At 47.3% G+C, this 123,800-nt stretch overlaps 8 protein-coding genes and 1 long non-coding RNA gene across 19 annotated transcripts; 4 read left to right on the top strand and 5 right to left on the bottom strand.

The window, feature by feature from the left end:
* Positions 1–1,019: 1,019 nt before the first annotated feature.
* On the bottom strand, positions 1,020–34,462 carry LOC115403440 (radixin-like). The gene is given in 21 exon segments (XM_030112335.1): positions 1,020–1,843; positions 1,940–1,948; positions 1,982–2,044; positions 2,047–2,182; positions 2,294–2,325; positions 2,328–2,385; positions 3,383–3,431; positions 3,433–3,543; positions 3,657–3,737; positions 3,739–3,782; positions 5,388–5,549; positions 5,628–5,724; positions 6,481–6,511; positions 6,514–6,626; positions 6,729–6,809; positions 7,527–7,683; positions 7,763–7,880; positions 7,974–8,069; positions 11,842–11,925; positions 24,267–24,367; positions 34,297–34,462. Coding segments are annotated over 20 exon segments (1,695 nt in total). The 5' UTR covers positions 24,279–24,367; positions 34,297–34,462; the 3' UTR covers positions 1,020–1,682.
* Positions 21,799–46,698, bottom strand: dnajb11 (DnaJ heat shock protein family (Hsp40) member B11). 3 transcript variants are annotated; one of them, XM_030112331.1, is made up of 11 exons: positions 46,508–46,698; positions 45,824–45,980; positions 44,775–44,872; positions 43,017–43,149; positions 42,397–42,539; positions 40,635–40,717; positions 40,509–40,566; positions 40,315–40,426; positions 39,516–39,675; positions 39,103–39,166; positions 21,799–21,823 (listed from the first exon to the last, which is right to left on the bottom strand). In XM_030112331.1, coding segments are annotated over exons 1-11 (1,083 nt in total). In that variant the 5' UTR covers positions 46,582–46,698; the 3' UTR covers positions 21,799–21,822. The 3 variants fall into 3 exon arrangements, with proteins under 3 accessions (XP_029968191.1, XP_029968190.1, XP_029968189.1); XM_030112330.1 differs by lacking the exon at positions 21,799–21,823 and adding an exon at positions 38,289–39,042 and having other exon boundaries at positions 39,075–39,166; XM_030112329.1 differs by lacking the exon at positions 21,799–21,823 and having other exon boundaries at positions 38,289–39,166.
* A 601-nt stretch (positions 46,699–47,299) lies between these two features.
* Positions 47,300–53,132, top strand: tbccd1 (TBCC domain containing 1). The gene is made up of 9 exons (XM_030112320.1): positions 47,300–47,474; positions 48,301–48,365; positions 48,447–48,713; positions 48,822–48,980; positions 49,062–49,178; positions 49,916–50,165; positions 50,237–50,423; positions 50,559–51,059; positions 51,953–53,132. The coding sequence occupies exons 2-9, from the start codon at positions 48,303–48,305 to the stop codon at positions 52,179–52,181; spliced, it is 1,773 nt and encodes a 590-aa protein (XP_029968180.1). The 5' UTR covers positions 47,300–47,474; positions 48,301–48,302; the 3' UTR covers positions 52,182–53,132.
* A 3,966-nt stretch (positions 53,133–57,098) lies between these two features.
* crygs2 (crystallin, gamma S2) lies at positions 57,099–58,690 on the top strand. The gene is made up of 3 exons (XM_030112334.1): positions 57,099–57,230; positions 57,292–57,534; positions 58,335–58,690. Exons 1-3 carry the CDS (start codon positions 57,222–57,224, stop codon positions 58,605–58,607), a joined length of 525 nt encoding a protein of 174 aa, XP_029968194.1. The 5' UTR covers positions 57,099–57,221; the 3' UTR covers positions 58,608–58,690.
* A 491-nt stretch (positions 58,691–59,181) lies between these two features.
* lcmt2 (leucine carboxyl methyltransferase 2) lies at positions 59,182–69,194 on the bottom strand. Of its 7 annotated transcripts, none has more exons than XM_030112313.1 (15): positions 69,144–69,194; positions 68,406–68,491; positions 68,250–68,322; positions 67,088–67,212; positions 66,087–66,168; positions 65,822–66,005; positions 65,451–65,607; positions 63,335–63,713; positions 63,112–63,199; positions 62,379–62,633; positions 62,079–62,312; positions 61,641–61,738; positions 60,730–60,923; positions 60,515–60,650; positions 59,182–59,486 (listed from the first exon to the last, which is right to left on the bottom strand). In XM_030112313.1, the coding sequence occupies exons 3-15, from the start codon at positions 68,295–68,297 to the stop codon at positions 59,325–59,327; spliced, it is 2,142 nt and encodes a 713-aa protein (XP_029968173.1). In that variant the 5' UTR covers positions 68,298–68,322; positions 68,406–68,491; positions 69,144–69,194; the 3' UTR covers positions 59,182–59,324. The 7 variants fall into 7 exon arrangements, 6 of the variants coding, with proteins under 6 accessions (XP_029968173.1, XP_029968176.1, XP_029968174.1 ...); XM_030112316.1 differs by having other exon boundaries at positions 63,335–63,442; positions 63,524–63,713; positions 68,250–68,491; positions 69,144–69,185; XM_030112314.1 differs by having other exon boundaries at positions 68,250–68,324; positions 68,406–68,488; positions 69,144–69,183.
* rab5b (RAB5B, member RAS oncogene family) lies at positions 68,996–74,179 on the top strand. The gene is made up of 6 exons (XM_030112333.1): positions 68,996–69,068; positions 69,682–70,006; positions 70,088–70,239; positions 70,442–70,564; positions 70,974–71,067; positions 71,534–74,179. The coding sequence occupies exons 2-6, from the start codon at positions 69,841–69,843 to the stop codon at positions 71,647–71,649; spliced, it is 651 nt and encodes a 216-aa protein (XP_029968193.1). The 5' UTR covers positions 68,996–69,068; positions 69,682–69,840; the 3' UTR covers positions 71,650–74,179.
* Positions 74,180–74,454: 275 nt separating this feature from the next.
* On the bottom strand, positions 74,455–79,303 carry dbr1 (debranching RNA lariats 1). 3 transcript variants are annotated; one of them, XM_030112323.1, is made up of 9 exons: positions 79,197–79,303; positions 78,098–78,295; positions 77,894–78,018; positions 77,741–77,821; positions 77,059–77,144; positions 76,751–76,975; positions 76,370–76,447; positions 76,142–76,284; positions 74,455–75,801 (listed from the first exon to the last, which is right to left on the bottom strand). In XM_030112323.1, the coding sequence occupies exons 2-9, from the start codon at positions 78,292–78,294 to the stop codon at positions 75,036–75,038; spliced, it is 1,701 nt and encodes a 566-aa protein (XP_029968183.1). In that variant the 5' UTR covers position 78,295; positions 79,197–79,303; the 3' UTR covers positions 74,455–75,035. The 3 variants fall into 3 exon arrangements, with proteins under 3 accessions (XP_029968183.1, XP_029968181.1, XP_029968182.1); XM_030112321.1 differs by having other exon boundaries at positions 79,112–79,231; XM_030112322.1 differs by lacking the exon at positions 79,197–79,303 and adding an exon at positions 78,733–78,868.
* Positions 79,235–95,805, top strand: armc8 (armadillo repeat containing 8). Its single transcript, XM_030112319.1, has 22 exons — positions 79,235–79,364; positions 81,885–81,961; positions 83,563–83,634; positions 84,125–84,267; positions 84,347–84,444; positions 84,683–84,775; positions 84,881–84,961; positions 85,349–85,424; positions 85,532–85,622; positions 86,613–86,673; positions 86,745–86,945; positions 87,045–87,140; positions 87,223–87,305; positions 90,191–90,272; positions 90,362–90,448; positions 90,555–90,647; positions 91,111–91,260; positions 92,012–92,107; positions 92,178–92,273; positions 92,597–92,669; positions 93,626–93,719; positions 94,469–95,805. The coding sequence occupies exons 1-22, from the start codon at positions 79,320–79,322 to the stop codon at positions 94,500–94,502; spliced, it is 2,022 nt and encodes a 673-aa protein (XP_029968179.1). The 5' UTR covers positions 79,235–79,319; the 3' UTR covers positions 94,503–95,805.
* Positions 81,624–94,771, bottom strand: LOC115403441 (uncharacterized). Its single transcript, XR_003933208.1, has 3 exons — positions 94,701–94,771; positions 84,858–84,863; positions 81,624–81,635 (listed from the first exon to the last, which is right to left on the bottom strand). It is a non-coding gene; the product is annotated as an uncharacterized LOC115403441 (long non-coding RNA).
* Positions 95,806–123,800: the final 27,995 nt, after the last annotated feature.

Raw genomic sequence — 123,800 nt, forward strand, 5'->3', positions numbered from 1 at the left:
CATCAAAATTGAAACATTAGTAAATACTTTCTGAGTCTTTGTTCGCCGTGTGTGAAGTTTGTGCTCGTGCTCTACGTTCGTCATCCTGGGGTCTGAGCCCGCCCGTGAAACCCGGCGACGCCCCGTCAATCACTGAGGAGAGGTGACGCCGTTGATTATTGGCTTTTTCAGAGTGATCGCATTGACTGCAAGAAGTGCTGTTTCCTCATATAACGTCCCTCCTCCACCTCCCTTTGGAAAACCTGCGGCGGTTGCCAGTTTGGGAAAGTTTACTTGATATTGGAGAGTTGTGGGGCGTCTAACTGATGGAGCGTGAGGCACGAACGGGCGGCACGGCGCTCAGCGAGCACGGTGGTGACGGTAAATCCCAGTGGGCTGTGAGTCAGGCGTTTTATCTACAGTCGGCCAGCAGAGAAGGGCCTGATGGTCTCTGGGCCTGGTTCTGCAGGTTCTCCTGTGGGTCTGGTTCTGCAGGTTTCCTGTGGGTCTGGTTCTGCAGGGTTCTCCTCGGGTCTGGTTCTGCAGGTTCTCCTGTGGGTGGTTCTGCAGGTTTCCTGTGGGTCTGGTTCTGCAGGTTCTCCTGTGGGTCTGGTCTGCAGGTTCTCCTCTGGGCCTGGTTCTGCAGGTTCTCCTCTGGGCTGGTTCTGCAGGTTCTCTCTGGGCCTGGTTCTGCAGGGTTCTCCCTCTGGCCTGGTTCTGCAGGTTCTCCTGTGGGTCTGGTTCTGCAGGGTTCTCCTGTGGGTCTGGTTCTGCAGGGTTCTCCTGTGGGTCTGGTTCTGCAGGGTTCTCCTGTGGGTCTGGTTCTGCAGGGTTCTCCTGTGGGTCTGGTTCTGCAGGTTCTCCTGTGGGTCTGGTTCTGCAGGGTTCTTCCTTTCCAGGCCAGTTGCTCTGTTCTCAGTGTGAACCTGAAACTCTTCTTCGGTGGTAATTTTCCTTCTGTACGGTTTGTTTGATCTCAAACGGTCTTTTAGCAGTGTGTGTCCGAACCCGGCGGCAGCCCTTCAGCACCACGCTGCGTCTGTCTGGAAATATAAATTCATTCTTTATTGTGGGGCAAAATATAATTTGAACAAACGTCTCCACGGACAGAAGATGCCAGCACAGTAAGAACGGAGCCGAAGCCGTGCTGTCAGTGAGTTAGCAGCAGTAACAGACCAGACAGCAGGACTGACCCCCCCACAAAAAAAACCAAGAAACAAAGAAACATGACAACACGAGACGGAGAGCGCTGACACGATAAGGCCATGAAGAAGAAAAAACCAATCTAACAGATGCTCAGCGGGGAGCAGGGAGCGTGCTGCCTACGGAGAAGCTACAGCTACAGACGCCGCTTCGCTTGGCGTCGCTGGGTAGGGAACCACATCGACCTTCAGTCCGTCTGGCAGGAGGGCTCGGACGTCATGCAGGCTGGAAAACGCCACGTATGTACAGGGGAGGCCGATATGCGTCGTTCCAGTAAAGACGTGTGCTTGTCTTTAAAAAAGAAGAAGAAGAAGAAGAAGAGAAGGTAGCAGGCGGAGCGACGGCCGAGCGCTGCTGGCGGAGCTTCGGCCGGTTTGACGCTACGAAGCCCGTGAAGCCGCCGGTCCTCCGGACGGCGGCGGCGGGTCCGGCCTGACGGGGAGGAGTGAGGCGTCCGTCTGCGGCGCGGTGCGGCAGCGGCGGCGGCGGCGGAGTCCCTCTCACATGGACTCGAACTCGTCGATGCGCTGCTTGGTGTTGCCCTGCCGGATCTGACGCAGCGTCTTGTACTTGTCTCGACCCGCCCGGACGTTCGCGGAGAGCATGTCGTTCTGCGTCTTCTTCGTGTCGTCGCGAGCCTCGGCCAGCTCCGAGCTCAGAGCTGGGGGGTCGGGGGGGAGTGGAACAAGATCAAACATGGCAGCTCTACAAGCTTACAGTCTGATCCCTCCTCCATTTTCTCTCCTCTCTCCTCCACCCTCCATCCCTCTCTCCTCCCCTCCTCCTCCTCACCTGCAGCGTTTCTTCACTCGTTCGTTCTTCTGGGCCTCGGTGATCCTCTCCTCCTCGCTCCTCTGGTGCTCACGCCGTCGCTCAGCAGCTCGGCGCTCGCCTCGGCGTTGGTCTCGTCGCTCTCGTCGTGCTCGGGGGCGGGCGGTGTGGTGACCGCCGTCTTCAGCTCCTCCCTCGTCTTCTCCAGGTCCTCCTGAGCCGACAGAGCCTGGGGGCGCCGGGGCAGAGGTCAGAGGTCAGAGTCGGGCCGGACTCGGCACAGCCACGGCAAACCCTGAACGGACGGACGGAGGCCGTGCTGCGAGCGGCGCCGCGTTACCTTGTGCTGCCACTCGGTGGCCTCGTCCTCTTCTTCCTCTTGGCCTCCTCCAGCAGAGCGATCCTGGCGGTGAACTCGGCCAGTTCAGCAGCCTGCCGGAGCAAACGGCCTTCAGACCAGCGCAGGGATGACCCGCCCACAGACCGCGTCCACAACAGCTGAGGGACAACATCGAGTCCGCATCCACCCAAACCCGCCCAACTCCGCCCAACTCCGCCCAAACCCGCCCAGCTCCGCCCAAACCCGCCCAACTCCACCCAGCTCCACCCAACTCCGCCCAGCTCCACCCAGCTCCACCCAGCTCCGCCCAAACCCGGCCAACTCCACCCAACTCCACCCAACTCCACCCAACTCCACCCAGCTCCGCCCAGCTCCACCCAGCTCCGCCCAACTCCACCCAACTCCGCCCAGCTCCGCCCAAACCCGCCCAACTCCACCCAGCTCCGCCCAGCTCCACCCAGCTCCGCCCAACTCACACCCAACTCCCAGCTCCGCCCAAACCCGCCCAACTCCACCCAGCTCCGCCAACTCCACCCAGCTCCGCCCAACTCCACCCAACTCCGCCCAGCTCCGCCCAAACCCGCCCAACTCCACCCAGCTCCGCCCAACTCCACCCAGCTCCACCCAACTCCACCCAACTCCGCCCAGCTCCGCCCAAACCCGCCCAACTCCACCCAACTCCACCCAAACCCACCCAGCCGCCCAACTCCACCCAGCTCCGCCCAACTCCACCCAGCTCGCCCAAAACCCGCCCAACTCCACCAGATCCGCCCAACTCCACCCAGCTCCGTCCAAACCCGCCCAACTCCACCTAGCTCCGCCCAAACCTGCCTAAACCCGCCCAACTCCACCCAGCTCCGCCCAAACCCGCCCAGCTCCGCCCAACTCCACCCAGCTCCGCCCAAACCCACCCCAACCCACCCAGCTCCGCCCAAACCCGCCAGCTCCGCCCCACGGTAATTTATCATTAAGAGTTCAAGTACAGGAAAAAAATAACGTTCAGTATTTCAAACGCTGCTGCCTAAGCGAGGCCTTTGTCTGGGTGAAGCTCAGCGTAGCAGACAGAAGAGGTGCATGCTGGGAAGGTACCAGCTGCTCCTGGTTCTTCATCTGGTCGGCGGCCTGTGAGCCAGCGCCGCTTGGCCTCCTCGGCGGCCTGCCGCTCCTTCTCCAGCCGCTCCGCCTCCTCCTTCGCTCGCTTCCTCTCCTGCTCCAGCTCCAGCGCCTTCCGGGTCTGCTCCTCCAGCTCTGCAGCACACACACACACACACACACACACACACACACACACACACAGAAACATTAAGAACCCATCCAGGAAAACGGACAGGAAGCAGGAAGCGGGTGGCTGCGGCGCCGTCATCGCTGGGCTCTCTGCGTCTGCTCCTCGATCTGCTTCAGCCTCTCCATCAGCTCGTCCTTCTCTCGCTCGATCCGCTCCTTCCTTCTCCGCATGCTCGCGCTTCTTCTCGTTCTCCAGCTGGGCTCTGAAAACCAGGCAGGCAGTGAAGGCCCGCCCCCTGCGAGGACCCCGGCCAGAAAAACTCCACCGAGCCACCGACTGATGAAGACGGCTGTTGAAGCACTGTGGGGAGTGTGTGTGTGTGTGTGTGTGTGTGTGTGTTGTGTGTTCTAGACTCCGTTTACGCTAGCCTCGTAAACCTCATCCACATTTGGATTTTGGAGCTGGGGGGTCTGGGGACGAGCCAATAGAGAGAGAGAGTGCGACTCGGCCATGAAACGGCCGAGCCAATCGGCGTTGCCGCTTTTGTTTTCAAATTTTTTTGACGAAATCCGGCGGCTAAACCAGAAGAGACTCCATCACTGCGCGTAGCGGAGATCACGGAGATAAACTTAAACCATCGTCTGAAAGCTGCAATCAGTGAAGTTAGAGACGAAATAACAAGAATCACAACAATCAAGCCAGAGCAGGAGTCTGAAGGGTCTGCGCCTGGTGAGTTCTAAGGAAACGGCGTTTTCAGTGTCGTTCCGTGTGAGAAGCTAGGGCTAAAGAGCTAAAGCTAACCCTTAGAGAAGCTAACGCATTTTGATAACGCTTTTTTTTTTTGAAGCGCGCTGTCAGTCAAAGGAGTAACCGACGCCCCTGCTCGGAGTTGTATTGGCGTCCCCAGACCCCCCAGCTCCAAAATCCAAACGTGGATGAGGAGTGGGCGGGGCTGGTTTACGAGGCTACGTTTACGCCACGTTTCAAATGAAGTCTCATCGTTTCAGTTTTGCGTTCACACGGCAACATTCTGAAAAGGCGTCTGTTTCCAGGGTTTTGCAGACTTTCTGATCGAAAGTGACTTTCTGTCAAGTTAAGTGTTTCTGGAGCCTTAAAGAACATTTTTCCGTTAAACTGAGCCGACTGCAGCTCAGGAAGCTTCGAACACAAACGAGATCTGAAGACGCATTCATGAAGTGAACTACAGTTCAGAACAGAACGTTTTACCCTGAACCTGTTTTTGTACCTCATTTTAACAGTTTTGTACTTTTCAAGCTTTTTTTTTTTTGACAGTTTTGAACTTTTAGCAGTTTAAACTGTTTTCTGCTTTTTTCTGCCATATTTCATTATTATGTTTAGAGACATCCAGGTTTTTAAGCTGTTCTATCATTTTTTCTGCATTCTTGTGGCTTGGTTTTTCCCAATTTTGCTTTAACCTTTATTGAATCCCTTTTGAACCCAGAGTGACGAATCATTTAATAATTTAAAAATAAGTTAAATTTTATTCAGGTATCATGTGGTGTGAAGACTTCATGGAGCCCCTGCAGAGGGATGAAGGGCCACATGCAGCTCCAGAGCCGCAGGTTGAACACCGCTGCACTAGTGGGTGCGTTTATTTAGTAGTAGAACAGCGCCCCTCGCGGTCTGGCATGATAACTGCACGGTTTTCAGTCAAATGAACTTTGTGAATCTTTCTGAAAGGAAAACTCTCCAAATAGAATGAAAGCTTTGCAGTTCTGAAGCCTCACATCCAGTTTTACACCAAACAGAAAAACTGCGGGTCCAAATCTGTCAGCATGTTTTTGTGTCTCCAGATGAGTTCTATTTAAGAAAGTATCGGAGCCGCTGTGGTGGGAAATGTCGCTCACTCTCCATCTGCTTGTGGTGCTTCTCCTCCCGGGCCTGAGCCTTCATCTGCTGCACCTCGATGGTGTCGGGCTTCCTCCTCCTCATGTACAGCTCGTGGTTTCCCATGCACAAGGCCAGGATGCGCTTATTGATCCGCAACCGGGGCGCGTAGAACACGAAGTCCTGGGAGAACCGGGTGGAGTGCGTGAAAGAGGTGGTGTGTGTGCGCTGCGCACCTAAAGGTCTTTTCATGAAACTCACCGGAGCTTTCTTGTCGATGGGCTTGATGACGAACTTCTTGTCGCTGAAGGAGATGTTTCGGATCTCGCTCCAGGGGAAGCCGATCTTTGGTGACAACCTGTGGAAAACCAGTTTGAACACTTTAGGAGCAACAGTGACACAAATCAGAACCGTTTTCTAAAATCTGGAGTCACGACACAGAAATATTGTGCAAAAACAAAATAATTGTAGCTTGACAGCAGCATCTCGAATCTCAGCTCAGGTCCTGTTTTGTTGTGTCTGCTCTATGTTTTTTTAATAAACTGCCTTTGAAATATTTATCCTTTTCCTGGTAGTTTGTCCGGAATGGAGGATCTTGCGGGCCGGTTTTGTCCCCCAGGCCTCACGTTGACTCCCCTGCTTATAGTTACTATAAAATGTGCTGATTAGTATTTTCAAATGTTTTTAATTTGTTTTCTACTGAACAGCTGAAATGAACTCCTGAGACCGCGAAAAGTTCAAGTGAGACAGTGGGCGAGTTTGAAGAATGCGGCCAACCAGAGGAAAGACGGCCGGCACCGCACCGGGTGTACTACCACGTTATTCATACAACAGATTGATGATGGGGTCAGATTATTGTCAAGAAATTACCAGTTAACAGTTGACAAGTTTAAATCTGGTCTCCAAACAGGATTAGATGGAATTTGACGCTAAAAAAAGGAGCAAATTTTTTTCAATCGAATTGAAGCAATTCAGTATTTTCCTCCCAAAAAGGATGAGACAATCTGGAGATTCTGCGTTCCACCGCAGTGCTCTTCTCCACCACTAGAGGGTGCTGTGATCAAGTCAATGAAATCCAGCTCAGAGTTCTGTGCCGTGTGCGTGTGTGTGTTACTTGTCTTCGTGCTCGTAGATGTTGAGCCCAGAGCGTCCACGCCCAGCCACAGCTCGGTGCCCTTCTTGTTCTTGATTTCAAAGTAATTGACGCCGTACATCTCCAGGTCCTGAGCGATCTTCAGATACTCCATCATGGCGTCCTCCCTGCAAAACACACACCACACCGCCTTGATCGTGCTGTAACCACACACACACCATGGTGTGTTGAGACGTTGCCGTGAGCAGGACACACAGCCGTCCTCTGACCTGAGCATGCTCCGGTGCTCCTCGTGCCACGTCTGGATCCGGTCCTCCCACTGCTCCTTCGTCAGCTTGTGTTCTAAAACTCTACAAGAAACGGGAAAAGACTCAGACAGACACACACACACACACACACACACATCATGCTCCTGTCTGTCAGCTGGTAGCTAACGCAGCTCACCCCTCAACATGATCTGTCTACTTTAATACGGCATTGAAATCACCATGGAAACAGCCAGCGGCAGTGAGAGGATGGGAATGAACACTGTCAAAGAGACTTTTTCAGAATGAATGCATGAGGTGGAAGACAGAACTGGTCGAGATGGAAAATTAAAATATGTAGTAAAGACAGAAAGAGACGAAAAAATCTATCAAAAAAACTAAATCATAACATACGAGTAACTTTCAGCTCTTTTTAAGTGAAAACATTCAGCTGGTGTTCAGATGAGAACGGTTCCTGATGGATCGAAAAGCCTTTAAAACCATTTTGATTGTGAAATTACAGAAAATCCAGCTTTCAGTCAAAACAACTATTTTCAACAATGTGCTGAGATATTAAACATTTCATATCTTTTATAGTCGGAGGTCAGTGTTGCATTATGGGGGGTCAGTGTTGCATTGGGAGGTCAGTGTTGTCCCTGCCAGGAATTAAATGAAGAGCTGGTCAGAGGATGGCGGGAGGCGTGGCCTCCTCACAGGCCAGTTCAGACGCAGTTGTCTGAAAGTAGCCTGGAAGCTTCTGGAGCAGCCGACGTCCCGGGTATCCCCGGGTACCCCGGGCGCCGGGCGGAGCGTGAGCCTCACCTCTGCGGCAGGAGGCGGTCGGACGCCAGGTATCCCGGTTTGTGCAGGTCTTTGTTGTAGTCGCCGTACTTGGCCTGGACGGCGTAGGAGGCCAGCAGCACGGCCGTCTCGGGAGGACAGTAGTTCTCATCGTTCAGGATGGCTTCCTTCACCTGCACACACACACACACACACACACACACACGCCGTCTGGAGCTTTCAGAGTGTGTGGGGGAGGGGCTGATCTCCGTACTGCAGGAAGAAGAGCTTCTGGGTGATCTCCTGGATCAGCTCCTCAGACACGTCCTCAGGGAAGAACTTGGCTCTGAACTTGAACTGCAGGGGGTTTTCCTTCTTCACGTCCTGCTGGGTGACCTGCTCACACGTTCCACCACAGGTTCATCAGTCAGAGGAAGAGGAGAGCTCGGCGTTCTGATGGGGAGGCGGCGGCGGCGGCGGCGGCGGTACCTTCTTGTTGAGCTTGAGCCACGTCACGTAGCCTTTACTGTCCGTGTACTGAAGGCCGAAGAACCAGATCTCCCTCAGACCCACCGTCTTCACCACCTGCACACACAAACACACCAGCGCTGACTCCCTGGGCTTCCCTCTTCAGTCTAACAATCAGAGTTAAAGCCTGGTTTGCGACCCTTCAGGAACACTTGCAGTGCATGAAGCGGCCGTTCCGTCCTGACAGCAGTCGATACGGCAGGTATGATGAAGAGAAGAGCTCTCATTCAGAGAATACGAAAAGGAGAGACAGTGTGTGTGTGTGTGCGCGCGCGCGTGCATGCGTGTGTGTGTGTGCGCGCGCGCGTGCGTGCGTGTGTGCGCATTGTGCTGTGTTTGTCCTCTTTTTGTGTTTTTTTTGTGATTTTTTCAGGTCACTTGAGCTGTCTGAACCTTTTCAGTTTCCTGAACGCTGGTTTCTTATGACTGATGCACCACAGGCATCATCTGCCTCTCTCTCTCTCTCTCTCCCTCTCTCCACACACACACACACACACACACACACACACACACACACACACACACACACACACAGATTAAATACCCGTGTGTATCAATGGAGCGCATGCATACACAAATCCATCACACACACACTCACACACTCGGCTCTGCTGGGACCCAGTCAGGATCTGGAAGCTGCAGGAAACCCTCAGAGGACGAAGACATGAATCCAGAATGACAAACAGACCGGAGGAGACGAGCCGTCTGATTACACACGGAAACACCTATTTGTGTGTGTGTGTGTGTGTGTGTGTGTGTGTGTGTGTGTGTGTGTGTGTGTGTGTGTGTGTGTGCCATCAAAGTGTTCAGAAACAGGCAGACACGTTTGATTAAGAAGCTTTCACATCTCTCCACAGCCTTTCATCTTCCTCTGTGTGTGTGTGTGTGTGTGTGTGTGTGTGTGTGTGTGTGTGTGTGTGTTGTTTGGTGTGTGTGTGTGTGTGTATTTCTTTCATCAGTGTGAACACCGTCTCTTCTCCTTTGTTTCCGGGACTGAGTGGTTTTCCGTACCGTCCCTGGAACACGGAGCAGAGCGCCTGATGATCTGGATTTCTGCTGAATTGTCGCAGTGCAGCTGAATCCTGCCGGAGAGACTCGCCCGCTTTCCACACCGCTAAACCCCCGAAGAGTCTGCTGGCTGTGAGACAGACAGGTTGTCCTGCTGGCTGTGAGGACAGACAGGTGTCCTGCTGGCTGTGAGACAGACAGGTGTCCTGAACTGTCTTGATTTTTTTCAATATATCAACATGCAGATAATCACACGGTGACGGCCGACTGAACGGTGACCCGGCCTGTGGACAGAGAGGAACGTTTGACCTTCAGGTTCAGCAGCAGTGTCATCTGCAGCGGACCGGACCGGAGACCAGAGCACCGACACACTTCACATCTGCACTGTAGAGTTGGTCTTTGCTGTGGTTCAGGGGAAACCAGATGAAAATGTCGATATTTTCAGAATCTCAACATGGAGCCCATTCTAATGAAGCACTCCCGTTGAAAACAGTGTGCAGCACTGCTGCATCGTTTTCCAAACTCAAGTCAAAATGCATAATTTTTGCACGTGTAGGCAGCGTTTTGATAAAGATGTCTGTTTCCATGGTAACGGCAGAACAGCTGAAAACGCTGTAGTGAGCGAGCCGGGCCACCAGTTGGTGCTGCTGGTTCATGTTTTCCACCCACGTTTAGCAAGGCATTGCTGCTGAGAACAGTTTTGTTTGGCAGCTCTGGAGGAGCCGAAGCCAGCAGGAGGTCAGTCCCCGTCCAGGGTCCCGGGTCCCGGGTCCCAGACCCGGGTGGAGGATAACCCCGCTCTGCTGCTGTGTGAGAGTGAGCAGGACAAAGAAGCTACTCTTTTCTACTGCTGCGTGGCTGCTGGCTGTGTGTGTGTGTGTGTCTGTGTGTATGTGTGTGTGTGTGTACGTGTGTGCGTGTGTGTGTGTGTGTGTGGTGTGTGTGTGTGTGTGTGTGTGGGAAAGCCGGTTCAATCGGGATATTGTTCCAGATTCCCACAAGAATCCAGAAAGCTGCACTAAAGCAGAGTCTAAGATGATTTATCGTCTCACACACAGTTCAATCCCATCATGCAGTCTGATCAGGCTGCTGCTTTATCTATTGAGTTTAAAAACTGTCATCGCTGATCAGAAGTGTGTCCTGGCCTCGTGGGCCTGGAGGCGGCTCCAGTCGGGCCCAAACCAACAAGCAGGTGCTGAATTAAATCTGGCTGTGTGTTGAGACCAGGGTTTCCCCCAGGAAAAAATGAATTCCCCCCCCCCCCCCCCCCCCCCCGCCCCCCCGCCTGCCCCCCGACCCTCCGACCCCCGGAAAAAAATCCAATATAAGGCATGTTATTTAGAGTGTTTTTACAGAGTTACATTTTTGAAAATATGTTTTTTACCTGGGACATGAAGCATATTTTGGAGCAATAGTCAGACATAAGTTTAAAAAAAAATGTCTTATGGCGGCGCTGTGTATCCAGCGTGCTGCTAGCGCTGATAGAGGCAGGTGAACTGCTAGCTTCGGCCTTTTCGCACGTTTAATTACCTTTTAATAACTCACTAATACCAACTCATGCCTTTTAATTCTCTTTAATCATGTACCTCTGGCGTTTACGCAGTGCTAGAGTTATCTTAGCGGAGCTACATTGCTGCATTCCCTGCCTCGTAGCAGCTAAGCTAACGTCAAGCTAGCTTCTCTGTCTGGACACTCCTGACATTTCGACCCTCAAAAGACTCTTTAACGGCTGTCAAAACACACAGAAACGACGCAGATACACGACCAATCCGCGGGATACGCTCACGCTGTGGCGGGGCTTCCCTGGTCGTTAGCTCGGGGCTCTGTGAAAATATAGCGCCAGCGGCAGCCTCATGTAGCGTAGCGGCATTTGTCTAATATTTTAAGCGTACCGGGGCTGCTAGCTATAACGCTTCAGGGGAAACCGTGGAGACGTTGTCATTTTCAGTCGTGATTGTTTGGTGTGTGGAAAAAACAGACATTTTCATCACGTTTCCTCTGTGGAAAGTTAGCATTTAAAGGTTGTTTTGGTGCTACGTTACCGGTGCGGCCCACTCGAGAGGAAACGTGGACCCTGAACCAAAATATGCTTTGCATTACTGCCTTCCAGAAAGCTGCACGAAGGCGGTTTTCTAACAAATTCTGTCCTCTGACTTTAATCTTATTAATGAAACAGCATTTTCAACGATTACCTGTTAATGAAGCAAACCGGGAAAGAAACCATGGATGAGCAACAGGGCTGGACGTTCAGTCAGCGACGCTTCATAAATCATTCAGACAAGTCAGAAGGATTGTATCTGAACACACACGCTTAAACAAAAGAATGAAAAAAAGAAAAGAAAATTCTGAAGGTCAAAAGAGCAAAAACAAAGCGGCTGAGAACAGCTGATCAGCTCCTCCCAGCAGGCCGTTCTGCTCTGACATGACACAAGAGTGAAAGCTGCCCTTTCAGGTCCCAGACTGCACACACACACACACACACACACACACACACACACACACACACACACACACACACACACACACACACACACACACACACACACATCCTCCCAGCCACTGTCTCCATTTACATATCCAAACAAAGAGGCCTCTGTGAGCGGGATCTGAACAGAACCGGTACCGACTGAAACCCGTCCGAGCACCCTGTGGCGCACACACACACACACACACACACCACACACACACGCACACACACTGATTTTTCTTGTGGTAGGATCACGTCTCCCCAGTTGTGTCTCTTGCCGTGGTCTGGACGGACGGTGTCTCAGACCGGCTGACTGTCCCCTGCTCGGTGCTCCTGCCGTCCGGCGTCCCTCACCTGGTCGAAGAGCTGTTTGCCCGTCGTGTTGGGCTGGATGGCGAACTCCAGCTCGGCGTCCATGGTGGTGACGCGCACGTTGATCTGCCAGAAGCACAGGGAGAGAGAGGATGAGAGACTCCTGAATGATTGGAACAGAAGACGCTCTCACTGCAACACGGAGGATTTATAGAGGCCGTCACTCAATATCACCACTTTACCAAAGGTCAAAGGTCAGCACCTCCATGCTTGAGGCCTGTCAGGTTCCATGTTTACTCTATTCACACTTTGGAGTGTGTGACTGTACAGGAGCTGGTCATCATGTTACATTATGCATTCAGGGTTTCCTTCCAATTTTACTTGATTCAAACATATTTTCAGAAAAAGAGACCTTGATTATGAATTAAAACAGGACTGTAAATGCTCCTCCTGAGCAGCGGTGCCGTGCAAACAGGCTGCAAAGGCTCAAACTCCTGAAGACCTAAACCTCCAGCCGCCCGTTAGCGCGGCTCCGTTCAGCCTTTATCGAATTCCATCGTTGTATCGACTGAAAGCATAGCGGCCTCTCTGTGATGAACCGGCGTTTTATTCTCTGTCAGAACCACAAGAAAGTCCTGAGCTGCTGTCTGCTGGCGAGAATCTGGGCCAGCGTGAGAGTGTGTGTGTGTGCGTGTGTGTGTGTGTGTGTGTGTGTGTGTGTGTGTGTGTGTCCTCCTATCAGGCCTCTATAAATATTCCTCTGCACAGCAAACACACATCCAGCTGCAGCTCTCAGGTCGTTGGTGGGAAATGCTGGAAGCTCAGCGTGGAGCTTCACAGGGTGGAGGTTGTAGCTCAGGGTGGAGGTTGTAGCTCAGGGTGGAGGATGTAGCTCAGGGTGGAGGATGTAGCTCAGGGTGGAGGATGTAGCTCAGGGTGGAGGATGTAGCTCAGGGGGGAGGATGTAGCTCAGGGTGGAGGTTGTAGCTCAGGGTGGAGTGTGGAGGTTGTAGCTCAGGGTGGAGGTTGTAGCTCAGGGTGGAGGTTGTAGCTCAGGGTGGAGCTTCACAGGGTGGTGGTTGTAGCTCAGGGTGGAGGTTGTAGCTCAGGGTGGAGTTACTCTGCTGGTAGTTAAACTCGTTTTGACAGTGTTGAAGATACTTTTACTGCAGAAAGCTGCTTCAAAATGAAGCGCTGCAGCCAAAGGAGCACGTTACGGGTGAGTAGAAGGGACAAAAGGATTGTTGGGCGTAATCACGACGCTGATAGCCGCATAAATAATCAGTGTACTCTTCAGCCCTGCACTCTGTATTTAACGAAGTTGTTTTAATGTCGAAAAACAATAAAAGAAACCGAAAACAACTTATATTCTAACACATCTGCATGGCGGTGAATTATTCATGATGTTTTGTAGATGTTCCATAAATGCTGTGTGCTTCTTGGAAATGATCCACGGGAGGCGGTGAAGAGCTGCACAGCAGAATGCAGAAAGTGAAACTCTGCAGCGCCGCAGTCGGCTGTGGCCTCCAGAGGCTGAGGCAGCTTCTGCAGAGCCCAGAGCTGCTGCTGCTGCTGCTGCTGCTGCTGCTGCTGCTGCTGCTGCTGCTGCTGCTGCTGCATGATGGACCGCAAGCCTGTAGAGGCAGCGGCAATGTGACAGTAACACACACACACACACACACACACACTGGACATTTGTGTCTCTGCATTTGCTGCATTAACGAAGCTAAACCCTGCAGAGAATCCTGCTGCTGTCCTCAAGTAACCCAGAGAGAGAGAGGGAGACAGAGAGAGAGAGAGAGAGAGATGACGAGAGAGAGGGGAGAGAGAGAGAGAGAGGGACGGAGGGAGGGACGAGACTTTATAAGAAACTGAACAAAAGATGAGAGTACAGTACAAACTTGTTACCAGCCTCGGGGATAACACTGCAGCATCAGTGGGGGGTGATCTCTGTGTGTGTGTGTGTGTGTGTGTGTGTGTGAGAGAGAGAGAGAGTGAGTGAGAGAGAGGCAGATGATGCCTGTGGTGCATCAATCATAAGAAACCAGCGTTCAGTGAAAAGGCTCAGACAGCTCAAGTAACCTGAAAAAATCACAAAAAAAACACAAAAAGAGGACAAACAGAGCACAATGCACACACACACACACACACACACACACACACACACACACACACTAGGCTTGTCTTTCGGGGTTGACTCAATGATTCACACACATTTTCTGTAAAATCCACTGTTACCATAAACTAACTTTAAATTTTAAAGTCTTTCTTTGTTGTGACACAGAGGATAAGTGACAAAACCAAACAGTTCAAACATGGAAATGAAAGAATCTTAAAATAAAGTCTATTTTAATGAAAGCTTCTGGTGCACAATGCATGGGAATTTAATATATTAAAAATACAACACGTAAACGTGTCTTGCTTTCTCTTATCTCATTATGCATCTTCGTACAAACTCTTACTCTTCAGAAATTTATTCTAAATTCTATATTTTCTTTGAATTTTTTCCAGTTATCTTGCTGGTTTGGCCGGATTTGAGTCTCTTTGACCCCCTAGTGTACAGGAAGTACAGCTGCCAATGTAATGAAAACATTCATGTAACTTATATTGAGGCCACACACACACACACACACACACACACACACACACACACACACACACACACACACCACACACACACACACACACACACACACACACACACACACACACAGTTTCTGTCTTATCAGAGCAGGTTAAACCTGCAACAGTCAAAAACAACAGAAAAGCTGGAAAATGACAAAATGATGAAATGAGGACGAACAGAGGGGAGCGTTCCCTTTTCTGTTCGGATTAGTGCAGTGATTAGGTGTGTGTGTGTGTGCGTGTGTGTGTGTGTGTGTGTGTGTGTGTGTGTGTGTGTGTGTGTGTGTCCGTACGAGGGTTTCGCGGCTCTTCACGTTCCCCTTCCTGTCATGTGCTTCTGTTTTCTGTTGATAAGGTTTCCATAGCAACAGCCTTCTTGCCCATTTCACTGTAATCTTCTGAAAAGCCCAAACTGGGATTTTAACACTCCGACAAGTCGCGCTCGAAGGGATTGACCCCTCTTAAGATGAGAAGCGAGCTGAATGATGACCGAGTTATTTAAGGGAAGACTAATCCTTGAAGGGAATTCTGTGAAAAACACCGCGGCGTCCCGTCGAGACGCTTCACTGTGTGACACACACTCCGGCGCTGTTTATGCAGAATCCATATGGTGAAAAAGGTTTAAAGTAACTGAATGTATTCTCATATTTTGAACTTCAGAATCTCTATTAGGAACATTTATCATTATATTTCTGTAAAAAATGACTCCGGCTGTGTGTGACGTGCATATCATGGGTGGAGCCCAGTGTCAAATAATAATACATGTACAAATAAATAAGTTGAGGGAGACATTAAAACATTGATTTAAATATGTATTTTCAGTTTCTTACAATGTGTTTGAAAATACATGAATGGTTAAAATGTTTATTGTGTGTGGTGTGTGTGGTGTGTGAGGTGTGTGTGTGGTGTGTGAGGTGTGTGTGGTGTGTGAGGTGTGTGTGGTGTGTGTGGTGTGTGAGGTGTGTGTGGTGTGTGTGTGTGTGTGTGTGTGTGTGTGTGTGTGTGTGTGTGTGTGTGTGTGTGTGTGTGTGTGTGTGTGTGTGTGTGTGTGTGTGTTGGAGGGAGGACCGAGCAGGCTGTCCAGCCGGTCGGGGGACGGTGGACTGACAGCAGTGACTCACTGTGTTTCTGCAGATTGTGGGACAGACACGCAGAACCCAGACTCTGTCTCAGCTGGGACAGAGTCCGGGACGTCTGGACTCCAGACGGATCAGAGACGGATCTCAGCTGGTCCTGAGTCTGCTGCTGTCCACGAAGACAAGACTCAGGTCCAGACTGAGCCCTGAGCCCCCCCAGAGCCCCCCAGAGCCCCCCAGAGCCCCTCTGAGCCCCTCGGGCCAGGCCGGGTACCTGGACCTCACCCTCCGCCTGCGTCCTGCACTGACTCCACCCAGCGGCCTGGGTGAGTCCTCCATCACACCACACCCTCTCAGACTAATGCTGCTGCTCCTGAAGACCAAGTGAAGCTTTTTCTGTCTTTTACTAAACCGAACCAACAGGCCTGCAGCGGAGTCATTTCCATTCCAAACCATTACTTCTTAGTATAAAGGTGAAGCCGTGATGTGAAGGGGAGTGTTTATGTCGTATATATGTCTAATTTCTATTAAAGTAGGGAATTCACGTTACTTTAGTCCAGCTCCGGCGCTGTGTGTGGATCAGTTTGCTGGGTGTGTTTCCTCATCCGAGGAATGACTGTTAGGGAGTCACTGATCCCTTTGCGACAAATTCAGAAGTAATGTAATCTGTTTCTTTGGAGCTCATTTGTTTCCCTTTCCTGGAAGTCCAGCTCATTTCTGTTCGACATGGAGCCAGGCTGGTAAAGGAGCATGCATTTGTGGGATGGGCGAGTGGGAATCAGCTGTGGTGATTCGCTCTCTGCTGGGTTTGGATGATTGTGGTGAGGTTGGAGCGGATGGTGGAACCTGGAGCTGACCCCGGCTGAGAGGTCAGGAAGGGCCAGATAAACATGGCGGTTCATCGAAGGTCACAGTCATCCAGTCACATGGCGCTCAGTTCAGTCAAATAATGTTACATCCTGCTGCAGATGAATGACTGAATGAATGAATGAGTGAGAGAGTCAGTCCTCTTTACTGGGGCGGTGGTGGAACCACAGACACAGAACATCAATACGTTATTTTCTCATTGAAGCGAAGTTTCTGGCTGAGAGCTTAAAAGGCTACAAAGCATGAAATATTCAGGCGATGCAGTCGGTCGCTGGTTGGAAACTTTCCAGGCCGACTGCTTTTCCTAGATCTTGAACTTGTTTTGCTCATGAGAACTAATGAAACTCTGAATGTGGCTGGTTCTCAGTTTGAGCTGCTGTTCGCTGATGGACTGATTAAAAACACTCCGTCCCGGCATTTCAACGCCACACTGACACTAGAGAGCCGTGAGCGCCCCCTCTGGCAGCTGAAGAGTGCGGCGGCCACTCCGGCCTCTTTTGGTAACCGGCCCATGCCTAGTTGTTGGTTCAATTCTCCATCCTCGTGCATGTGTCACATCAGACACTGAACCCCGAACTGCTCCCCGTGTGTGAATGTGTGTGTGAATGGGTGAATGTGATAGTGAGGTGTAAAGGGCTTCAGGCTCTGCTGGAGCAGTGTGGAACATTCACCACTTCAGTTTCCACGCTGGACCACTAGTGGGTGCTGTCGGTTGTTTCTGTAATGAAGCCACACACACACTGCAGAGAACAACACACTCTAAACCTGAACAGTGGAGAACACAGACGTTCATATAGACTGGACTGTTGTCATGGTGACTCAACTCTGAACCAGGACCAGGAGAATCTGGACTGGGACCAGGACCAGGACCAGGAGAATCTGGACTGGGAGTCATGACACTGCGGAGGAGAACATTGTTCTGTCCGTCCAGCCACTGAGCATGTGCAGTAGAAAGGTTGTTTCCCTCCTTCACATGGCAGTGGACTTGGAGCATTTTCAGAACGTTCCACCTTGGAAGCAGTTTCACCTGAAAGCGTTGTGCAGACGAGGCTTCAGCGTTGAACGTCTATCAGAACTCTTCGTTGCGAGCCGGGTGTCACTCGGTGCAGACTCAGGCCTTGATGACGGTGGAGACTGACCAGGAGCTGCTGCGATTTGACCTTTCTGTTCCAGAGAAGTTTTGCTTTCAGACAGACGTTTGCCTGTCAGGCCACTAGGTGGTGTTTTGGTGACAGAATCAATCAGAGAACAGTGAGATGTAAACATTTAAGTCTCCTTTGTTTTCCATCTCGGTCCACTGAGCATCATCTGAATGTGAAAAACTGTTTGGTGCATTAAGGAGGAGGAACTAAGAAGTTCTGGTTCACTTAGTTAAACTTACCCCTCCTCCACCCTCAATTCAAACTTCCCACATTCATCCCACAGATCACACTGATGCCTTCAGTCAGCAAAGAGCAGAAACAGTCGGCGCTGCAGTGGAGCCCTGCTGGAGTGAAGACGCGGAGCGTGAAGGATGTTTCCGTCGTCCTGACTGTCGTCATATGTCGCAGCTCCTGCTGCAGCTTGTTTTTCTGGAACAGGTCTGGAGCTGAGCAGCCTCAGAGTCTGCCAGCCTCCTCCAGCCTCCATGTGATTCAGCAGCAGCAGTGACAGTTAAATAGTAGGCTGGTGTGTCGAGGCTGGGGCTGAGGATGAGGATGAAGATGAGGATGAGGATGAGGCTGCACAGCCCACCTGTTGACTGTTGGCCGCTCACTCAGACAGCCATAATTAAAAGCTGCTGGTGGTTAAGCAGGTTAAGAGAGGCTTTAAAGGCAACCGGGGCCATGTGCCTCCTTCCTCCTCCTCCTCCTCTTCCTCTTTCCTCATCCCCCCTCCTCTTCCTCCGTCCTCCTCCTCCTCTTCCTCCTCCACCTTCACGTCATCGTCATCACTCTTTCAGCTCAACATTTTCTCTGTCACACTTGTTTGACTTCAGTCGTTCCATTTTTCTTCTGATGCACTCCGTCTTACAAGTCATTTCTAACATGCTTTCTCTCTGGTATTGGGAATAACTCTTCCTGTTCCACATCGTATTAGGTAAAGAGAGTATCGAGGTGGTTTTTGATAAACCCCTGTGTACGTGCAGTCAGTGTCTTCATGCTTTGAGATTTGTTCTCCCGAATGACGTTTCAGGGTCCGTTTCCAATCACATTTCCAAATGGGATTCATTTAAAAATCTAGGTTTATGGCGTTTTTCTTTCATTTTCTAAATTCCGTCATGTTGGGATTTGCAGGACACGACTGCACAGTGTCTGGAAATGCCTGCATTTCAGTGAGTTGATGCATGATAGGTATATTGCACATATTGATATCTGGATGAATTTGTTCAGCCTTTTCCCTGTTTTAGAAAATAAAATGAGGCGTCAAATCCACTGAAAGGAAAATGCATCCATCACGTGTTTCAGGCCTTCAGATGGATGTTTTTCTACCCAGTGAAACTCCACGGTTAAGCGTGGGCTGATCTGGGATGGAGTGGGAGTTAGCAGCTTTGCCTTCAGCTGTGGAGAAAAATCTCCAAACAAGAGTGAAGAATGACGAAGAAGGAAAACGTGGTGATTGTATTCGCTGTGCAGCACCAAATGAAAAAAGGAAATGAGGCACGATAGCGTGAGGAGATCAGTGGCTGCATTTACAATTCTCTTGAGTAAAAATGAAATTTTTCAGTTCCTACAAAAATTAAATAAACTCAAAATGCAGCACAATATTCTCCAGAAACACTGATTGAGCTGCAACATAGAAAAACAGGTTTCAGACTGTTTGAACTAAACTAGAAAAGCGAACGTGTCTAAACTCTGGCCCGGGATGCAGAAGGTCTCGTTTCACCACGGAACACACCGCTGCAGCAGAATCCTCCCTCCTGGTGCAAAGCCTTTGGATTTCAGCGGGGAGATTTTCTCCCAATCAGCTGAAAAAGCATTAGCGATGCTGAAGTGAGACGATGTGATGAGGCCCGGCTTACAGCTCACCCCGGACAGGCCGACGGCATTTCAATGTTCGTCACATTATATTCCATGGAATGAGCGTTTTCTCTGAGTAGAACTGAAGAAATGAGCCAAAACCTGAGAAATGTAGTCATACGGCTCCAGACGATCATTTCTCTTCATGTTTGAGCTCTCTTCTTCTCTTCTTCTCTTCTTCATAATTATTTCTGACAGATTTGCCTTCGCTCCTGAAACAATGCGCCGAGCAGCAGAGAGGCGCTGGACTTCACACCCCGCCTCTAATTAGATTTAGTGACTTGGATAATTCCCATTATATAAATGAAAACGGCCTCTGAAATATTTAAAGCCTTGAGCGGAGGCTCGCTGTGCTGCCCCCCCCCCCCGTAAGCCCCGAGCCCCCAGGGACAGCATCGCCAGAGGGGCAACATGTGCAAAACGCAGCCATCAATCAATAATGCACGACGGCCCACTGCATCACACACACACACACACACACACACACACACACACACACACACACACCACAAGGGAGCAAACAAAGCTTAACCACAATCAAACATAACAAAACGCTTCTATATGCACCCATACACTGATGCATGGACACAAAATTATGTGTATAATGTCTACACACACACACACACACACACACACACACACACACACACACACACACACACACACACACACACACACACACACTATTGAAAATCAATTCCCTTTGAATGGAAACCCTTTACTTTCACACTTCTTCATATTTCACACATCCTTTCAGATCTTCCTCCTCTGACCTGGCAGTAAAGGCAGTTTGAGGGTTTGGATGAGAAAACTCGGGTGAATTTGGTGAATTTGCGCTGATTGAAATTCCTTTTCTGCAGGGACACAACACACCTTTGTTTAGTCTGGTGCTTTCAGGCCATTGTTCGCCGAGCAGTCCGCTGAGGGTCCGCTCTGGCCGCCTGGCTGCAGGGAATTCAACTACAAAGAGTTTCATTCTTTTGATGTGCAGCTACGTCTCTGTCCCTCCAGCTACGCATCGTCTCTGAGGCTTTTTCCCCACTTGGCGCTGCAGGGTGGTGGGGCTGCAGGGTGGGGCTGCAGGGTGGTGGGGCTGCAGGGTGGGGCTGCAGGGTGGGGCTGCAGGGTGGGGCTGCAGGGTGGGGCTGCAGGGTGGTGGGGCTGCAGGGTGGTGGGGCTGCAGGGTGGGGCTGCATAACAATTTTTATAATGTTTTTTTCTTATCATCAATATGTCTCCTGATCAGGCCGCACTTGTCTCATTCAGAAAGGACGACCAGCCTCAGGCCCGTTTTCACCTTGTTTCAAGTGAAAACACTGATTTTGCCTTTTCTTCTCAGAAGTTTCGCGTTTACACCTTAAAAAGTTTGTGTAAAACTTTCCTATATCTGAAATGTAGATAATCTGCTCCAGCTTTAAGGAGCTCTCTGACCGCTGATCGATCAGGTTTCCAAAAGTTCAAATGAAAATGTTTCACCTGACGCTGACGTCGCAGGAACTGGATTTCTGTAACACGATGGTGAGAACTTACTGGAACTGTGAGTCAGCTCTGCAGGACGGCAGTAAAGTCTAAATAAAGATGGAGGGTCTCAGCAGACGCTCCCCTCATCACCAGACGCCGCGTTGACAGAACGACATACGTAGCAAGTATATATAAATAGAAATCCTGACCGTGGAAGCATGTGCTTCATCAGAGCTTCATCAGGTACCAGCGTCTTCAGCCTCAGGCTCTGAACCCACTGAGACCAGAGCAGGAAGCTTCCAGGGGTCCAGAGGGTTTCTTAAAGTCACACTTGTTAAACAGCACCGCTAAATTTAAAAAACAGATCCATGAAACATTTCACAGGCAAAATCTGTAAAATTCAACACTCACTGAAGTTACGTGTTTTGATATTCTTTTTAACATTTAGACCAAACTGATCTGGTTGGTTCAACATTTAAACTTAGCTGATAAGATGTAAACCGGTGGGGGTCAAACTTCAGGCCTGTGGGCCAACACCAGTCCGCATGAGGTGCCAATTGGGCTGAACTACCCCACAATATTAAATTTCAAAGAAAATATCTTTTCTGCTCAGATGTCTTCAGAGTCGTGGACAGGGCACAGCAGGCACGATCACAGCTGCAGGAGCTGCTTCCATATTTCACTGTTTTTTGCAGCAGAAGTGGAAAATAAAATGAAACACACTGAAATCAGCAATTCTTGCTTGTAATTATTTGGTTTTTGTTAAAATATCGACATTTCCCTCACATAAACTCTGCGCCATCGCAAGACAAACTAAATGTAAAGGTTATTACTGCACTGTTTCACCGGTCCGGCCCCCCGGGGATGGAACTGCGCGTATTTAACATCCCTGATATCAGAAGGACCCTGATGTTCATCCCAGTGGAGGAATATTACTGGCAGATAAGACCACTTTGACCTCTGCACAACCCCCTGTGTGTGTGTGTGTGTGTGTGTGTGTGTGTGTGTGTGTGTGTGTGTGTGTGTGTGTGTGTGCAGCCTAGGGGAAAGGTTACAGCCTTGAGTAAATGCTATGCTCTAACAGCTAGCCTGAGGCTAACTCGCCTGTTCTGTGCCCTGCCGGGGTGGAGCTGGGGGAGGAGGGAGGAGGGAGGAGGGAGGCTGCTTCCACGTGGCCAAACAAAACCAAAAGACTTCGCCGCCATTGTTGGCGCCTCCACCTGATACAATACTGGCGTGCTCCTTGGGTACGAGCTAATGGAGCCACGCTTCGTCTGGGCTCGGTCTGGACGAGGCGACGCCTGCAGGGCGGGAGCTCGGCCTTAGATTTTAATCCAAGCTGACATTTCAGCATTTCGTGAGGCGGGGAGAGCGCCGGTGGCTTCGCCGCCAAACGACCAGGCTGAATGTCAAAGTGCAGCGGGATGTAACCGGAGTGGGAGTTCCCCTCCAGGGCGGCCTGGTGTCGCTTTCCCGACCTGATGGGAACAAAGTGGCTGTCACTCAGTCCACAAACCCTCCTCATCCCTCTGCCAGCCTTTCTGCCTCCTCCCTGGAGGCGGTCTCACAGGCTGAGGTCTCCGGTCCAACTTTCTCTTTCGCTCTCTAAAACATTCCCTCCGCCCGTCCGTCCTCGTGGCCGCCCGTCTCATACCCCGCACTAAAGGATCCCTTCAGAACATCGGTCATTTCCTTCAGAGAGAAACGACTTGCTTTCATTCAGATATTTTCATTTGGTGTAAAGTAGAGTTTTAAATTCACTGTAATCAAAGCCTGCGTGCTTCTGCAGCCTTTGAGCATCACGAGGACCGGCTGGCGGTCCCTCGCTGCAGCAGGAAGCCACTGCAGAGGGTCCAGGACAGAGGTGACATGGAAAACGGCATTTTCCTACAAAACACACATCTTCAGAAAGGCGGGTCCCGGCCTGTGACCGGCTTTGGAGGCTGGACTCCACCGGAGACGCTGCAGGCCGCTGAACATCAGCACCGGCACCGCTCACTTCAGCACGCAGGACCACTGCACCTGACACCGGGGGGGGGGGGGGGGGGGGGGGGGGGGGGGGGGGGGGCACCAACCACCAGGAGCAACAACCGGCATCATCTGTACACCGAACAGGCACACAGCAACACTGCTACACCGCACCATTATCCTCACAACATACATGGACAGTAGTTGATGCTGCCACACCGTAAAGGGATAGAAGGAAACACACACACACACACACACACACACACACACACACACACACACACACACACACACACACACACACACACACACACACACACACACACACACACACAGCATTGCTCTCACCATTCACTGGCTCAGGAGCATTTATCACCACACTATAAAGACAGCCAGCAATAATTTTACACTCATATCAGTCACACTGAACTCCATGAAGATTACTTTCATACTTTTCTACACCTGTGTCTTTGTTTCTTTATTTCTTCAGTATCTCCTCTTATTGTCTTTTCATAGTGTAAGGTTTTTTTTGACTTGGGGAAACACAGGATTTCAAGTGTGTGTTTGTCAATGGAAATAAATTCTATTCTATTGATGAAACAATAATCTAATGAAGAAAATAAGTGAAATGATGAGTATTTAATTTTAATTTAGGGAAGTTAACCTGCTGATAACTGAGTCCAGAGCACCAACGAAGCCATTCACAAGAGCAGGACTGAAAGCTCTTAAGTGGAATTATTCATATTATAAATCCTGCAGCTTTAAAGTCTGATTTTAGACATACTCATTAACTTCAGTTTAACCATTTCTTTTCATAAAGGGTGTATTTTCCTCTTCCTCGCTTCATTCCATCAAATCTCGTCCTCCCGCTCGTTTCTCCCATCAGTTCCTGAGTCTCTTTCGAGGAACTGGCCTAATTCCCCATTACTGAGATTGATGGACGCGGGACGAGGTGGCGTCGTCCTGCTGCCAGTTCGTCCACGGAGCGGCAGGGCTGGAAACAAGCCGCCACGACAAGCCTCCGTTAGCAATCAGACCACTTCCATTTCCCCTGATTTGATTGAAGCGTGTCGGCTCTGACTCGACCGACGGATCCAGCAAAGCGAGATATGAAAGATTCAGAGCAATTACCAGCTTAGACTTAAACCACACAAGAAAATCAACCTTAAGATCCGGGAGGTTCTCAGAGGGTTTTCCAAGGTTGGAACACATGAAGGTAATATATTAAAAAGGTGTGTGTGCTCCCGAAGCATCAGAGCATAATCCTGTTATTTAAGCCGTACGTGTTTGTGTCGCAGCGACATGAAAGCCGCCAGTGTCCTTCAAGGCTAAAATAGAGCGGAGAAAGCCCTCTTTGTGGAGCCGTCCTTCCTGCTGGAGCCGCCCGGCTCCTGTGCTCGTCTCAGAGTTGTGCCTGTTTATATCAAACCTCCGTGAACTCCTGCGGCTGGAGCTGTGAATCCAGACTCACCGGTTTGGGCATCTTTCTGCGCTCGCCGCCCGTCCCCTGCAGCTGATGGAACAAAAAGAAGTCGTCCTCCGTCTTCCTGGCTCTCTCTGGGCCTCCAGCGCCTGAAAGGGACAGAAAGCACACAAACCAAAGTCAACTCCTGGATGGCCGACGCCGTGTCCACAGACACCCGGGAGGCCGAGGGGACGATGGGAGTAGAAGACGGAGCACAGACTCCAGTCAAGATTCGAAACGCGACCAGGAAGATTCTGGTGTTTCACCCTATGTCACACAAGACTGAACTGTGATAAAGCATGTTTCAATGCACCGTGTGCAAATTCTGATTTTTTTGAGAAGTACAATTATTTGTAATTGTTTGAGAAAATCTTAGAGAATCAACTGACAGACAGAATGGTTTCATACCGCAGAAGTACAAACACGCCGAAATCAAGAAAAATGAGCAAAACAAATGAAACATCTTCCAACAGTGTCCACAGTGATTTGAGCAGTTCAGATAAACGATAGAAGTGAACTCCATCAGTCGTCTGATGTTTTGAGCGAAGGATCATCAGATAGATTTCATTTCTTTAATATACGTCACATTTTTACAGTTTCTGCAACTTTAGTGTGTCAGATCCTTTTGAGTTCCGGGATTAAAAACAGCCCAGGTTCATCTGGAGCGGCTGGATTATTGAAATCTGCTTTCTCCCCTGTAGCGGTGTTTCCCCCCGGCCGCTGGCGCTGCTTTCTCCCCAGCAGCAGCGCTCTCTCCCCGGCCGCCAGGCACGGCCGGCGGCGGAGCTTCCCTCCACCGGGGTTCCTCTCCGACCCTCCAGCCTGAGGATCCTGAACCGAGCCGTGACGCTGCGGCTCGGCCGTGGTGAGCGAGCGAAGCCCCGAGTCTGAGGCTGGATACAGAGGGACAAAGCTACCGGATCCAGAACGAAGCAGAACCGACGAGAGCCAGGAAAACAAAACCCGGTGCTGCTTGCAGCTGGTCAAACCTCATGTTCCGTTTATTTCAGCATATGTGGACCAAACTCGACCGTTTCAGCTTCAGTTTCAGTTTCATTTTCACAAAATGTGGTGTAGCAAGACAGGGAGGAAATGCACAGTTTTCAAATTTGAACGTCATAATGAGGCTACGGCAACACATACTACAACAAGAAACTCTTCACAAAGTGAAACAAAGCATAATATGTCCCCTTAATGTTGGCTCCTTAATGTAAACCTGCTGAAAGCCTGGAAGGATGTATCAATCATTCCAGAGCAGACCTGCCAATCACGCAGCCACGCCCCCTCATTATGACAACTTTAACGCTCTATATAAAATTCAGTATTAATATATTTTCAGATGGACTGCCTGATCTCTCTTCTGGACGATGAAATGCAACGAGAAAGCAACTCTGAGCTGGAGAAACTGAGCCGATCAGTTTCAGTGATGTTTCACTCTGAACTGGAGTCCATGGACTCACAGCCTTTGGAGCGACCCCTGGTGGACACCGTGATATTGACAGTTTCTGACTCTTCCGGGTCAGCTTCATGCCTTGGAGCCACATGCTTTGTCCATTATTTACACCGTAAATCAGGGGCCGGAGTGTTCCAGCCAAGTCTTCATGTTTTGTGACTGTGGGTGGCGCTAACGCTCCCGGCGGGAGTTCATTTCATCAGACAGAGCAGCACAGTGTGGAGAGGCGGTGGTTTGGTTGACGGTGGAACGGTCTGGACAATCATGGAGCCTCTGAGCCGGTGTGAGCGGCACAAGTTGCACCGTCATGCTCCAGAGCGAGCGTGTTGGACGGCGCTCACACGGCATGAGCGACGAAAACGTCTGTATTTTCACAAAATCAAACAATTACTGCAGAAAATGACTACAATCTCAACATAAAGTCAATTTTAGTGAAACTTTCTGGTGCAAAATTCAATGAAATGTCCAAAAAAATGAATCCTATAGCTGTTGCATTATGGGTGTTTTCATCAACTCATCCTGACAGCATGGCTCTGAGGCTGATGCTAGCGAGCTAGCATTCATGGCAGCGTCAGTCATGTCTCAGCGTCGTGTTGTTTCCAATGCCTTCTTTAAAGTTTTAACAATTTGCTTTTTGCGGGCCGCTTTGGTCCACAGGCCTTATGTTTGACACCCCTGCTTGACGCAGTTTGCCACATTTCCAGATCCACGCCAGTGGTGACGGCTAACTTGGAGGATGCCGTCCGCCGTCACTCGGAGCAATGTGGGAGTCAGCGTCTCGTAAAAATCAAGGCAGGAACCGGCCGCTCCAGCAGCTGATCAAAAGTCCCACAAAGAGTTCAAGTTTGAGAAACAACAACCGCCAACACTGTTCCAACGTCAACGTCAACAACACAACGGCAAAATGGCAATTAGGTGGGATTACAGGCATAAATGGCTGAGAGCCTGTTTCTGCTGAAGGAACACACTAAGAGGATCCCGCCGCTGAAACGGCCGTTAAAGAGTCAAACCAACACAGAGGCCGTCCGGCTCGGGTTGGCCTGCCGCTGCCGTGCAGCTCAGCTCGTTGGCTGCAGGAGGGAATTCTCTGGAGTCCGGACCAACGGTGGCGAGGCGTCACGTGACCCCCGGCCGCTCGCCGCTCCCGGTCCCGGCCGTCCAAATCTGGAACATCTCGTTACCTAAAATGATTAAACGGTGAAGTGGAGAGAGCAGCCGGCAGGTGTCCCACCGGCGGCGAGGCGGGACGCAAATAGCCTCCTCTCCAGTGTCGCGCAGGGAATTAAACCGGGCCTGATCCCAGCTCCGGTCCAGCCCGAGGAGATCCTGCAGTCACGGTGGTTCAGTCTGTTCCAGTGGTTCTTCTGTCAACGCTGCTTCAGAGCAGGCCGGGTTTAACTGTGTGTGTGTTTTAAGAAAGAAACTTAAGAAGTAACATCTGATTAATGAGCAATTAATTCCATCTCTGTTCATTTGATGTTTGGTCTAATTAATGTGGTTTCAATAAACTAGAACACAGAATATTCCAAACTGTGTTCACAAGGGCCAAGTGACAAAGTTTCATGAGAGATAAAATATATATTAATCATATAAAAAAAACCCTGAAAACTAGACCAGATGCTGGTGTAACAGTGAGCTTTCCCCCAAACACTGGTCCGTATTCATCACAATGCGATGGAAAAAGTTCTACAGCCATAACGCAGGAGGACCTTCAGAAACACTAAACACTGATCCACACTGAAGACTCGATTCGACAGTTTTTATTCGGCTCTTAGCAAACAGAAACAGGCCTTATGGCTCTTTTCTTCTGCACTGAGGTGTAAAGAACATTTTAGTCCGCACAGCCCGGCTTCAGCTGGACTGCTCACATAGTGTAATAATGACAAGTTCAAGCTTTAAATCTGGAATTTGTTGTGGGGCTGAGTGTACATCTTAATATTGTCTATTATAGCAAAACCACACAATTAATACTCATGACTAATTTCAACTTAAAGCCAAGTTTGAGTGGAACTTTCTGGTACAAAGTTCAGTGAATTATCCAGAACGTCACCGTCTCGTTCTTGCATTAGACATGTTTTTAAAAAGTCATGCTTGACGCTCCTGTTCTGCCTCCTGGATTTATGATTACAAACTACATTACTTCGCGCTATCGCCACCTGCTGCTCAGGAGTGTGACTGAAAACTCAGGCAACGGGCGAAGGCCCGCTGATGTGTCACGACCCACAGGTTGGAAACCATTCGTCTGTGCAGTGGGCAGCACACAGGACGGAGGCGACAGTAAATCAGCCTTCCTGAGTCTGGGGAACCCGGTTTGAATCCCGAATGAGACGAAGCCGAGTCTGACCGTCTCTACAGAACCTCCAGTTCTCCAACAGCAAATACAGCAAGGCGTTACTGTCAGTAGAAACTGGACGCTGGTCAGATACTCCCATCAGCCATAAGATTATGACCAGCTCTCTGGATTCTGACAGCTTTACCAAAGAGCCAGCATGACCTTTGACCTCCTGCAGCAGTGTGAGAGAAGGTCCCTCCTCTGGGGGGTTTAACAGCGAGCGGTCAGACTTCACTACCCATGAGGCTCGGTGGTCCGTGACTCTGTCAGCGCCTCGTCTCTCCAGCCGCTCAGCTGATGTCTGGATCGATTCATCCAGTTCTGAGCTGCACAAGTTTATTTCAGCCAAAGTAGGTCAGAAGATTCTCGATTTATCTCTAACTGTCACAGATTCCAGCTGAGAAAAGGGACTTTTACATATTTTAAACATATTCATCATTTCTAGAGCAAACTGTGAATGTTCTAATCACACCAGAGAGCATTGTGGGTATCTGCTCAGTCTTCGGAGAGCGTCTCTTTGAAGTGCTGTGTGGCTGTGGGGCGCGTCCTGCTCCACTGAAACACTTCTGTTCAGAGAGAGCTTAAATTATTGTTATAAAATGAAAATAAGAAATGTTACCGTACGCTAGCATTGCTGGGTGTTGTCTTTATGGAAAATATGAATTATGTTTGAATTTGAAGGCAGTGTGTTGATGATTTTCCAGGAATGTGATTCGGCAGAGTTGAACCAGTGCTGGTTGGAGGAAGGCGCTGCAGTAATCATTATGGTCCGATGTTTCGGTCCGCAGTGGCTGCAGGTACCGCTGTCGTGTGAACAGTCGCTCGAAACCCGGCAGAGGTTCTGGGTCTCCCCTGGAACCGCTCCCCGACTCGACATGGGCCGTGCTGTCAGTCTCCTGTGAAACGGCTCAAACTTAAAGCCGCTCCAGTTAATAAAGCCGCACGATGTGCCGCCTGTGGCGAGTCTACCAGCAGGGTCACTGCGCAGCAACGTCTTTCCATTTCTCATTATCAGCGCTGAGAGAAAGAGGAGGAAAGCACGGCGACGAGAGAAAACGAGAGCAGAGGAGGAGGAGGAGGAGGAAGCCATAAGAATGCAGAGCTGGACTTGACCCATATACCTGCAGCAGGGAGATAGACGCCGAGACGACTGTTTTCAGTTGAGAGAAGGGAAGGGCGATGAAGATAATCATTACAGAGAAAGAAGATGCGTGGAGTTTCATTCATTCAGATTTTCGTTTTTAAAGGTTTTTTTATTAACTCTATACTTGGTCTCATTCTCTTTGTGTTGTTTTCTCACGTCAGCTTTTACCCCATTCAGCAAGGTGACCGTGAGAATGATCTACAGAACATTCTGGATTAGAAACGCTCCAGGCTTCACACACACTCCTCTGGCGGCCTGCAGTGTGTGTGAAGCCTCAGAGTCGCGCTGCAGTAGTGTGCTGCTGTATTTTACTCGGTGTGTGCCTCACACACTCCGTTCCTCTGAGTGAACTCTCACCGAGCAGATCCCTGAATACAGCGAAGCCAAACACTCATTTCCACCAACACACACACAACAGGATCCCTCAGATCAAGTTTCACAAATTTGAGATTTTCTAAAGTTTTACTTTCATATTTGAAAATGTAATTTGGAACCTTTTTTCAGGGAAACTCTGAAGATCTTTACATCCGCATTTAGCGGAATGCATGAAACACCACATCAGCATCCAGGATTGTCATCATCAGCATCTAGCATTAGCCTAAAAGCCTGGTGTCGGGAGTGTGGACAAACATGCAGAACGCGTCAACTAGAGGTCTGTTTCACATTTCACCAGAAGCTTTCTTTAAAGTTGGCTTTATGTTGACATGGTAGTAACTTTTGGTAGAAACTGGTTTCCAGATGGGGTCCTCCGTCCTCTGAGCTACACAACGGAAAACTTACAGGTCTGAATTAAAGTGTTATTGTGGCACGATAGCAGTCTGACCCACTCCAGATGAAGTCGGGTCGAGTTTGGCTGTTATAGTTTGTTCTTCTGGAACTGAAACTCAGTTTCATTCCAGCTATAAATTCGGAGTATTTTGTCCATTTGTGAGGGATTTAATTGGTCTTGTGTGTTTTCAGCCTCGTGCACATTGAGTCATTTTGCCTTTAGACAGTCGACTGGCCCAACAGCAGAGCGCCACTCAGACCGATGGCTCAAGACATGCTGAAGACCTTTCTGTGTGGTTTCCATGTTCTTTCTGTGAGTGGATCCTTTCAGTCAGGGTCAGCGGTTAGCTTGAGGTGAGTCTGCGGTTGTGAGTGTGTGACGACCGGTGACGGGTGTATCCTGCCTCCTGGCCGTCTGCTGGGATCCGATCCCACAGCAGCAGCAGCGCTGGAATAATTTGCCTCCCCATCATGAAAACATCACAAATGTGAAGAAAGACAACAATGGTCAAGATATCCAACAGAAATGGAAATTAAGCTGTTATAAAAATTCACAGGTTGAAGAAAGAGGACAAGCGAAGGCTTCTGAACACGTGTGCAGTCAAACTTCAACCTAAAGACAGCAGGAAGGACAGACGCGCTAAGACAGGAAACGAAAGCAAATAGAAATAGTGTGACAGCCTTCTACTGAGGGAGAGACTGCAGTGAGGCTTCTGGACCTTCAGAGTTTCTTCATTTTGACACATCGCAATCAATCAATCAATGTATTTCTGTACAGCCCAGTATCACAACAACAGCTGCCTCAGAGGCTTCAAGATGTTAACTGATTGGTAAAAATAAAAACAGTGAATAAGCATAATATTAATATGTCAAATTCACAGTAACGAGACAAAACGAAGCAACCACCGCCTTAGACCCTCACATCCGGCAAGAAAAAACTCCAAAAACCCAGTGGGAGAAGAAGAGATCTTGGGGAGAACCACAGTATGGAGGGATCCCTCTCCCAGGGACGGACAGCTTTGGCAACAGCTCCAGTGAAAAGACCTCCTTTTGTGTTTTTGTGCAAAGCAAATGCTTTGAAAACGACGTCCATCTACAGGGCAGCAGCAGAAATGCTGGAATCAGCATCAGGCGTGTTGCATTAACACCCCCGAAACGGCTCCAGCTGAGTGCAAATCACAGATATATTATCACCACCAACTGGACTCGGCAGGTCGGCTTCTGTAAACCGCAGCTCTGAAACACGGTCAGCACGGCGGTCCGGCTGCACAGCAGATCCACCAGCGTCACACGAGCTTCACAGAAACTCTAACAGTCGCTTCCAAGAACTGCCGGATCTGGACTCTGTCTTGGAAGAAGAAGCAGAAGTTCTCACTCACTGCTCATAAAATCTAGTTTTAATGAGACTGTGGTGTGTTCTGCAGTGCAGAGGAACTTCCTGGTTCAGTTCTGACCTGCGGTAGTTATTAATAAAGCAGGTATGAAGGTCTGTGGTACAGTGAATGACACCCAGGTGCATTTCTGTTAGATGAAAGTTTCTTTCAGTCGTTCTTGATGCAACAAATAGACAATTATGAGAAACCAGGTCAATGTGTCGCATCCCCACTCGCCATGGACATTTAGAGTTTCAGGCCGTCTCGCAGCGGCAGCTGGTGTGTGAAACGTTGGTCTAAATGCAGCCAGATTCTGGGGCCACATCCAAAGCAGTTTGCTCATTTGTTTTCCCATTTTCAAGGATAACTTGGTTGAAGTAGCGATGGCAAAATGAAAGGTTTCTCGTGTTAATGTGGAGCGAAGATGCTGCTGCTTCCATGAAGCCTCGTCCTGTATCAGCCCCCCCACCAACCCCACACACACACACACACACACAAACACACACACACACACACACACACACACACACACACACACACGCACACACACATTCAAACTCTGCGCAGAAGAAGCCCAAACAGCAGATCTGAACGGGGGTAATCATGACTGAGGCAAACCACTGCACGGCGTGGAGTCCAGAATCACCACAGACCATGAAAACAGAAGAATGCATCTGTTGTTCTCAGCAGCGCTGCAACGTTTCACTAGCAGAGGCTATTAGGAGCGAAAGGGAGGAACCTGGTTCCCTTCTTCCTTTCTTCCTGGTCCCCTAGGACCAGGACCAGGACCAGGACCAGGAGAATCTGGACTGGGAGTCTCGATACTCTGGAGCAAATCCTCAGTCCATGGCCTGAGCCTATGCTGGGCTACGTTCAGCCAAATACAGGCCAGAAACAGGATCATTCCACAGCTGAGTGTTTCAGGGATCTGTACTTCAGACTGTTTCTTGAGGACTTTTTTACTTTTCTTCACACATGAAGACACTGTTGTTGTTTTCTGCTCTTCACATTCATCGAACTGCCGCTTTAATAGACGTAACCTCAATGATTATAATTCAGACTTACAGTGAAAAGATCTGACAGCTGCGGTTTTTCATACTGAAGCTCACAAAAATCTAAATTTAACAATTTTTATACTGCTTAAATTACTTCCTGTTTCTTTCAAAATCAAATGTCTTTCTGAAATAAACTTTTCATATGAATTGTAGTCAGTTTATTGTTATTTTATTCCTTAAAAGATAACTGAGTAATGAAGCTGCTGTATCCAAGCTGAGAGCACAGCGTTGCAGTCGCAGTGGTTCTGGTGTGAATGAGTGTTTTCATGAATGTACCTCTGAGCTCCACCCAGCCAGAAGTCAGACTGGTACCTTCACTTGTTTCTTAGAGTGTTTTTACACAGTCTGTACTTGTACTAAAATAAGGAACGTGAGTATGTTTGGATCATCTGATGTGACAAATGAATGAAAGCAGAGCTGTCAGACACATTTTAGTTCAGGGTTCATGTACATTTCACCATTTCACCCCAACAGAGTCGGATCATTGAAATAGAGCCATGAAAACCTTCAAAATGAAACTTCCCCTTGCTGTGACGGTATAAAAGAAGTAAACAGCTGTTATTTTCACAGATGGTTTTGGCCCACGGGCCTTATGTTTGGCAACCCTGGGTTAAAATAATCTCAACACTTCTGTTGTAAAGTGACAGAAGCACGTAATGTTTGTGTGCTGTGGGTGAATTAACGCTGCCCTGCTCCGCTCTGGAGACGTGGGATTATTCAACAGGTTAGAACAGCAGCAGAGAGAAATCCAAAACCAGCGTCGTGAAGCAGCAGCCTCTCTCTCAAATGAGTTGTAATTTGGCTCCGGAGGGGGGCGGGGCCGACAGCAACAGGCGGGGTTCTGAGTGACGGCAGTATCGGCCAATAGAGCGCCTTCTCGCGCGGTAACGAGGCCAATCAGCAGCTCGTGAGCAGCGTGACGCCGCGGGGCGTCTGCTTGTGCCAGATGGAGCGCCAGGCATCATGTGTGGGCGCGCGAGTGTAACTGTACTCAGGAGGACCGCCACTTTACGCGGAAACGGTGGACACGTTAGTCCAGTAAGCACGTCGAATCACCCAAACACACAGCTAAGAGGGGTTAAAGGTCACCTGGCACTAACAACCCAGGAGTTAGCGGTCTGGCTTTAGGATACTGTATGTAAATAACCCGCAAAGGCAAAGCGGAAGAAAATAACGGAATGCGAGTCGCGGCTGCTTCACGGTCTTCAGTCAATATTAAAAAGCCAAAAGAACACACGGATGGAGCGTCTGGACTCCGAGCCGGTGTGGTGTCGAACGGAACGCCGGAGGGTTCGGACTGTCGCTGTTTGCTTCACTGTAGCGAGATGAAAGGCGGCGGCGGCGACTTCAAAAGTTTGGACCCACGTAAAGAAACGTTGTTTCCGCCGATGGACGTTCTGCCGCCGTGATGCCTTCACGGACACACACTGGACCGATGTCAGCAGCGCCTTCCTCAGACACTAACATAACCGGCAATTCCTCCTGACCGGAGAGATGCCGGTGTATGGAGGAGAACCTTCAGGTCATCCCGTTAAAAAAAAACAAAAAAAAAAAAACAGGACTGACATCTAATTACCCAGACTGCCCTCTTCAAGCTGTTGCGTAACGCTTCCAAACTGACACACGGCCCCTCAGCGTGAAGTGACACCGGGTCCACTCACCCGCGCTCCTGTCCCGAAACGTGCAAGAAGCCGGTTAGAGAACCGCGGAGGTGAGCGGAGAGCCAGCCGAGCCGCCGCCGCCTCCTCCTCCTCCTCCTCCTCCTCCACGCCGCCGCCGCCGCCTGTAACCTGCCTGTCAGGGAGGTGCGCTACACGGCGGAGCAGCGTTCAGCAGCCCGGAGAGGAGCAGATAAATCCCCCTCCTTCTGTGGAGGAGCTTAAAGGAAGAGACGAAGCCGATCAAACTCACCTCCCTGAGGATGTGTCGGACTGTCACCCCCCTCCCCTTCCTCCCAGGCAGCAGCGGGACTTTATATATCCACGGCGGGTAAAAATAGGAGCGTTTCGCCTCCCGGACCGTGACACCGGCTGCGGGCTCCTCCGGCCAGCCTTCTTCCACTAACGGAGGAGAGGTAGTCAATATGGCTGACGGACTCACCGTGCGAGGCGTGGTGAGTCCTGCGGATTCACCCCCCTCACCCCTCCCTCACCCCTCTCTCACCCTTCTCTCACCCCGTGACTGCAGAACACCGGAGAGGCTTCCAACTCCCTCACACCCGGAAAAACAGCCGTTCTGATCTCTTCTGGTAAATCCACTGGCTCATGTTTTAGTTTTAACAGCCATGGATACTGGGATTCAATTCTCCGGTGGGTGTTTTATCCATGTGTGTCATTTCACTCAGACATTTACAGCTTACATGTTTTGCTTCTCAAATTGATGGAGATGTTCCAAGATCAAATTAACATTTTAGTTCCAGTCAGAAACGAGGCAGTATTTATGTTGGGCCACTAGTTGGCGCTGTTGTTTGTTTTCGTAATGAAACCATGCAGATGTGTGCAGACAATGCATTATAAGCGTTAATAAGACAGGGAGAACACGGATATTCACATGGACGGACGTCCAAGTTGGACTGTTATTACAGTGACTGTCAAGTCTAAAACTACCAAGTCCAGGAGGATCTGGACTGAGACCAGGACCAGGAGGATCTGGACTGAGACCAGGACCAGGAGGATCTGGACTGAGACCAGGACCAGGAGGATCTGGACTGAGACCAGGACCAGGAGGATCTGGATTGAGACCAGGACCAGGAGGATCTGGACTGAGACCAGGACCAGGAGGATCTGGACTGAGACCAGGACCAGGAGGATCTGGATTGAGACCAGGACCAGGAGGATCTGGACTGAGACTAGGACCAGGAGGATCTGGACTGAGACCAGGACCAGGAGGATCTGGACTGGCAGTCTTGACAGTCTGGAGGGAAACATTGTTATCGTCCATCTACTGAGCACCAGCAGAACTAAACTGCTGACGCAGCAGAGCTCCACATGAGGCTGAAGTGCAGCATTGTCGAAAAGTTCCACCCAGAGAGCCGCTATCTAAAAGCAGCATTTTCAGCAGCTCCGAGCGCTGTCGCTCTGTCCACACACACCCAAGACACGATGAAAGTTTTTTGTTTTCACTTGAAAAAGCTGCATAGACGAGGCCTCGCTTTAGGAGCCACATGCAGCCCGGCTCCATCTTCAGTGGGCCTGATCGGTCAACTTGTGCGTCTGACCACCGTCAGAGCGGCTGCAGCATGTGTGTTTTTACAGCCTCGCCCTGACAGCACGGCGTTCAGGTTAGTTTGATCATGAAGTTTTTGGTACCGTTTTCATACCAGCATCACCTCTGAGCTCGGTCTGTGTTCTGCCTCATTTTTTTTTTAGAAATATGTTAAAAAAATGTTTTTAATATTTTCTCAAAAATCTATCTTCTCGTGTTTGCTTGGTGTTTTGGCCTGGAACGTCCTGCAAGCCAGTTTGAGCCCACGGGCCTTATGTTGAACCCCCCTCCCCCGCCCCCTCGGCTCACCATGCATCCCGCTGGTTCATGGAAGCAGGCGTTGTGAAACGGAGCCCTGCGGCTGTGACTCACAGTCGTGCCTGAACCTGAAGCCGGTGGAGAATGAACACATGAGGATGATGACAGCACTGATCATTCTTCCTCTGCTCGCCCTTTACAAGCTTCATCCGTCAAATATGAACTGAAATTTGATCATTTCAGCTCATAAGGATCTTCGTAAGGAGCTGTTGTTAAAAAATCAGATTCATGTTTTAATTAGGCCACAAATGTCCAGTTTTAAACATGACATTGCGGACTGAAAGAGTTTTGATCACTACTGGTTATACAAAACTATGACTCACTGCTGACTTTGAGCTCTGTATTTAAATCTTAAGACTTGTTGAATCTGCATTTCAGAAGCCCATCCTGTGTTTCTACAGTAATCCAGATAATTACTCACCTGAAGACTTGCTTCAGAACGGCTGTGCTTTCACCATAACTCCTCTCCTGTTACTGGTTTGATGTTTGTGACTCAGTTGTGTTTTTTACAGTCAGTAAAATTACTGAGGTTAGGTTTATTCTGTCTTATGTCGTATTAACTTTGATGTGAATCAGTATAACATCAAATGAAAAGCAGATTGGGATGAAACAGCATTTACAATGTCGACCCTAAAGAGGATTTGATGATGTCTCACTGGTATGCCGACTAAAGATACTACATTATACTAATGATACACAGTAACTACACACTGTGTGTGTACTTTTGTAATACAAGATGGCGTATTGACGTGCTGAGAAAAGCAGCAGGAGGTGCTGCAAGTGGAAAACACCATGTTTCGAGAATAACTCAGAAGGTGAAACCTTTCATAAACCTGCTCGTTCTCTTGTAGTGTAAAGAGAGAAAAACGCCACATTGTCTGAAACGCTGCTCCTGCACCACGGCCGAGTTCTCCTTAAATATGTATATTAATTACTCTCACATTATTCTCCAACAAGCATTAAGGAATCTTACGAATTTGAAACTTTCCAGAAACAATCCAAATAAATGAGGGAACGTTCTGTTTCGGAGGACATGTCTGACGTGGAGAGCAGGGTGCAGAAAACCCAAACTGACAGAATCTGAAGGAGAACGATCCTGGTTGAAAATGGAGGACAGGTTATAATGAGTGCTCTCTCAGGAGGCCCGTCATGAGTTCCCCTCCTCCGTCTATTTTAAGGCCTCTGGCATAGATGTGGCGGAACAAATCCATTTAGAAACAAGCAAAATGAATGCTCAAAATTGTATTTATCTGTAGAGCAGATGAATTTAAATGTCTGAAAACAAGTGAACGTTTGTCAGTTAATTACAGAACGCCGCCGTCTTTCACTGTTGGGTAGAGGCAGAAAACTGTAAATAACATTCTGTGAAATATGTATTTAAGAAACATGTAAAGGGACTTAACCAGCGCAAAATAACATGAAAATGAGAAAATTGAACAGAATCACACAAAACTGAAGATATGAATGAAAGGCATAGAATTAAATGCACTAACTTCAAGCCTTGAAATGATAAGTCAGACGTTCCTGAGCCTGCAGGAAAGTGATGATAACCAATGAAATGGATCAACTGTAGGAAATGTCGCTACTGCACAATACTGCCCCCACGTGGCCACCGACTTTATGGCAGGGGTTTGTTTGTCTCCATGGCATCAAGAGGTCCGCAGGTAATTATAAATAATAATAATAAAAAAAACTCAGACACTATGATCACATGATGAAGTAAATGAAGCGTCAGCATCAGTTCTGTTTTACCTGCTGGATTTATTCCAAATGTTTAGACCGAGTCTCATTACAAACAGGCTGAAATATGTAACGTTCAGTTTAGTTATTTAAAGTGCACACCCTCTTGAAAAACGACTTTTTTTACTCACAGTGGGCTTAAAGGGCCTTTGTGTCTGCAGGGTGCATGTTCTACCTGTGCATGCATGTGTGGGTTTTCTCTGGTTTTAAAATGGATTAATGAGGAATCTGACAGACGCTCTGTGAATAAACTACCAGTCTAATAATTAAAGATGATAAGAGACGTAGTGGTGCCGTTGTTGTGATTATCAGTGTTGAACATCCGCCGTCTGAGGCCGGGCTGCCTGTCTGTCTGCTGTTTGCATGTTCTCCCTGTGGGTGCATGGCAGCTTCACTGGTGAGCAAAGCGTATTAATATTTCCCCTCTGTGTGTAAAGAATGCTGTAAGAACCTCGTCACCCGACTGTGGTGTGGACACTGCTTTCACCAGGTTTCTTCATTTGTTCTCCAAAATGCTCCAGTGTCTGGTGACAGTCAGACGTGTTGAACAGAATATTTCTTACAGTTGAACAGAAATAGCCACAGCACGTCTATCGCCTTTACTCTGCCGCCCTCTGCTGGTGAACACGAGCAAACACAGCTGACAATTTGTAGAAATCTTTATTTCATCGATCAAAATCACTTCATCCCCTAAACAAGTAAAAAGCGGCCAGATATTTCACATTTAAGGCCACGACGCTCATAAAAGTTGGTGGAGGCAGCAGCGCGGTCAGAAACCCCCAAACCGCCGGCTCGGCGGCCTGAAGTCCCGGTGAGTGGCAGCGGAGGGTCAGAGGGTCACAGGGACCGGTCCTCCATCGCAGAGCTCCAACAGGAAGGAGAAAACAAAACCAAACCTTTCACTGTTTCATCTGAGAGGTCAACTCTTCCGACAGTGAGACGGAGCCAAAAGAAAGTCACTAAAACAACAGAGGAGTTTTGTTCTTCCCTATTTACAAAGAGTCACTGAGCAGGAGTTCCTCAGGAGCCGTTACATTCCAGAAAGCAATTTAAAACGGGGGGAAAGAAAACAGAAATATCTCATCTTGCATCTGTTGTAAGTTTGTTTATATACAGACGCTGAAGTCCGGTTGTCAGCAGGTCCCGGTTGGTGGTTTGTAAAAGGTTAATCACTTTAGAGGGATAGAGATGACGGACTGGGCCGCGGTACGGGAGGAATTCATAGACCAACAAAGAAAAACAGTTCATCACAGACAGCGGCGTCCGGCCCAGTGTCTGCTGCCGTGCTGACAAATGATTAAAAATGAGTCGAGCCGTCCTGAGAACAATCTGAAAGAATAAATACACCCTGGCCAGACACACGGAGAGGCTCCTGTTGGTTGGACGTGTGTGTGTGTGTGTGTGTGTGTGTGTGTGTGTATGTGTGGAGTAGAAGTCAGTCCAGGCTGTGTGTGTTAGTATCCTTGTAGTCCGTTGTAAACCTTCTGTACGGAGGCCTGCTTCAGGAGACTCTGGATCCCTGCAGAGAGACACAGCCGGTCAGCGAGCATCGATCCGTCTGCATCCTGCTGCTTCTGGACCGGGGGCGGGGCTAACCCTGGCGCTTAACGGTCTCAGGCTTTATACGTCTGGCCCACCCAACAGCAACATGCTTCTGATATTTAAAGACACAGAATGTAAAGTGTGTTTTGGATGTCTGAATTTGCTCAGCTGATGGTTATACTGGGTGAGACTTTGACTTTAGCGTCTTCCGCTGCTGCTGCTGGATTTAATATTGACTTTATCGGCTTGTGCTTCTCGCTTCCCTTGAATTAATTGTAAAGTTGGGATTGAGCGCTGCTGAAACCCAGCCTGAACGTGAGCCTCACCGTCTTTCTGCTGCTCGTCCAGCTGCGTCTGGGGGAAGTCCACGTCGAAGGTGATGATGAGGGAGCCCCGGATGTTGATGTTGTCGAAGTTGGGCAGTCCTTCTCCTTTCTTCCACACCCGGGCGCCGGGCTTCGTGATCTTATCTCTCACTATGTGGACCTGGAGAGGCGCAGACGGACGCAGCCGGTCAGTCCAGCTACTGCTTCGCTTACCGTTACCGTTCCGTGGATTTCAGTCTGAGGACGAGCGGCTGAAACACTGGTCTGCTGCTGAAGCCTCGTCTGAGAGGATGTGGAAACATGCTCGTCTGCAGTGGGTGTTAGGATCAGTCCAGTAGCATGGAATCAGGGTGTTTTTTTTTTTTGACCGTTTCAGTATTACAGCTCTGCTACAGCATGGAAAATTACACTGCTGCTTAAACTTTGACTTAAACAAGCAAAAACAAGGACAGGTTGGCTAGATTCACTCACATGCAGTGTTGTCATAAACTAGATCAGGAGTGTCAAAAGTCCTGTTAGTTCAGTGAACTGGAGGGAGAAACTAGAGCCTCAACAACCTTAAATGTCAATATTTTCACCAAAACCAAAGAATCAGAATGAAAATAACTCCAATCTCAACATAAAGCTAATTTTAATGGAACCTTCTGGTGTAAAATGCAGTGAATCGTCCAAAACGCCTCCCTAGCTGCTGCATTCTGCATCATTTTCCAGACTCCAGCTGACAGCCTGGCTTTCAGGCTAATGCTAGTTAGCATCACTGGTCTCAGCGTTTGATTCCTGACCCATGGTAAAGACGAACCTTGTGTCCGTCCAGATGCACGATGTCCATCTCGAACCCGATCAGCGCCTCCACCAGGGAGATGGTGACGTTAGTGTACAGGTCGTCTCCCCTCCGCTCAAACACCGGATGCCTGCCAGCAGAGAAGGGAATCATCTGCATGTTGCCTGAGTGTCGCCCGACCGGCCCTCGGCGGCGCTCAGGGTTCGTCTTACTTCAACACTTTGATGCGGAAGCGGAGGTCTCCGGGCTCGCCGTCGATGTGCGGCTCGCCTGAGGACAGAGGCTCAGCGTCAGCTGGAGGGACACTCGGGACCGAGCTCAGGCCGAGGAAAACCCACCTTCTCCGATGAAAGGATACTCCATCTCATCCCTCACTCCCTGCTCGATCTCCACCTCCAGGGTCTTCTCCTCGTTCACCAGTCTGCAGCAGAACACGGGTTCCAGGTTACAGGTGTTATTAACCTGACAGTAAATGGACTCGAGCTGCTTCGGCAGAGGAAAGAAACACAGTGTGTCATATTCAGAAGTGTTGCAGTGTGTTTCTGGTCGGACCACCAAAACCTCAGCAAAGCGACGCGATCAGGAGCGGAAACTCGTTTCTCCGCCGGACTGGTGATCAGTGATGGGAGGAACTGCGTTAAATTAAAAGGCACTACTATTTTTAGTAACAAGTAATCTACTGATGACTTTCCCAGCGTTACGGCGTCACCGTTACTGACTGTAATATGAGCCGCGGGTCCGTTACAAAAGTTCACCTCCTTCAGAGGGTTTTCCCTCCTCTGGAGTCCAGCTGAGCCCCTGGACGATGTAGAAAGGTGATGTCTGTCATGTGACGTCGCTCATGTCATCATCTAATTTGCATATCTGGGTCAACTTAGATGACGTCACTTCAAACTGATACATTGTTGCAACTCAGGAAAGTTTTAAATGATGTCATCACAGAAAGAAGAAACCCTATTGGAGCAAAGCGATAGAGATACAGCCATAGAGCCCCGATCGTTACAGCAGATAGAGGTACAGCCATAGAGCCCCGATCGTTATAGCAGATAGAGATACAGCCATAGAGCCCCGATCGTTACAGCAGATAGAGATACAGCCATAGAGCAGCGATCGTTACAGCAGATAGAGATACAGCCATAGAGCCCCGATCGTTACAGCAGATAGAGATACAGCCATAGAGCAGCGATCGTTACAGCAGATAGAGATACAGCCATAGAGCAGCGATCGTTACAGCAGATAGAGATACAGCCATAGAGCAGCGATCGTTACAGCAGATAGAGATACAGCCATAGAGCCCCGATCGTTACAGCAGATAGAGATACAGCCATAGAGCAGCGATCGTTACAGCAGATAGAGATACAGCCATAGAGCCCCGATCGTTACAGCAGATAGAGATACAGCCATAGAGCCCCGATCGTTACAGCAGATAGAGATACAGCCATAGAGCAGCGATCGTTACAGCAGATAGAGATACAGCCATAGAGCAGCGATCGTTACAGCAGATAGAGATACAGCCATAGAGCCCCGATCGTTACAGCAGATAGAGATACAGCCATAGAGCAGCGATCGTTACAGCAGATAGAGATACAGCCATAGAGCAGCGATCCTTCCTTTGAGACGATTTGGATTGTTCAAAACAAACATGTGAAACCTGCTCTTCACATCTTCGGCCAACAGTTTTTAAGGCTCGATGACACAGCTGTGCTTGAATCGTGTTCCTGCTAAGCTACTTTTTGTATTTGCATCTCATTTTCATTTCGGTTATGGGATCAGAATGTGCACTGTATTACATTTACTGAATGTCCGCTGTTGTTTTAAGCTCCATTGATCCATCAGAAAGGAGACAGCTGTTGGATACAGATTGATTTAGCTTAAGTAATTCCACTGTGACAGCATGAATTCTTAAAAAAAGGAAAAAAGAATGAGAAAAGCTGTTTTGGATCCACAACTGCAGTTGGGAAATTGAGGTTATTTGAATAAAATGTAAAGACACAAGCTTCATGTTCAGATGAAGCCTCATTCTAAAGCTTGATGCGTAGCTGGACAGCGCCTCAGTGTGGCCGAGGCTGGGAATGGCCCGCCGCTCTGCTGAAGACTCACTTGACGTTGGGACACTCGTCACACACCATCTCCTGGGTCATCTGGAAGCGTCCGGGCCCGAGCTGCGTGGTCCTCATCTCCTGCCGGCAGTTGCACTTCCTCTTCCCGGGAGCCTCTTTAGCTACCGGCTTGTTACGGACGACCTGCATTGAAAATATGGAGAATCAGTTTGAGGGTCAGGAAGTCTGCGACGTTGAACTTTCTGTCTTTCAGAGCCTGTCTGCATATTTCGAGGATTATAAACTCATCAAAATTAGATTTGTTCATTTTTAAATTTGAAATGTTTTTTTGTGGCCTCAGCCCGTTTCAGAGGCGACGTTTGAGCCTCCTGGATAAATACATAAAGCGCAGCGACGCCCGTCGTTTGCTCTCATGACAGCATCACTGACGGCTCAGCTTGGATCTCATTCTTAAGACATTTTTGCATCGAAGCCTCTTGTGGGCCGGTTTCAGCCCACAGGCCTTATGTTTGACACCCCTGGTGTAGGATCTTTACGGCTGCCTGTGGAGCAATAAATACACTCCGTGTCGTCTCGGTATCGACGGCAGTTTGAAACAGATGAACTGGTTTCACGGAGACGTCCGGTTCTGCAGGTTGTTGGTTCGCGGCTGCTGCTCACCTCCACAAAGTTCCCAGAATACACCTCTTCCAGCGTGACCTCCAGGTCCAGCACAATGTCGTTTCCCCGGGGGATGTTCCTGTCCTGCTGCTGCCGGTTTCCCCCGAACATGAAGCCAAAGTCACCGAAGAAGCTGCAGAGAGGCGGCGGGCGGGGGAGGGGCGGGGCAGAGGGAGGGGGCGGGGTTAAATAACCTCAGCCGTTAATGCAGTCTGAGCTTCATTCAGGATGAATTGTCTCCAATTTCCACCATGAAGAAAACCAATCTGACTTATTCTAAAGGACTCGACTGATTCCATCAACACCGTTTAAAAACGCAGCGGAAACATTAAACGTTGCAAACAGTTAATAGTTTGGTGGATTGTTTTTCAGATCTCCCATGTGTTCTCCATTCTATTGGATTTTCCCACCATATCTGAATGACTTTTACACCGACTCTTCTTTCTGCAGACATTAATATGCATGATGTGTCATCTATGACTAAACTGTAAAATGTGTGTAAAACTAATATAGATTCAATGATGAAGCTACAGAAAAGAGCTTTTTCATTAATAAATAATGCCAGTTATGTTCTATAAATCCATTATTCAGACGTCTTCAGACAAAGCCTGTTATCATCCCTCTACTGAGCATGTGCAGAACGACTGTTCATTACGTTTGGTGCGGCAGGATCAATAATCCATCATTCAGACATTGTGTATTGCGTTGAGAATAAAAACCTTCTCGTTTGTATTCAGGACGTTTTCAAGTAGAGAAGAGGCAGATAATGTTTTAAGAGTGAAATGAGAACTAATGTAAAGCAGACTGAGACTCAAACCACGGAGTCAGTGTGCGGATTTAAATTCTCAGTGAGGAAACTAAACCTGGCAGCTCACTGCTGCCGTTCACACAGCAGCAAAACCCAGAAGAATTAAAGATCAGGGTTTAGACCGATGGTGCTACGGTTGACTTCACAACTCAGAGAAAATGAAACTTTCTGAAAACTTCACGGTGGAACTTGTGTTGCGTCTGGTTTCAAAAAAAAAAAAAAAAAAAAGAAATCAATAGTGGACCGACATGAAAAAGAAAAACATGGTTTTTAGCATACCTGCTGTTTTCGTGCAAACAGACATCATTTTCATGACTCTGCTGTGAAAATGTGATCGTTTCTGTTTGTTTGTTGCATCTATTCCAAACCCCAGGTCTGGAAAACTCACATTCTGAGCTTTTCCAGGAAAAGCAGCACTGTGGGAATCTTGTCCATCGTGCGTTTAACCCCTTATTGTCAGGTTGACACATTTCCTCCATTAGTGAATTATTAACTGTAACAGATTACGATGAATCAGTAGTTTTGCTACACACCAACATCAGCGTTGCCTGTATAGAAGTAGTGATATTTTATCATTTATTAGCAGCAGGATTTACTTTAAATATTTGTGGAATATAATGGCACAGCAGAACAATCTGATATATCAGTGGTGTGATTTTAATTAATATAATTTCAGTAAGAGTTTCTATGCCTGTGATTCTAAAAAAAAGAAAAAAGCGCACAAGGAATACAAAAAAATAAAAAATTGTAAAATGGCATGGAGTCAATCAGTGAAGGTCATCTACACTTTACACTTTCGTTTCTTTTTTTTAACAGAATGAATAAATGAATGAATATCTCTGGAAACAGGAATGTAAGACCTAACCATCGGCCGGTTTCAGATCAGACAGTTTGGTGTCTTTGGAGTGAAAGGACAGAATCCACACACGGTTAAATTCCCACCGACTGACCTGGAGAAGATGTCATTGTGAGAGCCGTGGTGACCCTCTTTGAGCCCGTCTTCTCCGTATGCGTCGTACTGTTTCCTTTTCTCCTCATCCGAGAGGACCTGCCATCACAGAACTACTGCTCAGACTCAGAGGAAACATCGGACAGCGTTCAGGATCCAAAAATGGTCCCATTGAAAAGAAAAGCTAAATATCTAGAAATCTATATTACATAAAAATAGACATGATCAACTGTGTCTAAATAAACAGACACACAACTAGTTCAACATATCTGTAAGGAAAAAGAAGTAAAATTGATTGTAAACTCATGTAATACACCATTAAAAAGTGAATTTAGTCAGTTATCAATCAATCAATCAATTTATTTTTGTATAGCCCAGTATCACAACAACAGTTGCCTCAGAGGGCTTTAAGATGTTACATTATATACATTATGAGGCGACTGGTTTAAATACTCTAAAATAAAATGTTTTCACCACATGGAATTATCACAATCCAATTTGAAATTTATTTCTTTTACATATTTGGAACCATAAATCATTTTGGTATAATTGTCTTGAGGCAGTCAACTAACAGATTTAAGGATAGTTCATTTTTAATATTTTGTGTTGATGTTGCTTGATATTAGACACTTCATCAAACCTGATTTTCTTTCATAGTCAAGGCTGTTTTTAAAATAGATTAAAATACAAGTAAAACGATCATTATTACTGTGATTATCATTATTATGTAAACTATTTATGCTCATTCATTCAATTTGAATCTCCTGACGCCTCTGCATTAGGCCCCTCCCACTTCTCCACGTACCGCTGAAACAGCCAATCAGATGCAGCCACACAGTGCAGTCGACCAATCACAATGGCCGCAGCGTTTCCAATAACAACCATCTGAGCATACGTGTAAAAATATTTCGGCGCTTCCGTAGTTTACATAAATTTCACTTTAAATGTAAAAAAACTAAATATTCGCAAATTAAACCTTATGTCAAGTCAGTTCAAAAAACATTTTCCAGCACCTTGACTGAATGTCATGCGCTTCAAACGGGGACTCACTTCGTAAGCGGCTCCTAAATCCGCGAATTTGTCCTGAGCTTTGGGGTCGTCCGGGTTTCTGTCGGGGTGAAGCTGCATGGCCAGCTTCCTGTATGCCTTCTTAATGTCCCTGACAGTGGCAGACTTGGTCACCCCCAAGATTTTATAGAAATCTCGCCTGCGGGGGGAGAAGACAAGTGATGAATGAAAGTCAGAGCCTCCAAGCTAGCTCCTGTGTAGTGTCGTATGTGAGCACGTTAGCTTCATGCTCACAAAGCTAATCCAAAACACGATAGTTACAGTCTCTAATCTGACGAAAGGAAGCTTAAATAACATCACAGACATATATTAGGAGGCTAGCTCGCAGTGTCACGGTGCTTTACACATGGAGAGCCGGTGTTTCGGATTAACTGGCTTCCCTGTTAAGTACTGACCAACGTCCTTTCGCGACCCTTGCTGCTGTTAGTGAGAGCAGATGTTAAAATCCCAGACAGAAATAAAACAGCCACAGGTGTATGAAAAAAATCTGTTAATTTTTTTTTTTCAAATCTGCTGTTACTAACAGCAACAAGAGACGCTAAAGGAAAGTCGCTCACCAGTTAACAAGGAAACCATTTAATCCAAAACACCGGTTCTAAACCAATCACAGTCCAACATGTGTACCAGCTGGAGATGCTGTTCCACCGCCGCTCGGCAGAGACTCACCCGGCCAGCACCGCCGTGCTCACGTAGAGGAGCAGGCAGCACACGTTACACAGGTTCAGTCCTTTAGCAGCCATGGATCCAGGAGGAAATGTAGCGGGGAGAGGAAAAAGAGACGCGGAGCCGGCTTTTTGAAGCTCGGATCCCGCTGCCCGTCACCGGCCTTCTTCCTCCTCCTGTCAGAGAGAGCCCTCCCCCCGGAAGGCCCCGCCTCTCCCGGAGCCGAGGCCCCGCCCCTATTTAAAGAGACAGCCGTTCGTTAGGAGCCGGGTCATTTCACAGAACTGTTCAAAAGACTCAAATTCTTATTTATTTATTAGAAGTCATCGCAGATCTATCTAAAAAACAATGATTGGCTGTTATAATAAGATAAAATTTGGATCTGAATAATTTAAATTTAAACATCCCACAAATATATCATCCTATTTTGGGAAAATACTATTAAATATTAATGATAGCTTCATTTTTAATGAAAATAATTATTTATGAAGTTATTTTGTTCTGTGTATTTTTTTTTCAATTTGAGACAATTATTGAAAAAAAATCATTAATTTAATATAAACATGTTTTCATAAGATATAACAACTTATCGTCACAGTCTGATTTTAAATTATTTGTGTCTCTTATGTAACACAAGTACTCAGTTTAAGCATTTACGTCAAAGGTATATGAATATGCTTCTTTTTGACAAATTTGATATAAAAAAAGTTGTGCGTCGGGCCACAGTTCGTACACGCGCGCCCCTGCGTCACATCATAAAGCGCGCTCCCGCCAGCTGCGCTGCTGCGCGCAACAGTTGTGGACCAGAGGAGTTGAGGGCGCCAAATAGGAAGCGCTGCGGATCTGAGCACCGACGAGCCGCATCGACGGCCGCTCCTGCCCCCATCTCCCCGCCGTCCCATGACTCCCAGAGCCCGTCCGCAGCCCTCTCGGCCGGACTGAACGCGCCTGGATCCGGATTGAAGTGACAGTAAGAGCTGGAGCCGCTGCTAATGTGGTTAGCCACCGGAGGCTAAAGTTAGCTTCACTTTGGAAACAGAGAAAAACAAACAGTCCTGCTGGTTCTGCAACTCCCGAGACTCTGACAAATGAGGGGCGTTTTTGTTTGACGTGTGAGCGAACCTGTTCCAGCTCGGTTAACTTCTGCAGTGCTGTGTGTGGTTACTGAGTTCCAGTCCTCATCCCGCTGTTCGGGAAGAGTTCAGCTTTATTTATCAGATAAACAACTTAAAGCCAACGATGACTCCCTGTTTTTTGATGAGATGTGTGTCCAGGTTTTTCTGCTGCTGTTTGTGGACTGAGATGTATTAATTTGTCAATTTGTTTTTAAGATGCCATGATTTCTGAGGGAAAGTAAAGTTAGACCTCCAGTGTAGAGCTGTGCTTATTTCTGGATTCAGGATCAGCCCCGTTAGTTGCTACAGTATTGTCAGCTGTTGTTCCTGAGGTCCAGAAAGTCCTGCAACCATTACTCAAACAAATTCAATATCATCAATACAGAAACATTCACAACGAAAGCTGAACAAAAAGGAAAAACAATTAAAAAAAAAAACTCGGCAATAAATGCTGTATCATTTTTACTTTTAATGTGAATACTTAAAGTTTTGTGAATTAAATGCTAACTCATCTCTGTCGAAACAACAAACAGAAATGTTCGCCCTCACTCAGGAGGGTGACCTGACCGCCCCATGTATCTTTAGCGACCTTCTTTGGGGGTCGTGCACCGCTGTTTGGGAATCTCTGCAGTAAAGGACTCGTGTGTGACGTCTTCAGATGTTTCTGTGATTTGCTTTCAGTCATGGAGGCAGACGGCGTGAGCGTCTGGCCCCGCATGGAGCCCTTCCTGCTGGGCGCCCTGCAGGTACGTCGCTGCTCCTGGTTGCTTTGCGTTACTGAGTCAATTCAAATGCTGTAAATGAAGTGTGGTTGTTCTCACTGCCAGGTGGCTCCTTCCTCCAAGCTCAGCCTGCACTACCTGCGGAAGATGGCGGCGTACGTGCGGACGCGGGACGGCTGCTTCCCCGTGCTGGGCTGGCCCATGTGGAGACACATCTCGTGTGGGAAGCTGCAGCTGCCGGAGGAGCTGGCCTGGCTGTACTTCGAGACGTTCGACCTGCTGCTGGGCCTCAGCCCGGAGGAGCGGCTGGAGCGGGCCGAGAGTCTGTCTCAGTGCTCCACCAAGAGCGAGCTGGACGAGCAGCGCAGCAAGGTGACCTGTCAGTTTAGGGTCATCTGGCTGTTTTGTTCCAAGCAGAGTTGCTGTTTTTTTTCTCTCTCTCTGGTTTCTGACAAACGGGCTTCGTCTCTCTCTTTCCAGCTGTCTGTAGACACGCTGCAGTTCCTCCTCTTCCTCTACATCCAGCAGCTGAACCGCCTGTCTCTGCGCACCTCTCTGATCGGTGAAGAGTGGCCCAGCCATCGCACTCGCTCGCCGTCTTCATCAGAGCGAGAGGCCAAGACCGGCTGCCAGAGCAAGGTCCGGCCGGCGTTACCGCGGCGCAGAGTAACCCGATGCAAATGGAATGAGTTCTCACGGTTTTCCCTGTCTGCTCGACAGAACTGGAACGATCAGGCTCACCTGTCGTTTGTGCAGAGCCACCTGGCAGAGGTTCTGGAGCTGCTGGTGGAGCCGGGCCAGCTGTCTCAGTCCGGACAAGCACCGAGAGACTGTCAGGTCTGTGGAGCGAGAACACATCGGGATGATCTCCTCATCACGGTGTCGGCATCACAGTCGGAGATCTCTGGAGTGTCTGGGCTGTTCGTGTTCAACACGTAGTTCCGGGGAAACGCAGGGTCCAGTTTCATCCTGAGTGGTGAAATCCTGCCTTTTTAAGTTGAGTTACGGCAGAGAGAATATGTGAAGGGACAGTTTTTGTTTTTGCAGTAACTGCAGCGTCACCAGGCGGTTATTGATGCCCTCTGATGCTGAATACGGAGAAATGTTTAGAAAAAAACTGCTGCATCCTGCGTGTTTGTACAAACTGAGCTGGATAGCCTTTACAAAAAAATACGAGCTGCTAGATGGATTGGAGCGTCTTTTGGGCCAGTTTTGACCCACGTGCCATATGTTTGACACCGCTGTGGAGTTTGCATGTTTTCCATGTGTATATTTGGGTTTTCTTCAGATTTTCTGGGTTCTTCTTTGGGTGACTTTAAATCACCCTCAGGCGTGTGTCCGTCTCTGTCATGGATCAGTCCAGAGACCCGGAGTCGCTGCTTCAGAGTCTGAAGAAGGAAAAAACAAAATACTGAAGCGGTGACGTCGGGACGCTGAGAGGAGGCTTAATGAGTCGAATTAAACAAACGAGACGAGGAAATGTATTGAGTACTAGTGCTATGAAACGTACTGTGAGCGGCCATGAGAACACTGGAGGACGCGGCCTGGCGCTGACCTCTGACCCTGCTGTCCAGGTCTCCCTGGAGGCGGTGCGGAGTCTGGGGCTGCTCCTGGAGGGCTGCTCCGGCGCTGGCGAGCCGGTCCAGCCGGTGCACCGGCTGCTGACCCGAGCCCCGCTGGCGGCCCAGTCCGGCTTCTCGCCGCTGAGCCGCTGCTTCCCGCTGCACCGGCTGCTGTCCTGCCTGCGGCGCCGCCTGACCCTCAACCCCTTCGGCATCACCGCCTGCCTGCGCTCGGGGAAGAAGCTGGCCTGGGCCCAGCAAGGTTCCTGCCGCCGCCTCAGAACGCCCCCGCCCCGCCCGAGCCGGTCTGACCGCCGCCTGTCTGTGTTCCAGTCGAAGGGTCCATGAAACGAGCCAAGATCGCCAGGAACGTCCACACGGCGCCGCCCGGCAGCAGGATGGTGCTGATGTCCCAGGTGCTGAACCAGACTCTGGCCAAAACCTCGGACAAGCTGACCGGCGCCAACGTCAAGGTCCACAAGTGCTCCGACGCCTTCATCTACCTGCTGTCGCCTCTCAGGTCTGTCTGCCCGGAGGGGGGCGGGGCCTGTCTGCCCGGAGGGGGGCGGGGCCTGTCTGCCCGGAGGGGGGCGGGGCCTGTTCCCGCTGAAACGCCGCTCTGACCCGTTCTCCATGTTCCCCCTGTCCTCCCCAGGTCGGTCAGCGTGGATAAATGCCGGGACAGCACGGTGGTCCTGGGCCCGGTCCAGACCAGCGTCCACGTCCACGGCTGCCACAACGTGCGCGTGGTGTGCGTGGCGGGCCGGGTGGCAGTCGGCGCCTCGTCGCGCTGCACCGTGCACGCCCTGACCCCCACCCGGCCGCTGCTCCTGCCGGGGAACTCGGACGTCACGCTGGGGCCGTTCCACACCTTCTACCCGTCCCTGGAGGACCACATGGCCAGCGTGGGTCTAGCCGTGGTCCCCAACGCCTGGGACCGGCCGCTGCTGCTGGGCGCCGACGGCCCGGCCGCCGCCGCCTGCTGGCGCCTGCTGCCGCCGGCCGACTTCCACATGCTGGTGGTGCCGTTCCAGATGGAGGGGGACACCTGCGAGGTGCCGGGCGGGCTGCCCGGGCCCTACCGGGAGGCGCTGGAGCAGAAGAGGAGGAGGATCCGGAGCTGGCAGCGGACGGTGACGGAGGCCCGGCTCAGCAGGCGAGTCAGAACCCGGAGCGCCGCCGCCGCCGTGGCGTGACGGCGGGCCACCCGGTCTCGATTCAAGCTGGGTTTGATGGGGAGACGGTCAGAAAGCAGAGGGTTGTGGGTATTTTTCGAGCTGCTGAGGAGGCTCTGTGGACGCTTCCTGTCTAAACAGGATGTTGGAGATCAGGGGTGAATCCAGCCTCCTCTGTGGAGAGCCGGACCAGGAACGCTTTCCAGCGATCAATACGAATGTGTGTCAGCCGCTACGCTGCCGACGTGTTCGAGTTCAGAGTGAGATAAACGCCAGAGGGGATTCGCCGTCCCGCTGATCAGGAGCCGATCAGAACGGTCAGGGTGGAGGATCTGACCCGCAGGGACCCAGGGAGTTCTGGACCTCTAAAACACCAAATCCTCATTCAGGTTTTTTATTTTCAGTAGCTTCCATCTGTGTGTTCTCTAAAAGAAATTGATTATCGTGAGGTGACTGAACTCTTACATTTCAGTCCTGGACCATCAAATGACATCTATTGGAAAAACCACCAGAGACCAGAACAGTAAAGCTCAGTGTGAGAGCGAGAGCAGGGAACGGTTCTCACTGCATCAGGAACTTTAACCGGGTTCTGGTCTTGCCTGATCTCTCTAACCGGGTTCTGGTCTTGCCTGATCTCTCTAACCGGGTTCTGGTCTTGCCTGATCTCTCTAACCGGGTTCTGGTCTTGCCTGATCTCTCTAACCGGGTTCTGGTCTTGCCTGATCTCTCTAACCGGGTTCTGGTCTTGCCTGATCTCTCTAACCGGGTTCTGGTCTTGCCTGATCTCTCTAACCGGGTTCTGGTCTTGCCTGATCTCTCTAACCGGGTTCTGGTCTTGCCTGATCTCTCTAACCGGTTCTGGTCTTGCCTTCAGGGAGCAGAAGCAGCAGTTCCAGGACTTGGTGGAGATGAAGTTCCAGGAGTGGCTTCTGGAGACGGGACACAGGCAGGAGCTGTGCAGCCTGATCCCGACCAAGGCGTCGTCCCTGAAGGACCCTCCGGACCCGGATGTGGGGGACGCCGCCCGGGTGAGAGACGGGAAGCAGCGGCCGGACCGTCCCCGGTGGCTGTCCGAGCTGCAGGGCCAGCAGGGGGCCTTGTAGCGTGGCCTCCTCAGGTACGCCCGGCGGCGGGTTTGATCCCGGCGTGTCGTCAGGCCGCATTGCTCAGTGGGGAGCGGGCTGTGCTCAGACCGGCGGAGCGAGTGTGAAGACATCACCGGCCTCTGAAGACACACACACTCCTGGACGCCTGAGGGGACGCCTGAGGGGACGCCTGAGGGGACGCCTGAGGGGACGCCTGAGGGGACGCCTGAGGGGACGCCTGAGGGGACGCCTGAGGGGACGCCTGAGGGGACGCCTGAGGGGACGCGGAGACGCCTGGAGGCGTTTTGGTTGCTGGTCTGGAGTGACGGACTGAAGCACAGGATCAGTAACGGGATTTTTATTCCAGATGTTTGGCAGCTGCTCTCTCAAACCTGCTGGAGGACAGCGGCCTGATGGCGTCTGGAGCAGGAGGGACGGGGAGGACACTGGGAGGACACAGGGAGGACACTGGGACTGCAGGACGGCTCTCAAGTTTTGTCTTCAGACGCCTTTCGGGTTTTCCTGGAATTTAAACTTCACCGCTGTCGATATGGAAGTTGAGCCACACACACAGACACACACCTGATGAACTGAGAGACGCCGCTGTGGCTGAAGACGGACCGCTGATTGACCTTTTGACCTCCAGTGTGACCGGCCCTCCCTCCTGAACCCGGTACCGTCGCTCCGTTTGTCGTCCAGGTGTGAAAATCACCGATTCCAGGAATGTTGATGCACTTAGTTCCGAGCTCAGGTCACGATACTGTTTTAATCCCATCAAGTGTTTAATGAGGAATAAATATGTTTGTATTATAGGTCTGCACTCTCTAATCTGTATATTTTAGCACTGCAGAGATTATTTTCACTAGTTTCACTGAACATTCGGACCTCCGTGTTCCTGCAGAGCTGCTGGAGAAACGCCATCGCACAGTTCATATGAGAAGAGCACAGTCTGGTTTCTCATGGTTAAAATGGAAGAATAAAGAATATTTTTACTAAAGCGGCTCATCTCCTGTCTGTGATGTTGACAGAAAAACGTGTCTGAATTGTTCACCTGACTGAAGATCCGTTTCATCTGAGCATCTGAAGGTCTGGTTCACGTTACGTTTGGTCTTCAGTTAATTCTTCTGTTCTCTGTAACGAACTCGGCATTTAAAAACAAAAGATTTATCAGGCAGTCAAAATTCAAACATCTCTCTAGGCCAGGGGTGTTCAGCCTGCGGCTCTGGAGCCACATGTGGGTCTTCAGCCCCTCTGTAGCGGCTCCATAAAGCCTTCACCACATGATACCTGAATAAACATCATGGCCCTCATTTATCAAACGGTAGTACGACGGTATATGGGCGTACGCCCGTCGTACGTCCATATGAAAGACGGGTTGGTTATTTATCATTTTGGTCGTGATCGTTCGGAAAGATGAAATCTCACGACAGCTCTGACATCGTGTACGCAAGTTTCAGTCAGTGCGAACTTGCGGCGCAGTGCAGAAGAACCTGGCGGAGCGTGAAAATAACTATAAAGTACATCTCAAACACGCCATAAAGCACAAGCAGCACACATTCAGTACAGATTAAAAAAAATAAAATGATGCCCTTACGGAATATCTAATAAAATTCTTCCTCTTGGGATTAATAAAGGATTTTTAACTTTCAATAAGTCCGCTGGTCCATCCTGCCACGGAGAGGAGCAGTTTTAACAGTGCGCAAAGACGCACAGCTGCTGCTGCGGAGCAGCTTCAGACGCTCAGATCCAGCGGGGGAAACGCTGCTGTTCCTGTTCATCCCAGAAAAGGTGTGTGACTTTATTTAGGTAGTTTATACAATATTGCACTGGCGATAGAGTTACTTTGATGCGCTGGCGCCACAAGAGGATGTGGGAACCAGCAGAGCCTCCACTGGGTCTGGAGGAGGAGACAGGACCTGAAGAACCGCGATTGAAATGCAAAATAAACTCTGAAGTATAGAAAATTATTTAATCAGTGATGTGATGCCAGCAACCTGGAAAATAACATATGAACTAAAGGGAGGTTAAATACAGACAGAGGACGTTTAGTCAAACATTTTATGAAAACTTCTATGAATTGTCTTTAATTTAAGCAGCACCAGCAGCCGGGGGCACGCCCCGTCCTCGGTGGACTGAGTCCCGGGTCCTGTTCGGTCCTGTGCTGTGTCCTGTTCGGTCCGAGGTGTGTCTCGGTGGGACCGTCCCGCTGTGTGGAGGACACCGGGCCGCGGTGCCGCTGTCTGACTCTGAGACATCATAAAACAAAACAATAAAACTCTGAGCTGTACAGCATGATTCGGCTTCATTATTTGTAATATCAGGGTTAAATTAACGGACCTATAATCTGTTCAGACCTCAGCCGGTATCCGTTCATCCAGGTGACGCTGCTCACCGCTGCCGTGAACAGCGTCCTCCAGACTGCCTTTTTCTATTCTCCTTTAATTTCAGTTTTTTATTCTTCCAAAGAGCTCCTCCTGATTTCTCTCCACCTCAGACCTGAGAGGATCCATTTCCAGCTCCCAAAAGTTTCTTTTTTCGCCAAAATCACTCCTTTTCCATGTTTGACCTCACTGGGCGCGGCTTGGAAACTGTGAATATTTCAGGGCGTAACATGTTAATGACAATCAAATTCAGTCGCCGCATTTATCAACACCCGATCACTCAAACGCTGAGATCGGCGAGGTACAGAAGTTTCTGTAATGCCGCGCGAGCCCCGTCGTACGATGAGCTCACCGCTCAGATATACACCCATTTGAAAGATGGATTGATAAATGAGGGCCCATATGATTCGTCACTCTTGGTTCAAAAGGGACCAAAAAAGGTTCAAGTCAAATTGAGAAAAAAAGGAAAAAAACAGGATGTATTGGAAAAAATGACAACGGCTTAAAAAACCTGAAATTTCTCAGATTTCTAACATAAGAAATGAAATATGGCAGGAAAAGCATAGAAACTGTTTAAAAGGAAGTGAAATGGCTAAAACGGCTAAAATTTCAAAACTGCCCACCAAAAAGGTTGAAAAGAACAAAACTTGAAGTCGGATACAAAAACAGGTTCAGTGTAATCAAAGGTTCTGTTCTGAGCTGTAGTTAAATTTCATGAATGCTTCATCAGATCTAGTTTCTGTTTGAAGCTTCCTGAGCTGCTTTCCCCGTTTTCAATCAAATTTTATTTGTAGCCCTTTACACACAAAAAGTGACCGAAGTGCTTTACAGTGAGATAAAAGCAGTAAAATCATAACTAAAACAAATAAAACAGATGGCACAAATTGAAATTTTGTCCATGATCAATTAAAAGGAGCTATGAAAATAAAAACGGATAAAATACAATTGAAACAAAGAGCCACTGAGCTGCTGAGAGTTAAAAGCCAGCCTGAAGAGATGAGTTTTAAGCCTGGATTTAAAAAGGCTCAGGTCAGTGATGGTTCGCATGTTGGGGGGCAGTTTTAAAGGTTAAATGTTCTTTATGGATCCAGGACTGCTGGACTTGACAGAAAGTCACTGAAACGGTTCTTTGAAACCGGTCTTCAGAGCCGAGGCTCCATTTCCTCCATCTCAGGTGTTTCCTGTCTCTCCGGTCAGCAGGCGGAGACGGAGGAAGCTCCGCCCCTTTCTGCTCGCAGTCTGCAGAATTTGAGCTGAAGTAAATAAATCTCTTCAATATTTTAGGGTGGGGGGAAAAAGAAGAGTGACATCAGCATCAGGATGTTTTGACTGCTGATTTTAAAATAGATTTTTTTTCATCCCAAAAATTAAAACCTTCATCCGAGTTTCTAGATTATTCTATGTTCATTCTGGGAGAAAGACTTGATCTATGAAAATACTTCTCTTACCAAAAGTTTACTCCAGATTCAGTTTATGCTTTGATGAACTAGTATAACATCAGTACTATTATTATAGTTCTACCTACCGATGAGTTAATTCTGTCTAGTTTTACTGTGTACATCTAGTCCACTTGGTAGTTTATGAAAGTAACTTCAAGTCACCGTGTAGATATATTGGTTTCACAGCGTGACGGTGCTGTTGGTGTTGTATTTACTGTATTTTTAGGAAACAGGATGAAATGGTTGGCTTTGAAGAAAAATACTTATTTTTTATTTTTTTGCTGAAATTAGATTTGAAGCGATGTACAGCTTTTGGGAAAACGTGGCTCCTGGTGTAGATTGTAGATATGATCATTAAACTTTTTCATGTGGTCTGGTGTTAAAGCACCAACAAAACACAAAAACCGTCAGAATCGAAGAATCACATTTTAAATTGAACCGGTGCCCCAAACAATCATGAGGAAAACCAGTGTGGAAAGCAGCATGTTGTCACGGCCCTGCTGAATCTGAATGAGTCTGGATTCCTGCTAACGAGGGTCACGAGCAGACAGCAGCGGTTTGGCTTCGTTTCAGCTGCGGCTCTTCCTCCCTGATGAAGGTCAAATGAAGAGTCTCTCAAAGCGTTGGCTTTGAGGAAAGATCAGTGTTTCAGTGTTTCTCCTCGTTGCTCTCACTCTGTCTGCATCGGTTTGATCCAGACGTCTTCTGGACCTTCTGGGAGGTAAAGCCAGCAGGTTACCAGGTGATCTTCAGATGAAGCGTCAGGTGGACCTGGCGAGGCCTCTCCATGCAGGATCCATCCTGCCAGGCGAGGTTTCTCTGCCAGCGGCAGGAAGACGCTTGTTATTTTTTAAAAGTTGTGCTGTTGCTGCTCATGCAGCCTGGATAAGTCCTGAGTGTGCACGTGGCGGCCGGGTGGGGGCACGCTGGCGGCGCTGGCACCGGACCCAGCCGGCACGGCAGCGCGGAGGCCAGTGGCCGTCCGGCCGCGGCGGCCCTTTATGCCGTAATCCTTCCCTCGCTTTTCTGGAAAACTTGAATAGCGCTAGAATCACTGACTCAATTTTTGGATCTCATTTTCATGACAAAGCGATTGTTTCCCCCGCCGGGCCCGTTTGGAACCGTGGGAGCGCCGCGGGTATAAAAGGCGGCGTGCGGCGGGCCGGGGCAACACCAGACCTCAGGGGACCAGCAGCAGCAGCAGCAGCGAGGCCAGGCCGTCCCACGCCACTTCCACCATGGGCAGGGTGAGTTGACCCCGAGCCTCCGTCTCCCGGGAGACCTCTGACCTCTCCTCCGTCCCTCCAGATCATCTTCTACGAGGACAAGAACTTCCAGGGCCGCCGCTACGAGTGCGACAGCGACTGCTCGGACTTCCACGCCTACCTGAGCCGCTGCAACTCCATCCGGGTGGAGAGCGGCGCCTGGGTGGTGTACGAGCGGCCCAACTACACGGGCTACCAGTACGTCCTGACCCGGGGGGAGTACCCCGAGTTCCAGCGCTGGATGGGGGTCAACGACCGCCTCAGCTCCTGCAAGATGATCCACTTTGTGAGTGAGACCGAGACCCGGCTCAGGACCCGGCGGCTCATGATTGTTTTCTGCCTTGCAGCTCCGGCCTGTTGAGCCTTACTCTTAAGAAATGGTTTTGTTTTGTTTTGGATCACTGATTTATTTGGTAAATGGTAAATGGACTACACTTATATAGCGCTTTTACCCTGCACTGACAGAGCCCAAAGCACTTCACACTGCAATATCACATTCACCCATTCACACACCAGTGGAGGCGGCCGCCATACAGGGCGCTCAGTCCGTCCACCATTGAAATGTTCAATATTCTCTTTGGCCGGATTTTTGTGTCTTGCGGGCCAATTTTCGACCAGGCGCCTTATGTTTGACACCTCCAGTGATGTAAAAAGAGCCAGACCCTCCTGACTGTCCAGACGCTGAGACACAGTGAGTTATTTTTCTGTTTCACCTCCAGAGTTTAAGGTCCTGCTGGGGAAACGCTGTTCGGTGACGCTTGACGTCCTTCGCTTTATTCTCGACGCATGGTGACCAACATCTGGCCCATGGGCTTTTCCTAGGCCACCAGATTGCCATTTATGGCCCATGAGATGACATTAGTGTGTAAAAACGACGTTTACTGTGGTTTTCTTCCTCCAGACGTCACTGCAGACACTGAAACCTGTTTACCAGAGTAGTGGCAGTGTTTCATCATGTTGGTGTGTCTTCGTTGTTTGTCAGCCTGTGGCGTTTGCCCGTCATTCTGCTGCAGAAATCGAGGTTAAACGTTTTTTCCCCGTCTCTCCATGTGACCCTGGCCTCGGTCGCGGCTCTCCGGACTGCAGACCAGCGGCACGCAGCACAAGATGCAGCTGTACGAGAAGGCCGACTTCGCCGGCCAGTCCTTCGAGGCCACCGAGGACTGCCCGTCGCTGCCGCAGAAGTTCGGCTGGAAGGAGGTCAACTCCTGCAAGGTGTTCGACGGCCGCTGGATCTTCTACGAGAACCCCAACTACCGCGGGCGCCAGTACTTCCTGGAGAAGGGCGAGTACCGCACGCCGGGCGACTGGGGCGCCAACAGTCCCCTGGTGCAGTCCTTCAGGCGCTTCAACGAATGAGTCCCACACCGATCAAACCAACCTCCATCCGGCTATTCTGCGAGTTTTGATCTGCATCCCACAAATAAAACACATCCAGCAAACGAAGAAGGCCTCTGGGTTTTTCGTGCTCGACCTCTTGAGTCTTCTCTGATGTTTCCTTCATGCAGAGCTGCACAGCATAAGCACTGTGGAATCAACATTTTTACCCGTTTTGATTTGATATCGCCTTCAATCTGTGATTTTCAAACCAGATTCAAACAACAAATTAATGCAATAGTCGGCTGACTGGATGGTGTAGTGTAGGGGTGTCAACCCTATGGCCTGCAGCCCAAAACCGGCCCCCCATAGAGTCCAGTCAGGCCCACAAGGTGAAATTTTCCAGCTGTGTGAGAAAATATTGGGTTCTGTTCAGGCGATCAGGATTTCTACTCAGATGTACAAAACGTGTCTCTGTTTGAGATCCGTTCTAGAATCTACATCCGTGGACATGTTTTGTATTTTTACTAAAATGCATTAATGCTCAGGCCTTTTCTGTCCAATTTCTAAAGTACTGAGAGAGAAAACTCTGATTTCCATCATCTGTCCAGATTAATGTGTTTTATTGTGTTAATTCCGCTGAAAGAGATGAATGTGTGCACAGCACAGTGTCATCGGCGTAAAGTCAAACATCGTGTCTGTCAAACTTTGGAAAAGTTGAAGTGTCTGTGCAGTTCTGGTTCTAGTTCTGGTTCTGGTTCAGATCAGAGCAGGTCTGAGGTCCAGGCAGACCGGCTGAGGGTTCAGATGAGTCCCGAAGGAGAAGCAGTTTCCTCCGCCTCCGATCAGGAGCAGCTCCGACTCCGAGTCCGTCGTCTCCGAGCAGAAGGAGTGGAGCATCAGAGGCCAGGGCACCGAGGTCTGACAACACACACACACACACACACACACACACACACACACACACACACACACACACACACACACACACACACACACACACACACACACATTATGGAGCATGTTATCGTTTAGACTAAATACTATTTTCATTATCCGATGCTATTATTCTCGATTGTTTGCTGAAGAAACCAGGATATATAGATTCATACATCATCATTAGAGAGTACCGAACTTTCTAGACCCGCCTACTGAATGTACCGGGAGGTAATGTCTGGGCATGATAAATAAAGAGTGTTAGCCTAATAGCACAGTTCCCTTGAATGTTTTCAGAAAACAACAAACGCGCAGTGATAGAAATGCCGAAGTCAAAGCGATTAAGACACAGTGATTTTGTTTTGTTCTCATGACATTCTTTTGACAGAATCAACTTATAGGTGCAGCTTCAGGTTTGAATGAACGCCGTTTGCATAGCGCTAAACTTTTTGTTGCGTTGTGGGGGTCAGTTTGTGACAACGGTGCTCCGAGCCACTGAAAAAGCAGATTTTTGAAACATTTTTCCAATATGTTGGAGTATATTTTTTTCATAAGGGAAGGAAAACAGATTGTCAGGTAGCACTACTAAAACAACTTATTCAACTCATGATGCACAGAAATCGGAAATTATTTGGATATATTGCAACACATTTCAAGAATGTTTGGGTAGCCAAACCTGTTGTGTGATTCCTTGTCTTCTCGGCAACAGCTGATTGTAAAAGTCCATCGATAAGCAGCAGATTATTCTGGAGCTACTTTGCATCGACCATATATATTGTGGGAAGTGGGCGTGTCCAGGGTGGGGCATGATGGGAATCCGCCTGAGCAGCTTTCCAAGCCGACTGTGATTTCTAAAGTGCTGCAGGTGTGTGTGTGCCGGTCTTAAGAGTCTCACTGGTTTTTGGGCGTTCGGAGAGTTTTAGTCTGAATCCTGCGTCACGTTTCGTACCGGAGGTCTCTGAGCAGGAGGACAGTCTCCTTGAAGACTGGCGAGGTTCGTCCCCGTTACTCACCGTGTCCAGGCTGAACTCCACACTGCCCCCTGTGGCCATGTCGATCACTGCAACACCCGGCACGCCGTCCGCATGCAGCCAGACTCCGCCCACCACGACCAGCTTGTCACCCATCACGTGTGCACGGTGAGAGTATCTGCAGGAAGAAGCAGAGGATGAATGGATGAATGGATGAACGGATGGATGGATGGATGAGGGTTTCACTCCGGTCTGACCGGGGCACCGGAGGCGGCCGCACGTCCAGCGCCTCCCAGCAGAAGCCCCTCCCAGACCCGGCGGGCCTCAGCAGGGCGGCGTCTCCCAGCGGGGCTCCTCGTCTCCCCAGGCCCCCGAACAGCACCACCCCCCCGCGGAACGGACAGGCGGAGTGGGAGTGGCGAGGCTCCGGAGCGGCGCCCTCTACTGGCAGCTGGAAACACACAGACGAATTGATCTGATCTGATCTCATTCTTTCACTTTCTAGCTCCTAAATGAACTATTTCATTATTAACATGGATATATTTTTTCATTAAAGCTCATTTACATGGATTTTTTATGCCGTATATTTTAATTTTGCACCTAAAAGCTGTGCCCCGTGTCCTAAACAACACCGCTTGTTCAACGTGACTCTTTACAGCATTTTGTTTTCATGGCAGACGTTAAACTGAACTAATCAGACTTTCTTCATCTGTTTGTGGAAGTTTCTTTTTCCCCACATTGGGCAGTCAGACTCCTGGGATGCGGAGGTGTGGCCACATTAAGGCGCTCTGGAGAGCTGATGGGGGTCGAAGGTCATGGTCGGTGACCTGTCAGCAGTGGGATTCAAACCTGCGAATGCCTGATCCCAATCGGCTCCTCTGACCTCTTCACTGAGACATGAATTCTGTCTGCTGCTGCTTCCTGTGAGTGTCATTTACAGATATTTTACTAATTCTAGGAATTTCATAACTGGTGTACATTTTTAAAATGAGACTAATCAACAGATTCAGCGACTGATTTAAAATCACACGATTTGTGATTTTTCCAGATTTTCCATTTGAAAGTCTGGTTTTGACTGCAGAGCGTCATTGCACCGTGAATGGAAACTGAAAAGTTGTTTCATGCGTCTGTGAAATGCAGATCAACGGGACCAAAGTGAGAAACAGACGTGAGTCCACCGCCGCTGGTCCAGATCCAGGAAGCAGGAATCTCCCAGAGCTGCCTCACGCTGGTTTTTCCCTCCAAACACAAACAGGAAGTCTCTTCCTGCAGGTGAAATGTGAGGATGAGGAGCAGAGAGGAAGGAGTGCAGAATGAGTGAAATTAACGGGATCTGGACTGAAATACAGTCTGGCTTTAAAATGAGGAGTAGAGTTTGTGGCACATTGTCGCCTCCTTGAAATACTATTTATGCTGCTTTCATTATGTTTTCACAGACTGTAAATCTCCTACATTCCATTAGATTTCTATTCACAGCTGTTCTTTCTGCAGTGTTCAGAAGGGAAGGACAGAAATGCGGTGAAACAAGACGATCTGGAGCGATCAGGATTATGACCGACGTTAAAACGAAGGCAGAACTGGAAACCAAACGGAAGCGTCCGCTCACCTTCACTTGAGACGACGGCGGCGGAGTGTCTCCACCGGGGGGGCGGAGCTTCACCCGAACAGACCGTCGGCTCCACACACAGCTTCACCGCCTCCCTGACCTCTGAGCCTTCAGGACGAGGGTCAAAGGTCACGCTGCAGAGGCCGGCGACCGGCCTGAGCGGAGAGGAGCGGCCGCCGAGCAGCAGGGCGCCCCCTCCAGGCAGACGGGTGGCGGTGTGGTGGAGCCGGACTCCTGCGGACAGTGACGGTCAGACTGGTTCGCTCTTCCTGGTTTGATGAAGGAATGTTCTCCACTGACCCAGATCTGCTGCTGGTTCCACGCCGACGGACCTCCAGCCCCCCTGGGCCCGGAGGAGGACCCTGCCGGCCGCTCCTCGGCCCCCTCTGCTGGAGCCCCCCGTCAGCAGGATCAGCCCCGGCCTCAGGGAGGTGGACGCCATCGCCAGACCCTCCAGACCCTCCAGACCCTCCAGACCCTCCAGACCCCCCACAGCCGCAGGCACAGGCCGCACGCTCAGGGCGGGGGGGCTCGGGGACGGGCTGACGCTCGGCCCTGAAGACACAGACCTCCTCAGAACCAGACCCTCAGGACCGCCTCCTGCAGGACACTGTCTCCAGGTCTCCCAGAGTCGGAGGACGGCCTGCGGCTGCAGCCACTGCCCCAAAGTTTCATCAGACTGACGGCAACTGATTCTCACACAAGTCTCAGAGAGGCAGAATCAATACAAACACTGAGGAGCAAAAACCCTCCAGAGCAGCGGATTCGCTGAACGTTCCTGTCGCGAAACATAACAAAGAAACTAGAGAAGCTCCTGTTCCTTGTTTCATTTGTGATCAAATGTATCTGGTAATATCTTCTAGCAGCTTTATAAAGGTTCTTTTCAGTTTCTACTCTTATTCTCTCTTCTACAGGTTGACTCCAGTTGGGGTTTATTGACATGTTTTTCCTCCGTCTGAAGCATTCTGAGCTGCTGTCACAGAATCATCTCCAGCTGCTCCACTGCTGTTCTCCTCAGACTCGGACCGGGTACCTGCTGGGTGGGGCAGTAAGGCCGCCGCCGTCAGGGCGCCTCGACACGCAGTGAGGATGAAGTAGTGCGAGCATTTCTGGTGCCACTCCTGGAAATAGACGCATTTTACGAGATTACATATGAAACAATCCTGAGTTCTCAGTGGGAGCGGCCGCCGGCTCTCCTGGCAGTCTGCTCCTGTTTCCCATGATGCTTTTCATCTGTTCGGTCACTCACAGCTCACCTCGTGTTCATCGAACGGCTCCAGGCTCTCCACTCGACCCCGCTCCTCCTCAGAAACCAGCCCGAGGAAGAAGTGGTTCATGTCCACACACACACACTGCTCCCAGCCCTGAAACAGCACACACACACTGCTCCCAGCCCTGAAACACACTCCTGTCTGAGGCTGCATGGTGTGTGTGCGTGTGTCCACCTTGTCCAGGAAGCGGCGTCTCTGCGCCGCCGTGTCCGGATACTGCCGCAGAGCGTGCAGACGGGAGTTGAGCTTGTGGAAATGCTGCAGCATGACGCGGCCGAAGGCGTCGTCCGGGCGGATCTGCTCGTACACGACCAGCAGCGACTGGGGGAGGAGCCTGGCCGCCCAGCTGATCACGGCGTCGGACCTGCAGCAGGAACGATGTGGGAGAACTTAGTTTAGAACATAATAAGAGCTGGACAGAGGCGGCGGCATGACGCCTTCAGTCTGCAGGAGGAGTCAGAGTCTGGTTTGTATTTTTCTGTAACAGCTCATCTCTGCAGGTCAGGCTGTGTTTCCTGTTCAGTGAACATGAAGCTTGAGGCCAGACTACGAGCTGAATTAAAGGACCAAACAGGCAGCGAGCCTCAACGCGCCATGTGTCACACATGACTGAATGAAGCTGAATGAATGAAGGTCATATGATGGCAGAATTTTAAAGGTCCAGCCCAGTCGAGATGAATCTGTGCTGGATGTGGCTGCGGAACCAAAACGTGCTTTAAGTCCTGAATTAAAGCTGAACTTTGCAACTTTTTTACCTCAATAAATGTGTTTCAGAATCCCTGTGGGGGTAAACAAAGCCTTGTCACGGCGATTCGCCGGTCCCTTCACTCCCCCCGGGGTCTGTGTCCTGAAAACAGCGCTTGCAATTTCAGAGGAGCGACCCGACAACATCTCGCGAGAACAAACCTGCTTTACGGCGCTCATACGGGATTACAAGTATAAACGCTGTTGGAGTGTGATATCTGTCATTGTGTTGCAATAGACGATCTTTGCATGATGTGTTGATTGGTTCTAATTTCCGTTTGGTAACTGAAAAATAAAGAGGAGTGGTGCCTCCTCTCGTAGACGTGAGCGCCAGTAAATTCGCTGCGCTGAGCTGAAAGCAGCATATTGTGTTTGTTTTCCAATAAGTTTGAGTGTGCCAGGCAGGCATGTCTACGACAGAGGGAGCAACCGGAAGAAGTTCCCAGGCAGCGCGAGGAACTGCTGCTGCAGAAGATTTAACAAAAGCTCGTAAAACAAACATGAAACCCTCGCTGGCGTTAGCAACGCCACCCTGAGGTGCTCACGGATGGCAGAACCAAAAAGACAGAAAGAAACCTTTGTCTAACGAGCGGATAAAAAGGAAACTGGAGAACTGGAGTGGGACGCTCTCTGCAGGGGGGGGCGGGGGTGCGGAGGACGTTTACGACAGTGAGCTTTCACAGGAGACCAGTAGGGGGAGCGCTAAAGCAAATCTTGCATAGTACTGCTTTAAAGGCGAAATCAGTAAGAGATTCACTACAGAGATAATCAAAAACATGTCGTTCCCTTTAACAATCTGTCTGCAGCAACAGTCTCTGGTCTGGGTTTATCCTTCAAACTGAGAGGTACGGAGCTAGCTCGGCACTACTTCCTGGTTCCAGAGCCAATCAGATGTATGAAAACATCTTCATCTCAACAAAAAATATTCCAGATACTTTTTCAATCATAAAACCATGAGAAAAGTATCTGCATTACCACTGAATGCTCATCGTGAGTTTAGCCGGCGCTACGCGACACTCTCCGCAGGCGCTCTCATTTTTTAAAAATTCGAACTGCAGTTCCAATTTGAAACACTGGGTGTCACTGTTGACAATTTCCCCTTTAAAGGTAAATGAGGTTTAGCAGCTGCAGCATTTGTGCACCAGGTGGCAGCAGAGACTCCCTGCTCCTCTGACTCCAGGCTGTTTTCCTGTTCTGTTCCGGAGGTTTCAGCTGTTCTCGGCCTGCAGGGATGTTGGCAGAGTGCTTCACTGCTCCGTGTTGTGGGATGAGACACGCTGTTGGCTCCTTTTCAGGCCGTTTCTGACTGTTCTGAGCTAAAATCTGAGTGTGTTGCAGCTCCGGCCGCTCGTCGTACCATCGCGTCTCCATGTAGGTGAGAACCACCTCCGACAGGATCAGGGTCGGAGCGGCCCAGTCCAGCCCGGCTGCTCCCAGCGCCTGCTCCACCTGCGACTCCTCCCGGACATCCACCCCCAGCAGACGGTACTGACTGCTGCACACGCACGCAGGTCCTGGGGATGCACGCACGCACACACACACACACGCACGCACGCACGCACGCACGCACACACACACACACACACACACACACACACACACACACACACACACACACACACACACACACACACACACACACACACACACACACACACACACACACACACACTGAGGAACTGTCATCATGGAACAGATGCATGAATGACCGTTGGAGAAAAGACCAACCTGTAGGGGAGGGGGGTAGATGGGAGTCTAACATCCCGCTCAGCGTCTCGTTGGACAGGATCAGGGCGGACTTGCGGCGTGCGACGTCGGGAAAATCCACCTCGAACACGACGGCGCCGTTTAAAGATCCGTCGGCACGCAGACGGAAATACAAGGAGTCGAATCCTGCACCGAGAGACAAAACCTGAAAAGAAACCGACATGGAGGGAAACGTAAAACACGACTTTTAAGGAACGTCTAGTTGAATTTAACGCTGTCAGCTCACCTGTCTTTTGGGACATTCTGCAGTGACCCGAAGAAACGTCCTCACACAGTGGTCCACGGCCCTCCAGCGCACGTAGTAACCCCTGAAACACACATCAAGACAGTGATGTGTGAAACAGAAATCATGGCAAACCCAGTGAAAGTGCAGGATGCCGTTCCCTCAGGGACACTGCAGCACTCTGCCTGCAGCTCTCTGAACCCCCCCCCCGGCAGATTCTACTCCACTGGACCAGACAATGCATTATTGAGGGCGATGGTGGAGGAGTGCTCAGTACTTCAGGGTTTATTTGGATCCCCATCAGCCCTGGACGTCTGTGATATCCATCACAACGTCCTAAGATATATAATCATTTTATTATTTCAATAACATGTCAGTAGTTTTTTTTCCATCAATCAGTCAAAAAAATCCCTTACATTTTTAATTCCTGCCTCTTTATTGGGATGTTAGAACATTTGCAGAGCAAGTGTTATATTTTTATTACCTGCTTTAATCTTGTTGTGAGAGTTTCATTTCCTTTGCCTTGTTTTCTTCCCCACATGCAAACCGAGTCATACCGGAATTAAATCCACCTTCTAATTTATTAACCAAACATTTTAAATGTCTTCACTTCGGGACGACAGATGGCTCAGACTATAAACCTGAACATTTACAGCCACATTTTTCATCAATATTCACTTTTTGTTCATAAATAAAGAAATCGAAGCAGATAAGGAAACAAAATGTTTTTGCGAGATGACAATTATTTACTGAAACACATAAATATACTGAAAAACAACAAAGAATATTATAGTTTGATGAAACAATAAATGTAATCTGAAGGCATTTAACAGCCTCTACATCCTCTTCTCTCCATCCAGAACAGGCGTGGTCAAACATAAGGCCCGTGGGAAGAGGCTCCAATCGGACCAAACCACCAAGCAAATGGTTCAAATCTCAAAGAAAACAGGGACTTTCATACTGTCCTTGTATTCTGTGTGTTGCAGGGTTGAAAACCGGCTGACCTGTTGATGAGCGGGGCTCTTCTGGCTGCTTTGCACACAAAGTGCTGGAGGAAGTCGTCCTGGAAGTATCCCTGCGCTGCAGCCGACACCTTGCTCACCACGCTGCTGTCGTTGGTTCCCTGCACCTGAAGGCAACAAAACAAACCCGTTTAACTCACTGAGCGCTCAAGAAGGCAACGGAAAGAGACTGAACAAGACGATTCCACGAGGGTGCAAAGAAATCAAACTAATGCCAACAAACTGAGACTAAAATACAGATTTGAGGCTCAGAATGAAATTATGTTACAAGCACAAGAAGCAAAAATTAACATAAAACAAAGTTGTAATTGATCAAAAAGTGATCAAATTCAAATGAGAGCAGACAGACACCTGCCAATATGATGGACTTCAGACATAAATCACTGCCAGGCTGATCTACCAGTTTAAAGGCAGTAAAAAAATGTAGAGACAACCACAAAATAAAGGGTTAGGGTTAAGTATTGTCACACAAACCAACACAAACACTGTTAAATCTCAGCAGTGAAACCACACAGGCATGTAAAACTACAAGAGCATCTTCCACTGTTACCTGAACGAGACCTGACACAACGCAGAACAGATATAAATCTACTCAGATGTGATACCATCAATGCAAGCCTAAAACTGAAATCCCCTGAGAGCCCAGAACATCAAGACCAAATGTGAGATGGAATAATCTGAGATCACTGGAGGAAGACGCCAAAGGTGACACAAATCACCAATACACACTAAATAAACAAGTTAACGGAGACAGAAACAAGTACAGTGTGCCAGAGAGGGAGGAAAATGTCACACAGAAAAAGTAAATGAACAAAAACAATATGACCCACAAAACAACCACAAGAAGATACAAAGTGTTTGATTGTTTTTATGGTTTTGTTGTGTATGTATATGATGACAAATTATTTAACATGTCTGAGTTACAAATTATTTACTATTAATCTATAACAAATCACCCTCTATTACACAGTATCATTCTCATTCCATTACACCATCATTCCCAAATTAAACTAATGCAGTTGGGTAATTTTGAGGGGAATAAATATCTTAACTACTATGAAACGACTGAATTAAACCAGCAGTGTTGCCTTGTTTGTACAGTAATGTTGGCTGTTCGTGGTGTAAATACAGTGAATAAACTCACCGCGGTGTCTCTTCCTTTCTTCTGCTTCTTTGTGTTGGCAGTCGGCATAATGTCACATCACTCCAAGGCGAACCTCTCACAAAATAGTTTAAAAAACGTGAATAAAATATAGATTTGTGGTTTTTACACGCTAATCAAAACATTCAAACTTCCTACATGTGATGAGAACTTCCGGGTTTCTCCTTCCACCGCTGCCCTCTGGCGCCTCCTGCAGGTTGGAGGCCGCTGCAACGCCGTGTCTCCTCAACCCAAAATGAAAGTAATATGAGCTACCTTGACTCCATATTCACCTATTTGTCTTTTTATCAGCGTTTTTGCACCTATTTATTATTAGGGACCGAGCCCAAGGGCGAGTTGGCCTCGAATTATTATCATTATTATTATCATTATCATATTATTATTATTATTATTATTATTATTATTATTATTATTATTATTATTATTATGAATGACCTATCTATCTATCTATCTATGCATACATACATACATGCATACATACATAAAACATAAGGCCTCTTATCAATAAATCGATTTAAAAATGCCATCTTAATGACTAAACACATACGATAATATACGAAAACATACGTGTGGTTAAAATCATTAGTGAAATAATATACATCGTGTTTGTTGTTTTCTTATTAATGATATCGTTAATAATGACCAATTGCTCGTAAGATTAAATAATGTATAATCTTGTTGTTGCTGTTCTTCCAGCGCACACTGCGGCACTCAGTGCGCATGCGCGACTTTTCCCGGAAGTGTTACCGACCAGCTGATTGTCAACAGTTCACCTGCTCCGCTCAAAACGCGATAAATACGGTAAATATGCTTCTTTTTCCGACTTGACATGTACATGTTAGGTCAAGTAAAACTTCAGCACGGTTCTGTTTTCACCTGAGCGTCGAAATATTCCGGCTTTGTGTCGGTTTCTGTGTCGCTCCGTCCCGTTAGCTCGGACCGCCTGAAAGGATCTGATAAGAAGCTCCACACTGCAGGGAGAGCCGTCTGCTCACCTCCAGGCCCGGTTTAATGCTAGAAACACACCTCTGCTCACCTCCAGGCCCGGTTTAATGCTAGAAACACACCTCTGCTCGCCTCCAGGCCCGGTTTATTGCTAGAAAATCAGACCATATGAAGGACAGATAAAGATGTCTGCACACCTCCCAGGCCTGGGATCAATGGTACAAACAGTTGTCTACACACCCTCCAGGCCTGATATAATGGTAGAATAGACTGTCTTCACATCCACCAAGCCTGCTTTAATAGAAAGTAGAAAAGGTGGACTACACGTCCTCCAGGTGTGGTTTAATGGCAGATAAAGTGTTTATTGATACCACTGAATTTAAATCTTTACCTCCACTCCTTGTAGTTGTTCTGCAGTCGACAGTGAAATTTGGTTCATGTCTCCCCTGCCTGTCACTTTTTCTCGCAGATCGAACACTGAGGTCACGGAGGTCGTCAGCAAGCCTCGACTACGCCGCGGTCTGTTTCAGGAGTGTTTAGCGACTGATCCCCCCGAAGCCCGTGCTGTCTCCGCCCCACCGGGAGGAGGCCTCAGCCAGCCCCCCTGCCGTCTCCTGCGCCGGTCGGGATGAGCTCCAGAGGGAGCGGCGGCCGCTCCAACGGCACGCTACCGCAGACCAAGATCTGCCAGTTCAAGCTGGTGCTGCTGGGGGACATGGCGGTGGGCAAGTCCAGCCTGGTGCTGCGCTTCGTCAAGGGGCAGTTCGATGAGTTCCAGGAGACCACCATCGGCGGTGAGGGCCGGTCACAATCACACACAGCTTTTCTTTGTTTGGTGGTTTATGGTCTTTCCTCTTCCTGCTCTTTGTGCCCAGCTGCCTTCTTGGCTCAGTCGGTGTGTTTAGACGACACCACAGTGAAGTTTGAGATCTGGGACACTGCGGGGCAGGAGCGCTACCACAGCCTGGCTCCCATGTACTACCGAGGGGCTCAGGCGGCCATCGTCGTGTTCGACATCACCAAGCCGGTACTGCAGACCCCCGACAATATCAGCATCTTCTGCACCTCCTCCGCACGCCGTGTTGTCCCAGTGGCTGAGAATCTGTATTTGACTGCAGTTAATTCTAATTGTTGTGATTCAGGATCATCTTACATTCTGAGAATCTGCCGATTAAACCTGCCTGTCAGGCTTCCTCTGCTTGCTGCTGATTTCTGTGCTGGTCCTGCAGGAGACCTTCGAGAGAGCCAAGGCCTGGGTGAAGGAGCTGCAGAGGCAGGCCAGCCCCAACATCGTAATCGCGCTGGCCGGGAACAAGGCCGACCTGGCGGAGAAGAGGCTGGTGGAGTACGAGGTGCGGGGCGGGGCTCTGTGAAGCTGGGGTTGACGGATTACAGGTAAACAGGTCAGAGGTTAGAGGGAGAGCTTATGAACTCAGGGAGAGAGGGTGGATTTATCTGACTGAGGAAGCTGGAGATGAGAACGATTTCAGAGAAGATCGTTGGATGTAGTGAAGGAAGGCATGAAGACTGAACTGAGGAAGAGGCAGATTATCGCTGTGGCGAGTCTGAACAGGGTCAAGGCGTTGCCTGAGAAAAGCTCCGGTATGGCTTACCTCTCTAACCCCCATCAGATATCTATAAATGAAAGACGGTTGTTTCCTGTTCCAGTTAGTTTTAGATCGCCTGATGAAACTCTGAGCTAAACGTCCCCCTGCGTGTTTTACACATCATATTGCGTGTGTGTGTGTGTGTGTTTGACAGGAAGCCCAGACATACGCTGAGGACACCGGTCTGCTCTTCATGGAGACCTCCGCCAAGACCGCCATGAACGTCAATGAGCTGTTCCTGGCCATTGGTGAGTGAGTCTGTGTCGACATGTGACCAGGAAGTGATTCCAGATCAGTCGGATCAGCCACAGGAAGATCAGCTCTCTGCTGCTCGCTTTGATTCGAGCTACTTCACCTCACACACACTGTCAGCAGCTGGATTCTGGAGAAGGGTTCGGTGGAACTTTTTCAAAATACAGACCGTCTCCATGGAAACGGGTCACAGTGCAACTTTTGAAAATGCCGTCACTGCACATGTGGGACACAGCTGCAGTGAAGAGTAGCTCTGTGCATCCTCAGTAGACGGACAAGAACAAGGATTCCCTCCAGTCTCAGTCCAAGTCCAGATCCTCCTGGTCCTGGTCCTGGTCCTGGTCCTGGTCTAGATTCTTTCTTTCTTTTCAGGAAGTCGATGTGTTTTGTCGTGCGGGGTCTAAACGTGTTCTCCAGTGTTCACTTCTTCATGTTTTTAACAGTTTTTTTTTCTTTTTACAGCAAAGAAGATGCCAAAAACGGACACCCAGAACCCGACGCATGCGGCGCGGCATCGGGGAGTCAACCTGCAGGACCCGGACGCCCACTCCACCCGAGCCTGCTGTGGCGGGAACTAGACCTCCTCCGCCCGCCCCGCCCCTCCCTCCTTCATCCACCGCCGGTATCCCTCCATCCACACCTCCTCCTCCTCCTCCTCCACCCGTCAGCTCGTCCCGCCGCCGTGCGGGGAGACCCGGCACCGCCTCACTCCACCCTCCACCCCGCGTCACCCACCAGAGATCGAAGGAAGAGGAAGGAGGCGGAGGCCAGTCTGGCGTGGAAGCATGGACGGAGGTAAAACTGAGCCCGCTCTAGTTCCCGGCGCTAAATTGCGAAATCTCCGGGTTTCCTTCCCGCCTTGCGTCATTGGCGTCACACTGAGCAGCGCATGTTGGCAAGCAGCCAGACAGGAAGTGAAAAAACACACACTCAAGAAAAGAAAAGAAGAAGTTAATGGTCCAAGGTGGATTTTTTTGTTGTTTTTAGCGCTTTGCTTGCTTTGTCTCCTCGTCACGGACTCCTGCTGTGATCGGCTCCTCTGTCGCTCCCCGGAATGACTGTAACCCTTCGGACCGGGCTCCGCCCCCGTGCTCAGTGTCGTCCAGTGTTAGGGCTTCCCGGACCGCCGGCTGTGAGCCTCCCTGCTCCGTCAGACCGCCTGCCGTTCATTTTAATTGTGTTGATTTGCAGTATTGTGACGGATCCGGTCGGCCCAGACCGAGCCAGTCGAGCCCCGAGTGTGTTCCTCTCACCTCAGACAGGAGTGTGTGATCCAGGACGAAGGCTCCTCGCTCATCGCAGATCCATAGATTTACTCTTAAAGGCAACTGGAAGCAGATCGCTTGATCAGTTCACCAAACTGAAGCCAAAATCTAACCTGAATTAAAAAGCCGAGTGTCAGCCGTGGAGGAACCAGGTTTCCCACATTACAGATCCTGAAATCTGACACAGCTGCTGTTTCTAATGTTCTCCTTCTCATGTGATTTTTTTCACATCTTCAAAACTGAACCAGGTCGACTTCAAATCAGCGGGAACGGCTGAAACCTCGCCGATCAAACTCTGGCTGCCTTCAAGACAAGAATTGGAAATATTAAAACTGTACCCAGACATGTACACCTGGAACCACGTTTTTACATGATTAGCCCTCAAAATAGGATTTTTATGTTATATAATTTGGCTTTTTTGACAAGAATTCACAAAAAAACTCTTTGAGGAAGCGATTCCTATGAAACTACAGATTTCATCAGATTAATCTACACTGGTGAATAATTTAACTTCTGTTTTTTCCCCTTTCTGCTGTAATAACACAAAACGTATTTAATATAAAACAAATCAAGATAAGGTTGCTTGAGTTTTGCTGTAATAATAATGCCTGAACTGAAGGAACCGCTGATATTTTAACCTGCTGGAAAAGAGAGTTCATTAAAACAGTCCAGTTTTTAGCAGATAGAATAAGATTAAAAACACTCCTTGGTTGAAATGCACTAAAGTGACACTAATCTGAAGCAGAAAACACGGATGGCGAACACACTAACGCCCTGCAGGCTGTGGAGAGACGAGGGTTTTCTTGTTTATTCTGCAAAAAAGCCACATTTTTCTTCTGATTTCTTCTGACGAAGGAAGAAGTAGCAGATGATGCGCTGCATGATCTTTTCTTGAACTGATGAGAAAGAAGAGATTATCGGGTCTTGTAAGGATCTGCTGGGAGACGGGCAGCGATTTGAGGAGGTTTTTCTGACTCTTTACCTGATGTGATGCAGTTGAAGTGGAAATCGTTTGCTGGGTGGCAGAGTTTAAGGGAAAAAAGGAAAACAGAAGTGCCTACTCCCAGTTTTCTCTCTGAACCACGTCCGGGTGTGTGTGTGTGTGTGTGTGTGTGTGTGTGTGTGTGTGTGTGTGTGTCTGTGTGTGTGTGTGTGTGTGTGTGTGTGTGTGTGTGTGTGTGTGTGTGTGTGTGTGTGGGGGGGGGGGGTTCTCTCAGCGTGAGCTTCGTAGAGATGAGGAAGAGGCAGAAACACATTCAGCTCCATGACTCCCGTCATCCGGCTTCACTGTAAAGACATCTCGTCGAAGACACTGTATGTTCTGTGTTGTCTTAATTTAATGGAAGTGTGTGTCGGTCTGAGCAGCCGGAGCGCCGTCTGCGTCCACAGGACTCCTTCTGTTGTGCTTAGTTTTCAGATTCACAGAGAAGCGCTGAGCTAACTCAGCCTCTCTTTCCCTGGACGGTAACGGCTCAGTATTCACAGATTAACTGCATCTACTCCGTCATTCCTCGGCGATCGGCGAACCTGTAAAGTGCTCAATAAAGCTGTGAATGGCACCTCCAGCGCAGAGCTGCACCTTATTTCACTGCCGGTAGAACAACAAACCAGGATCCGTCACAAGCTGCATTTTCAGACGAGAAGGGATTCAGCCGTCACTCGTCTGATCAGCGCTTTCACTCGCGGAGTTCAGATCATATTTCAAAACCAGTTTGTGTAAAAAACCCAAAATGGAACTTCAGTGAAAGCCAGAATGAAAGTGTTTGTTGAAGAGAATGTGGCCTGCTGCAGTGTCCTGGGGTCAGGGGTCACGGGCCTTTTGCCACCTCCATTTAAGGAAATTATCTTAAAAAAAAAAACTATTTCTCAAAAACTAACATTATTAGAATAGATTTTATGTTACAAGAGCGTCTGAGGCAACAAAAGAAGCTTTCATATATTTCAGGTCTTTTTTGCTTTATTTCTGAGCTTTTATGAAATTGGAATCGAACCTGGATCCCCGACACTCCAGGGCAAAACGTTTACACTGTGAAAAAAGTTTTAATATTTGTGACGTAAGACTAAAAAACAGACAAAACAAGTAACTTTTCAACTGTATTTGATTTATTTTCATCTGCTTTCTGAATATCAGCACATTTCAATAAAATAATGCAGAGCCGTAATTCCAGGCTGCAGAACAACGGCTTCAGGTCGGGCAGGCGAGCCTTATGTTTGACACCCTGATGTGACTCAAAAGATGCTGCATTGAGAGGCAGCATCAACAGTTCAGCAGAGATCAGCTGACGGACCAATAAACCAAAGACGCAACAGGAAGAGTAGAAAAAGTAGCTTTATTTTTATCATTCTGGCCGACGGGCCCCCGATTAACGCTTTTAATGTGATGAAGCTCGATCACACAAATATACTGGCAGCTTTAAAAAACTCATTCATTATAAAAACACTGGGACTAGGGTTGGAACAAAACGCGATTTCCCTAAAATATTTATTTGTCTGTTCTCCTGAAACTTTAACCTTTCCAGTCCGGCTGGTGAGTTTCAGTCGACACGAACTGAATCATCACCTCGAATCATTTTCAATCATTTTCCAGGTCAATAAAATAGTGCTTTGCTCTTTCAAACAATAGAAACTCAGACGGAGACAGCCGGAGGGGTCAGGTACAGTCAGATGGAGTCAGGTACAGTCTGAGGTCTGCAGCCGTGTCAGCCGCCCGTCTCGTCTTCCTCGTCTTCGTCGGCCGCGGCGTAGATCAGCTGGTTCCTGCGTTTGATTCTGGGCGTGGTGCTGGTGCTGCCGGGTTCTGCCGACTCGCCGCTGCTCCGCTTCAGGATGCGAGCTGCCGCCCCGTCCTCGTCGTCCTGAGCGGAGGCCGCCGGCTCCGCCTCCAGCGGCTCTGGCTCCGCCTCCAGCGGCTCTGGCTCCGCCTCCAGCAGCTCTGGCTCTGGCTCCGCCTCCAGCGGCGCCGGGGTGGAGTGGGACGGCGCCGGCAGGTTCATGAGGGGCAGGCGGACAGGTGTGACGTCCGATTTGGGCTCGGGGAGCAGCAAGCAGCCGGGCGTGTGGATTTCTGCTGTCCCTCCCCCCTCCCCCTCCCCCGCCTCCTCCTCCTCCTCCTCCTCCTCCCACTCGTCCTCGATGGCGATCTCGTCGGGGTTGAAGGAGCAGGACTGTCCCGAGGTGTCGGTGGGATACTCGCTCAGCTCGTCTTCCTCCTCCTGCTCCTCGCCCTCCTGCCCCCGCCCCGCCCCCGCCTGCTCGCCGGCCCGGCCGTACAGGTCGGTCAGGCCCACCTTGGCGCAGAGCTCGGTGGTCTGAGCGTTGGCGCCGCGGCTGGGGGCGCTGTGGGGGAGGGGCCTGTCGGGGTTGAAGGCCGGCACCGTCCGGCTGAAGTTCTCCGGGACGGACAGTTCGCCGCTCAGATCCTCCACCACCTCCATCATGGCCGCTTCGGACGCCCTGAAGTCCCACCTGAGGAGAGGGCGGGGCAAGCCCGGGATTACAGTTACTTCTTCAGGAAGTGCAGACTTTACTGTCAACACGGTCATACTCTGAAGGGGAACGCCCTGCCTCACTTACTGAGAGAGGAGGATTACAGTTACTTCTTTCCCATTTAGTCAAGTACTTAATAATTTCTGCCAAAATTAGGTCATTACTGGACAAAGTAACTCCGATTATTTTTTAGTAAATCTCATTCCATCAGTTACTTTACTAGTTGGTGAAACCTGTCCGTCAATCAGACTCTTCCTGTGAAGGTGAGGAGTGACGTGGTGGAGTCTGACCCCTGCCCTCGGCTCCGCCCCATCTCTACCTGTCGTGCAGCCCGTTGTTCTCTGGGGGGTTCCAGGGGTCAGGGGTCGTCCTCTGCAGGCTGTCGGTGGCCTTCAGGATGGCCAGCCACTCCGGATCGTACTCCAGACCCTCCGAGTCGGATCGCTCCGGAACGTCGACGATCTGAAACCCGACCCGAGAAATGTGAACCCAGTCCTGTGTGTGTGTGTGTGTGTCTGTCTGTGTGTGTCTCTCTGTCATTTCTCACCTGCAGAAACTCCCGGTGGGGCAGACATTTATCCAGAGACAGGAACTTGGTTTCACGCGGTGCTGCGTTTCCTTTAGGCTACAGAAGAAATGACAGTTTTTTACAGTTTTGAAGATGTGGAGAGAACCAAGTTCCTGCCGCTCGCTGCCCACTAGTGCCCCGAACCCGGACCTGAACTGAAACTGCTAAATCCCAATAGTGTCTGAGACAGTGACAGGACAATATGTATGTGTAATAATAACAATCGTAGTGGGAAACTATCAATTAAAACCAATAATAGTGGCACTTTTCGGCATAAGACCTAAAACTAATTCAGATCTATTTCAATATCCAGAAAAGAGAGGTAAGAGTGTGTATCTGGGTTTGAGGCCCTGTTCTCACCGGATGCTGCATGACGGCGGCGAACTTGACGTGCAGGTGAGCGGAGAACCAGTAGCTGGGCTGCAGGTGGGCCAGCAGCTCCTCGGCCGCCGGGCTGCCCAGGGAGCTGCTCTCCACCTCGTGACGCAGGAACTTCTTCTTGCGCAGCAGCTCCTCGGTGCTGCCGTAGTGGTAGATCCCCCGAGGCCAGTCGTGGCTCATGAAGATGTCGACGGGCATCTGGATCTGGGCGGACAGACGCCGCGAAGAAATCACGGAGAGAAAATCAACAATTGTTGGAAGAAGAAATGAAGACCGGCCGTATTTACCTGCTTGAGTTTGAAAACCTCGATGTTTCTGATGTGGTAGACGCTTCGGAGTGTGTCGGGGTTATACGGAGGGAATTCATGGTGACCTGAAAGAGAGGGATCACAACGCAGTGTGTCGTCACGGTCTGGCTCGCTCCAGATGAAACTGGGCTGCATGTCAGGAGTTTGACCTCTGGTGCTGCCGTCATGTCAGATCTTTCAGCTTTAACCGCAGTAACGGTTATTATGTGGCCCGTGATGACTGTGATGCCCCAACTGAATCTAATGACGACTGCGGAGGAAGATTTTTTAAATTCCCTTTTATATTGTGAGTTCTGCTAGCCAGGGAGTGAGACCCAACCAATAATGTAATAACGGACAGTGAGGAGGAAAAATGCGACCATTTCAGATGTAATAAAGTCAATAACAGTAATTTTGACTTGATTCGGGGTTTTCCAGCGACACTGAGGGCCCTTCAAGCAGAGCTAAAGGACCACATGTGGTCCACAGGCCTTATGATGACCAAACCTGGCCTACAAGGTGAATTATAACGGTCATCTGTGCTCTGTGGGAACATAATTTGTACAATTTCAGAGAAAACAAAGCTCCAAAAAAGACTCCAGGATGGAGTCCAGTTGTGGTGGAACAGATATGGAAGGTAAGTAGAAAAAAAAAAAAAAAAATCAATCAACCTAAAACGTACCCTTTCTGTAGTCGTGCGATTTATAGATTCCAGATAATCCACCGATTCTAATCCCTTTGTAGCGGATGACTCCTGCGTAACCTGTGGACAAACGGAGTGATGTTCCTGATGTTCAGATCATCGAGTGAACTCGCTTCCTCCACTCGTGCTCACCCAGGTAATAAATGTTGGGGGCCACCCAGCCTCCATATGGCAGCTCCTGCAGGTGATTGGAAGCCTCGTGGTTCCCTCCTATGAAAATGGTCAAAATGGGAGCCTTCTTCTCACCAGAATAATATCTGTGAGAAAACCACAACTGTTAAACCATCCCGTCTTTAAGTTAATGAATTACAAGAAATAACAAAAACCAAAGCTGACTTGTAAAAGGTCTGCATCGTTCTGTACTTGGCTGGAACCGCCATGCACTTCATGTCGCCCTCGTTTCGCACTGCCTGGAAGTCTCCGCAGCACAGCAGCAGGTCCACCTTCACCCCTTCCTTCTTCTCCAGGAACTCGATGGTCTCGTAGATCTTGTCCAGCTCGCCATGGCAGCAGCCTTCTACTGCGATCTTCATTCTGCGGGCACACAGATTACTCAAGGATCGATTCATCTTGTTAAATTACAATACTTATTTTTATGAATGAAATCGGGATGTAAGGAAACATCAGTCACAGGATATGTCAAACAGATCATGTGACGGGCAGTCTGAATCATGTATATGAGAGTGACTGTAGTATGTAGTACACTGTAGAAAGATTTATCCCTCCCACTTCTGAACATGTGTCTGAAGTCCCCGCAGCACAGACATTACAACGAGAGTATCTTGCAGAGACTGACACAGGTTTAACACAAGCTGGACGTCAAGAAGTGTAAAATAATTTTGATCTGGTTTCTCTAAACAGATTTCATCTGTATTCCAACACTTACAGACTGTTAGCTTGTGTGCTAATAGTTCACTTAAACTGCTAAAATGTAAAAGATGAGGGAATTCCTCAGTGCAAACAGTACTCACATGGCTCCGTATATAACCAAAGAACGTGTCTATCCAACTTAACAACGATTAAAGTAACCAGCTTGTTCTAAAAAACCATTATTTAGTCAGTTAGTTTGTGCTAAAAGGATCAGAATGAATTTTCCCACCACGCGAGTTGTACTTGTGCGCATGTGCAGCGGAATTTTGACCAGCGTAGCAGATTCGAATATTAAAATATACGGGTTATTTATTCATAGACATAGTTTTAAAGCGTTTTTAGCTATTATATATTATTTGCTAATGTATTTATCAATAAAAAATAATTTTGGATTTTCATTTTGTGTCTCTAATAAAATGTGTCGAATCTGACGCAAAGTGCGGACAGCCTACGTCACAGTTATAAACAACATTTACTTGCCGGTCAAATCCACAGTGTGTTTTTAGTCTCTGCTGATCGCAGCTCATCCGGGAGAATAATATACTCCGTCTGTTTTAACGCGTACCGCGGCGGGGAGCAGCGTGTCCGGGCTGCAGTTACTTCTTTAAAGGCCGCTCACAGCTGCTCTGGGGGGCGGAGTGTCCGGAGGGTGCTGCGCCGATCGGGGCGCTCGATCGGTGGAAGAGAGATGGAGTGCTTGTTGGAGGCCCCTCTCCGCATCAGCGTGCTCTCTGTGAGTGTCCCGCTTATCGTTTCCAGCTGCAGCGGGGGCTTATACATCACTGACACCCACGTAGAATGTCTAATTCGGATTGACCGACTAGTGTGAGCCCCTGACTCCTGTTAGCCTGCTAAAGCTAACTCTTTAGCTCGTGTAGCAGTGTTTCGTATTAAGTGGTTCCCCCGTCAACTGGTGACCGGCTTCCTTGAGCGCCTCCAGTTACTGCTAGTATCAGTAGATCTGTAAAAAATACTCACAAAAGTTGCGACGCTTTTACACGTTATTGTCAATTGTGTTCACCAACACAGCTATGAATTTATCTTGGATTTGTAACATTTTATGTTACTAGCAGCAAAAGGGGACGCTAAAGGAAGTCGGTCATTCGTTAACAGGGAAACAAGTTATTCCGAAACAGCGGTCCGTCTACGTAAAGGACGGTTGGAATGATTTCTGTTGTTGTAGCTCCCGAGCGGGCGGGAACAGTCTTGAAAACCCGAAGAGACATATTCAATGTGCACCCGCTCGCGCCGTCGGTGTATTAAGATCCATAAATCAAACCAAGTAGCTGTCAGTGACACTCGGAGTGAGTTAGCAGCTAACTCCTGTCATCACTTTTTTAGCTACTGAATACGTTTAAATAATTAATTGTGCTCAGTGGTGAATGAATTGCCGTATTTCTTGATTCCTACAATCTGATGTCATTCTGCTCTTGTAAACGCGGCTTGCTAAATGGAACAACAAACTTAAAATGAGCAAGATATCTGCAGGTACCGTTAGCTTTAGCCAAGCGGCTAAAGCTCGTGAAGCTAGGTTACTTTAGTGCGTTTTTACATTCCCTTTCTTTTTTAACAGACTCGACTCATCTCGCTGAAAGTCCAGTATGTTGTCAGGGAATTCGATTTTTAATGTGTTGCTGATGACAGCACAGCGATAACTGGTTAAAGTTAAACAGGGCGCAGCGAAACGCCCACAGGTCAGAAACAGAGATAAGACTTAGTTCATTCATTCATTCATTCATTCATTCATTCATTTTTCCTGCTGCAAGTGGGACACATGGAAGGAAAGTACTGACTCTTTAGAGAACGTGTCCTGCTTAGGGGAGGCAGAGGCTCAGCCACAGTTACAAAGAACTTTATAGATATCACTACAGCAAATAATTTAAAAACACTGACTGGAAAACATTTTATCAGGTAAATGTATTTCTATAGCCTAATTCAAACACAATAGTTCACAGTGCTTTATAAGGCAATGGAAAAAAATATGAACGGGAGGATTAAAAAAAAAAAGAGAGAATAAAGTAATATTCTTTATTATAATAAACCTGAGCAAGTAAGCGTTTTAAGTGCTGCTGATAAGAAGTGAGCGTGTTGGCAGGAATTTTGTTCCACTGGTTAGGAGCGTAGGAACTAAAAGCAACATGATGAAATCACTGGTTCATCAGACTTTATCATGAAGATAATTCGAGCAACTCCTCAGTCTGTCTTATGCAGATGGGGTAGAAGGGTCGTGGCGCGCTGGAGCCAGTCCCAGCTTCCAGTCAGCCCGGCCAGGATAGATGGTGGACATGTCTCCAGTCCAACCCAGGACAACCACACACACTCACATTTACATCTAGGAGCAATTTAGAGTTTGTACAAAGAGGAAACTGACGCATACATGGGGAGAATGTGCGAACTCGACACAGAAAGGCTGCAGTTTGAACCTTCTTGCTGTGAGATAAAGACACTAACTACTGCTGTGCAGCCTAACAAGTGCTGCGTTCCTTTCATTTCTCTCAATTTGATGCAAAGTAAGAAACTGTTGTAGTTCCAGCCATCTTTCTAGTTCCTGCGTCAAAAATACTGAATAATCAAATAGAATTCAAGATATTTGTTTTCTCTTACTTGCTTTCTTCTTTTCAGTAACGTCAAGAGTACTGCTGCTGTAAACAAAGATATATAGATGGATATTCTGGATATATGGATAATAAATAAATAAATAAAATAAAGCTGAATTGAATATTCCATGATTTTTCCCACAATGGGGATTTTTGCATTGTTACAGTAGCCAATGCACAGAAAATAGAGTTGTAGAAAAAAAGAATAAACCACATAACGTGATGAAAACAACAGTAGCAGTCAATGAGATCAGTCCAACTGGAGGAAGTATTGGGTTGCTGGCCGTGAGTGGATCAGACCTCTTGACTTTAGCCTCTTCAGCTCCCAAGTCTTTGATGGGCCAGCAGAAGCCGGCAGCGCCGCGCCGTTCTGCTGTCAGCTGGCAGACGTTCACCTCTCCGCTGTGCTGCAGAAGCTTCTGGTTGAAGCTGTGAACAGTGTGGCAGCGTCACATGCAGGGCCATGAGGAACCAGCCGCCATGGAGGCTGCTGCATGTGAGGACAGCCGCGCCAGAGACGACCCTCATTGTTTCTACTGAAATGTGCAGCAGCAATCAGACTTGATGGAGCTGTCGCTTCCAGAGTTTGTGGAGCTCAGTAAAAATGTCTGCCGGTGATTCGTTTCTTCAGTGTTCTGCTGTTTGTCCCCATGCAGGAAGTCACCGCCACCAGCCGCCATTATGTCGACAGGCTGTTCGACCCCGACCCACAGAAAGTGCTGCAGGGAGTCATGTAAGTCCAGAAGAACCTCTCCATATGTGTTTTTACAGACGTTCAGACGGTGGATGACCCTTCAGCCGTTCAGTGTTTCCAGCTGTTTGGAGTTTGTGGCTTCAGAATGTAGGATTGTGGTTTGATGCGTGAAGGTGGCCTGACGTCCGTGTTCCTCACTCTTTCAGAACGATCCTTCTGTATCTCACTCTCTCTCTCTCTCTCTCTCTCTCTCTGCTGGACCTGGACTCTCACTCTTCCCTCGTTATTTTTAACTTGTAGCTCTGGTTACGCTCGCACCTGACTGACTGCTACGGCTGTACTTTTCCAGCACCTTCACTCGGCGGGTGTTCAGTGTCGTCTGCAGGCTCGCGGGGAGGGAAGGGACCGGGCTTTAGGGGCGGCTCAACATGAGGCCAACATGTGATTATGCAACGACATGGCTGGTGATAAAGACAGAGGCTGAGGTCCATGACAGCAGTCGCTCTGTTCCCAGATGATTCTTCCAGATAACTCCGGTCTCTCTTTTCAGTCGGTTACATTATTTTAAGGATGTTAACTCTGTGAATAAATCATGATTGATGCAGATTGTTGACAGTGGAATAATTGTGTGATATACTGTGCAGCCTGGCTGCATGAGAAGGAGCTGGAGTGATCAGGAGCTGATCAGTTTGTGCCTTAAAGCAGATCGAGTCCATCAGCAGGATGGGAGCTTTCAGAGTTTTAATGTGGAAATAGGCCTCGGTCTTATCAGGTCATTTAGTGATGGTTTCCATCCTCAGATTCCCTCTGGAGCCCCGTTTACACCACAGCGTTTTCAAGTGAACTCTGGCTACTCTGGCCACTATGAGGACAGTTTCGGAGACCAGCTCCTGAGGTGTGCGGGACGACCCTGCTCCGTATTTTAACAATCTGACGACGTACAACGTGAGAAAATGTGTTGCATGATTTCTTTTCTGCCACTTTTAGCAAAGCAGTCAGGCAGCGTGAAAGATGGAATCTGGTCAGAAGGGAGGAAACATGAGCCGGGCAGACGGGGGCCGGGGCAGACGGGGGACGGGGGCGGACGGGGGCCAGGGGCGGACGGGGGCCCAGGGTGGCCGGGGGCCAGGGGCGGATGGGGCCCAGGGGCGGACGGGGACCGGGGCGGACGGGGACCGGGGCGGACGGGGCCCGGGGCGGCCGGGGGCCCGGGGCGGCCGGGGGCCCGGGGCGGACGGGGGCCGGGGCGGACGGGGGCCGGGGCGGACGGGGGCCGGGGCAGACGGGGGACGGGGCAGACGGGGGACGACGGGGCCGGGTGGAGGTTCATGGATGCAGTGAGGACGACATGCAGCAGAGGAACATGAGACAGAGGATTGAAGGTCGCCGCTGAGCATCGTCTTATTGTCACTGGAGCGAACGATGCAGAGCTGAAGAGATGATTGTCAGATAAAGTGAGCACCGAGCTCCAGATTCTCCACACAGCTTCAGGACGGGGGTGTTGGTGGGGGTCCTGAGAATCTCTGGACTGTGTGAGGACTGTGCGCCGAGCGAGCGACACCTCTGTGTGGAATGAACCTGAAAACTTGGCCTCTCTCTCCCTCTCTCCCTCTCTCCCTCTCTCTCCTCTGACTCCGCAGTGACATGAAGAACGCCGTCATCGGAAACAACAAGCAGAAGGCCAACCTGATCGTCCTGGGAGCCGTGCCCAGGTACCGCTGAGCAGAGCCGTCTTCTGACTCTTAGACCCAGGAAATAACCTCACATTTCAACTTTATTAATATATTTATTATTTGCACTATATTGAAGCTGTTCTGGAAGCTTTTTCTTTACACTGAAACAGAATGTGTACGAGTGAAGAATAAGAAGCTTGAAATATCAAACTTTTGCCCCCACCCCCCCAAAAAAAAAGCATGATAAGTTTTGTACAGATATTTTGTGTTAGGGTCTTAATGTTTGTTTTGCCTCAACTATTTCTATACGGGACTCACAGGAAGCTTGAGATATTTGACTTTGAGGTGAGGTTTGTGGGGAAAGTGGGAAGTTGCTGCTGCAGTGGTGTTATGTGGTGAAGGCAGCAGCAGTGGAGGGTCAAAGTTCAGACTCTGCTCTGCATGTGTTGGTTTGACAATCATATAATGGAGAAGAGCGGAGTGATCAGCTGTGACAGCTGACCCCTCTGACCCCCCCCCCCCCCCCCAGGCTGCTGTACCTGCTGCAGCAGAGCTCGTCCAGCCTGGAGCTGAGGACAGAGTGCGCCGTGGTGCTGGGCAGCCTCGCCATGGGCACGGAGAACAACATCAAGTCTCTGGTGGACTGCCACATCATCCCCGCTCTCCTTCAAGGTGCGTGGCCTCGTGAGTGCAGGCGCAGAACACACACACACACACACACTGGTAAACACACTCTGCCTTGTGCCGGCAGGTCTTTTGTCTCCAGACCTGATCTTCATCGAAGCCTGTCTGCGCTGCCTCAGGACGGTCTTCATCAGCCCCGTCACCCCGGTGCAGCTGCTCTACACTGTACGTTCACTCCGCATGATGAAGGAAGGAAGGGACAAGCAGAAGTGGCCCCCATAGAGAGCTCTGTGGAACGCCTTTCTCTTGGATGTGATTTTTTGTCCTTGAGTTTGTCTCTTTGTGAATTGCCTGTGAATCACTTTGAGTTGTTAAAGTTCTCCCAGCTGAATGAGGCTGGAGTGGAAGTGGCGATTCGGACTCTTTCAGAAATGTGTGTGTGTGTGTGTGTGTGTTGCTTCAGGACCCCACTGTGATCCCCCACCTCATGTCTCTCCTGAGCAGCTCACAGCGAACGCAGGAGTACATCACACAGATCTTCTCCCACTGTTGTAAGGTATTTGTTGGTACACACACACACACACACGCGCACACACACACACACGCCGCTGTCACACACACCCGGACTCACTGTTGACATGAACCTCCGTCGTCTCTGCAGACGCCGGAGCACCAGACGGTCCTCTTCAACCACGGCGCCATCCAGAACATCGCCCCCCTGCTCATTTCTCCCTCTTATAAGGTGAGCCGTCCGACCGGGAGCCGTGCTCGCCCTCACCCAGCCCATCAGCTGATCTGCTCGCCCTCACCCAGCCCATCAGCTGATCTGCTCGCCCTCACCCAGCCCATCAGCTGATCTGCTCGCCCTCACCCAGCCCATCAGCTGATCTGCTCGCCCTCACCCAGCCCATCAGCTGATCTGCTCGCCCTCACCCAGCCCATCAGCTGATCTGCTCGCCCTCACCCAGCCCATCAGCTGATCTGCTCGCCCTCACCCAGCCCATCAGCTGATCTGCTCGCCCTCACCCAGCCCATCAGCTGATCTGCTCGCCCTCACCCAGCCCATCAGCTGATCTGCTCGCCCTCACCCAGCCCATCAGCTGATGGTTGTGATGCGTTTCCTCCGCAGGTCCGGATGCAGGCGTTAAAGTGTTTCTCCGTCCTGGCCTATGAGAACACTCAGGTCTCCATGACACTAGTGAATGGTGAGGACGTCTCTCTCCTGTCGGTTCCTCTCCTCCGTCCTCCCGGCCTCACCTTCTTCTCTCCCCCTCCTCCCCCTCCCCCTCCTCCTCCTCCTCCTCCTCCTCAGTGCTGGTGGATGGCGAGCTGCTCTCTCAGGTATTTGTCAAAATGATGCAAAGGGATCAACCCATTGAAATGCAGCTAACAGCAGCCAAATGGTGAGTGGAACCGCAGAACCGGCACAGCCGTTCCGTGATAGCATCCCGTTTTTCATCAGTGATCAATGAAGTGCTTCATGTTTCTCTGGAGGCCATGACAGGAAGATGAGGCGCTGTGAGCTGATATTATTCTCTTACCAGGAGGCTACATGCATGAAAAGCATCCCGGGAACATGAGAAGACAACATTTAGATTTGACTCCTTCACTCAGAGCCAGCTGGCATCACAGCCGCTCCACGCTGGCTGAAGTGGGATAGAAATGGAAGAAAGGCCTTGAATGAAATGTTTAACGTATTCTATTGTCCTCTCTGTTTCGTTTCCTCCCAGTATTAAAAAAAAAAAGCACATTATTTATTGGTTCCAGACACACGCTATAGAAATGTATGTGGTGATTAATTTAATGCTTTCTGCTGAACGAGCCTCAGGAACATCGTTTGACCAGTGCTTTATATTATGGGCTTGAAATGCAAAATAATGGAATTTTAAACATACAATTCAAGATGTGATTAATCATGATTAACTGCAGAAATTCTGGGATGGATCATGATTAGAAGAAAAATCTTTTGATGCCTAACTTGTAACAGATTTAACATGTCTGAAAATGTGATTGATCACAGATGTAAACACTTTGGTGTGATGAGGTCAGCCTGTTTACGATCATCAGAAAGAGTTGAAGAATAAAGACGTCATTTTATCAGATTAATAAATGTCTCAGAAGGTTAAAGTTTCTCAGTGCGTCCCCGATCAGCGAACAAAATCCATTCGAAGCTGAAGCGTTGGAGCAGATTGATCATGAACACTGATGGGAGATCATGTCCTCATACCTCCATCGCCGTGGTGCAAAGCATTGTGGGATTGATCCACTGATTGCTCTCCAGGCATAAAAACCTGTACATCGATCAGTGTCATGTGAGCGGGATGATCTGATCCCTGAAGAATCAGACTTGTTGATGTTTTCTGTAGATTTGATCTCTTCTTCTTCTCTTTCAGTTTAACTTACATGTGTCGAGCGGGCGCCATCAGGACGGACGACAGCTGCATTGTGCTAAAGGTCAGGCTCCGCCCCCACGCTGCCGCCGCCGCCGCCACGCCGTGGGCCTCACCTGGTTTTCCCTCCCGCAGACCCTGCCGTGCCTGGTGCGGATGTGCAGTAAGGAGCACCTGCTGGAGGAGCGGGTGGAGGGCGCCGAGACGCTGGCCTACCTGATGGAGCCCGACGTGGAGCTGCAGAGGATCGCCAGCACCACCGACCACCTGGTGGCCATGCTGGCCGACTACTTCAAGTACCCCAGCTCCGTTTCTGCCATCACAGACATCAAGAGGGTGGGTCGGGGTCCACCGGGTGTTGTCAACTCCGCCACCGTGCACGTTTTAAAGATCTCACTGGTTTCCTGCTCTTCTTCGCCTTCCTCTCGTCTGCAGCTCGATCACGACTTGAAACACGCGCACGAGCTGCGGCAAGCCGCTTTCAAGCTCTACGCCTCGCTGGGCTCCAACGACGAGGACATCCGGAAGAAGGTCTGCCGCTCCCCTGGTCCTCCTGAGTCCCAGACGGGTTTTCATGTTCCCGCTGCCCACACCTGCTCTGTGCTTCCTCCAGATCACCGAGACGGAGAACATGATGGATCGGATCGTCAGCGGTCTGTCCGAGTCCAGCATTAAGGTCCGCTTGGCGGCCGTCAGGTACGGATCCGACCACAACGCAGTCATGACAGCCAGCAGACTAACATTCACCTCAAAGCCACGAAAGCTAGCTAACTCGCATTAGCCTCAAAGCATTTGTAAAAACACCCAGAATGCAACAGCTACAGGAGGTTTTTTAAAATTTAAACTGTATTTTGCTGCAGAAGGTTTCATCAAAATTGACTTCATGTTGAGATTTACCAATTTTCATTAGTAACATTTGGTTTTGAGAGACAAAGGAGAGATTTTCTTCACATATTTTATGGAGTTGTATCTTCGTTTTCCCAGCCTGCCAAAGTGCAACGTGCAGTCAGTAATCTGCCAGTTCAGCTTCTCCAGCTCCACAGAGGACTTTTACAGTATGAACTTTCAGTAATTCTGTCTGCTGTATTTTCAACCTGGAAGTCCAAACAACTGGACTTCACCTTACCCCGGAACCTGTATAACAGCATAGCCATGTGAACATAGACATATGCTACTTAGATCTTGTGCTGACAGCTACTTACCTGTCCACCGAATCTATATGGTGCCTCCGTGCTGCCATCTTGTGGAAGTTGTCGGTGAAGCAGTAGTGAATGAAAGTCTATGGAGGTCGGCGGTCTTGCAGCTGATGTCACACACCCGGCCTCGCAATGCATGCTGGGTAGTCGTCGCCATGTTGGAGTGAAAACAAACATTCAGGCTCATGACGGTCTTTCACTATTCTAGAGGATTATGCCCCTAATTTTGGCCAGAGGAGTGCATGAATAGATGGAAAATGATCACAAAACGGTAAGGACATAAAATATGTTGTTTGGTGTGAACAGCTTTGAGATTTGGTGAAGAAGTGTGTGAGAAACATGATCTGAGCTGCTGCTGTGAAATGTGAAGATGGGTTTTGGGTTTGTTTTGCGCTGACGGGAGCTGCTCGGCTCAGAGAAGATTCTGCCTGCTGTCGTCTGAAAGTGTAGATTTTCTAGTTTCATATGATATCCAATATGTTGCGGTGGAGTAGACGGATTTTTCGTTATGTAGCGTTTTGTTTCTGGTGGTTCGGGGGAGGGGGGCGTGTCGAATTGTTGATATGGATTTTAAAGTTGTTATAAAACAAACACTCGGTGTCAAAGTGCAGCTGGAGCCTCAGTCAGTGAGATGAAGGCTTCTGGTTGAGACACAACTGAAAGAAAACATCCTCGCAGCACTTTAGTCACTTTGTACACTCGTTGAAGTGAAGCAGTCAGCTGTTGGACCTGGGGTTGGGCCGTATATATGTATTTTGTGAATAAAAAAAGATTTTAGCCTCCATTAAATGTCCGTGGACATTTATTTACTGCAGTGATTTCAGTTTTGATGACTTATGAAGATGAATAAATTCTCTTTGATGGTATACACTACAGTAAGAACATAGCGAGTCATTTGTGATATTATCAAGGATCCACAACAGCAAGGAGCAGGTCTGGTAGGACTGCAGGAGCAGGTTGCAAATACAAAAACTTTTTTTATGTCTGTGTGTAATCTGTAAAAAAAAAAAAAAGTCTTAAAAATATTCACAGAGAATACTTTATGAATAATCGGCACAGCCTCTGTGAGCAGTGGAGAAATGCGTTCCCGTCGGGGGCAGTAGGGGGCAGTCGGGGCTGTCGTTTTGCGGCAGGCAGTCTGTTTTCGACACAACACCTGTAGCAAAATACTGGTATGAATCCAGGACTTCCAGGCTACGCCTTCGTTGCTGCTTTTAAGTACGCCGACGAACTGTCGATTAGAGAACAGTAAATGTCGGCGTTCTCCAGATCGGGAGTTCTTGAGTCTCCGCCGTGGGTACAGGTCCTGCTGCAGCCTGGAATCCGTAGTTTCTCCCGGTATCAGTCTTTGTGTGTTACATCAAGATTGTCGTCTTGATCTGACAACACAACAACGTCCCTGCTCTCCTTATCAGCTGACATTTTCAACGTTAAACAACACCGAACGTGTACCACTCTATGTGAATGAAGCAGCGTATTACTTCCTGTTTTCTCTCCGATATGGCGGCGGTCCTCCGGTTGCCAACTCCCGGGTCTCGTGACTGCTTCATGATTGGTTCCACCGCCTGACCTGAACCAGTGTGGTGGTCATCCAGTCGCTTGCGGCGGAGGAGGGGGGGGCGGAGCTCGGACTGAATGTAGATTACTGCAATATGTACGAATGGAGAGAAACACCGACTGAAGTGAGGTTTTTATGAGTCCAGCAATGTTAGAAGCTGACAGAAGTCCGTTTTTCATGATGGAGCCTCTTCAGATGTTACCGGCTCCATTCCACCCTCCCTGAACTGAAAGCAGTTTGACACCCTGATCTGAACCAAACTCATTAGTGGTTGAACACTTGGATGTCGAAGGATCACTGTGCTCATGTTTCTGACACTTCCTGTTCCAAACGCCAAAAGATCAGAAGGCTGGGCTCCATGAACGCTAGCTGCTCCGTCCACACACTTGTGGAGTGTGATGAACACTCAGAGTGTGATCAGAGGTGACCGATCTCCTCCGATCCTCCGATGTGGCGTCTTTCGTCCGAACAGCTTCCTCCGTGAGGCGTTCAGGGACAGATGGCAGCGACGGTCACAGTCTGTTCGGGTTGTTTTTGAAGAGATGCTGCTTCTCACTTTGTGTGTTCACTACCAGAGAGGAAAACTACATCAGCTGGTTAAATTAGGAGGAACACCCCCCCCCCCCCCAAAAGAAAGCTTCAACCTGCAGAAGAAGGAGCGCTGAGGGTGTGATGCTCTTTAATGTCTGCTTCTTCATCCCTTTCTTCTTCTTCATCCTTGATGGATGTGAAGTGCAGACTCGTGGCCAGCTGCTCTTAACGTGTGTGTGTGTGTGTGTGTGTGTGTGTGTGTGTGTGTGTGTGTGTCTGTGTGTTCCTCCCTCCAGGTGTCTTCACAGCCTCTCGCGGTCAGTTCAGCAGCTCAGAACGAGCTTCCACGACCACGCCGTGTGGAAGCCCCTCATGAAGGTCAGAGGTCGCTCTCCCTGCAGCCTGTCGGTGTGCCGGCCGCCCGAGTCCGACCAGCAGGGGGCTGAAGTGTGTGTCTGTCGTTGCAGCTGTTGCAGAACGCTCCGGATGAAGTCCTGGTCATGGCCTCCTCCACACTATGCAACCTGCTGCTGGAGTTCTCTCCCAGCAAGGAGGTGTGTGTTCCACGTTCCACGCTTCTGCCAGCGCCACAGCGCCTGCTCAGCCTGCAGGAGTTCCAGCCTCACGTGTGTGTGCGTGTGCGTGTGTGTGCGTGTGCAGCCCATCCTGGAGTCGGGGGTGATTGAACTACTATGCAGTCTGACCCAGAGCGACAGTCCTGCCCTGAGGGTCAACGGGATCTGGGCCCTGATGGTAAGAGAGGAGCGAGGTCAGCGTCAGGTCGGCGTTTCCACACAGTATCAGGCCACATCTCATGCTCTGACAGCCGAGAGTGTGTGTGTGTGTGTGTGTTGAACCGTGGCAGTGTGGCGAGGATCGTCGTATGAAGGATCCCAGCTGCAGCTGTTGGATTCACATCTTCTACTGCCAGGAGCCGTTTTAGCTCTTATTTTTCAGTATTTTTAATCCTTTAAGTTCTTCTACTTTTTTGTAGCTGTTTTCAGTCTTCTAGCTGATTTCGCTGGTTTTTAGTTTTGCCATTTCCTTTCAAATGTTCTTGAAGTTTTGCCCATTTTTCTTTCTTGTTTCCAGCCAGTCCTTTTGAAAACGAGTGTGTGTTCAAATGAAGTTTAAACAGATCACATGTTGGCTTGTGTCAAATCATCTGAACGCCTGAGTGTGTGTGTGTGTGTGTGTGTGTGGCGTGTGTGTTCAGAACATGGCGTTCCAGGCGGATCAGAAGGTGAAGGTGGAGATCGTTCGCTGTTTGGGAACAGAGCAGTTGTTCCGCCTGCTGTCGGACCCCGACACCAACGTGCTGATGAAGACGCTCGGTTTGCTGCGCAACCTGCTGTCGACACGCCCGGTGAGACACACACACACACACACACACACACACACACACACAGTTCTCTGAATTAGCGTCACAGTGCAGTTTTCTCCCAAAAACATTTCTTAGTTTTAGGATATTTTCTTGTTTTAATCCTGGTTTTCTGATTCATATTTTCACAGAGTTCAATACAGTTTATAAACGAATGACTTACTATTGAACATCTTTCAGTCTCGTTCTGTTTTTCATCTTTTTGTTTTGCTCATCACTCTTTCTGCCTCTCTCTTTCTTGCTTTTTCACTCCCTCTCTCTCTCTCTCTCCCTCCCTCTGTCTCTGTCTCTCCCTCTCTCTCTCTCTCTCTCTCTCTGCCTGAAGACATTTTGACATGAATGAACAGTTTATTTCTAGTTTGATAAAAACCCGTAAGTCATTTTAAAACTCCAGTTCTCATAAGTTTTTTTTTTCTGTTTTTTTTTTTACAATAAAATCAAGTAAAAACGGAGCTCTGTTACTTTTAAGAAGAAGAACTCAGAGACGTTCCTGTTCACGGTGCTCAGTCCCTCAGACTGTCATCGCTGCAGGTATGAAGTTACTGGATCAGAACTGGCGTGTTGACCTTGAGGTTTCTGCTCACCTTGAACTCCGTCGGTCTCAGCTTGTGAGAATAACCTCAGCCTGAAGTGTGTGAGCTGCAGCAGTCAGTCCCTCCGGCCCGTCGGAGGTCGGAGGTCGGCTCTCTGTGGATTTGACTGACTGACGAAGCCCCGCCCCCTCCTGTGTCTTCAGCACATCGACCAGATCATGAGTTCCCACGGGAAGCAGATCATGCAGGCGGTGACGCTCATCCTGGAGGCGGAGCACAGCATCGAGGTCAAGGAGCAGGTGAGGCGAGCGCCGGAGCTGCAGTGGAGGAAGACAGCCCTCCTCTGACGCCGGTCTTTCCTCCCGGCAGACCCTGTGCATCCTCGCCAACATCGCCGACGGCAACACGGCCAAGGAGCTCCTCATGACCAACGACGACATGCTGCAGAAAGTCAAGTACTACATGGTAGCGTGACGCCGCCGCTCCGCTGGGCTCCGGTCTGTTTACACCACAGCGGCTTCCAAATGCTCCGTTTCCATGGAAACGGAACATCTGGAAAACTCCCGGCTTGGAAGCCGTTTTCAAAAAGTTGAAAACGGGCGGTGAGGCGTTCAAGGACGCTCCGACATCCTCTCCCTGTAGTGTCGGTGTTCATTTCCAAGAAAACATGAGAACCAGATGATCACAGGGGTCACAGGTCAACCAGGGGTCGGATTCATCCGTGTCGGCCCAAACTAGTCTCCATGAGCGAAAGAACAGTCGCTCACGTTGTCTTCTTTCTGAAACAGGGACATTCGAATGTGAAGCTGCAGCTCGCCGCCACTTTCTGCATCTCCAACCTGATCTGGAACGAGGAAGACGGTAAGAGACCAGGAACAGGGTCAGGGTCAGGGCCAGGGTCAGGGTCAGGGTCAGGGCCAGGGTCAGGGTCAGGGCCAGGGGGGTGTTAGATGGTTTCCAGAGTAGGAAATCATCACCGAAGCCTGTTTCTGTACCAGTATCGATCTCAGTAAATCCCGGTTATGGGCCAGAGCCACGGGACTGAATGGGGTGTCTGTGTCGTCACAGCTGTCATTTCGGGGCAGATTCATGACTCTGACTTCAACTCAGAAATTCAGTTTGTTGTTTCAGGACTTTCTGGAAAACTGCATTTTAAATGTGATTTAAAAATCAAGTCCGTGTTTTAGGTGAGGCTGTATTTCGAGCTGTCGATTAAAATGAAGCACTCTGCTTCTAAAAAAGGCAACGAGTGACTTTAGCTGCTTTATTTTGCTCCCAACATGCGTTAAAGGTATAATGGACGATGTTTTAGCCAATGAATGGCGTGATGCGAGTCTCAGCTATTGGTCCTCCAACATGTCCGTCACGCTGGAGAAATGCTTGCGTCGCCGTCAAGCGGCTCGAAGGAGCAGCAGAGCAGGGATTACGGTCTGGAGCATGCGCGTTTTTCCAAAAGCGAGTAACAGACGTTTGGCTTCGACTTGTTCGAGACAATCGTCCATTATACCTTTAAATCTGAGTTTCTGTGCGAGCTCCTGTTGGAAAAGCTTCCAGTTACTAGTGTGTGTGTCTGCAGCAGTGAGTCGCTCTCATCCAGCAGGTCTTTTGACAGAGAAATACATTTACTGGGGCTGCTTCTGAACTGGAACGCCGCTCTGTTGCTCAGTGCTTTAATAAATTCACACAACAGTTAAACCACAGTGCGTGAAAGCATCCAGGCTCCGTTGGATTTGTTGACCGAGTCTGAATGAGATCCGGGTCAGTCGGCGCCTCCGGTCGCTGGCAGGACGTCACGCCGCTGTCGTCTCGTCCTGCAGGTTCTCAGGAGCGCCAGGACAAGCTGAGGGAGATGGGCTTCGTGGACGTGCTGCACAAACTGACACAGGCGTCGGACCCCAACCTCAGCGACAGGTGGGCTGCGACTCGCAGCGTTTCAGCCTCGTGTTTATACACAGCGTTTCCATGGAGACGGAGTCAGTCGGTGTGGGTTCAGGGCGTTTTTCCATTCAGAATTGGTTTATTCTGATTGGACGTGACGTAGTGACGGCTCCAGGAAGTAAACGGCGTTTTTCCCGTCTCTCTTTCTGGATTAACTTTGACGCTGCAGATGTAAAAATGTCTGCGTTGTTAAGCGCCCGTCGATCGCTCGTTTCATTTTATCTTCTTCTGAAACTGCCATTAAATAAATGGTCTCCGTACGAGTCGAGATGCGGCTGCAGGCCGCCATTTTAGAGTATTGCGTCATCACGACGGAGCAGAACGACCAGAAGGAAGTCGCCTCATCAGCAGATAATTCTGATCCAGAGGAGGATAAACCCGGCGGGCTGTTCGGACTCAAACTTCATTCAGAGTAGAGTTTTCAGGCGTTTCCATGGTGATTTTAGAGCAGAATTAGTTTTATTCAGATTTACAGAGGAATAAGAATTCCCATGGAAACACAGACTGGATTCAGAAAGTTGTATTTTCTCCGTTTCCATGGAAACTGAATCGGCCTGTTCAGGAAGTTGTATTTTCTGTTTCCATGGAGACTGAATCTTGGTGTTCTCAGAAGTTCCACTCTGAGAGCCGCCCCTGAAAGCTTCACGTTCACTTGGAAGTGTCGTGGTGTGAAGGGGGCGGAGTCTCTGACTGTTGTTGGCGTCGTCTGGTTTGTGTCTCAGGGCGAAGACGGCCATGCAGCAGTACCTGGCGTGACGGCGCCTCCCTCTGGTGTGTTTTGGTCTTGAGGCTGGTTTTGTTGCACAGAGGCACCTTTGGTTTAGTTTTTTGGTTTTTTTGGACGTGTGACGGTCCTCCTCCTCCGGCCTCCGGCGCCGTCGCACGCCCACACCTCGGACTCTGGCGAGGGACTCAGCGGCCCGGAGCGTCCGGAGCGTCCCTCTTCGGTTTGACCTCCCGGATGACGTGAATCCTCTCAGACTTTGATTTTTGGGTGTTGTTGGAGTGAAGCTGTTTTGGTGCTTTTTTTTTTTTTTTTTTTTTTTTTGGGACTCTGAAGCGGAGACGAATCGTTTGGACAGCAAAGCTTCACATGGTTTATTTTTTTAAATAATAATATTAATAATAATGTTTCCCTAAAGGCATCATGAGCAAAGGACACGTTTAGAAATACACAAACTGCCTATTTTGAAGATTTTGGGTGTTTCTTTTTTTTTTTTTTTCTTTCTTTTTTTGTGGATACTTACCTCGTAAATATATAAATATATAAATATCTATATATGAATATAAACAAATATATATTTTTGGATGTTTATTTCCCCTGCTCACCAAACTGTTTTTCATTCCGTCACTGAACTCGACGCGCAGCAGACGGTTTAAGATCAGATCTGATTCAGACTAGAAGCAGTAATCTGATCAGATTAGATCTGATTCAGACTAGAAGCAGTAATCTGATCAGATTAGATCTGATTCAGATTAGAAGCAGTAATCTGATTCAGATTAGAACCAGATTGATCATGAGTTTATTCAGGTTTTAATCTGATCAGATTAGAAGCAGAGTGATCAGATTTGAGTTGGATTGAAACTAAATTCAGGCTGAGACTTGACTGAAATCTGAATGAAATACACTCTTGGACCTGATCCGGGTCCGAGTTTGGACCTGGTCAGGGTCTGGACCTGATCCGGGTCTGGTCTTGGACCCGATGTACCCACCAGCGGAACCCGCTCGCGGCTGGACCCGGATGGAGGTGGACCTCGGACCTGGAGCCGGTCCCGTCCCGCCGTATCGTCAGAGCGCCGCCGCTCGCTCACCGGTCCTCACGCCTTCGCCGCCGTCTTTCCCCGACGGTCCTCCGGACTCCAGACCGGAGGGACGGTTTCAAACCCAGTGACGAGGAGGAGGAGGAGTGGAGCTTCATCGCTCTGTGAAATCATTTCTCCAGTGTTGCTCCCTGACATTTCAAACCCTCATCCAGGTTCTGGCAGAACAGATGTTTCCACTGAAATATACGCAGACCTGAAGAAGAGCCGCCTTTGTTTGAGTCGTTCTTTCAAACCTGCCGTCTCTCTTCGTTCTGGATGTGAAACAAACAGCCGAGACTTTAGGTCTGAATTAGCTCAGACAGATGTTCCAGTGACTTCCTTGGATTGTTGATAAACCTTTTAAATAGTGAATTGACTGACAGCAGCTTGTCAGCAGAGCGTTTTCACTGAAGTGTCTAAGAGAATCACAGCTTTAGACCTGGAGATGAGTGGAAAAACAGATTTTGGCTTCAAAAACTTCTGAAATCAGTAATTCTTTGTCGACAACAATTTAGAAATGGTTTGAAGATGTTTCATGAGCTGTAGACTTTATTTAGAGCTATGACAGGAGTCCAAAACCAGTTTACAAAAGACTGCTGTTATGATTAATCCGACTTTTTCGACGTCGTTCTGGATGTGAATCTGGACAGATGACCCTCAGCCTCTCGGACTGTTTTAGATGTAAGCAGGTTCTTGGATGGTTTTTGACTGTTTTCAGATATGAAATACTTTTTTTTAAATGTAATAGTTTTTTGGGCTGGTTTTGAGCTGTATTTTGATGTAATACTGTTTTCTGAACTGGTTTTTCACTGTTTTCAACTGTTTTCACATCTACAAGTGTTTCTTGGACTGCTTTTTGACTGTTTTCAGGCATGAAAGACTGTTTGGACTGTTTTTAAATGTAATATACAGTTTTATTCAGTTTTTTGAACAGTTTTTTGACTGTTTTCAGATCCAATAGAAAGGTCTTTTTTTCAGTTTTTAGATGTAATAGAGAGTTTTTGGACAGTATTTGGACTGGTTTCAGATATAAAAGGCTATTTTCAGATGAAATAGACAGTTTTTGACTTTTTTTACTGTTATTTAGTGTTTTTGACTGTTTTATGACATGAAAGACTGTGTTTGGACTGTTTTTAAATGTAATATATACTTTTTTGAACAGTTTTTTGACTGTTTTAGATGTAATAGAGAGTTTTTGGACTGATATTTAGTGTTTTTTACGGTTTTCAGATATAAAAGTTTTTGGAGTGGTTTTTGACTCTTCAGATGTAATTGACTGTTTTCAGATGTAATATACAGTTTTTGAACTGGTTTTTGACTGTTGTATGGTGTAATCAAACGTTTTTTGACTGTTTTCAGATGTAAAAGACAGTTTTTTGACTTTTTTTTGACTGTTATTTAGTGTTTTTGACTGTTTTCAGATATTAAAGACAATATTTGGACTGGTTTTTGACTGTTTTCAGATATAAAAGGCTGTTTTCAGATCGAATAGACAGTTTTTGGACTGTTTCTTAACTTTTCAGGTCTAATCGATGGTTTTTGGAATCTTTTTGGACTGTTTTCAGAACTAATCGACTGGTTTCAGATGTAATATACAGTTTTTGAACTGTTTTGACTATTATCAGGTATAAAAGACTGTTTTTGGCCTGGTTCTTGACTTTTCAGGTCTAATCGACAGTTTTCTGACTGTTTTCAGATCTAATTGAGCAGTTCATGGAATTTTTTGGGACTGGTTTTTGACCGTTTTCAGATTTAATATACAGTTCTTGGATTGTTTTGACTATTTTCAGGTATAAAAAACTGTTTTTTGGACTTTTTTTTGACTGTCTGATCTAACAGAGTTTTTTCATTGCAGATAAAATAAAGAATTTTTGGACTGGTTTTTAGCTGTTTTCAGATATAAAAGACTGTTTTTGGACTGTCTGTAGCTGTAATACCATTTTTGTACTGTTTTTTTTACTGTTTTTGACCGTTTTCAGATAAAACAGATTGTTTTTGGACTGGTTCTTGACTTTTCAGGTCTAATCAATAGTTTTTTGACTGTTTTCAGATGTAAAAGACAGTTTTTGGACTAGATTTTGACTTTTCAGATCTAATCGAGTGGTTTCAGATTTAACATACAGTTTGCCGACTGTTTTTGTACCGCGTTTTGACTGTTTTCAGATGTAAAACAGTCGGAATCCAGTCCAAAAAACTGTATATTGGAATAGAATGCGTTTGTCATCAAAAAATGTTCGCACTATAGCCCTACCACTTTTTTAAAGTCAAAATTAGGGAAAAAAATTGTGTTTCCACCAGTAAATGGTCTTACCACTTTTTTTTAAAGCTATTAATAAAAAAAATTTCCTTTTTTCACCAATAAATGGGCTTATTATAGACTGTCCACTTTTTAAAGTCAAAATTAGGGCTGTCACTTTAGTGCATTAATTAGATTAATTAATTACACCGCAAATTAAGTGTACTAAAAAAATTAATCTAGGACTAATTATAGCACACTTACAGCTCGTGTCCGGAGTTTCCGTTCGTTTCCAACGTATGTATCATTTTTCAACAGAGCTTAAATGTGTCAGTCTGGTTCGATACTACAATATAATATTAGCATAAAGCAATATAAACATTTATTTATGAGCCCCGCCTTTGTCTCATAGGCTGTGTTCGAAACCGCATACTGTCTACTACATCCTTACATACTCATACTATCCATCCTGCATCCTGCTTACTCAGTCCATCAAACAGTATGCGAAGCGTTTACACTACAGCATACTACATAATAACCCACAATGCATTGCACTTCTTCCATGAGCAGAAATCGATCTGCTAAAGCTGATTTCACTTTAGCTCTAAACTCGTCAAATGTACAACTTCATCGAGATTTTTTTTTTAAATTAGGCGACAAAGTGGTGGTTTAGAGCCGAGTGTGTCGTTTATTTGTCCGAATATCAGCCGTTTATGATTTTGTTCGGACGAATTCGGCGAAATTCAAGCCAGCCGCAGTGAGCAACGCACTTCCGGTTATTTTCACCAAAATAAACCCCCCCTTTCCCTTTCTCATGCAAAACAACCTCAGTGATAAATCTGTGCTTTTACTTTGAAAACAAGAAGGCAATCTTTCAGCAATATATCTCGCTTAACGTCGCCGTTTGGACCGGTGTCCCGTTAACGGACCACTTATTATGCCAATTATGATGCTTTACCGACGGAGAGTTTTTTCGGCTCTTCAACAAAGATCGGCTCGCCGTCTTCGGTACATCATGGTCGCTTTCAGCATGGACTTGTTCTCAGATGTAAGTGTTTTGTTTTTGTTTTTTTGTTTTTACTATTTTTAATCATTGTCAATCCAATTAGAAATCTCGTAACATAACATACCTACGACCACAAACAATGGAGGGAAGATTAAATCTAGAACCATACTCAGCTTGCTAAATGTACATCATGAAGAAACAGTCACTGTGAACTGAATAAAGTTTATTCAAATGTCCGTCGCGTTGCATCTTGGGCAATTTCAGTATGAGTAGTGAACACACGATGTATACTCAACATTCCTGGCGAATGCAGTATGCATCCGGGAACTTCTCGCATACTCAAAATCGCATACTGCCAGTGTAAACACACTGCATACTCAATAAGTTAGTATGAGTAGTACGTAAGTATGCGGTTTCGAACACAGCCACAGACCCCCGTGTTATCCGAAAAAGAGCCGGTCAGCTTCAACCAATAGATTTCGAGCTTCCGCCTTGTCGTGCTGTCAATCAACGTGTGCAGCAGCCAGAGAGCACGGCCGCTCGCCCAGCAGGGGAGAGTTAGCTCTGCAGCAGATATATCCACTGTCTGCTGAACATCCACCGGAAACAGCTCAACATGGAGGATGCTGCAGGACTCGGAGGCTCTCATTTTCATCCCACGGGTAAGGTGAATGCACAATTAAAGGGGCGTGGCTTGGCCGCTCAGAAAGCAGAGGAAGGGCGGAGCCTCGAGACGGATTTAAAAAAACTCATTCTTTCAAAACTCCAGACAGGAGCTTTAAGTGGCAATTCAATGTGAATGGAACTGTTGCCTCTTTTAGAGGCATGTTATACTTGTAGTACTCATTTTAAGTTGCTGTAATAAGTTAGTTTTAGTATTCGTTTTGAATTCAGTTTGCTTCAGTGGCGATTTGAGACTCAGCCTTATTTTATTTCAGAATTTTTTTTTTTTTTTTTTTATCAATCTTTGTACTGCATTTTTGAATAGAGCACCAGGCTGAATTGGTTTGCTGGGATGTACTTAAACTTTTTCTTCTTTTGAATTTCTTTAACGAAGCACACTAAGAGTGTTATTTAAGTTGCCTGATTGGGCTTAGGATTTATTTTGGATCAGACGTCCTGACTGAGCTTCATTCATCATCAACAAAAATGTGGATTTCAGATCTTCTCTTCTCGATTTGATGAGTCCTGCACTACAATTCTGTAACGTCCCTGAATTTGAATTCTTCACTTGGGGACCTAAAGCAGATATGAGATTAAAATGTGATTAATTAGATTAATTAGAAATCCTGTAATTAATTAGATTAAGTTTTTTGATCGCATGACAGCACTAGTCAAAATTAAAACAAAAAAAAAAATTCTCCTTACTTCACAAAAAAATGGTCTTACTGAAGCCTTACCACTTTATTAAAGTCGAAATCTGGAAAAAAAAAAGTTTGCCCACCAATAAATAGTCTTACTGTAGCCTTGCAACTTTTTTAAAGTCAAAATCAAGACCAAAAAAAAAAAAAATCTTCTTACGTCACAAAAAATGGCCTTACTATAACCTTACCACTTTTTTTAAACTTTCTTTTTATTGAGTTTTCAATTCTTTTTTCAATAAGGTGCAGACAATAAAACGGAACAGATGAAAACAGATCAAAATACAAAAAAAAGGGCAAAATCGTACAGAACAGACAGGCTGATATAGGATTTACTAGAGCAGATGGGATTATCATTCACACAGATACTGATTTACACATTATAGAATATAAAGTCCACTTTTCCCAATATTCAGTGAACAGATCAGCTCGCAGTCTTAGAACAAAAGTCAGTTTTTCAATGCACTGTATTTCGTTGATAAAGGAAATCCGATCGTTCTTTGATCCCAAACTTTTCTGCAAACTTTTCTGTGTGACGGCTTTTTGCTTGTAGCCAAAAGCACTTTGTGAAGATAACTGTCCTGTGTCCTCAGCCCAGTTGGGAATTTACCCAAGTATAACGTGATGAAAGAAAAATCTGTTTTCAAACCAAGGATTAACTTAATTTCTTCAGCAAGTTCTTGCCAGTATGGTTGGATAAGTATGATTTAGAGATCTGAGCGAAAGGCTGTATGCCATCCTTACCAGCTATAGTGCAGTACGCAGTCGTACCATTGTGTGCCCACTGCCTGAATCATTTATCCAGAAGAGATGGAATAAATTCTGTGTCGTATGACACCCATTTCAATATTTTTGCAGGCTTCTCAAGTTGGAGTTTTTTCCAGGTGTTAAACCACACCTCAAGAGCAACTCTAGTCCAACTATTTAGTTTATCTAGATGGAAATCGCGGGACTAGATATTACCTAACACAGTCTGTGTTGGTGTTTCAGATTGCTTTAAAGCTGCTGTAGGCAGGATTCTGCTAGTCAGTGCTAATTTTTCTGTGTTTTCTTTGGATTACATGTTAGAGTATCCATTGATAATCCTTTAGGAGTGTAGCATAACTGCTCTACCGATCTGTCTCTGTTCTGAGCTGAAAAGGAATCTCGACAGCTCCAGGTATCTTTGACCAATCAGAAGAGCCCCTGAGGCTCTAACTGTGATTGGTCGAGGGGCGTTCGTTGCACGTTCTTGTGGGAGGGGCTTAACTTGCATAAGGGTGTGATGTCAGAGAAAACAGGACCGGATTGGCTGTGCTGGGTTTCAAATGGCCATCTTAGATGGATCAAATCGCTGCGGTATCGATGCTGAATCCTGCCTACAGCACCTTTAACTTCAAGTCCTTCCATTTGGATGAATAGTTGGGGTTACACCAGCAAACTCGAGGTCTTAGGGTGCTTTCACACCTACAGCATCTGGTCCGCTTGAAGCGGACTAGCGTCCCCAACTCCGGCAGGTTCGGTTCGTACGCGCTGGTGTGAAAGCAGACCAGTTAGTTTTGGTCCGGGACAAAGAACCGCACCGAGACCTCCTGGAGGAGGTGGTCTCGGTGCGGTCTCGGCGCGGTCCGCTGCTGGTGTGAAAGTTGACCAGCCTCGGTCTTGTCCGCTCTGTTGTGGAGAAGGCTTTTTGGTCGGCGGAGGCTTCCGTAGCAAGCCGCGCAGCACATCACGTCACACATGCTGGCCAATCAGGGTTCACTTCCGCCACCCAAAACACATTATTATGTGAACAGCGCCACCAAGGGGCAGGAGGGTCATAGTGGATAGTTCATCTGCAAAAACAAGTGGTGTGAATGCGAACCGAACCAGTTGACAGCTGCAACATTTATGAATAATTTATGTCCGAACCGAACCACTCTAGCGGACTAGTAGGTGTGAAAGCACCCTTACTTGGGCAGCAATATAATAGTCCTCTATACGCAGTGGAGAGAGTCCCCCCTCCTCTTTAGGGAGGGCCGGATCAGTAATTCCAGGGGCCCCTCAGCACTGAGGCTCACAGGGGCCCCTCCCACTCTAATTTAACACTCACACCAACTATTTATTCTATTTTTTTCTCCTTCTTCTTCTTTTCACTGTCTCTTTCTCTCTCTCTCACACACACACACACACACACACACTGGGTTTAACACTTTTGTCTTAATTGTCGAAGACGGCTCTGTATGTCTTTCTGTGAATTTAACACGATGCCAGGGTTGGCCACGCCCCCACTCTTGCTCTGACGGGCCTCTAACAGGAAACCAAGTCCTGCCATCTCGCTGACAAACCACACAGCAGCAATATAATGAAATGAATCATGACAACCCAGTCCATGGTGAAAGATTATGACAATAAAATGTTCACTGAAAATCACCCAAGCAGAAAACACACCAGCACTTCTCAAATGTCACGCGCTGCAGGGCGTGAGGCGGTTTGGTTTTACCCTACCGATGATGGTGTTGTTGCAATAGTAAAAGAGCAGGATTACTATTACAACAACACAAACCAAATTCCCTTAACATTTTCCGCGTGTATACTGAGTTTTGGTTTTTCCTCTTGTGTAAGTGTGTTGTATATTCCAGTCGCCCCCACAGCTTGAGGTTCCTGGTGACTCTTGGCGGAGTAAGTCAAACATCTTTTAATAAATGACCTGTTGTGTCCTGGTGGCATATATACATTTAACAATGTGACTTCTTTGAGGTCAGTCTTGCCTTTTACCAAGATACAGCGACCCTCCTTATCTTTAATTTGGGCTGTTAACTGGAAATGCAGCTTATCTGAGAGTAGGATGGCCCCTCCCCTCTGACGTCCAGATTTGTGAGAGGGGTAGAATGTGTTACTGAACCCCATTTTTTTTTTTTTTTCATGTTCCGAGTCAGAGAGGTGTGTCTCTTGCCAGAAAGCCACTTGAATATTTTCACTTTTAATTTTAGCAATAACGTTGCTTCTTTTCACTGGGTTGTGTAACCCACTTACATTCAGCATTATTATCTTGTATTCCTGAAAGTAACGCCTTGCCCTTGAACAAGGGTAGAAACAATTATTGGAATATGAACATAGCTAAAAGCTAACAGTCTGTCTTTAATCAACATGAGGAAGTAAAAATTAATAAAACAAAGCAGGGGGGAGAGGATAACAGTTTTTATGAGTCATTTTTTTATCGAATCACCTGATGGAGCAAGAAAGTCATTTGTTAATTATCAAATCACAAATAAAGTTTGTGACCAAACTTTATTCGTTTGGTCACAAAGTCCAGCATATTGTTCTCTTCCTCGCCTCCAGGTAGCCCATAAATGTGGTTATTGTTGCGGCGTGAGCGGGTCTCCAAATCTGTCATTTTCGTTTGTAGAGATTCCAGTTCTTGCTGCATTTGTTGGAGCGCGTCCTCGAGGTCCTGATTGCGCTCCTCGTTGTTCGGCGTCCTCGACTCACGTTGTAGTGTTTTCACGCCCCCCCCCCCCCCCCCCCCCCCCCCCCCCCCCGATATCTCCCAAGGCCTGGTTGATCTTGCCACAGAGTTCAGTCAGCTCCTTCTTCACGTCTTCTCAGTGTGGACCGGAAGGAAGGCAGCTCATTCTTTACATCAGAGCGCATTGCCGAGATCTTGATTTATCTTGATTAACCCCCCCCCCCCAAAAAAAAACAACCCACAAGCAACATTTATTTCTGACATTCATGAGTCATGAGTTTGTAATCTCACTTTGCACAACATACTCTAACATTCTTGTTGCCGGTGATCTTAACATCCACATGGACTCTCACACTTGCCGACTCGCAGCTGATCTTAAACAGGTTTTGGACTGTCTGACGGTCCCACTCACAGCAGGGGGCCCACATTGGACCTTGTCATCTTCGACTCTCTCCCACTGACAGGCCTCGAGGTTTATGACATTGGTGTTTCAGATCACTCAGCTGTCACTTTCAGAGTCCCCAAAACATCATCTCTCACTAGACCCAGGCACCAGATCACCTTCAGAATCAGTAAAAACATCGATTCCTCTTCCTTCCGTTCTCATCTGCATCAGATTTCCCCCTCTTCACTCTGAACTGTCAGTAGCTTAATGGACTTCTACAATTCAACTCTCACCTCTATCCAGGACATTCATGCCCCGCTAAAAACACGGACAGTAACCTTTTCCCTGGCGGTTCTGGGGAGGGGCCAACAGGGGCCAGCGCCCTGCAGCAGCGAGTCTGGACCCCCCTGTGGCCCCCTCCCCTCCAGACAAAAGACAAGAAGAAGAAGAAGACCAAAGAGGAGTGTGAAGCAACCTTCATGAAAGCAACCCGACGAGAGGCAGCCAGAGCCACTACGAACAGTATCGTATTGTTGCAAGGGAAGACTTCAGGTAAGAAATGTTGGACTAACTATAAATTCTAGCAGCAGCGCGCCAGACCAGGCGTCGTGTCGGCTTCAGTTGACTGATGGTTCTTGCACAAAATCAAGCAAGCCCACAATAGGAGCCTGTTATAATGTCATGTATACTCTGGGTTGCTGAAGTGTTGTGTATTCCTCTCCGTTACTCTGTGTCTGTAGTTCAAAATGAAGAGGGATAAAGGACGATTCGTCCTATTTCTGCGTGAAACAATGAAAGAGCGTACTGAATACACTAAAATTACAATTAATTAATACAATTAATAAATATATGCAGTAGGGCTGTCAAAAATAATGCGTTAATTGCGTTAATTTATGAAATTAATTACATTAAAAAATTTTAACGCAGTTTAACGCATGCGCATCATGACAAGCCTCATCTCTACCAGCGGGTGGCGGTAGTGCACCCGCGTGGAATGCAAGCTGCCTGCAACCGAAGAAGAAGAAGCCTCACCTCAGCCTCAGCTGATCGAGAAGCTTTTCCGGCACTACAGACTGTTTATCTGCTCCTACATTACGGATTATTTAGAGAAAATTAAGCACACACACAGTCAGTACGTTATCATTAAGTATTAAAGTTTATTTAACCTTTTTTTTCTGTTTCTGAATCACGGGGGCGACGCCAGAGCGATTAGTTACTTTCACTTCTGCAGACCTTCTCCTCCCTCCAGACAGAGTCTCTCTCTCTCTTTCCACGAGTTTTTCACTCTTTCCGTATCTTTAAGTGGAGCCATCAGGCTGGAGCTCCGTCTACTTTCACTTTTACCGTCATTTTGTATTTGCTGTGGCGCTCTGGCGCATGCGCAGACTGCCGCGATCGCGCAACGCGGTCTCAAAATCTGGCTGCTGCGCGGACGTCCGCGGACAGCAATTCATGACGATTTTTACGTCACGCGGACCAACGCGCACCCACGTGGACATGTGAAGCATGGACGGGCAGCAGACAGGAGGCAGAGGAGGCCTGGCGTCAACTCATTTATCAAAACAGAAGAAGAAAGCAATATGGAGGGAGATAAGCCGCTGGCCCCATGGATTCTACTTGTTTGATTAAAAAATGTTGAAGCAGTTTTCTGTTTTCCACACAAACAGGAACACTGGCTAAGAATGCCCTGTTTAATTGTGGAAGAAAAAAGTGTGGTATCTCTTAGTTTTACTTTTCTTGTGATACTACATTTGTTACAGACCTGAAAATGTAACTCCTGCCAAAAACCAACTGTAGAGGGACTGCAGAGGAGCACTGCACACAGTGTTTTAGTTTTTTGAATATTTATTTTATTTGGAGCCTTAAATATAAAACACATCACGTGTTAAATATATATAATCATGTCCTGTCGTTTTTTTGTTAATGCAATACAGGAAAAAAGGGGATATTTCAGACATGGTTGGAAATTGTGATTATTTGTAATTAATCATGATTAATTAATTTAAGCTGTGATTAATCTGATTAAAAATTTTAATCATTTGACAGCCCTAATATGCTGTGAAGCAGTGTGTGAGTGCTATATGTTATATGCTGTGTCCATGCAGAATTTATGTTTACATATATTCAGTCTGTCTTTCTCCACAGACATCAGCAGATGTACAGAAGACCCGCCGATGCAGCCGGACCTGAAGTCATTTAGGACCCTGATGGGGGGCAGGACCATTCACTTTGGTTACAAAGGTTAAACACTAGTTTTATGAAGTTTCACTTCAGAAAGAAGCAAAAGGAGTGCAAACAATCACAGCATTTAAAAGAAATGTAAAAACTACATTACTGAGAAACTATGCAATGTTGGACACAAGATATGTGTTCAGCATTGCATAGTTTTCTTCTGGCAGAATAGAGTTGGTCTTGGAATTTTGAAGACAGATTATGATTGAAATGGTAGACGGAATATAAGTGGCTGGATAAAGGAGAGGTAGATAGAAAAAAATGTAAAATCAGGTGAAAAAAGATGATGGTGTTTGTAAATATTGGGAAAATCTGATATGATGAAAGAAGGGGCAGACATTACAAGTTATTCTACTTTCTGCTCCTTTTTCATTCGTTCTTAAATTGTATTATTTTATTTTATGAATATTTTTTGTGTTATCTTTTGAATGAAAATAAACTTAAAAAAGGATTAAAATGCATCAAATAAGATTTTGAATCTTTGCCTTTTTTGCCCTGGGTTAAATGTGCCCCTCTGACAAAAACCTTGGCGCCAGCCAGGCCCCCTCAGTGAAGTTGGTCTCAAACCGCCACTGAACCTTTTCCCGAATGAAAGTCAAAATCATGACTTTTATTTTTTACATTTTCACTCACCAATGGTCTTACCTTATGGCTTTAACGCTTCAATAAAGTGCAATTTATTATAAAAAAAATTTTTTTTTTCATTTTTTTGTCACTGATGATCTTACTTACCTTCAAATGTAAGTCAAAATCATCAAAAAAAGTTTTCGATTTTCAGTCACTGATGGTCTCACTATAGCCTTACTGCTTTAATGAAGTGCAAGTCATTAAAAAAATGTTTTTTCAATTTTTTTTTTCCAGTGATGGTCTTACTGAAATGAAATGGTTTTACCTCCAAATGAAAGTCAAAATCATGAATTTTTGTTTAAATTTCCAGTCACTGATGGTCTTGCTATGGCGATACCGCTTTAATGAAGTGCAAGTTATTAAAAAAACATTTTTTTTCAATTTTTTGTCAGTGATGGACTTACTATGGCCTTACCTTCAAATGAAAGTCAAAATCATCACAAATGTTTTTTCAGTCACTGGATGTCTCAGTATAGTCTTAACGCTTCAATAAAGTGCAAATTATAATATATATATATATATATATATATATATATATATATATTAGGGGTGGGACTCGATTAAAAAAATTAATCTAATTAATTAGGGCCTTTGTAATTAATTAATCTCAATTAATCGCATATCGATATTTGACCCGAGATCAGTGAGAACCTTTCTTTTTCAAATGGATTTTGGTATAGTGAATCAATATAGTGATACATGAGCTTAAGCAACAAAACACTGTTCATTTTTTCAGCAAGGAAGGAGGAATTTAACCAAGACAAATAAACCAATACACACTGATTAGTGCAACTTTTGTTGGGCTGGGCGAGGGTCCTTGAAGTAGTCGGAGTGACGTCCTCTTCAACTCTAGCTGTATGCCAGGCTTGCGTGTTGGTCGCTGCTGCGACATGCTTAGCATTCAGTTGATATAGCAGGCTCGATGTGCTGCGATGGTATGCAAATTCTTTGCTGCACAATGTGCATACAGCTTTGGTTTTATCCACGCTGCCATCCGCTGGCTTTTTAAATCTAAATTTTCTGTGCATGAGACCAAGTAGTGCGCTGTCATCAGGAGCAGTGTTGCCAACTCCCCAGTAAGGAAAGTCCCTATTGGCTGTCCTAAAAGTCGTCAGAAGTCAGATGAGGTCGTTACCTAATTTGCAATTTGCATGTAATTGTAATGGACGCTGTAGGAGAGAGGAATAACGTCATGGGAGAAGCAAAATGTGAGTTAAAAAACCACCCTAAATATGTTTAGAACTGCAAATGAATTTTCTTCTGTTTATTCTTGGTTTGTCAGCAAGTGAGCAGTGGCGTATTTGTGCACACGCGATTCATTTGAAGTGTGGAGGAGTGGTGCGGGTCTCCTCTCTGCTCTGCCTGCAGCAGGGAGCGCTGTGTGAGACTGGCCGCCTGTGAGTGCTTTGGGACGGGGGAGGGGCTCACGCAGCACCCGCAGCTCATTGAGGACAGCAGCTGCAGAGCGAGACGTCCTGTCACGTCTCCAGAGCACCAGAAAAAATCGCTAAATTTGTTGCTAGTCGCTTTTGACAAAAAAAAAGTCGCCAGGAGGCTTTGAAAAGTCACCAGATTTAACGAGAAACTCACCAAGTCGGGAGCTGTTCCGTTGTTGTGTCACAGCGAAATATGTCCGGGTGAAACTCGTCCGGTGACAAACGTTCCGCGACAATTTGCGATAATTTTTTTATCGCGTTAAAATTTCTGTAATTAATTAATCGTAACTAACGCGTTAAAGTCACAGCCTTAATATATATATATATATATATATATATATATATATATATATATATATATATATATATATATATATGTATATACGAGGGGGGACCCAAAATAAACCGGACAGTGGTTATAACTTTTTTTTTTCACATTTAATCAAAACTGTCACCTTCACAGTCCTCTCCTTCGGCTTGAATCCAGCGCTGCAGCCGGGATTTCCATTGCTCAATACAGTCACCATGCTCCTGCGAAATGATCCCTTTAAGAGCTTCCTTTGATGTTTTTTGCACCTCTTCCACGTCATCAAATCTCCGCCCCTTCAGTTCCTTTTTCATTCTTGGGAAGAGGAAGAAGTCGCACGGGGCTCAATCGGGGGAATATGGCGGATGGGGCAGCAGGGCCATGCTGTTTTTCATCAGGAACTGTTTTAACCGCAGAGCCCTGTGCGCTGGCGCCTTGTCATGATGGAGCCACCAGTCCCACCAGTCCAGGGGGGCCACGCCTGCCGATGACGTAGCACATTCTAATTGGACCAAATACGTATAACGATGACGTGGTACATTCTTATTGGGCTTAATGACGTATCATATTATGATTGGCTGTATGATTGGTTTTAAAAATACAAGCGTTTGTTTTGGCGAAGAGCGGGATGATGGCGAACGAGCAGCAGCAGAACAAAAGAGAGTTTTATGACGAGATGGTGGAGAACGAGAAGGACAACGAACTGCAGAACGAGAAAGTTTCATGACGAAGTGAAACATTTTCTACAGAACGGTGTTCATCACACCGTCACACTGACATCTGCGAATGTGGAGAACAGGAAAAGGATTATCTGCAGAGCCTCAAAACAGTACCTGGTAAAGGGTAAGTCACAATATAAAAAACGTTTCGACGTTCTTCCTCATCTCATCCTCCCTCCGATTAGATGCACTCGGACGTTTTTTTACACCGACTTCCAACCTGCAGTCGATTGAAGCATTAGCTAAAACGTTAGCTTCCATTAGCCATGGAAAGCTAACGTGGCTGTGTGTGGCGAGGAGTGGGGTACATGTGGCATTATGCCTGTCTCTGAATACCAAATAGCAGCTGTTTTCTGTCTGGTTGTCTGATGAAACTCCACAAATGTGTGACTAAGCGTGGATGATCTCCTCCACACAGAGGCAGGTAGAATACATCCTGCTCCCCTCTCCCTCTGACCGTGTACGTATCCATTTCCTGCCACTGTGCTAATACTGTCCTTACTTTCCAGCTGACTCCTTTTGCTTTACTTTTTCTTTCAAGGTACTACAACGAATATTAGCTGTTACATTCAACCCATGTTTACAACATTACAACAAGCTACTAGTTATGGACATACTTCTAATGCCCCTTTCAAACTGCAACTAGCGGGTCGACCCGTGTCTGCGACCCGCTAACGATCGCCTTTTTAGACGCCTTTCCCACCGCCTGCTGACCCGCGTCTCACCTCCTGCTGGCGAGCCGCGTCGCTGCGTTTTCCCACACTGATGGTGTCCCACGTTGATGACATCATCAGCGCGACGGAGCAAAACGAAAGTAAACAATGCAGCGGAAAACAGTCCCCGTTACCTGTAGACGAATCTCCTCTTCCCCACGGATCAGGGGAAGCTCTCTGGTCTGGCTGTCCTGCCAATGCTGGGTCATGTTGACGAAGGAAATCTCACGCTGTGTCCAGAAACAACAACTAGCGCGCTAACTTAGCCGCGCTGCGTCGACGTCATCATGTAAGTTCCCGGATGTGTCCCTCCCACTAAAAGCCGGTAGAAAGCTGACCCAGGAATTTACCGGGTCGATTGCAGGGTGAACGACCCGGGTCGAAATCCCGGGTCAAACCTTTTCCCACTGCCATGACTTAGTGGGTTTAAACGGGTTTTTGGGCCAGTGGGAAAGGGGTATAAGTGAAGCTTGTCTCTTCCTCCTTCATGAGATGAGCAGCTGTTTTACAGCCACCAGGGGAAACCCCGGCTGGTCGTGCTGGACCAGACACGGGTTTGTGAGGTGCTGAGAGGGGCCATGATAAAGGCGGTCATCCAGGAAGAAGAACACTGGACAAGGTGTTGGCGTCCTGCCACTGGAAGAATGTGCGCCAAGATGTGAAGAAATGGGTGAGAGTTTTTGAATGAATTATTAGTGCAGCTAAAGGAAATGTAGTGGGTGTTTACATTGTCCCAACTACCAAAACACACACACACACACACACACACACACACACACACACACACACACACACACACATTCAGTGGTTTTGTTTAGGTGGATTATGATTGCAGTTCGATTTTCTATTAAATATGTTTTCAGATGTTTGGTAAATGAGGTGAGGGTTGGCAGATCCTGTATGTTACTCGGTATCGTGTTTCCAAGTAACTGAGATGCTCAGTTTGAAGACACCTACTACCCAAAAGCACTTTTAATAAATGGAACTGGACAGTTACCTTTAGATCCTGATCTAGTTTACCCATTTGATTTTTTATATGAATTAATTTAATGAATATTAGGCTATTCCGTGGAGGTTTTTGTTCAAGAAATGACCTTGTTGTATTGTATATTCTAAAAAATACCCTTTTTAAGGTTGATGAGTGCCCCCACTGCCAACACCATGAAGCCATAAAGACAGCCGCACCTGTGCTACAGCCTATTGCTGTCGAGGAGCCGTGGAGTGTCCTTGGAGAAGAAGTGATTGGTCCACTCCCGACCACAGCAAAGGGCAAACGGTAAATGTTTGATGTAAAAGTTGTTTTCATTTTAAGTGATAGTCAAAGATGCAAAGTATTTACAACCATCTGCTTGTTATGTTGCAGATATATACTGACGGCCACTGATCTATTCACACAGTGGGTTGTGGCCAAATCTCTTTACACCAAAACAGCTGCAGAGGTGGCAGGAAAACAGTGAATATCCTGCTCGACTGTGGGCTGGTCGAGCGGATTATTACAGACCAAGGCCGTGAATTTGTGAATGAGGTACTGTTATGTGTATAAAACACACTTTTATGTGTTACAAAGACGTCTTTTACTGTATCTTTCAAGAGAATTTGTATACACTGTCCTGTCTTCAGGTGAACCACAGTGTTTTCGATGCTTTAGGCATCAAACACTGCATCACATCTGCACACCATCCCCAGGCCAAAGGTCAAGATGAGCGCACAAACAGAACCATCAAGATGGCGCTGGCCAAACTCTGTGGGGAACAGCAGAGTGACTGGGACACACATTTAAGGGATGTTGTTTCCAGCATCAACTCAGCCAAACAGGCAATATTGTGTCTGGACTGCAGGTGAAAACAACATTCAGACAGGATATGAAAACTGAAAGCAATTGAATTATGTTTTCTATTTTTTGGGTCCCACCACCACCACCAGAGGTCAACCAAGTACACCCCTTACTGTGCACTGCTTGGGAGACACCCTCGCTCCCCAGGTGTCATTAACGCGTCAGGACGAGAGGTCGAGGACGTCCCTCTTGTTGTGAAAGAGCTGACAGAGCAACAGACTGAAAGAGTCAGAGATCTACATGAAAAGGTGATCAAAGATGGTACAATATGCATTTTAAAGCAGCAGCATGTGGGAATTCATGCTGGTGATCTCTGGTGCAGCCAAAACATTACAGCTGTTTCTTCCCTGTGTATCAAACATTTTACAGAGGCCCCGCACACCACACAGCTTTGTCACCATCTATACACCTCTAGGAAGTTAGCAGGACCTCCTGAGTCCAGTAACATTGTCCGCTCAGTTTGCTCTGGTTCTTGAGCCTGTTCAAGCTCTGCCCGGCGATGTGCAACGATTTCATGCAGGATGTCGCCTAAGTTATGTTCAAGCTCACCTGTAAATCACTAATCACTACGCTTTGATACAGAGAAATTGTGGGACATCATAGGGAAAACCAGAGGACACTTTCCTCATTAAATATCATCTATTTTAACCCAAAATGACTGTTTTGCGCAACGGTTGTACCATAGGAGCGCAGCAGAGAGCACATTCACCATGTTACACCTCACTCTTACATTTACATGATTTTGAAAGTATTATTGTTAGAGCATAAAGCAGCATAATTTTGCTCTAAGTTCTCCTTAAAGTATATGAATAAAGACATCTGAATTAATAAACATTTAATTATCATTTAATTTTTTCTCAGATCTACCAAAATATACAGATGATCCAGGAAAGACAGAAGAAAGATTTTGAATCACGCAAAAGGCGGAATGTAGGATGAGGTCCTGAAGGCCAACAAAAGGAAGGAAGGCCGCCAAGGAGGGTCACTGGAACTGGTCCGGGCCTTACATGGTGTCCGCCATTACAGAAAAGGGTGTGGCGACGTAGTCAAATACCTCAGGGGCTCCGCTGAAACAGACAGTAAATGTCTCACAGCTGAAGCCTTTCATGCGGCCTAACTTGAGAGGTATTATAATTGTTAATATAAGGTCGCAATGTGCATCGATGAGACGTGTGGTAGTTACTAACACTACATCCCTGTCACTAGAGGGCAAAGAGCCAGAGGTGCCGAGTCACCCAGAAGCAGCAAGTCCTCAAGATGGCCGCTTTCCAGGTACATTTTAAATGCTGTTTAATTACATAGACTAGTAAGGAATACAACCTAACTCTTAAATTGCCACTATGAACAGGTCCCGTTGACTACACAATGGATCATTGGCCAATTGTTCAGTGCTATGTTTTGGGTTTGTTTCTTTCTTTTTTTTTTTGGTTAAAAGTAATTTCTTTTTAATCATTAACAGCTGAACAGGACTCTGCCTGAGCGATAGGTACATGACCATGACTACTGGTCAGGTGCGAGTTATTTGAGGGAAATGCACCCAATCCAAGACATGCTGCTAAATATAAATATGATGTTATTTGTACACAATCCCGAATGTGCATTATTGTCATTTTACCCTTAACTTGTATGTTTTCTTTTGGTATTAAGTATGTTCTATATTCAGTTATGTGAAGCTGAGCTATGTACTCGACACTAAGATGCCTGGAGATGAGCTTATAGTTAAAGAAGGTGACGTCTGCCTGACGAGAGAGGACTTCTGGACCTCGGGCCTTCCTCGATGGATGGAGTCTAACGTAGGTATATTTGAGCTTTGACGCAAATTATATCTGGTTTCAGATTAATGAACAAGTTACTCAGTTTTGTGACTTTGCTACAGATTGGAAACACATGCTTCAAAACGGTGAAAGAAGCTGCCCAAAGCCATGCAAGGTTGTTACGTTTGTTTAAGCATACTTTTTGCAGCCCACTTTCTTTTCCCAGTAGTGCTCCTGAGTGGTGAAACTTCACAGTTGTCTAGTACATTTTTAACATGACATAGCACAAATTCTCATGAATATATTGCTTTCTGATGTTTTCATTTCAGGGAAAGATGCTCACATTGTGGACATGTATGTTGTTCCAACATGGAAGTCTCCGGAGGTCGACCCAATGGCTGCTTTTCCAGCAAGTGCTTTTTTCCCTGTGACCTTCTATGTTGCTTTACATCAACATAGCGTACTGTAAAATCACTTCTTTAAAATGCTAGGATGATGCTCTGTCCAAGGACCTAATAATCATCCCTGCCTGGAGTCGACAGCCAGCAAAAGTTGATCATTATTTGCTTTGCGTGAGTCTATTTCAAATCCTCTCAACAGTCAGCAGTACAATTGAACTCATTCTGTGCAGTATATTAATTTCTTGTTTTAGGATGCATGTAATTACAGCTGTTCTGCAAATGGTTGGCAGGTCCTGAAACCAGCAAAGAAAGAGCTTCTTTTGCTGGACCCACTTAAACCAGATGGCTTTGGCGACAGTTGTTACCATAACATCTTTAGGTTTTGTAACACAAGAGCAATCAGCCCTGTTCTGCGGCTTGTTCAATATGAGGAAACAACAGAATTCAGAGTATTCTAGTCCTGCAGCGGACCTGCTAGTTGGCCAGGTTTGTCAACAATCAAATCACATTTCGAACACAAATCCTTTGAAACCAACAGGTCAGCAGCAGCAGGATGCTATGAATTTTAATTTCCACTTGTTACAAGAACACAACTTAAAGGTGTAATATAGGATGTTCTATTTGCTTTGAGTTCTGGGTGATCATCAAAATAACTGCTGGATCTGTTTGTCAATCATTCTGACGAGCTGCTTTCGTAAGGCGGTTCTACGTGCTCGCTCCCAATCAGCTTCTCCCTTTTGCGCATTCAGAGTGTTTCTGTAGCCGTGAGCTTCTGAGCTAGTACGTACCGATGGCGAGTCTGACATAATGAAACTGGAACTGTTTCGGAAAACAAGCTTTATGAGCGAGGTCGATCGCAGAAGCTGTAAACAGAGCCGTGCACGCCCGGAGAAGGTGAGCTCGCACTGGCACGCTTCCGCCATTGATCGGCGTTTCCTGGGAGAAGCAGTGGAGCAGGTAGGATGTCTGGCGCATGCGCGTTTTTCAAAAAGCGAGTAACAGACGTTTGGCTTCGACTTTTCGAGAAAATCCTACATTACACCTTTAAAACCATTTCAAAGTTTTGCCTTGTTCAAAGCAAAACAAGCTTTTTTCCCCGTTCGGTTTGTTGAATACCTGTTCAATGGTATTTGTTACTTTCCTTCTTGCATACAGCTGTATGTAGTATGTTAAAGAACCAATGATATGAACTCTAACATAGCGTATTTTATCGCCAAATCATATTGCTTGAGTGATTACTGACATATTAAAGTTGTAATGAAACACTTTCAATATTTTAGGGAGCAAGAGACATTTTTTACGTCGTATCATTGTGTTTTCATAAACTTTTTCACATAACATTACAGGACAGTTTGTTTGCTAAATACTTAGTATAAGTTAGGTAAATTGTGTTTCTAATGATTGAGTGTCACAGTGACCTCGCTCATCGTATTGTTCCTGGACAGTGGAAAACCAAGTTTGGAAGAGACATTGAGGAATGTTTCTCTAGCGTATCTTGCAGTTGTCTGCATGCCATTCATTTCTTTTCGACCACAACACGGTTATATTGTATAACACTTTGAACAATTCTTACAGGGATTCCCTCAACTACCCACTGGAGGTTGTGCGGGATCTTCATACTGATGGTAAATAATCTCTATTTTAAATTGTTTCTGTATTATTTAAAAATGTCAGAACTTCATATAGTTTTTCTTTCACAGTCTGCAGTCAGCCTGAGCACAGACGCTCCGCTCTGGTTTGCTGAGGTCAGTGTTTTTCATCTCAGATGAAAGAGTGAAATTGGAATGTAAACCCACCACCATAACCGTGATTTTGTATTTGTGAATGATTTACAGTTTTCACATGGTTAATTGAGCTTAATCTACAGAGTATTGCAAAGTATCATATTGACCAACACCTAAGTATGGTTTATGTGACTATTTCAAATATTTTTTTTAACTTTTCATCGTACTCTCCAGTAACTGTCAAACATAAAATGTTGAGCAGACAAATTGTGAAGTTCTGTTTCTGGCTTGAACGTGACTATCGCTGTTCAAATTCAATATTCTGTCATTTATTTTAGAGGGACAGGGCAAAGATCAGGAAGTGGTGGTGCATCACTGTCATGGAACGGTTTCAGATTGAAGGGTGAGACATACACCTGCTAATGGAACTGTCAACATCACCATTTTTGTTTACTTATTCATTTAGATTTTTTTCAAGTCAATATGCATTCTTGACATGATGTTTATATAATAAAATACACATAGCAAATTATTAATACATACACAGTACAGTTTGAACATAGTAAGTGATGCTGTCACTAATATCTCACTCCAAAGCCATGGAGAGCGGTTTGCCTCCTGGACCAGTGAGGCTGCAGCTCTGCTCAGAGGGTCACTGCAACCAGCATACCGGGTTTCAAAGGCCAGAAAGACAAAACATAAGGTGAGCATGATGTCAGTGGCAGGGGAACATTAACCGGCCTGTACATGGTCTTACTTTGTATCAAGCTTTATTTTCATGTAATTAAACGATCAGATATTTTCCCTCAGAGGTTGTGTTTGAAAAGGCCGACATGCTTCATACCGGAGGTAATCCCTTTTTCTTTTTACTTCAAATTGTGGGCACAGCTGACTTATTTGTTGCAATCATAGGCTGATTTCTCTCAGTCTTGGTGAGCTGTCTAAAAGGCTTCTTGAGTAATCTGGTATCTCCAGAGATCAGACAATAGTCGGTTCATTGGTGTTCATGTGAACACAGTCATTGAGTGAACATTATGAAGACGAGTAGTAGGACCTGCTCTGGATGTTCTCACCGGAATTTTCAACAATCAGTCCTTGTTATTCTTATTCAGCTGGAAGCCGTGTAGTCAGTGTCTTGTCAGAGAAATACTGTATACTTGATCTTGCCTCACCTATGCTATACAGTTACCAAAGTCTGTGTTTGTGGAGATCCTGAAAGAAGTGGTACTGCAGGAAGCTGATGAAGCTTTCCTTACACTGGCTCTGGTGTGTACTGCCTTCAGAGACACAGTGTCCACTGAATGTTTCAGACGGCAAGCACACTGTCAGTGGCTTGACAGGAAGTGCTTGAGTCAATAGTGCAATAATATCCAATATTATGCTACTCACAAAAATAGAGGGAAAACTTAAGTCACACATCCCATCTCACATTTTGTTTTACACAGGTGTCTGTACATGGAGTAGGTTCTCTACAAGCTACAAAAATGATTCTACACCATGTACACAGTTGAAACCTGCCTTGGATGTGGACGCCTGTACAAAAGCTGTACACCAGGCACATGGCTGTTACACTTGATTAATCTTGTATCTGTACTATTACATGTTGCATTTATCAACTATCCATGGACTGTGGTACTCACTGGCCAGTATTCTATTTTTTTTCTTTTCTCTATTTTACAGGATATGTTGGGAAAGGGAAAAGGGAAAACTACAGGCAGTTTTTTTCCGAAGCCACACATCCAGGCTTCTGCAGCCACTTCTGCATCCAAATGCAATAGGTAAATATAAGTTAGACACACACACATCCTACACTCGACTGATGGGCATTTAAGTTGAATGCAAACCTCTTTGACAAAAATATCTGCACACATATGCAGGTCCCTGCCCATAGAGACGAGCGGACACTTCGAGAAGAGCACATCTGTATAGTTGCTGATGTTCAATGTGATGCCAAGCTATTTTTGACAGCGTGTGTCAGCAATCCCAACTTTTACACCTTGTCAGAGAGAAACATAGTTCAATGTTTGTACATATTTTAATTGATTACTTGTAATGACTGACAAATGGAGTGTATTAGCAGAGTTCTTGTAGTGAGCCAGTGTTGTATCTATTTCAATCTGTATTCTTGCTGTTTGAAAATGATCACAATGCCTTGATGTTTTGAAGGTGTCACACACCAAAGTTTGAGTGCAGCCGTTGGAAGGTTCTGATGTATTGTTAACTGTTAAATCTTTTTGGACAAAGATCGGGGGAAGTTAGCAGGTACAGTTTGAGATTTGTGGCCTAGAGGTGAAGCAACCCTGTGACTGAAATGTTGCTGGTTCGAATCCCCAGACTGGCAGGAGATTTGGGTGGGAAAGGTGAAAGCCACCACCTGTCACCACTCTCATTACCACCACTGTGGGAAAAACGTTGTGTTTTTGTCTTTTTCCTGTGTGTAGCACAATTACTTTGTGTATGAAATGTGCTATATAATTGTGAGGTTTGCTGCGTTTTTGGTTTCATATCAATGTTGGCTGAAAATAATTTTTTGCCTTTGTCAATGGGAAATTGTGCCGGGCACTGTAAAGAAAAAAAAGATAGATTAACAGAAAAATATGTTGTTGTAGCCCTGCTTTCATTGCAGTTGACACAAGTATGCCAAATAAGTACTATAGTTATTCTCCACTTCAGTCAATATCTGTTTTTTAGATAGCTGGGAAAAATTAAAACTCAGCTGTCAAAGCCCAGCCACTGCTCACTGTGGTGAGCATCAGGCTGTGCTTTAAGGTAAGAGTTACACTTTATTGTGCTGGTGTAGTGTATACAACATTAATATTTAGGTCTCAGTCGCCTTAAAATTCAGTACAAGATAGATCCAGCTACTAATATATAAAAGAAAACTTGTGAGAAATCCATAGATTTTTGTAAAGAGGATTGGAAATGATGTGACCCTTAAAGCCTGTGACAGAGCAGGGTCACTTTGTTGCAGTCCTGCTGTCTTAAACATAAATTTACAGTGGAGCAAAAGTATGGAAATGACTATGTTGTTAAAGAGCTTGTGCAGGGAGGAGCTGCTGTCTGGAGTCCTGGTGAATAAGCAGACGCTTCCCTGGTGGAATCTAAGGTGCCTTACTGAAACATGCCCTTTAACTTATATATTATGTATTTATAGGGATATCTGCATAGTATATGTATACATATATATTATATTATGTCATATTATATTATATGATGTCCTATGATGTATAATTTTAAAACTTGGTAATAGTTAAAAAGGGGTAGGAATCTCTAAAAAAGTTTTTACTTCTTCCTATTCCTTTTTTTGAACTATGCTGTTATGTTGTTGTTTTTTTCTCTTTTTTCTTTGATTTGCATTAACTTTCTTTTTTATCTTTTTTTCTTTATTCACTTTATACATATTTGAAAAATAAAAATTCATTCATTCATTCATTCATTCATTCATATGTACAGATGTGTCACTGTTTGAATTATATTAACCATTATAATTTTCATCACAAATATCTCTTTGGTATTTTATAATGAAAACATTGGTTTTGCCTACAAAGACAGTGTCTTCATTTAAAAAGTGTGAGAACTGCTGCATTACGAATAAAAAATAACAATTAAAAAATATCTTGTGATGTGTCACTCCCTAAATAAATATTAAAAATCGACATTTCAAATGTATATCAGGTTTAAAATGAACAAAACATCTATCTATTGAAAGATGTATTCATAGTAAATATTCAAAAATACATGATATCTATATTGGTTTATTTTGTTTTGTCAATAAATATCCTATCTATCTATCTATCTAGCAAGCTATCTAGCGATCTGTCCAGCAAGCTATATGTTGTTTGTCCATGGGGACTTGCCGTAGGAAGCGGTGACGTCATCAGCGGACACATCTGGTACGAACACCAGTCGCTTCAGCCTGACCGCCTCCCGGAGCCGCCGCAGCGCTTCCAGGTAAAAGTCCTGGTTGACGGTTTTCCCCGGCCCACAGACTCGCTGTGGACCGTCCCTCTGACGTCGAAAAAGCAGACCAGCTTGGTCTCGATCGCTGATCTGACCTGACGCGCTTTCTTCGGCCGTGGTGATCCCCGATGGCGCCATTGGCTGGACTGCTGCTTGGTCTCCGGATCATAACCACAGCACCACGTCTCGTCCCCGGTGAGGATCTTCCCAAACAGCCTCCATCGTCCTCCAGCTGCCTGTCCAGCTCCCGGCACATGTCCACCCAGCCTGGTTCTGCTCCGTGGTTCAGAGGCGCCGGACCATTTTGGCAGCGACCCGCCTCAAGCCCAAATCCTCACGGAGGATCCTCTGGCAGGAGCTCCAGGAGATCCCTGTCAAATGCTCGATCTCATCGATGGTCCTGCGTCGATCTGCCATGACCACAGCTTCCATTTTGAGGACATTTTCCTCTGTGCGGGAGGCGGAGGGTCGGCCGGCGCGAGGCGAGTCTTCATGGACATCTGACCACTCTTAAAGCGCCCATACCGCTCCAAGACCTGTGCTCTCCCAGAGCCTCATCTTTGTACGCGGTCTGGATCATGGTGTTTCTGTTGCCGTTTTTCCCAGTAAAAAACAAAATCTGACGCCAGCGCGCTGGTCTCTATCCGTGGGTTCCGCCATTTAGGGATTTTTCAAAGAAGGGAGCGGGACTGTAATAAACACTGCCTGTGTGTCTTTGGGAGGTGAAATTTTTCACAGTTATGCTTAAAGCTATGCTATAGCGACATATAACGGCCAAAAGTCGGAAATCATTCTTGGTTTTTTTTTTATAACCACAGTCCAGTTTCTTTCGGGTCTCCCCTCGTGAATCAATTTTCTTGTCACTGATGGTCTTACTGACCTGATGGCCTTACCACTCCAATGAAGTGTAAATTATTAGAATTGTTTTTTTCCAATCTTTCTGGTCACTGATGGTCTTACCACTTCAATAAAGTGGAAATTATTAGGATTTTTTTTTCAATTTTTCTGTCACTGATGGTCTCACTTAGGGCTGGACGATATGGCCAAAAATTTTATCACGATATAGTTCTTAATTTCAGTTAATACGATATAATTCCGATATCAATATAAATAATCCAAAAGCCTCAGAAACACAGTTAAGAATCATGCACATAGTGTACTACCTGTAAAACTAGAAATTATTTATCCAGGAAGCTCCTCCAGTATAAAATTTTTGAAATAAAAACTACAATAAATTAAATGTTTACCTTTTATTTAATAAATATGAAATCACTGTCAAATAAATGTAAGTTTCACCTTTTTCAATATAAATAGCTTTAACTTTACACTTAAATACAGTTATGCTATTCTTATGGATTCAAACAAAGCTGCTTCAACCAGGAAGAAAAATAAACGTGGTCAGAATTACTGCAATAAACAGAAAAAAGAGTGAGCAACAACAAACATAAATATTACTGGGAATTGAAATAACTGCCATACACTCACCTTTTCAATATTAATAGCTTTAACTTTTAAACTACAACACAGTTTTTCTTATAGATTTAAACAAAGGTGCTTCAACCAGGGAGAAAAATAAAAGTGCTCAGAATTACTAAGGTGAAGTACAGAATTATTTAAGGTTGCAGTGATTATGGTGACACTGCAGTGAATCCCTGTACTGTTTTTTTTTTTTTTTTTTTTTGTGGTGGTGTTTGTCTTCAGTGTTGCAGCGTCTTGTAAATTGCAGACGGTCCCTGAAGCCTGCAGCACGACCGGCTGCTCATAGAAATCAATATTGTTTCTGCTGCTTCATAGACAGATACTTTTAATAAAAATGAGCTTTGTAGCCTGTCGTCCAGCTCACAGCGATGGGATGGAGGCGCCCTTTGTGTGTTACTGATGTTTTGTTAAAGAGTTATTGAGACCGAAAGTCCTTATCTGTCAACATGCTGCTAACTTTACTGGACTGTTCAGTGAATGATATTCCTAATTCGTGGCCACGAATTAGTATTTCATGCGCACGATTTATTATTTCATGGCCACAAATTATCTTGTGGAAGCTTGTTCAGTCGCGTTTACATCACGAGTTCTCATTTTGGAGCTTAAACTTACCCCGGTGGAGCTTAGCTTGTAGCCTGAGCTGAGGACGGCCAGCTGTGGTGAGCTGCTGAGTAGTGATCGCTCTCTCACGGCGCTTTCTGCTCGGCTTGAATCAGCGGCGCCGTGAACAGCTATTAGTGATTGTGAAACGCATACTGTAATGCACTATATCGAAATTTTGTTTAAAACTCATATCACCATTATTGAATAAAAATATACCGCGGTATATATTGATATCGAAATTCTGTCCAGCAGTCTCACTATAGCCTTACCTCTTCAATAAAGCGCAAAGTATGAAAAAAAAAACTTTTTTCAATTTTTTTTGTCACTGATGCTGTTACCTTGCCTTGCCACTTCAATAAATTGCAAATTATTAAAAAAACAAATTTTCAGTTTTTCTTGTCACTGACGGTCTTACTATAGCCTTAACACTTCAATAAAGTGGAAATTATTAGAAATTATTTTTTCCAATCTTACTTGACACTGATGGTCTATCGAATCAATAAAGTGCAAATTATTAAAAAACTAATTTTCATCAAAAAAATTTTTTTTCCAATTTTCAGTCACTGATGGTCTCACTATAGCTTTACCAAAGTGCAAATTATTAGAATTTTTTCCCCCAATTTTTCTGTCACTGATGGTTTTACTACAGCCTTACTGCTTTAATGAAGTGCAAGTTATTAAAAAAAAAAAAAAAAAAAAAAAAAAATTCAATTTATTTTGTCAGTGATGGTCTTACCTTCAAATGAAAATCAAAATCATCAAAACAAATTTTTCAATTTTCAGTCACTGATGGTCTCATTGTAGCCTTAAAGGTGCTGTAGGCAGGATTCAGCATCTCCGCCATCTTGCTTAGGGTTACCTAAGCATGATGGCGATTTGACCAATCTAAGATGGCGATTTGAAACCCAGCAGAGCCAATCCTGTCCTGTTTTCTCTGACATCACGCCCTTACGCAAGTTAAGCCCCTCCCACAAGGACATGCGACGAACGCCCCTCGACCAATCACGGTTAGAGCCTCAGGGGCTCTTCTGATTGGTCAAAGATACCTGGAACTGTGGAGATTCCTTTTCAGCTCAGAACAGAGACAGATGGAAACGCTGCGCCCTCGCGGTAGAGCAGTTATGCTACACTCCTAAAGGATTATCAATGGATACTCTAACATTTAATCCAAAGAAAACACAGAAAAATTAGCATTGACTAGCATTGTGGGGTGGCTGTGGTTCAGTGGGGAGAGCAGTCGTCTCTCAATCGGAAGGTTGTTAGTTTGATTCCTGGCTCCCCCTGTCTGCATGTCGAAGTGTCCTTGGGCAAGACACTGAACCCTACATTGCCCCCAGTGGATGGACTGAGCGCCTTGCATGGCAGCCGCCTCCACTGGTGTGTGAATGTGAGTGTGAATGGGTAAATGAGATATTGCAGTGTAAAGCGCTTTGGGCTCTGTCAGTGCAGGGTAAAAAGTGCTATATAAGCGTAGAAGAAGAAAATCCTGCCTTCAATAAAGTGCAAATTATTTTTTTTTTTAAATCTTTTTTTGTCACTGATGGCCTTACCACTTCAATAAAGTGCAAGTCATTAAAAATAAAATAAAAAATGTCACTGATGGTCTTGCTATTAGCCTCGTAAACCAGCCCCGCCCACATTCACATTTGGATTTAGTAGCTGGGGGGTCTGGGGACGAGCCAATACAAACTCCGTGCAGGGGGCGTCGGTTACTCCTTTGACTGACAACGTACTTCAGCCAATCAGCGCTTCAAAACAAATACGTCATCAAAATGCATTAGCTTCTCTAAGCGTTAGCTCTTTAGCTGTAGCTTCTCTACATGCAAAGACACGCAAAAACGTCTTTTCCTGTTAGAAACTCACCAGGCCAGACTCCTGCTCTTGCTTGATTGTTGTAATTCTTGGTATTTTGGCTCTAACTTTACTTATTGCAGCTTTCAGACGATGGTTAAAGTCCATCATCTCCGCTACGCTCAGTGATGACGTCACTTCCGGTTTAGCCGTTGGAATTCACCAAACAAAATTGAAAACAAAAAGCGGCAACGCT

The sequence above is a fragment of the Salarias fasciatus genome, chromosome 16, assembly GCF_902148845.1.
Source record: "Salarias fasciatus chromosome 16, fSalaFa1.1, whole genome shotgun sequence".
NCBI lineage: Eukaryota > Metazoa > Chordata > Actinopteri > Blenniiformes > Blenniidae > Salarias > Salarias fasciatus.

What these genes read in the sequence shown, in the direction of transcription:
- crygs2 (XM_030112334.1), top strand. An exon ending in CCTGCAAGATGATCCACTTT is followed by an intron (nt 57,535 to 58,334) that starts GTGAGTGAGACC and finishes TCCGGACTGCAG; the next exon opens with ACCAGCGGCACGCAGCACAA.
- tbccd1 (XM_030112320.1), top strand. Translation starts at nt 48,303, where the DNA reads ATGGAGGCAGACGGCGTGAGCGTCTGGCCCCGCATGGAGCCCTTCCTG. An exon ending in TCCTGCTGGGCGCCCTGCAG is followed by an intron (nt 48,366 to 48,446) that starts GTACGTCGCTGC and finishes TCTCACTGCCAG; the next exon opens with GTGGCTCCTTCCTCCAAGCT. An exon ending in TACCTGCTGTCGCCTCTCAG is followed by an intron (nt 50,424 to 50,558) that starts GTCTGTCTGCCC and finishes TGTCCTCCCCAG; the next exon opens with GTCGGTCAGCGTGGATAAAT.
- rab5b (XM_030112333.1), top strand. Translation starts at nt 69,841, where the DNA reads ATGAGCTCCAGAGGGAGCGGCGGCCGCTCCAACGGCACGCTACCGCAG. An exon ending in TGTTCGACATCACCAAGCCG is followed by an intron (nt 70,240 to 70,441) that starts GTACTGCAGACC and finishes CTGGTCCTGCAG; the next exon opens with GAGACCTTCGAGAGAGCCAA. An exon ending in AGAGGCTGGTGGAGTACGAG is followed by an intron (nt 70,565 to 70,973) that starts GTGCGGGGCGGG and finishes TGTGTTTGACAG; the next exon opens with GAAGCCCAGACATACGCTGA.
- lcmt2 (XM_030112313.1), bottom strand. Translation starts at nt 68,297, where the DNA reads ATGCCGACTGCCAACACAAAGAAGCAGAAGAAAGGAAGAGACACCGCG. An exon ending in AGAGCCCCGCTCATCAACAG is followed by an intron (nt 66,169 to 67,087) that starts GTCAGCCGGTTT and finishes TGTGTGTTTCAG; the next exon opens with GGGTTACTACGTGCGCTGGA. An exon ending in CTTACTGCCCCACCCAGCAG is followed by an intron (nt 62,634 to 63,111) that starts GTACCCGGTCCG and finishes CTGTGTCTTCAG; the next exon opens with GGCCGAGCGTCAGCCCGTCC.
- dbr1 (XM_030112321.1), bottom strand. Translation starts at nt 79,158, where the DNA reads ATGAGCTGCGATCAGCAGAGACTAAAAACACACTGTGGATTTGACCG. An exon ending in ACGATGCAGACCTTTTACAA is followed by an intron (nt 78,019 to 78,097) that starts GTCAGCTTTGGT and finishes GTTTTCTCACAG; the next exon opens with ATATTATTCTGGTGAGAAGA. An exon ending in AACAACGGGCTGCACGACAG is followed by an intron (nt 75,802 to 76,141) that starts GTAGAGATGGGG and finishes CCCTCTCCTCAG; the next exon opens with GTGGGACTTCAGGGCGTCCG.
- dnajb11 (XM_030112331.1), bottom strand. Translation starts at nt 46,581, where the DNA reads ATGGCTGCTAAAGGACTGAACCTGTGTAACGTGTGCTGCCTGCTCCTC. An exon ending in AGCACGGCGGTGCTGGCCGG is followed by an intron (nt 45,981 to 46,507) that starts GTGAGTCTCTGC and finishes CTCCCCCCGCAG; the next exon opens with GCGAGATTTCTATAAAATCT. An exon ending in ATTTAGGAGCCGCTTACGAA is followed by an intron (nt 44,873 to 45,823) that starts GTGAGTCCCCGT and finishes CTGTGATGGCAG; the next exon opens with GTCCTCTCGGATGAGGAGAA.
- armc8 (XM_030112319.1), top strand. Translation starts at nt 79,320, where the DNA reads ATGGAGTGCTTGTTGGAGGCCCCTCTCCGCATCAGCGTGCTCTCT. An exon ending in ACAGCTGCATTGTGCTAAAG is followed by an intron (nt 86,674 to 86,744) that starts GTCAGGCTCCGC and finishes TCCCTCCCGCAG; the next exon opens with ACCCTGCCGTGCCTGGTGCG. An exon ending in ACCTGCTGTCGACACGCCCG is followed by an intron (nt 91,261 to 92,011) that starts GTGAGACACACA and finishes CTGTGTCTTCAG; the next exon opens with CACATCGACCAGATCATGAG.